Here is a 144,179-nt window from a genome sequence, read left to right as displayed (position 1 = left end):
TGTCAGACCAAAAGCTTTCATTATCTGACTCACGTGTGACGATAAGCTTCGAAACGCCTCTAGAATGCACTGCTCGATTTATGCATATCTCACTCTAAAACTGTATTGTAGGGTTATGAATTACGCCTAGCTATTGTAAGGGAAGAATGTAGCGTGTTATTTATTGATAGCAGAACTTTAAGTAGAGTAGCTTTCGGCTTCTCTTTTGCGTTTGTAGGTTTAGTTAGAGGTTTAAGTCGGTTGAACAAAATAAGGAAGTATCGTGTCTTTCAATTGCAAATGGTTTCATTCAGGTCCTGTGTCCGCCTGGTATTAACATGCATTATCAGTGATTAAAAGTGGTTGAGATGTAATACCGTTTCTACCCGGTATTCACAAGCATTTTTTGTAGATGACTTATAGACATCTAATAGACGTCTAATAGACATCTAATAGACATCTAAGAATAGCCCAAAACAAGACTGATGATGGTTCTCAGATGTATATTAGATTTTCACTGACAGCCCAATTTTAGTCTTGTTTCAGCCAAGACATCTATGTTTAGATGTCTATTGGACGTCTATTAGACATTAAATTGCTTGGTGGGTTGTGAACAGTCGAGATCTATTTTCCTCGTCTTTCGTCGCACTCTACATCTCTTGTACGCCTGCCGTGGCCCATGAATACTATTACATGAACTCATTATGTGGCTTACAAGCAAATGGAAACACAAACAAATGTACGTTTTGGATGGAAATCATGATTTTGTAGCAGTGAAGTATGACTACCTTGTTGTGGTCCAATAACAATCACATGTCAGTAGGTGGTGTTTTCTGACCGTTTGAATGCAGTCGGTCGTATGAGAATTTGTACTACGAAATCAAATGTGTTTTCAACTACCTCTGAAAGTGGTGAAAAGTGAACGAGCTTCAAGCGTTTTAGACTCTTTTTGCACCTGTATTTTTGATGGAGCAAAAATTGCTGATAATTTCCCATAATTCCTCTGTTATGTTCAGAATATATATGAGTAATAGCACACGAGTAGCAGTGAGCTATGGCTGTATATTGGCACTGGTGGGAGGCGTGCTTGGCTCGAGGCAGCAGGCTGACTGCCTTAGTGTCCCACTATTGACGATCGCAGTGCTACGAGTGTGATATTGTGTTTATTAGACAGTTCGATAACATAATCGTGTATAAACAAAAAAAGAATCAAACATAGAGAGTCTTAAAAACACTTTTGTAAGAGGAACTACTTTCTTCCGCCCCTCATTCACAACTGCAGCTGTCAGAACAGCAGAAACCATTGCTACTTCACAAACGTCCCTTTAGAGCTTGAATTTGAATGATTCTCTAGCATAATGTCTAAAGCAGGGGTGTCCAAACTCGGTCCTGGAGGGCCGATGTCTTGGATATTTTAGCTCCAACTTGCCTCAACACACCTGCAAGGATGGTTCTAGAAAGCCTAGTAAGAGCTTGATTAGCTTGTCCAGGTGTGTCTGATTGGGGTTGGAACTAAACTTTGCGGGACACCGGCTCTCCAGGAACAAGTTTGGACACCACTGGTCTAAAGTGATAACAAAACGGGTGATTTTGCTAACATTTTAAGATTGAACAACATAAAATGCCATCAGTCTACAGAGATTTCCCAGTATTTCTCTGTTGCAATCGGAAAATCACCATAATTAACCCCGAAAAAAGCCAAAGGAAAGCAAACACTAGCAGATTACTGTGGTTTAAATACAGCACTACAAAATACAAAAGAGAGAGATCGACTTGTCGAGATCGAAACGTCAACCGTCTTGGCTCTGCTCAGTATGACAGGCTGATGGCCGCCAATGCGCTGAATCGATGAAATTATAAATATTTAAAATAGGCACTAACCTTATAAATAAACTGAATAATTGCAGTCTAAACAACAACATTCTTACCTAAAAAAGCCTCAAAAGTACATGATGTTGTCCAACAGCTGCAATATTTGTCAAACTGTATTGAGTCTATTGATCTGCCGTCATTATCGCACAGCTATCAGCCAATCAGATTCGAGAACCAGACAGAGCTGTTATGTATGCACATATACTTTGCACACTATGCTGAAATATGCAGATTTTTCACATTTTGCATTTGCCAAAATGTGCAGTAAATGGAAACATAGTAAACTATGAGTAACACTATAATCCTGAATCCAGTGTTCATATTGTTTAATTCAAGATAGATAGATAGATAGATAGATAGATAGATAGATAGATAGATAGATAGATAGATAGATAGATAGATAGATAGATAGATAGATAGATAGATAGATAGATAGATAGATAGATAGATACTCTTTTTTGGCTAAATTTTGCAATTTATGAATTAAAACTAAATCTCCCAGCCTGACCAGCTAAAACCAGCCTGGAAATGGCCAAAACCCCTCTAAAACCAGGCTGGTCAACCAGCTAAAACCAACCAACTAGCCCAGGCTGGTTTAAGCTGGATTTTTCAGCAGGGATTTTGTAGTATAAATAATGTAATTGCGTTCACACTGAAAACTCTATAAGTAATTTAATCACCCGGATGATGCACTTAGTCAACCGGTAAAACGAAGTGTGGATTGTTGGACACTTCACGCACTCAACGACCACAGGTTTGCTCAGGTAGCGGAAGGGGCGAAGATGTTGGATAACTTTATTTATTTTGGTTGGTGAAAGCAAAATTCTCATTCGAGAGTGATTATAGCGCCTCCCAATGGTGAATTCGGTCATACTCATGGCAGGTATTATTTGGTACTTTGGTCATTTATTTCACTGATTTGGCAACCATCAAACATCATCAGGGAAACAGTTTGAATTTCCGCTTAGTAAAAAAACATTAGTGCCCCTTTGGGAAAACACTACATACATATAATCAGTGCTAAGTGCATAAGTATATAGTGCATAAGTGCATACTTTATAGTGTGCCATTTAGCATGCAGCTACTGTATCACACTAAGTATGTTAGCATTTCATTAAGATCCGTAACTATTCTCAACAGCATTGAAAAACGTACCCAAAACTATCAGATATGTGCAAACCGAGTGTACTGAGGCAGAAATGTAGCATAACATCATTTAAAATGTCTAACATTTCATAATCAAGACTGTTTCATATACCACTTTTTAAATAGTATCCATTATATATAATAAGTGCTAGTATTCCATTCAAAAACAGAAAGTGTACTTCATAGCATCTTCAAAAGGACTAATTTGTCAGAAAATGCCGACTTGCATACATATATATATAGATGACAAAAAAAATTATAATATTTCCAAACTGCGCATATGACTGACATTTTACTATCCCATGAGGCCACAGCAAGCATTTGTGAATGGCTGCTTCTGAAATCGCATACTTCAATACTATATAGTATGCTAAAAACAGTATGCGAGCCGAGTAGTATGTCTGAATTCAGACTTCGAAAAAAGAGTATGCGAAAAGAACCCGGACGTCCTACGACTTCCGGTGAGATTCTGAAGAGTGCATCCGATGCATGCTGCGCTATCTCATAATGCGCTGCAAGAGAATTCATGAATGGAAGTGAATCGACGCAACTAGGTAGGTCACGTGATCATGACAAAATGGCGAAAATGGAGTTTCATTCATACTTCTTACATTCATACTGTATATAATGTACTTTTCTAAAGGCCGAGTAGTACATTTCAATTCAAATGTAGAACCTACTGAGTAGTAGGCGGTTTCGGATGCAGCCAATGACACTGAAGCGACGCAAATAACATCACAGGTCGCATGACCATGACAACATGGTGGATGTAGCATATCTGAATTTCGTGCATTACTACACGCCCTCACACTTGACAAAACATGAGGATGACGTGATTTTTGGATGAAGCTATGTTCTTTTCTGGAGATTTCTTTCCAATAGATCAACATCCCATTAAGACTGTATTGCATGGAGTGCAGCAGGAATCGGCAAGCGGTAGCTTCAGTGTCGTCTTTCCTGCAAATAACACATCTCTTCCGCTTATTGTGATTTTTGTGTGAGAAAAGAGGGTGTAATCCCTGTTTTGCGTCGTGTTACGTTGCATAAAATAACATGTGGCACTTAAAGGGGACCTATTATGCCCCTTTTTACAAAATGTGAAAGTTTCTGATGTCCTTAAAGTTTGTATGTGAAGTTTCAGCTCCAAATGCCACACAAATAATGGTTTACAGCTGACCCTTTGATCCTAATTGTGCCATTTTGGTGACTGTCGCTTTAAATTCAAATGAGATTGGGCTCTTTTCTAAAGAGGGCGGAGCTACAAATGCCTGCGTGTCAGCATAGTGGTGGATTCACAACTCTAATGGTGGACAGCTGCTTCTCACTCAGGGCTGTTTATGCTAATGAAGGAGAGATTGTCCCTAATGGGTGGGGCTTTCCCTGTCTGATGACACGTACAAAGGGAGAATGTCAATCAAAGTGTTTATCTAGTGTGATTATACAAAATATATATGTTTAATACATTTTTGCCATTAGAAGCTGGTTATATTCACAGACTGTTGCCACACAACTGTGCTTAAACCCCTCATGAAAGCATAATAGGTCCCCTTTAACAATGACTGTTGTGACTCTCAGATCTGGTGTCATAGTGCCTTATTCTGACTTCTTCAGTGTCCAAGTCGCTCTTTTATGCTGCGCCTGGACCAGATTTCACTCTCTGATCTGGTTTGTACAGCCCCAGGATCTCATACCGAGTGAGAGCATTGTGTCCTCTGCTAATATTGGGACGCTTGGTTAAAAAGGTTAAGCAAAGAAGGGGAAAACTTTTGATCTTTTGCTCAGAATTTAACGAACCATCACTAATTGCTGGTGCAGCTTTAGTTATTTATGACACATTGAAACACGTTATTTCAACTTGAGTTGCATAATTTCAACTTAATTTAGGCAATTCGTTTTGATCCATGTACAGTTGAAGGCAGAAATATTAGCGCAGAAACATGAGAGTACACAATCGCCTCACAGCAACTTTCGAGCCCCGGCTGGGTCAGTTGGTGTTTGAGTGTGGAGTTTTGCATGTTCTCACCGTGTTCGCGTGAGTTTCCTCCGGGTCCTCCGTCTTCCCCGACAAGTCCAAAGACATGCGGTGCAGTTGAATTGAATAGGCGAAATTGTCCGTAGTGTATGTGTGTGGGTGTTTCCCAGTGTTGGGTTGTGGCTGGAAGGGCATCCGCTGCGGAAAACATACGCTGGATAAGTTGGCGGTTCATTCCGCCGTGGCGACCCCTCATTAATAAAGAGAATAAGCTGAAGATGAATGAATGTTTACATGAGTTGCTTTTTGATTGACCACATAATCTGATTAGCGTCATTACGTCACTATCGTCACTATTTGTTTCACGCAAAAACAAGTTAATATTTTGAGCAAAAGATCAAAAGGATAAATAATAATATCTCTATTTTATTATATTTTTTGCTTGTATTTACCAAGGGTGCCAATATTAGTGTAGGACGCTGTAGCTTTGGATGTGTACAGCGTTGTTTCCATAAGACAAAATCTGATGTTCATCGGGCAGGTTTTTTTGCAATATTTGAAGACCTGCAGATGCTCTCGCCTTGGCAGGCCGACATACTGCCATACAACTCAATGTTTCAATGTATAGATTCACTAAAAATAAAACGTAACAAACCACCAGTAGGAAATGTATGGATGTGATTCTCTCAGCGCTGACTGCTTTCAGCTCGTCCACGTGAGGAAAAATATGAAAATGTCCCAAAATGAACTTGCTTTATTTCAGTAAACCACTATGTATGAAGGTTTTTGTTTGTTGTTGACCGCTAGTCATAGCTATAATGAAGATATTGCAATATGTGGTTGAACATGTGGTGTCTTTTTTTTTTCTTTTTTCAGTGGAGCCGAAGAAAACAGCAAGAACTGTCGCCTTTTTTTGAGATATAGTTAGGGATTTCTTTAACCAACTCACATAGTGACATTAATAATAATGATAATGATAATAATGATCGTTAAAATGCTGTATGTATAATATTTATCTGGTCACGAAAGTATTTTTTGTATTGCCCTGAAAATAAAGAGTTTCAACAATCTATAATTTGCATGCTTTGTTGTTGTTATTAGTGGTTTCAGTGCACACACACACACACACACACACAGATTTAATAATTTTTCAATGTAAATCTACCAGCATTGTGTTTTTAATGGTTTTATGCATTATGTGGTGTATTAAACTGCATCTAATTAAATTACTAGTAAACGTTTTATTAGGAAAAAATAAGTTTTGATATTATTATTATTGTTACTATTATTTATCTTTCTTTAAATTAGCATTAAGTGTGTTTATTAAACTGAAAATATGTTGAGTAATAAATATAATCAAATAATATTTATTTTTTTCCATTTAATTGTTTTATTATAAGTTTTAACATTATTGTCCATTAAAAATATATATATATATAGATATAAAAAATATATAAATGATATTATGTTTTTAAAAGATAAAATATTTACAAGCATTAATATTATTATTATTATCTTTCATTTAAATGTGTTAAGTGTGTTTAATAAACTGCAAAAAAAGTATAGTAATATAATAAAACATAATGGAAACATTTAATGGTTTTTTAAGATCATTTAATGTCTTTTATTATAATTTTAACATCAATGTCCATCAATATATATATATATATATATATATATATATATATATATATATATATATATATATATATATATATATATATATAAATAAATATAAATAATATTATGCTGTTAAAAGATAACATATTTACCAGTATTAATATTATTATTAATATCTTTTAAATAAGCATTCATTGTGTTTAATAAACTGCAAATAATGTATAATAAAAATACAATTAAATTACATATAATAAAAATAATATTTATTTTCTATTTGATTTTTAAGATCATTTAATGTTTTTGTATTATAATATTTAACATTAATGTTTATATATACATATATATATTGGTATTAAAAGATAATATATTTACCAGTAATTATATTATTATTTATTATCATTTAAATAAGCATTAAGTGTATTTAATAAACTGGAATAATAATAATATTATAGGAATAAATGTAATAAAATAATATAGTATTGTTTCTATTTAATTGTTTTTCCATATAATTTAATGTTCTACTACATTTTTATCATTATTCACATTAAAATGATGTCCATTAAAATTGATTTAGTAATTTCATATATTTATTTTCTTGTCGGCTTAGTCCCTTTATTAATCTGGGGTCACCACAGTGGAATGAACCGCCAACTTATCCAGCATATGTTTTACACAGCGGATACCCTTCCAGCCGCAACCCATCACTAGGAAAGATTTAGTCATTTTAATCAAGCAATTAAGGCTTTAATAAACTGCACTAATGAAAATAACAGCAATAATAACAACAATAATTTTCTTTTCAGCTTAGTTGCTTTATTAATCAGGGTTTGCCACAGCGGAATGAACCACCAACTTATCCAGCATATGTTTTATGCAGCGGATGCCCTTCTAGCTGCAACCCAAAACTGGGAAACAACATTAATAATGTTTAGTTAAGCAATATTAAAAAATACAAGTAAATATTAACAGTATTGTGTTTGTATTTATTTTTCAAGATAAAACATTAACCATTTTTTAAACAATGTTGATTTTCAAACTCTACTAAAAATGAATAGCGTGTTAACAAAAACAATTAGCATATTTGCTAACTATACATAAGTTATTTAAATAAACATTTACATTTATGTTTATTTTGAATATATATACACAATTTTTTTTTTCAAGGGCGACACGGTGGCTCAGCACTGTCGCCTCACAGCAAGAAGGTCACCGGTTCAAGTCCTGGCTCCGTCAGTTGGCATTTTTGTGTGGAGTTTGCATGTTCTCCGTATGTTGACGTAGGTTTCCTCCGAGTGCTCCGGTTTCCCCCACAGTCCAAAGGTGAATTGAATAAACTAAATTGGCCGTAGTGTGTTCATGTGAGAGTGTAACGTTATGTGTTTCCCAGTACTGGGTTGCAGCTGGAAGGGCATCTGCTGTGTAAAACATACAGTATGCTGGATAAGTTGGCGGTTCATTCAACTGTGGTGACCTCTGATGAATAAAGGGACTAAGCCAAAGGAAAATGAATGTATATGTTTTTTTTTAAAAAACATATACGCATAATTTATTTATAAACATAAATGTATCTATATATATCTCTTTATTTTTATTCCTAAATTATTCCTAAATGAGGGTCTATGATAACAACTAAATCTAAACTTACTTAAAAATTACCATAATAAACTTTAAACCTTACCTTGTGCTGCAAACACCAGCTGTTGAAAGTTTCCACATCATCTCCAAATGTTTTTGCTGCTATTTTAAATGTGATTCTTCACCGAAACAGACTAAATCTGTCACTTTCCCCGTTCAAGTGGACACTAAACATCTAGTTTTACAAACATTTATCTCCAGAAGTGTACTCAAATGCTTCCCACACTTTTCTGTAAGTCATTCCGTGAATATTAGAGCAGCACAATTCACAACAACGCTCGTGTGTTTGGCGCGGTTTGTGATCATGTGACACATTCTGTCCAACAGGAGGCGCTGTTACTCTGCGGTCACGGTCATTCTGTGAGGTATAATAATGCGGAGGGCAAAATTACAGTCTGTGTGACCAAAAAAGGGCATGTGGCCGCTTTTACTTCAGTCCCTGACGATCAACTGTAAGAGAACAGTATGTTCGAGCAAAACAAGAACGTGAGAAGAGCAAAAATAATGGACTTCATTGGCATTTTCTGAAGTGATACTCGAGCAGAAAGTCAATATTGATATCAGGTGAGCCAGAAATGTGAACATGCATTATTCAGTCTGATAGTGTCCATTAGATCCCATTCTAGATTTTAAGGCCTGTTGTTAGAGGAAGTCCAGTATGTTTATCAAACACCATATTAGGCTGCTGAAGTGTGTTGTAAACTTACATGTGTGGTCAGTTATTCAAACAGTACAAAACAAAACCGCACCGCAGGCCCATAGCCAGAGTGGGTTCGGATGGTTCGAAAGACCCACTCCTCACTAACAAAGGTCCAGAATTTGTCCCATAATCAAGCTCATTTGTCCTATTTTGACTGTGCTAGGCCATAATAAATTGTGAAAATAACTATCGAAGAAGGCTTCAAGACCAAGTGGAATGGCTGTTGCCTCAGCGTGACTGAGGAACGTTGAATGTGCTGGCCAGTTTGTTTTTGCTTAATACATGACAATAAGCTAGCTTTTAATTTAAAACTTGAACAGAATCATTTTTTTCTAATAATATATGATGTAATAAATTAGAATTTGAAAAATAAGGATTATTCTCTTTTTTTTTCTTCTAAATCTTTAGGAAATGTTTTTGGTACATCAAAATATGTGGTTGATGACCATCTGGCAAATTAATCCAGCAAAAAACAGCACTTAAAAATTATTAAAACCTCATAATTAAATAGAAAATGAGGCTAATAACTGCAAAAAGGTCCATATTTTCAGAAAAAAGTACCAATCCTTTCACCAGGCTGGCTACGGGCCTGAAACCCATATTGCTTTGGGATCAGATTCGATCATAAACATTTAAAATACAGGAATGTTTACACAGCTGACAAGAAAATGAATGAATGAACGTCTGCAGTTGGCATTAAAGTAGTGTGGTGTATTGTAAATGTTACGTTGTCTATTTTTGGACTTATCGAATTTGCTATCCTACCGCACAACACGACATGTTTGCTGTTGCAGCGGGTCTTTTTTTGCAAACCGTGGACCCGTGTGACGTAGGTTGGGAATTTGCCTATTAAGCTCAAGGTTAAGCTCAAGAACATCAAATGGAGCAGCCGGAGGAAACCCACGGAATCACGGGGAGAACATGCAAACTCCACACAGAAATGCCAACTAACCCAGTCGGGACTCGAACCAGCGACCTTTTTGCTGTGAGGTGATCGGGCCGTCCACTGTGACGCCCCTTTTGCACAATATCTTGCACAATATTGTTTTGTCTTATATGTAAAAGTACATGTATAGTCTGTCTTAGGTTATTATGTGTTTAGTTTAAGTACATGCAGAGTTAGCAGTTAGCAGTTAGCTAGTTAGCACCGGTATGTTAGTTGTAATTGTATAGATTCAAAGTAGCTGTGTCAGAGCTCAATAAGACATCAAACCTTTATCTTAAAGTTGTCTATGCTCTCACCAAATGTCTTCCTGTAAAACTCTTGGCTGTTCATGTGCTAATGTTCGGCTGTACATCCCTGTGTGTTGTTTGGTGTTAGCATTAGCGGCACATACAGTCTGTTTCCTGTCAGCCGGACACATTTTTTAGTGAAATTAGAGGCTTTGTTTAGATTGCTGCAGTCGTACCGCAGGAATGACGCTGGTATGGAGAGGGCAGTGCTCGCATTTCTGTCTGATTTACAGCTGCTGATGGGGAAAGTGCTGTAACATTCAGACTCCTCAGAGAAACTACACATGCAGGTTCAGTTCGTACACTGTATTGAAGAAGGTTATAAAATAATAACTAATGTTTATATTTTATACTTCCCCAGTTTATTGATTACATTAAGAATTGCAGAATGTTTTTAAATGTTATATTTTAGTATCAAATGGGGCATTATTTATTTAATGTGCTAATTCGCATACATCACTCGCGCAAAGTCAGTCAGGTTCAACTTATTTAAAATATTTTTTGTGTTGTTTGTGTTTTGAGTAACATTTAATTTGAAGAGTTGTTCATAAGACTGTCATTAAACCTTTATAATCATGACTACACATGCTATGAATGGGAATGAGATTTTATGCATGCTTATAACAAATGTCATTCGCACAGTTATGACCTTTTAAATCAACCCAGGCTCATTCTGAAAACGTAGTCCCATGGATGTTTATGAAGACTGCGAAATACATCCCGGTAGGTATATATTTTTGCAGTTTTTGTTTGTGTGCGCTTTTTCGTATGTCAAATGTCTCTCGTGAGTGCCGTTCGCGCCCGTGCTGTTCTCTCGTAAACCTACCTTAGGCCGCTGTCGAACAACCGTCTGTCTGACTGACTGAATGGTTGACTGACCGGCCAATCAGCCGACCCACCCCACACCTTCTCTAAACCCAACCAATTTTACCGACTGACCCGCACACCCACTTACTTCCCTAAACCCAACCAACAATTTACAAAAGCTGTCCAGAAAAAGAAAAGCTCTCGTCTTCGGATATCTCCGCATTCTCACCCTGTTATGAACTTGTTCACTTTATTTTCTGGATCCTGTTTTTATCCTACCTGATTTCTGGAACCGCTCTTCCCCAGACTCGAACCTTGTTGTTGTCATGGTCAGCTCTTCTCTGCCCTTCTCAACAGGCACGTGCACACATAGGGCTCCCTTTTTAGTCTTGGATAGAAAGTGCCCTTCCAAAATGTTCAAAAGTTCCCTTGCGACGCGACACACCCTCCGTCCCGCCCTTCAGTAGGCGCACGTCAACACTGATCTTGAGTACGCGCGCTCAATCCCCCCTCCCCTGCTTTACAGTACGCGCACGACAACACAGCTGATCAGAACGTGCGCGTCAACACCGCTCTTCAGTACGCGCGCGACAAATACTCTCCCCCCCACCCCGCTCTTCAAAAAATATATCTGAAGTTGAGGAAAAAATTATTTAGAAAAAACAGCCTTTACAAATATGTATGTTATATCAAAATCTACCAAAACAAATTGAAAAAGTGACAAAAGAACCACCTAAAAGTTTATTATTTTGGATGTTTTGGAATGAAAAAAAAAGTTTTGTTTTAAGGGATTATTTCACCCAACATCAAAATTTCTTAACGTTATTAATCGCTCACCATTGGGTCGTTCCAAACCCCTGAAACCTTCGCTCATCTTCAGAAAACAAATTAAGATATTTTAGATGATATCCAGGAGCTCTCTAACATAGACAGCAAGGGTCCTGAGATGTACAAAGTCCAAAAAAGAAGCTGATACCACCAATATGTGCAACACAGCAGTTATGTGTTGTGCTGCTGGCTCTAAATGCAATGACAATTTCAGTTATTTGGTGCACAAATTAGTTCTTGGAGCCTCGTATAATTAAAGTTGATTCAGTTCAGCTTTATTTGTATAGCGCTTTTACAATGTAGATTGTGTCAAAGCAGCTTCACATAAATGGTCATAGTAACTGGAACAGTGTGGTTCAGGTTTTAGTGTTTAAGTTCAGTTCAGTTCAGTTTAGCTCAGTTCAGTGTGATTTAATCATTACTGAGAGTCCAAACACTGAAGAGCAAATTCATCGATGGGTAGCTCTACCAATCCTGAACCATGCGAGGCAGTGGCGACAGCGGAGAGGGAAAAAAAACTTCACCTGATGGGAGTGAAGAAAAAAAACCTTGAGGGAACCAGACTCAGTTGGGCACGACCATTTTAATTTCTCCGCTGGCCAAAAGTCTTGTGCAGAGCTTCATTCGCCGTGGTTTAGGCTGGAAGATGGCCTCAGTGAAGACTCGTCTGTCCCTGGAGCGTCGCTGGAATCAAAGTTGATCTACTGAGGTCACATGTAATGTTGTGAAAATATTTTTGGTTTCATCTAAAATATCTTAATTTGTGTTTAAAAGATGAATGAAGGTCTCAGGGGGTTGAAATGACACGAGGGTGAGTAAATAAATACATAGTTTGCATTTTTGAGTGAAATAATCCTTAATAGTGTGAACTTCAGATGGTGGAGTGTGTCAGGCTTATAAGAAATGTGTGAAAATGTGAATAATTTGCTGTCTGTCTTGAGGAATTCATGTCTTCATGTTGTTAACACACAAACACACACAGGGCAGTCTTATTTTCCAGTAATCTTAGCATCATGTCAGGCCTGAAGTGAAATTCTTCTCATAGAAAAAAAAGGAGGGGGGGGGAAAGGGGAGAAACGTTGTTGTCTCAGCTGCCTGACTAATTTTAAGCAACACTCTCTTACTCAGGAATGAAAAACAGCACACATTTGTTTGCTTTGTAGCAGGTTTCTATTGTTGTACATTAATTCATATATTTAATTAATATTAACATTAATTAATATAATTAATTGTATATTTGAATTGAAGTGGCTGCACATATTCAATTCAACACAATCACACCAAGCGTAATGATTTATTTTTTTCTGTTTGTGTGATGTTTCTGTGTAACACTTTAAAATAAATATATTTAAGTAAAGTTTGTGATAAAGATGTAAACATCAAAATAAAAGTAGGAGTTTTCAGTGACTGACATTTCAGACGTTGCGGATTATTATCTAATGTGAGGATATATTATTGGTTATATTGAATTAAATGGTTGATTAAGAATTAAAGTTTTGCATAATAAAATTGGGTTATTAAAACTGAGATTATAATAAATAATCTAATGTTAGATGCCTTTTAAAATAAAGGAAATATAGTCACACTTAAAATGCTGAATTTTATTTCTTATTGGCAAAATTCTGTTTGAAAAGACTATTTTTAATTAAATTAAATGAAAATAGGGCGCCACTGTGGCACAGTGGGTAGCAAGATCGCCTCACAACAAGAAGGTTGCTGGTTTGAGCCTCGGTTTGGTCAGTTGGCATTTCTGTGTGGAGTTTGCATATTCTCCTCGTGTTTGCATTCGTTTCCCCTGGCTACTCCGCTTTCCCGCACAAGTCCAAAGACATGTGGTGTAGGTGAATTGGGCTAGCTAAATTGTCTGTATGTATGTGTTGGGTTGTGATGGGTTGCTGCTGGAAGAGCATCTGCTGCGTAAAACATATGCTGGATAAGTTGGTGGTTCATTACACTGTGGCGACCCCAGATTAATAAAGGGACTAAGCCGAAAAAAAAAAAGAAAGAAATGAAAATATTATTAATGGTTCAGAAACTTTTTATTTTGGCTATAACGTGTTTTTGAAAATATTTTGTATATTAAATTGCAGAAAATAAAAATTATATCTAATTTTTTAGTACTTGGAAATTGTTTGCAGCACATGCCTGAAAAATAATATAGATTTTTTTCATGTGTTTATTTATAAAAGTTCATTCATTAATTTTCTTTTCGATTTAGTCCCTTTATTAATCTGGGGTCGCCACATCGGAGTGGACTGTATTTATTAAAGTTATAACGATATAAAATTAATTATATCATTAAAGTTATGAAAAATGTAAAAGCTACAGTTTCATCTCAAAATTCTTTAATATTAAATTAATAATTACATTTTTCAGTTTCAGTCAGTTCTATATGGCGTTCATTCATTCATTTTCTTGTCGGCTTAGTCCCTTTATTAATCCAGGGTCGCCACAGCGGAATGAACCGCCAACTTCTCCAGCAAGTTTTTATGCTGCGGATGCCCTTCCAGCCGCAACCCATCTCTGGGAAACATCCACACACACACATTTATACACTACGGACAATTTAGCCTACCCAATTCACCTGTACCGCATGTCTTTGCACTGTGGGGGAAACCGGAGCACCCGGAGGAAACCCACGCGAAGGCAGGGAGAACATGCAAACTCCACACAGAAACGCCAACTGAGCCGAGGTTCGAACCAGCGACCTTCTTACTGTGAGGCAACAACACTACCTACTGCGCCACTGCCTCGCCCCATATGGCGTTCAATAATACCAATATGATTAAAAAAAACACAGTTTACAGATACCTTGTGCTGGTTTTGTTAACTATGTGAATGAGATCAGATGAACAATGTTGTGTTTAAACACAGTCAATCTTGTCTGCTTGGACAGCAGTGTAAACTCAACTGAACGCATGACTATTTTAGGCTTGTGAAGGGCTTTCCCAGTTTCCCTGCGGTGCGATCGTAAAGACGATTGTTTATTATCTGAGACCTGCTCAGTACAGAACAGAACATCATCTCCAAATACAGCTCCTGAAGACTAGTAACTATTATAACTGTTGCTCATACAGTAGGGTTAAGCAATAGGGATGTCAATTTCATAATCCATCATCATTAAAATAAGCCAGTTAAGTGGTCAATTGCTAACTTTATAGTGCATTTATTTATTAAAACACTCATTGGACAAACACTGGAGTGTTACTGAAGAATATTAAAAGACTTTTCAAATGTTATGACTTTAAAAAAAAATCATTAAATCAGTAAATGTTTCCTCGCTTGACAGAAGGATGTAAGATGTGTCTTCTGCACTGGCAAATATCTATAAAGGTTGTTAAAAGAATAAACGACTGAGGATTTAATAGAACCCTTTCAAGAGTTCACACACTTGATTATAAAGTGTGTTTGGCATGCTGTCTGAGGAGAGAGCCCTGAGCTCATAAGATCCTCGAGCCTAGGGCTCCCTCCGGTTTGCAAACAGGAGGGGAGTTTGAGCTCAGGTAGGTCTCGAGAACTCGCCTGCTTGTTAATATTGAATGCAAATTATGAATAACTATGGGGAGAAATATTGCTGATTAGTCGCTTGTCTATGGTGTCGATTTGGTTCGGTCAATTTACTTATGGTACATGTTTTTGGCCTGTCGGAGGAAACCGGAGAACAGTAGAAAACCAACGCAAACACCGGGAGAACATGTAAATCACTGGGTATCCGTGCTGCCCTGTCAAGGAAAAGGGAGGAGTAGGGGTGGAAGGGGGCATTCTTCAACACGCAGATGGCTGAGGTAAGCGATTTAGGAATCATCTGATTGGTGGATCATGCAATAGCTTATGCAGCACCAGCCGCAGTCAATCATAAGCACGTGCTCCTCTCGAAATTAGTTTATAAAAAAACTTCACTTAATAATTAACCCTCCTATTGAGTCTTCACGAATAACTCTAAATAACTTTAAGTTTGGCGAGTATTTTTTTTTTAAATGACCCCACTGACAGAAAAAAATAATTGTTGTCATATATTCATGAAGGCTGTGCATGCAACAGTTGTTCTTTGGGTCAATTTTAACCTGCCAGCCATAAAAACATTTATACATGAAAACTACTGGCACACAAATGCATACTCCAGCACACACTCGTACATACGTACACACACACACACACACAAACAAGAAACTTGTGCTTCAACTGTTATAAGTACTGTCTTGCTGAAAATGTTTTACACGTATGCAGTGCTTATTAAAATACATCCTTTACATTAGCCAAAAACAAAATGTTCCCAACTGATTAAATATATTGACGAATACCTCCACACTGATGAGGGAAAACCTAGACAGTCACATAGTTTGTGATGAAGATGAGGTTGTTTCTTCTTGCAAAATAAATGTTATTAAGATTAAGTTAATCTGTTTTATGGGTGAAAGGTGGCTCAGTGGTTAGCACTGTCGCCTCACAGCAAAAAGGTTGCTGGTTTGAGTCCCGGCTAGGCCAGTTGGGATTTCTGTGTGTAGTTTGCATGTTCTCCCCCTGTTGGCGTGGGTTTCCTCTTGGTGCTTTGATTTCCCCCTCAGTCCGATGACATGCGCTATTGGTGAATTGATTAAAATAAATTGGCCATAGTTTCTTGAGTGTATGTTTGTGTGTGTGTGTGTGTGAGAGAGAGAGTCTATGGGTGTTTACCAGTACTAGGTTGCGGCTGGAAGGGCATTTGCTGCATAAAAACATATGCTGGAACAGTTTGCGGTTCATTCTGCTGTGGCGACCTCCGAAATAGGGACTAAATTTAATGAATAACAAGGTTTTTATCACTATTTTTAGTATTGCAACTTTATTGAGGTTTCCCAGCACTGGATTGCGGCTGGAATGGAATCTGCTGCCTAAAACATATGCCGGATTAGTTGGCGGTTAAATCCGCTGTGGCGACCTCTGAAATAAAGACTCAGCTGAAGAAAAATGAATGAAATTAACTATATTAAAAAGCCCAACCTTTTATATGATAACACATGAGACTATTTACACATGGAGGGTGTGATGTTGCCAAGTACAGTACGATGCGATCCTGGATTAACATCTATTTTGATCCTGGAACGTCGTTTTTGTTCGAAAATGTAAGCCATATGTAATCCTTACCCCTAAAACCAACCACAACTGTAAACTTTTCCCAAAAACAAAGGGGAAATATAGTTGGATAACCGACATAGGCCCATTCTAAAAACGTAGCCCTATATACACTCCTGGGCCCGGTTTTTCAAAACGTTTAATCCGGATTAAATTGATCCAGATTTAGTAATTCTGTTTTTTGCGATCCGTGATCAGGTAATCCAGCTTACTTTTTGAGCCAGTTTTTCAAAGCAACATTGGATTGGATCAATCTGATCTGGATAGGAACTTTTCAGGATCACTAAATCTGGATTACCAGTGCTCAAACAGGATAGGACATCACAATGTAGAACTATAGATATGTAAAGAGCGACAAGTAGAATAGCCAGCGGGGGGTCAATATAATTTATTTTTTTTAAATGAAAACTAAGAAAATGTAATAAATATTAAATTAATAATAATAATAAATAAGAAAAACAAGAAAAAGCCCACCCCATCCTTTTCCAGCAGTCCGCTCATCTGAGACCTACAACACAAACACTGTACATTGAGGATATTTATAATAAGTTTCAAATATAGATGTAAATAAAAAAAATGTCAAAAACTCCACAATAATCTCAGACTTCCTCATTTGATGTGAAGCGTATCCTTTAGGAGGGGGATCTCAAGTCTGGCCTTGGTTTGCTGCAGTTTGGTCAGAGTCAGTTGTTCCTCTGCCAGGCGAAGCTGTGCTTCTGCCCTTTCAGTCTCTTTTTGCAATTGTTGAAAGAGATTTCAAAAATCAGTCATTGCCATTTTTTGCATTTTTTGTTTATTCTGTAATTATTGCTATCATCATTAATAAATATTCTAATAAGAAAAATATTTTCCATTGTGATGAATACATATATATATATATATCAATTAGTGACAGAATAAAATTGATTGTTTTTGGTCAGTTTTGACAGCGGTTTGGGGGATTATTTTATGAGGCCAAACTCTTTCTACTTTGCTGGAGGCCTATACAGAAAGGCTAAATACGTTAAAGCCAATAATCACTATAGCCTGACAGATGAACAAATAAAATTAAAACCTTATGAATAAATAGTATATCTCGTAAAATACTGCATGATCCAAAAATAGTATTGTTTAATACATTTTTTAAGCTTTCATTACATTTTAGGCATGAAATCCACGCTAAATCCACCCTTCTGATGGGATCAGTTTAATCCATGTTTTTTGGATCAAAGTAATCCAGATCCTACAAAAAAGGTCCGAAAAACCCAAACTAAAGGTTTGATCCGGATCAAAACCAAGATTGGATTACGTGATCTAATCCGATTATGTAATCCGTTTTTTCTTTTGAAAAACCCATTTTCAAGATTTGATCCAATCCCTTATCCAAAATCCTAGTGGATTACTTTTGAAAAACCGGACCCTGGAGATCACGAATTATGTAGCCAGAAGTACGTATGGCTGTATTTCTTCTTTAAAATGAACAATACAGGGTGGTATGATGCCTATCTTTTTCGCCCTTACCAGCTGACCGCATACCTCCGTATAGACGGCTTTCCTGTTGTTACCAGTTTGTCCAGTGGTACGTCGGCGAACTTGAGATGCAGAAAGGAGTTGAACACGATGATAGGGTTCGAGTCCAGGGAAGAGCGGTTCCAGAAAGCAGGTAAGACAAAAACAAAAAGCCAAAAAATAAAATCAACAAGTAAATAACAGGGTGAGAATGTGGTAAAATCTAAAAGCGTGGTAAACATCAGGCGAGGACTGTTCTTTTTCTGGATTGCTCTTCAAAACACTGTTGGTTGGGGTTAGGGAGTGGGTTGGCGGGTCAATCAGTGTTTTTGAAAGCAATGGAGGGAAGGGGGATGGTGGGTCAGTTGATCGGTCAGTCAAATGACAGCGACCTCTGGTGGATTAACATGAGAACAGCAGGCGTGAATGTCACTGGTGAGAGAAATTTGAGATCTGAAAAAGCATACACAGCGGCCTCTGGTGGATTTGCGAAAGCAAAATCTGCAAAAAATGTAGCTCCTGGGAGGTACTTGGCGCTCTTCAGAAATGTATATAGTGGTACATTTTCAGAATGAGCCTGGGTTATGGATAACAATCATGTAGAAACACATGACCCTAACTGTAAGCCAAAACTTGATTCTGATTGGCTGATTAAAAGTAGATGTTGTAACATAGATGCCGATTCAGAAACATGTCCTGGTGAAATCAAGCATTTACATATAGACTGTCTTTAGCGCACAGCCTCAAAAGTAAACTTGATGTTCACCACAGGGAGACTTTAAAACATTCATCTAGCAGTGCTCTGGTTTCTATCGGATAATGAACCGTCCATGCTGTTCCACTAGCTGCGGTGTGACTAGGTGTCAGCATTTCTGAGTCAGCAGTGATGCCGCTGATATATCTGGATTTGAGCTCATGCTGGACACCAAATGCCTGAGGCGAGGAGCAAGTGTCTTTTAGCACCCTAAAGCTGGCGCTGGTTGGAAGAGCGCTTTAAATGATCCGAACACACCCTTCGGCCTCCGTGACACCGCTCCTCAGACTGGCGCATCAAACTGTCCTCACAAACATTTTATAGGCTGGCATTTTTGCATTTCAGCACCTCGCAAATAGATCAGCGTTGGCCGTTGGAAATGCTAAAGTGAATTTAGCCATCACAGTGATATATGCTGCGTCCGAAATCATTTACTGCTCATTTGGGTACTGCATTTGAATTTCAGCTTACTTCACAACTGATAGGCAAGCATGGCTGTATACAAAATTGCATATTTTTTTTACTATGTACACTCACCGGCCACTTTATTAGGTACACCTTACTAGTACCAGGTTGGACCTTCAGTGCTGCCTTAATCCTTGATGGCATAGATTCAACAAGGTACTGGAAATATTCCTCAGAGAATTTGGTCCCTATTAACATGATAGCATCATGCATTTGCTGCAGATTTGTTGGCTGCACATCCTTCAGCCAAGGCTTGAAGCGGCAGCCTTTTTGCTGTGAGGCGATCATGCTACCCACTGCACCACTGTGACGCCTGTACGTACTTGTATTTCAGTATGTTTTCAGTACACTCTAGTACATTTTTCACCTGGGATTACCAGGGTCAAAGGTTTAGAGATGTTGGCGAGCGTCAGTTCGCGATTGCTAGTCTGGAACCATTAGAATCAGTCTTCGCTGTAATGCAACCCCCTTCCTGTCTTCGAAATGAAACCTCCCAATTCAGGAGGTTTTTCTGCCAAGAACAGAAGCCATAGCTTTCGACATAAGAAAAGGCCTGCCGTAAGCATTTTCTTTCTCTTTCAGTCTCGCCGCTGTGGCTTTCCCCACCCAAGCGCTACTAAAGCTGAACAAACAGCAGTGAACAAGAGCTTGCTGAGTTTTTCTGGAAATATGCAAAAGGAATCGGTCGTCTCATTTCGACAAACGGCCCACTTTTGAGAGGAGTCAAATAAGCCTCCGGGGACTAAACAGCAGGTTAGAGAACATGTTGCTTTCAGTCAAAAGGAGAATCCAAAATTATCACTGTTGAAGTCTTGAGTTTAGTGTGTGAGCCTTACAGACATTTACAGACACCCCAGAGCTTCAATGTTTTGTTAAATTGCTGAGCCGGAAACATGGTGTTTGATGCGGTGTGGCGTAGTGGTTAAATCTCTGGGTTGTTAAATGAAAGGCTGTGGGTTTGGATCTCACAAATAATCAATTATCTACAACTCTTTTTTTGATCTTGGCGAAAGGTTGCAGGTTTAAATCCCAAACCCAGTACATCCAGTGGGGGAAATAAGTATTGAACACGCCACCATTTTTCTCAGAAACCATATTTTATTTTAAACCATTTATTTTATTTTTATAGACTTGAATTTTCCACTGAATGTTGGTAACAACCAAAGAAATCCATATATGCAAAGAAAACAAATCTAATTAGTTTACAAATGAAGTTCTGTGTAATCAAATGAAATGACACAGGAAAAAAGTATCGAACACATGAAGGAAGGAAGGTGTAGAAAGGCAGTGAACGCCCAGACAGCAGCTGAAATCCCTCAGTAGTAGTAGTGTAAAAAAATATCAGCTACTTCAATACAACATCTACATTAGCAGGAGAAGTCTTCCATACCTTTGACAGTCCAAGCTAGTAATGAGTAATGAGTACTTTTTTTTTATATTTTAACAGATTTGTGTGTGTTGAGCACCATTTAAGACCATGTTAGCACCTGTTAGCTTTAATTGTGGGGAAAACTGGATAGTTTTGAGCTTTTGTCAGTTAATTTCATCTTCCGGGTTTAAAATGATTTTTAAGGCGAGATCAAAATTGGTGACGTAGCGCAAAACTGCAAATGCAAAGATGACGCGTCGGTTTCTCATTATTATTCATAGCGTTTTCTTATCCTATGTGAGGAGCTGGCTTCTTAGTTATTTATGACTGCGCGTGCTTTCCGAAGGCAAGAACGACCTGCCAGTGCCAAGATGTGAGACCCTGCATTAATGATTGGGTGAGACCACGTCCACAGACCCACGTCACACTATATTTAGCCCTTCATTAAGGGTCGTATGTGTTACTTTCCATGATCCACGGGATTTGTTGCATGTTTTTCCCCCATGATCCTGGCAGGGCAGATACAGCAAAGCTGTGTGTGTCCAGCAAGCATTTTTGGGAGAGCAGTATGAGCATGGTGGAGAATGGCGGACTGTCCTTTATCTGTGGAGTTCGTTCACATTTAGACACAACGCCGTGCTGCTGTGTTCGCCTAAATCCTCCAGATTACCAGCAGGGCTAATGGTTAAAATAAACAGGGCAAGAGACTTGCTGCACTGAGTCTGCATTCAGACCCAGGGATTGAAGGAGAAGTCCTCATTTATAGTTTATATGAACACGATTATCTTTATGATGATAAAAATTGGGTTGTGTGTATATGAAATTACAAATGACAAATGTAGCAGGGCTTTAAATTACTGTTTATTTCTTTGCATTTAAACTTTGTAAACTATATACTCTTCCGTCTCCTCACGGTTTGTGTCTCATTTTGTGAGCTGACTAACAACAGATGTTCGCTCCCCTCCTTCTCCCCTGCTCTGCTGGCCACGCCCACTCCTGCCTCTGATCACAGACAATAGGCATAGAATCACCAAGAGGCGACACTCTAGTGCAATTTGGGAAACAGCCACTAGATGGCGCGGCAGCCATTTTGAAATGAAAACTCTAATAGAACAAGAGCGTATTATAAGTCTGTAAAATAAACTATTAAAAGTGCTGATGATTGTGATAGTAAGGGCTGTATTATCGTCTTTGAGGTTGTATCTTAGCTTTAATGTGCTTTTTAAATGAATAAATAAAAAACAAAGCAGCTGCTTGCCATCGCGACAGCAATAAGATCCAATGTACAGCCGATCGCTTTCACTCCAAAATGGCGGAATCCGGGGCTGTTGCTGGGCGCTGCTGTTGCAATGGAACGTTCCATTGGGTGTCGCCTCTTGGACAGTCTAAGCTCTTTGTCGCGGAGCTCCACGCCCATTTTGATGCATTTTTTTTAAAATTCTGAGATAGACTCGAACCGAAAGTGGGGGGTGTCATGACCCTTTAAGGAGGAATAAAAACAGTGTTCATCTCTGTTTCATTTATCACACTGGAAAAGAAAGTTCAAGCTGAGTTCATTGTATTACTGGACACAGTATTCCGGTCAGTGTCTCTCATTAACAAAAATGGCATGTTGTCAAGTATTTCCACTATCTTCAAACTGTTCACACATGCGGAAGACATTTCATGAGTAATTCCTTATCTTGAACAGTTGTTTGGATCAAAGCATCAGTTAAATGACAAATTAATACCACGATCGGCATACCATTTCCTCTTAAAGTTCAAAACCAGCTTTATAGATATTAATACTCCAATAAATCACATCAGTTCATTCCTTTTACTTTCTCATCCTAAAGTTGCTCATATTTTCCCTATCCAATTGAAGTTCTTTCAAAGACCTTTCCCTCGATTTTCAGACTTTCATCAAAAGTGCTCTTTTATCTTGTTCACGATGATGTTTTCCGCCTAAAACTTTTTGAGTCGATTTTAGATATCGCACACTGCTGAGTCTTAACGTCTTAACATCTGCCAGTTTTCATAAAACATCATAAGCTCAGCATCAGATTTGAAGACTATAGCGATCAGTGGAGTTGATCTCTAGCCTGATTAACACAGTGGAACTTTTAATAATCCTAAAGGACTGTTGCATGTTAGACTACACGAATATGACTCCCATGTCACTTCTCAAGTAAGATTTCAATTGTCCTAATGTCAGGCTGCAGGGCCGGAGTGGGACTCCTTTTCAGCCCTGGAGTTTCAAGCCTCAGACCTGCCCACCTCAGTTCACGACTGACTATATTAAAATAAGGTAATTTCCAAATCAGTTTCTAATGACACACATATTTTTTTGAGAAAACAGCTGCTTTAGAACTTCAAATGTTCAACAACCCTAACAGTATTATATGTTTTAACAATAAAAATGAAAAAAAAAAAAACCTAATCAGACGAGGATCAAACCTGGGTCTGCAGTGTCGTAGCCTAACGTGCTAACCACTGGACCACAACAAAAAGAAATAATTAATGTGAAAAGTGTGACTGCTGAGAGCAACAGATTTTGGAGCTAGGGACAACGGCCCTCGCGGCCAAAAAACGTAACCTACCGGCCCACCGGGAATTCTCCCGGTCCTCCCGATTAGCCAATCCGGGCCTGTCAGGCTGTGTTCTAATTCATATACTTATACTGCCTCTTAAAATTGTGTACTTTTTTGGTGAAGAAAGTGAAGTTTATAAACAAATTTCGAGAGGATCACATGCTTATAATTGTTCACAGCTGTTCCAACTTTAGCCAATGACTAATTATCCTATCAGACAAACTTAACTCACCATAAATAACCAGACTTTTCTCATCTCAATATCTTCGTCTTGAAGAAACCCCTCCACCCAATTCTACTTTTCCTCCTTTCAAACGGGCGACACGGTGGCCAGTGATTAGCGCTGTTGCCTCACAGCAGGAATGCCCCTGGTTTAATTCCCTTCCAAACCAGGCGGCATTTCTGTGCGGAGTTTTGCTCGTTCCTCCGGTTTCCTCTCGCAGTTCAAAAACAAGCACCCTAAACAATTAATCTAAAATATTTTAGCCAAGCTCTGAGTACAACTTCTCAGCATCCATATCTGACATTTAGCTACAATAAGCAGGAGGGGGAGTCATCGAGATCTACCTGAGCTCAAACTCCCCTGCAACGGGAGGGACCCCAGGGCTTGAGGATCTTATAAGCTCTCTCCCGGGACAGCATGCCAAACAAGCTTTATTATCAATCATCAGCTAAGTGTGTAACTGAAGTGTATGCCAGCTTTGGGACATACAACTTCTCATACTACAGAAATCTGGTCGGGTTCTCCTGCGGTACAGCCGCGGGAATGCAGACCTCTACTCTAAGGCTCTGGGCATCATTATAGGACACCTAATTAACCTACCTGCTCAGTTATTTATTCTCTTCCATTCCCCTTTATCCCACTGTTCCCTTACCATCCCTACATTCCCTACAATAAAGGCTGCCTCAAAGTGTGCCATGCTCCACGCTGATGAACACAAATATCTTTAGATTTCCCAAATTTGCAAAAATCATGCAGAATGGCACAGTGTGAGCAGGGCTTTACATCACCCATCTTGGCTTCTCTCCCATATCTTCCAGCTCTCTGTCAGGAAGTGTGAAGCCCACACCGAGACTGACACCAGAACAGTCACAACATCTGAACAAACACTGACTGGGTCACGAGGGCCTGATCTATGGTGAGCCGACAGCTTGTCAAGAGGTGTGTGTGTTCGTTTGGTATGTCTCGCTCAAAACACATCTCGTCTGTGTGTATGAGTGAGTGTGTGTGCCTTACTCACTCCCTAATAGTGCAAGTAAACCACGTAGAGTCTGTGTTATGTGCATGTTTTTTTTCTAGATGATTTATTTTGTCTAGAGCGAAACACGAATGATTAACTCACAAAGGCTTCACTATATTTAAATAGATTTGACATTAGCGTGATGTTAAAGGGTTAGTAGCACACTCAAAAATAAAAATTCTATCAATAATTACTTATTCACATGTCATTCCAAACCCCTTAGTCCACAGGTGTCAAACTCAGTTCCAAAAGGGCCGCAGCTCTGCACAGTTTAGTTCCAACCCTAATTAAACACACCTGATTAAACTGATTGAGTCCTTCAGGCTTGTTTGAAACCTACAGGTAAATGTGTTGGAGCAGGGTTGGAACTAAACTGTGCAGGGCTTCGGCCCTCCAGGAATTGAGTTTGACACCCCTGTCCTTCGTACATCTTCAGGACACAAATGAATATATATTGGATAAAGTTTGAGAGCTCTCTTTTCCTTAATATTGTTGACAAAAACAATAGCAGTAGTAAACATTTTAGTTATCATATTGATGTAACACTATGATAACATTCTTTAGTTTCCTGCAGCTGAATTCACAATATATTCCAATATGGATTGTGTTAGGGTAATTGCAACAGGCTCAATCTGAAAATGTAGCCCTATATGCATTTCTGGAGATCGCAAATTATTTAGCCAGAGGTACGTATGGCTGCATTTTGTCTTTAAAACTAACGCTATTTAGGTTAAGGTAGGGGGAGGTGTAGGCAATCGTCAACTACGTATCGGACCTTGTACGGCCCACAAAGGTAATGACCATGCTACTGTGATAGCGTTTAGCGTAGGGGGATGTGTAGGCCATCGTCAACTACCACTCACAAAGGTAACGACTATGCTACTGGGACGGTTGGGTTTAGGGAGGAGGGAGGTGTAGGTGATCGTCAACTACCGTCCACTAAGGTAACGCCCAAGCTACTGTGACAGTTGGGTTTAGGGTGGTGGTGGGGGGGGGGGGGGGGGTGTAGGCGATTGTCAACTACCGTCCACTAAGGTAACGACCATGCTACTGTGACGGTTGGGTTTAGGGTAGGAGGAGGTGTAGGCCATCGTCAACTACCACTCACAAAGGTAACAACTATGCTACTGTGAGGGTTGAGTTTAGGGTAGAGGGAGGTGTAGATGATCGTTAACTACCGTCTACTAAGGTAACGCCCATGCTACTGTAGCAGTTGGGTTTAGGGTAGGGGGATGTGTAGGCGATCGTCAACTATCGCCCACTAAGGTAACGCCCATGCTACTGTAGCAGTTGGGTTTAGGGTAGGGGGATGTGTAGGCGATCGTCAACTATCGCCCACTAAGGTAATGCCCATGCTACTGTGACGGTTGGGTTTGGGGTAGGGGAGGTGTAGGCGATCGTCAACTATCGCCCACTAAGGTAATGCCCATGCTACTGTGATGGTTGGGTTTAGGGCAGAGGGAGGTCTAGGCGATCATCAACTACTGCCCCCTAATATAACGCCCATGCTACTGTAACGGTTGGGTTAAGAGTAGGGGGAGGTGTAGGCGATCATCAACTACCGCCCGCTAAGGTAATACCCATGCTACTGTGATGGTTGGGTTTAGGGTAGGGGGAGGTGTAGACGATCGTCAACTACCACTCACCAAGGTGACGCCCATGCTACTGTAGCAGTTGGGTTTAGGGTAGGGTTAGGTGTAGGCAATCATCAACTACATAGCAGACCTGGTCAACTACATGATCAAGTTGTGGACTGCAGCGAGGACTGTCTCGAAATTTGAGATTTGAAAAAGCGTACACAGCGCCCTCTGGTAGATTTGCAAAAAACAAAAACTGAAAAAAAAAAAAACGTAGCTCCTGGCACGTATTTGGCGCTCTCCAGAAATGTATATAGCGGTACGTTTGCAGAATGAGCCTGGGTTGGATATTTGTGTTGATGTGTTCGTGCTTGTGTAAAATGTAGAAAAACATTGGATAATTTTTAATGCAAAACGAAGCCTTAAAATTCTGTCAAGGAAGGAAGCATCATTTCATTCTCTCTAAATCATTCATGGGATGTTTATCACCTCGCGTGAATTTTCTACTTGTGAATCCTGCATGTTCATGGGAAAAACAGTTCTATTTACTATCTTCTGGTAAAAATTCTCCTCTATCCGCATGTTTTTTTTTGACTTTGTATGCAATCTACTTCGCACAAATAATTTAATTCACATTTTCTATGAACACAGCATAGGTCTTGGGATCACACACAAATAAAGAGCTACTTCAAAAATGCACGTATCCTCAGGTAAACCATTCACTCTCCTCAATTAGCCTGATTTGATTTGTCCTGACTGGGCCAGATGAGCATGACGCATGATAAATAATAGAGACAAGCACATACCCAGAGGTTTTATAGCTCAGTGAAATGGAAACCAAACTATTTAGGAAGCCGTAAACTCAACATAAGAACTCATCATGTCAGCTCTGAGCTCCATATATGGGAAGATCTTCTCCAACCGCTCCCATGGAAAGTTTTCACCTACTGACATCCAGGAATGGAAAAAATGGGTTAAATATTGATGGAGGTCTGTCAGCGACATGCTCTGCACCCCAACACGCATGCTAAACTGACTTAATGTCAAGCTCTCTAGAGGAAGCAAGTGTCCAGCATCTGTTTTTGGCTTTGGTTTGGATGGATAAACAAATGGATGAATGAATAGATGGTTTCATACATGCCTTGTCCAAAGGTGAGGAGGGATAAGGGGAGTTTATCAAGATGAACCTCCCAAATGAGGCCCATCAGTGATGGAGAATTTCTGCTCTCCATCCGGCCCTGATGCTGTTGTGGAATCTCTTATCTTGAGGATGCAAAGTAAGGCAAACTTCCAGTAAGTGCATTATTGACTCCTTCCCAACAGTGGCCAAGTGTTTACCACTGAAGTGTTTGAACTTTAGGGAATTCTGTGCAGATTTCATTGTTGGGTTTGATGATCAGTAAAAAACATTTGGTTTTCAGGCCTCCCCATTCACAAAGGATAATTCTTCATCTCTTGCCACATCTGAATTTACCTTTCTGGCAAGATTATGGTGGCTTGTCTTGCATGAGATACGACTCCAGCTTTCTCCAGCTGTGTTAGTGCAACACAAACAAACCCTTCCTAGGGAGGAACCCTCACAAGCCCGCAACTATTCAACCATTATGACTGCCACCCGCATCACACAGACTTTTAAAGAGAAACAACAACAAAAAAAACTCAAATGATTCACATTCCACAGCCAAAGCTGCTTGTTTTTTACATTGTCGTGAATGACATGAAATGCAGAGGAGTTTGATTATTTTCCTCACCATCTTTATGACCAGGCAGTTCCTTTACTGACAGATAACAATTTGGCCAACTCAAATCCGAGTGTAAGAGACGTGAAGTGAAGTGGCTGCTTAGAAATATTGTAAAAATGCTGCCTTGCCTCATTATAATGAAGGGCAGAATGAAAAGCGTGACAGATCTATTGTGGTCATTCATTCATTCTTGTCGGCTTTGTCCCTTTATTAATCCGGGGTCACCACAGCGGAATGAACCACCAACTTATCCAGCAAGTTTTTACGCAGCGGATGCCCTTCCAGCCGCAACCCATCTCAGGGAAACATCCACAAACACATTCACACACTACGGACAATTTAGCCAACTAAATTTACCTGTACCACATGTCTTTAGACTGTGGGGGAAACCGGAGCACCCGGAGGAAACCCAAGCGAAGGCAGGGAGAACATGCAAACTCCACACAGAAACGCCATCTGAGCCGAGGTTCGAACCAGCGACCCAGCAACCTTCTTGCTGTGAGGCGAACGTGCTACCCACTGCGCCACTGCCTCACCCCTATTGTGGTCAGTGGCAGAGAAAGACATTTTTGGTGTCATGTCTTTTTTTTCTTGGCAGGACAGGCAAATTGTAGTTTCTGTCATTATGGTTAGGATTTAGTGTTTCCACAAATGGTACATTTAAATGACAGCAACTTACTAAAAAAGACAAAGGCTGCGTCCAAAACCGCCTACTACTCAGTAGGTACTGAATTTGATTTTAAACGTTCTACTCGGCCGTTAGAAAAGTACGTTCTATACCGTATGAATGTGAAAAGTATGAAGGGAATCCGCTTGTTAAGTGTGACGTCACGCGAAGCGACTTCCGGGTCCAAGCGCTCTATTCAACTGAATGGGGAGACTCATGAAATGGTAATAATAAATGTTTACAAAGCGATTTAAGGCTTTCGAAAATCACGATCGCAATATATATGTCCATGCCTAATATCCGATGGCCAGAAAGTGATAAATTTTTTATAAATTGTTACATTTTTGGTATTTGTTATGCAGCAAGCCCAGAGATTGTGGTGTACACTATGACTTTATATAAAATTAACTTTATTGTGTGATAGGAATAAAACGTGATCATAAACGAATGATTTCTCCTCTCAAATGAATGTCGGGTTGGACCCGGAAACAGTATTACATACATCACAAACACGTCACCACTTAACAAGCGGATTAGGACGTACTACATCCGACATTTTTTCATGGTCACGTGACCTGCCTGCGTCAGTTGCGTCGCTTTAATCCCATTTATGAATTCTCTCGCGGGGCATCATGGGATAGTGCAGCGTACATGGGATGCGCACTTCAGAGTCTCGCCGGAAGTAGTAAGTCATCCGGGTACTTCTCACATACTGATTTTCCAATTCTAGGAATTTGGACATACTACTCGGCTCACATACTGATTTTAGCATACTGTATAGTATGGAAGTATGTGGTTTCGGACACAGCCAAAGCGTCAAGAACAGATGGTAGTGTTGTCAAAATGATCCCCATTAATTTTTCATGACCCCTATGCTGTATTCTGCTTGCCAGGCCAATAGGTGGCAGTTTCTTGCTTGTGTTTTTAACCTTGGTTTATACTTCTGCAATGAGTAATCCGCGTGACCCGTGACGCATACCTTGCACGTTTCCATGCATTTATACTTTTCCGTGCTGTTTGTGTTGCCCTGCAATAACACTTCCGAAACACTAGCTGGCAGTAAGTGCCTTAATGTACAAGTGGCTTAAATTTTTTATTTTTTTTATACTTTATTTATAGAAGTTTTTGTAAGAACATAACACCAAATAATGTACATCATATATATATGTTGACAAACTTGTCTCAGTGTTATTACCTTATACTAACTAGAACATGCACCAAAACACAAGCAAACATAACAGCAATTTTACAGCACCATCACAAAACAATAAAGAAATTTTAGCCAGACTGATGGAATAAGAGACAGAATAGAATAACATGTAAAAAGGAAGTGGAGAGAAGAAAAAAAATATTACCAGAAAAAAAAAATATTACAGAAACATTAATAACCTATACATCTGAGGAAGGGGCCCCATGATTTGTCATACAACTTTTGTTTGCCAAATCTAGAGAAGCGTATCCTTTCCAACTTGAGGGCAGAAACCATTTCAGCTAACCATTTAAAAAAATTTGGAGGTGTTGTGGATTTCCACTCCATCAGAATCACTCTCTTGGCCAACACCATGCCAAACATAAAGGAGAGTTGTTGATGCTTAGGCCAAGTTAGAGCCTGGTCTGACCATCCAAACAATGCTATTTCTACATCAATTTTTATGTCCATTTCAAAAGCCTGGGAGTAAAGTCCGAAGATACTTTTCCAAAATTCAGATACTTCTGGACAGGACCAAAATATATGACCATAGGTCCCGACTGCGCCTTTGCATTTATCACACAGAGGAGAGCAAGTGGCTTAAATTTTTAAAAAGGAGCGCTTCAGCATCGTCATCAGCCACAGCGAGGGCTATGCGACCTCACGAAGGCTGCGCCAGAACATATGCGTGTGTTTGATGCAGAAGTATAAATCAGGCCCAAAATATGTCAACACAGGCTCATTGGGAATACGTGCCCAGGACTACATTTTTGAGAACCGCAAAATATGTGTCCAGGGGTACATATGGCTGCATTTTGTACATTAGGGCTCGTACACACCGGGATGTTTGCGTTTATCGTCAACATTTTTCAAGGCATTTTTCTGGATTCAATCCCAATCGATTTTCGCTGGCGTCGAGCAGAAGAGTATGCAAAATCACTCCTTGAGGTTAGATGGCGCTACAAAACTTTAAACTTCTGACACCAGCTTGTAACACAGAAGAAGAAGACAAAGTTGACACACTTGTTGTTATGGATGGTTCAAGTAGCAGCTCTAGCGATGAAGAAATGATTATTGTTCACCAGAGCAATAAGCAGCTCCACGTTCATATCGCCTCTGGGCATCTTCTTTAATGTGCGCTCGCATTGACAGTTTTGCGCTAGAGCACCTCTAAGTGCCGTTTACTGTAACTTCAGCAGCTCCGTGCACGTGAATAAAAGTGCCAACCTGATTAGTGGAGAAGGTTTTGGCGTGGCGCCATCTTGATACGTCATTAAGATGGTGCCAAACATGACCGCCGTGTTGCGAGTGCTGAGGAAGGCACAACAACGCCTCTTCTTCCTCAGGTGTCTCAGGAGGTTTGGAATGAGCCCCCACATCCTCCGCTCATTCCTGCACTGTAGAGAGCATCCTGTCTGGCTGTATCACCACCTGGTACGGAAACAGCACCAGGAGCAATAGCAAAGGCCTACATAGGATTAGGCGAACTGCTGCACGCGTAGTAGGAGGTGAGCTTCCCTCCCTCCAGGACATCTACACCAGGCGGTGCATGAGGAAAGCCAAGAGAATTATCAGCGACTCCAGCCACCCAAGCCATAGACTTTTCTCTCTGCTACCCTCAGGAAGACGGTTCCGCAGCATCCGGTCACGCACCAGCCGGCTGAAGGAAAGCTTCTTCCCTCAGACTATCAGGCTGATGAACACTTAACACACCCCACACAGACTCTTCAATACTCCTCACTGCACACCATCAATATGTAGCATTCACTGCACTTTAACCAATCCATACTTGAAACAACATTGCCTACACCATGTGGACACCTATTCATTGTACTGTCAATTTTACATTGTCGTTGTATTTGCACTGTCTGTATTTTGTACTGTCTGGAGCCAGCACCATAGCACACATGCTGCTGATGATGTGACAACAAAAGTGATTTGATTTTGACAAAAAAAAAAAAAAAAACGAGCATGAGGCGTTTCTTAAAAACATGACTTTTACGCCTGCCGTTTTGCGCATTGGTGTGCATGATCACAGTGGCGCCCTTTATTTAGTCACAACTCGTTAAACGTCGACGGAAAACGCGAGCAGAAGACGTCTCGGTGTGTACGAGCCTTTATGGAATTTGTTGGAAAGAAAACCTGCAAACACACGGTCCAGCACTTCAGAGTCATACTGCTAGCTATCAAAGATTTATGTAAACTTGGCAAGCTGACCGCATTCTGTACTGTACAGGAGACACGACACGGAGGAGATTGAACACATAAAAACTATCATAAAGCAGGGTTGCTGATTACACGAGTGGTGATAGAGTTTTCAGTTTTCCAGCTTGTTGTAAACTAACTCAGCCTGCCTTGGTGAAACCTCAGTGTAAGCGATACATGAGCTTGTTATTAAATGCACATGTGTCTGGTCGTTCCTCCTGTGATAACTATCGCGGGGTTCGGTTTCACTGGCATGAGAGAGTGCAAGCAAGTGTACGCTTGTGTGTCATCGCCCCCTTGATATGTGTGTGTTGCGACAGGGTCGGGTTGCACCTCTGCCACTCACACACCCCGTCTCTATTTGCTGTCCAGGATGAATTTACCCCAGCATGGCACTGGTTAATCCGCTCTATATATACACACTGCAATTTCCCAGAGCCGCTCAGATGGTATCCAAGGGGGCCAAAGACTCCTTAGAAAGTTCGGTTTGACATTCGCCATGTTTTCCATCCAAAGATGCAAATTAAATATGTGTGCAAAACTGGAATATTGCATAAAAACATTTGCAAAGAAATCACCATTTCCATCCAACAAGTCCAAGAGATCAAAATCATTACGTGCTGATAAACTGGCGCCAAATATTTTTTTTAAATGGAAGTTACAGCAAAAATCAGTCCAAGGCATTCAAAAAATCTGGAAAAATATTAACAAGTCTTAATTGGCATGGCTATTCCTTAAAACTGCACCTACGCATTTCAGCAAACAACTGCCTTCATCTGGGTAACCTGTGGAGGTCGCTGCATTAGAAGGACTTTTTTCATATGTAATTACTTGTGTCTCAGAACACTAGACGAAAGTAATGTGCTAAATGACTAGACAACAGTCATGCCATCTTGTTTGCTTAAGAGTGGTTTGACCAATCCTAGCAGGCACCGGACATCAACATGACATAAGATTGACATTTACCCCAATGTCGAAGGGACGTTGCATTTTGTTTGGGAAGGAAAATTGGGTTGACATCAGAACCCAGCATCAGGCCGAAATCTATGTTCAATATAGGACAGAACGTTGCATTTTGGTAGCTTTCCAACGCAATCGAAAAACAACAAAATATCAACATCTAATGATGTTACAGCTTGACGTAATCAGACGTTGGATTTTGGTTGCCATACTTGATGAATAAATGTCAGTATTTGACATCAATATGACGTTGGTTTAAGTTGTTGGCTCAACATTGGATTTTGGTCACTTTCTAACAACCTAAAATCAACAATATATCAACATCATTTCACATCATTATTGGACGTCAAAATAATATTGTCTGTAGACCTAAATCTAACCTAATGTTAACGTCATATGATGTTGTGTCTGCTGGGATCCTTTTAGAATCTCTGCTCGCATTTCTTGGAAGATTTGCGAGTTCCGTTGATGTTTTCCATCAAGGATGGTCGTCACTTCTTTCTCGTATATAACATTTAAAATTGTTCGGACCTCAAAATCTACCCAAACATATCTGTCACATTCCGCCAATTTTGTCATCACATGATCTGTTGAAGCGAAATCACATTAAATGTTTGATGCACTTTCTGGATCTTATTTGGTAAATGCATTTCCATTGTAGTTTAGAGAATTTGTTTCCAATCTGATAAAAATGTTTATGCTACATTTTATTATGCGCATTTTCAAAATTGCCATTTCCATTAAGTGTTTTCTATGCGATGTTCCAAAATGCATATAAAAATAGGTGGATGGAAACGTAGCTGCTGAGAACGGGTTCTCTGGGAAACTTCTGGATTCCTTCCACAGAGATTAATTGAGGGTCATACGGATTACGTTTTGCTGGATTTTTCAAATGATCTAAAAACTTTGGCGCAGTGGTTAACATGATCGTCTCACAGCTATAACGTCATAGGTCATTATCACGTGACCTACCCAAGTCAGTTTCATCGCTTCATTCCCATTCATGAATTATCTTCCAAAGCATTATGGGATAGCGTAGCTTCATCAAATGCGTACTTCAGAATTATGGAAGTAGTAGGTCATCCCGGTACTTCTCGCATACTGTTTTTTGATTACTATGATTCTGAAATACAATTCTACTCAGCTCGCATACCGTTTTTGATGTACTATATAGTACAGAAGTATGTGATTTTGGACGCAACCACGGGGTCATCCTAATTGCTTACTGTGGTGTTGTGAGTGGTTGCTGGTTGCTAGGCAATTGTAGGATGTTCTGCATAGTTGCAGACGACTATATCAAGTTTTCTGGGGTTTCTAGGACGATGCTAGGAAGTTGTCAGGGTTTCTTGTGGTCGTCAAGGTGTTAATTAAGAGATGCATGAGAGTTCTGGGTTATTTTAGGGCATTGCTTAGGAGTTACTAGCTTGTTCTTGGAGACTGCCAATGTCTCAGGAGGTAGTTACAAGGGAGTTGCTAGCTTGATAAGGGGTGGCAGTATACTATTACAGAGTCCCTTCAGTCTGAAATGTGATACCCCTTTAATAATTGACTCTTAAATGTTGCACAGGTACATTTTTGGCAAGTGTCAAAATGATAGATTTTTCTTTTATGCCAAATATCATGGTCTATGAATATATTTGGTAAATGTCCAGCTGTAAATATATCAAAACTCATATTTTATTAGTAATGTGCATAAGCACTAGATTTTCTCAATGTTTCAAGAGTTCAGCTTAGATATTGCTTGACGCTATTAGCAGGTTTGGCATGCTGTCCCGGGAAAGAACTCTAAGCTCGGAGATAATTGAGCATAGGGCTCCTGCCTGGTCAACAAGCACATAAAGGGGGTCCAAGATCAGGTAGGTCTCAAGAGCTCCCCCTAGTAAAGGGAGGAAAAGGAGGAGATGGGGTGGAAGGGGGGCTTGTCCAAATAAAAGATTACGTAGTAGGGTGAAATTGGTCTATTTATTGTACTCTTGAATCAATCTGATTGGATTATTGCTGATTACAGATGAGAGACCAGCAGCAATCACATGCTCCTCTCGAAATTTGTTTGTAAAACTTCACTTACATTTTTCGAATAATCATGTTCCAGATTTTCAAATAGTTCCAGCCAAATATTTCAGCCTGATCTCTCTATTGACTAATTCATACAAATTTGTACAAGTTTAGTCGTACAAATATGTGCGATTTTAAAAACGAGGCATGGCACACAACCCCACCTCTAAACCCTACCGTCATTGTACAAATGAGATCGTACAAATTCATATGAATTAGCCACTAAAGTTACAAATTCCCATGTGATCGTGTTGAATATTTTCCTATCTGAACAAACCATACATCAATGGAAAGCTTATTCTTTCAGCTTTCAGAAAAAATTACACTTAGGATTGATTTTGTGGTCTACAGACACAATATAATACTGCAAATCTACATTAAGCATAATGATTTAAACTACAGTATCATTCATATAGGTAGATGACACAAATGGTTATAGACAAATGATACACTGTAGGTCCACACTCAAACCAAATCAATCAAAATCAAATCAAAAACCCTATAAATAAATAGTATCACTGAATATGGCTCACGGCTTAAAATATACCGTAACTTTAAATGTGCAGTTCTATATTAAAGTATGAAGATCAGATGCAAAAGGACTCTTGTTCTCGTCAGCTTCTCTGGTTTCCTCTGCCTTTCATTCCATAATCCTCAGTAGACATGCTTAAGTGTGACCTCCCTCAGAAACTTCCGGACCGTCATTAGCAGAGCCCGAAGGAGATACTGTAGTCTGAAACACCAAAGATACATTTAGATGTTGTAAATAATGCATGTTTTATAAATGGATCATCGTGATTTCTTTGTTTGCTTTGTAATTCTGTTTACAACTCAAAATTCATACGCGATATTGAACTACAGCCAAACGACACAACAGTTGACTTTTCCCCTCTGTGTATTTAATAGCAGTTTGGGAAAGGACAGCTAAAGCCACATCCCGAGGGTCTGGAGATTTAGATAAACATGCATCTGATGGCAGCGTGGATGTGTCATAAAACCAATGAGTTTTACCATACGAGATGATGACAAGAGATGATAAACCATCACATACCCAGAGGACTTCAACATAAATACATAAACAGTCTCCTTTCCACGGGAAATCCAGCTTTCCTTATCGTGATTCTTGCGTATGGATGGTTTGTTCTGCAACAGGATTTTAAAAAGTAAACATAACATGCAATTGCTAGTTTTTACCTCACAATTTTGCCTCTTATTTATCACAATTAAAAGAAAATGGGATAAAATAGTGAAATAAACAGTTTTTTTTTTCATATTTCATCAGAAATTTGACTTCATTTCACTCAATTGTGTTTTTATCAACCCTGGCTCATTGGAAATATGTGCCCAGGGCTACATTTTTGAGAACGGATAAATATGTACCCTCGAATTCGTCTTTTTACGATTTTTGTTTCCACTAATACACTAGAGGGCACCGTGTACATTCTATCAGTTGTGTTTAGGGAAGGGATGACATATTACACATGAAGACAAGCCAACCGGCATGCGTCTACTGTGACCTCACGCTGCTTTTTTGGGTTTTATTTTTCTTGGTTTCCATCCATCGTCAGACTCAAACCCCGGTCCCCAACGATCCGCCTCCCAAGTCTAGCGCCATTCGCTGTGAGCTACTGCGCAAACCAGACACCAGAAAAGCCATACGAAGGTAAGCAGTCAGCGGTAGCTCCCCGTAGCGTTTGTGTCACAAATAAAATGCAGCCATATGTAACTGTAAGCACATAATTCTCAATTCATAAAAATGTACAACAGAGCACATTTTCCCAATGAGACAAATATGTACCAGGATGGATTTTATAGACATTCTTGCAATTTCCGACTTAATGTATCTCACAATTCTCTTTAAAAAAATGAAAAATCAAAATCAAAAAGTTACAAATTGTCGTGAGATTGCTGTGATACATACAAATGTGAAAAGTCAAAATCACAACGTCAAAATTGTGAATTCAAAGTGGTATTATGAGTGTTTAATAATCTATTTTATTGTAATTCCATGGGGAAAAATCTTTCATACGTTGGTGTTTTTATAATGCTGGATACAAAAGGATAATCATGTACATCAGTCTGTTTCATTCTTGCGTATTTCCAACGCAATCTCACAGCAATTCGTAACTTTTTCATTTAGTGGCTAATTCGTATAAATTTGTACAATCTAATTCGTACAACTTTGAACAATTTGCTCATCATCCAATGACGGTTGGGGTTAGGGGGGTGGGGTTAGGTGCCACACATCCTTTTTAAAATTTTCGTACGACTGAACTTTGTACGAATTCGTACGAATTAGCCACTAAACTGACAAAACATAAAATACTTACATTTCCTTGTGAGATCAGGCTGGTATTTCTCCACATGTAAACTGTGTGATTTGTAATAGTTGGATTTGGAGAAAGCTGAATATTAGAGGGTTTCAGATAACACTTCCCCTCTCATCTCTACCCGGCCTGTCTCTATAAATGTGTATATGGGGAATTGTGGACTAATCCAAAATGATCCTCGTGTAAACAGTGTTTAATAAGAGTCCAACAAAGCCAAGGATCAACTCAAGTATCAGCTCACACTGTCAGAAACCTCTTCTTTTTGAGAAAAACATTTTAATCTGTCAAAGAGTTGGTAGGCGACATTTTCAAATAAAAATTGGTTTAGAGGTCTGCATTTCATTTAGAAAAGACCAAATCAGAAATTTGTTTTCCAAAATACAGACTTAATGTCTATTGTTCCCTTTAATGATGTTCAAAGGATGGTTGTTGATGGCTTTGTATGTTGTGTTTATTCATTCATTCATTCATTTTCTTTTCGGCTTAGTTTCTTTATTAATCAGAGGTCGCCACAGCGGAATGAACCGCCAGCTTATCCAGCATATGTGTTACAGCTGCAACCCATCACTGGGAAACACCCATACACTCTTATTCACACACATAGACTACAGCCAATTTAGCTTATTTCACCTAAAGAGCCTGCCTTTGGACTTGGGGAAACCAGAGCACCCGGAGGAAACCCAACACTGGAAGAACATGCAAACTCAGAAATGCCAAGTGACCCAGTCGAGGCTCGAACCAGCGACCTTCTTGCTGTGAGGCGACAGCGCTACCCACTGCACCACCGCGCTGCCCCTACAAAGTTATGCACTTGCAATTAAAAAGATTTATAATAATATATATTTAATAATATATAATTTATAATACATACAATTACTTTTCTCTGGAATCAGGAAACCTTTATGGAAATCAGTCATTTTTTTCGACACGAAGAATGACTTGCTTCTGCACTATTTCAACAAAGCAAAAAATAGTACAAGACAACTGGGTATTATATTTGAGACATGGGGTTATTTTAGGGAATTATCGCATTATGTTTGACCACATGTGTAAGTGTTTGGAAATGTACAATTTACAGACTGGACCAGGTGCTCGGGCATTAAGAGTGCCCTAAAAATACTCTGAGAAGCTTGTAAGGAGGAGAAGGGCAGACTGAAGGATAACAGAGAGAGTCCGCGCATGCACTCGCTTACACCAAGAAACAAACAAAGCCCCTCTTGCATCTGTCATGGGAGGCATAAAGGCTGCTGATGACATTGTAAGCCCATGCAGAGGTTTTGTTCACGTGTATTATTGTTGAAATAAAGACATGCTTGGGTTCTGATAAGACTCAGATCAGATAGAGATATTTTATCATTTAGACTCCTAATCCAGCAGTTTTATGTGAGTGTGATTGATGTTTTATGGTAATTTATTACAATTAAAATATTACAGTAAAATACAATGACCTTGAAATGCCCCCTTAGTTCATCAGGGTCACACAATCCACTGATGTATATTAATCTTTTATAAAAAATATTATAATAACTTATTTTAATGGTGATAATATTGTTATTAAATTATAAAAATAATAATAATTATTACTATTAATTTAATAAATTTTTCACTATTCTCAGAAAAAATATTTTCATTTCAGAAATTGACAAATATACACGTGTCTAAGGGTATATTTGAAGATTTTTTTTTGTTCTGTAATATCTGATATAATCATATTATATGTGAAAGTTTGAAAATACATATATATATTCATTCCTTTTCTTGTCGGCTTAGTCCCTTTATTAATCTGGGGTCGCCACAGCGGAATGAACCGCCAACTTATCCAGCAAGTTTTTTTTACGCAGCGGATGCCCTTCCAGCCGCAACCCATCTCTGGGAAACATCCACACATACACACACACATTCATACACTACGGACAATTTAACATACTCAATTCACCTGTACCACATGTCTTTGGACTGTTGGGGAAACCGGAGCACCTGGAGGAAACCCACGAGAACGCAGGGAGAACATGCAAACTCCACACAGAAACGCCAACTGAGCTGAGGATCGAACCAGCGACCCAGCAACCTTCTTGCTGTGAGGCGAACGTGCTACCCACTGCGCCACTGCGTCGCCCTATATATATATATGTGTGTGTGTGTGTGTGTGTGTGTGTGATTATTTGGGGTCAGTTTTTTTTTTTTTTTTTTTAAGAAAAATATTTTGTTCATCAAGGCAGCATTTCTTAAATGTAAAATTGTATTTACATTTTTTATTTATTTTATTTTTACATTTATTATATGTAAAAAAAATTGTTCAATATTTAATTATTTTTTTTTATTTTAAATAACTTCTTTCTTATTGTATGTAATTTCAAATGAAATTATTACTCCAGTCATTATTGCTTTTATTTCTATTACCATTAATAATAATAATAATAATTCATATTAGAGTGATTTCTGAATGTTCGTATGGCTGAAGAAATCTTTGAAAAAATCACTAGAGTAAATTAATAAATAAATTGTAAACTACTTTTGAACATTTTGTTAATAGTGCAATAAAATTTCACAATTTTACCATTTGTACTGTATTTTGATTAAATGAGCAGAATAGGCTTATTATATATATATACAGTTGAAGTCAGAATTATTAGCCCCCTTTAAAATTTTTTCTCCTTTTTAAAATATTTTCCAAATGATGTTTAACAGAGCAATGAAATTTTCACAATATGTCTGATAATATTTTTTCTTCTGGAAAAAGTCTTATTTGTTTTATTTCGGATAGAATTAAAGTAGTTTTGAATTTTTAAACACCATTTTAAGGACAAAATTATTAGCCCCTTTAAGCAATTTTTTTTTAGATAGTCGACAGAACAAACCATCGTTATACAATAACTCGCCTAATTACCCTAACCTGCCTATAGTTAACCTAGTTAAGCCTTTAAATGTCACTTTAAGCTGTATAGAAGTGTCTTGAAAAATATCTAGTCAAATATTATTTACTCTCATCATGGCAAAGATAAAGTAAATCAGTTATTAGAAATGAGTTATTAAAACTATTATGATTAGAAATGTGTTAAGAAAATCTGCTCTCCGTTAAACAAAAATTGGGGGAAAAAATAAACAAGCGGTCTAATAATTCAGGGGGGCTAATAATTCTGACTGATATATATACAGTTCTAAGACGCTGCTGTTTAATTAAAAATAATTTAAAAAGATTAATGAATAAAATTGTGTCTAATTTTAACTTATTTTCTCTGGATGTAATATGTACCAGGTAATATATTATTAATTATTTTTACTAATTATTATTTTTTAAATATTGCAATGAATAAAAAATAATAAAATAAATACAAATACCTAATTATTTTAATACATATAACAAAGTATTTAACTGAAAAATTTAAGCCTATTTAAAATCGTTGATATTCAAATTATCTAAAAAGAAAAATACCTTTGTTATGTAACATCAGATGTATAATTTATTTATAAAAGTTATAAGAAAAAATTATGAATATAAAAATATTTACATAGGCAAACAAAAGAAATCCAATTATAGCATCCAACGAACATACAGACATCAATGGATAAAATTAAATATATTTAAAGAAGATGCTCCAATTTATCATAACATTTTCCTTCAAGTCAATAAAATTAACCCCCAATCCGATGTTTGCGTCTCGAGCTCTCAGTTTTGGGTTCTGCGCGTCGGAAACGCGTCTCCATCCCGCTGCGAGCGCGTGTGCTCGCCTGGCCCATCACTCCCCTTATATAGGCATATAAACGGTCAAATGTCGAGCAGCAGCGAATCGCCACCCAGATCCATAAAAAAATACTCGGGGCCTGGAGAAGCAGCCCATTGCGGCTGTTTCCAAAAAAGTATTGAATGTCCAGAGGAATTCAGTCACCCCTCCCGTGAACGTGCGTATTTGAGAGCGCGCACAGAAGCGGGCACTCGCACTCCGGCTCTGCGTTCAGTCCCAAGCGCTTCTGACCGTCGCTCCTCTGTGGAAATTTATCTGTTCAAAGCCCGACAACCCCAAAAGCAGCCATGGATGCCATTAAGAAGAAGATGCAGATGCTCAAGCTCGACAAGGAGAACGCCTTGGACAGAGCTGAGCAGGCTGAGGGAGATAAAAAGGCAGCGGAGGACAGGAGCAAACAGGTCTGCGGTTTTTATCAGGACTTTTAAAAAGTTCTCCTTAATGCGCACGCGCCGGTCTCGAGCGCTTCTTGGTAAATGGATTATTACTGCGCCGGAGTGGATTATAATAACAGGAGGAGTGTAAAATAACGAATAATCATTAAAAGGATGCCCTAATATTGTTACTGTAATGCCATGTTCATGCTGACTTACTTTTTATTTATTTAAATAGTGCAGGAAAATAGCCATACATTTACTAACCCTCATGTTTTATTCTTGTTGTGGGTTCTCCAGTGATATTTCTGTAAAATTAAAATTCAAAATGTTTAAAAATATGTAGTGACTATAGATGATATAACCTTAAAGGGATAGTTCACCCAAAAATACGATTTCTGTTGTAATGTAGCCTACACTGTAAAAAAAATCCAGGTTGCTTTAATTTTTTAAGCTCAATTTAATTAACTTTACGAGTCCATTGAACTTATGTTATGTTTGACTGACTTAAAACAGCTTGCATAACTAATAAAATTAAGTTAGTTCATGCTTAACTTAATTTAATAAGTTATATTGAACTCAAAATAAATGTCATGACTAATTGATCGTATAATTTTTACAGTGTACTCATCCTCTACTTGTTTCAAAGGAAGTCAGGAAATAATGACTGACTTCCATAGTATACTCTTTTTCTATACAAAAGGCTAACATTCATTTTTTCTTGTTGGCTGAGTCCCTTTATTAATCCGGGGTCGCCACAGCGGAATGAACCGCCAACTTATCCAGCAAGTTTTTTACGCAGCGGATGCCCTTCCAGCCACAACCCATTTCTGGGAAACATCCACACACACACTCATACAGTATGGACAATTTAGCCTACCTAATTCACCTGTACCGCATGTCTGTGGACTGTGGGGGACACCGGAGCACCCGGAGGAAACCCACGCGAAGGCAGGGAAAACATGCAAACTTCACACAGAAACGCCAACTGAGCCGAGGTTCGAACCAACGACCTTCTTGCTGTGAGGCAACAGCACTACCTACTGTGCCACTGCCTCGCCCAAAACACTAACAATTAACCTTTATAGCAGAAAAATCTCGAAAAAAGTTCTTGGCTACCTTTCTCCAACAAAATATCTTCCATTGAGTTCAACATACGACAGAAACTCCAATAAGTTTGGAATAATTGTGGGTAAATAATGACAGAACTGTTATTTTGGGTGAACATTCCCTTTAAGTTTTACGTTAATCGCTTTATAGTCTGCTTTTTTAAACAGTCAATAGTTTTAAAATCCTGTTTTACTTTAAATATTCCAAACCAAAACACTTTTGGATGATATTTGGACTCTTCCACCCTCTGTGGTAAAGTAGGTATAAATTAAACTTCAGTTATACGATTTCCACAAACTTATGTTTCGCTGGAGACCACAAACAGGACATCATGAAGGGTTCAACATTATTTGTTAATGTGATATATTATAACACAAGTTTACCTCATCTGTTATGAAATCTGTCATTTATGCATGTGTAGTTAGAAGACGAACTAATTCAGTTGGAAAAGAGGTTGCGCGTGACCGAGGACGAGCGCGATAAAGTGCTCGAGGAGTACCAGAGCGTCGAGGAGAAGCTCCTGACCGCCGAGGAGGTCGCCACCAAGGTATTTTCTTGTGTAATTCCTGTCCTAACTTCTCTTTCTTTCCGTCTTTTTTTTCTCTGTCGGTCCCTTTCCCGCCACTCCACTTGCGCACTCTGTTTCCCGCCCTTCACTGCTGTCAATCAATCGCTCAATCACGCGCAGCTTGAAGATGATCTGCTCGCACTGCAGAAGAAACTGAAGGGCACTGAGGATGAACTCGACAAGTACTCTGAGGCTCTTAAAGATGCTCAGGAGAAGCTGGAGTTAGCTGAGAAGAAAGCCACAGATGTGAGTATATAAGGAATTGGTTACTTAATGCACACCGCCTTCACGCATCTTTTCCTCACACCTCTGGCATGGCACTTTATAAATTAGTTTGTGTGTCTGTCATTCATCATATGTGAGAATGGTTGTGGATATTGTGCTTGTGGAGTCGCTTGGAGAACTCTAAAAAGTAAACATATAACACCATTGAAGTCTGTTTTTGCCACAGGATAATTTAATAAAAAAATTTTTTTACAAGTCTAACTTTCTTCTCAGAAATGTGGGATTTTTACACAAAAGTTATAAACTTCACAAGTCAAAATAGAGAAAAACAAAGTTAGAATCTTTAAGAAAGACTCGAGGAAATTAATGTCGAGAAAGCAAAGGGGAAAACGCAATTGATTTAGTGGCTTATTCCTATGGAATCACACAATCACAATTTAGTACAATTTGCTAATCCCCAAATGATGGTTGGTTTAGGGGCGAGGTTGGGTGCCACTCCATATAAAATTTGTAAATTTTTGTACAACAGAACTGTACGAATTCGTACAATTGGTAGCCACTAAATTGACATAACGTAAAATAGTTTCTTCAGGCGATCAACAACAAACAAATCTCATTTTTGATTACTCCCACACACAAACCTTAAGATTCCGGCTAGATTTCTGATAACTGCAAGTTAACTGGCTTTAATTCTGACTTTGCACCCTACATTTCTAACTTTTTCTCAAGATTGCAAGGTGTAGGCTGTCAGAATTCAGACACAAAGTCGCAATATAAAGTGCAAGTTTGTTAAAAAGTTTGTAATTGCTGGTTTTATACGTCACAAGTTTGAGATACAAAGTTGCAATTCGAAGAAAAAGTAAAAAAAAGTACAAGATGCTAGCTCACAGTTTAATTTGAAACTGCGTTATATGGTAGCAATAAACTTGTAAAAATGCAAGATGTCCGAAATTCGAATATGAGATAAATCACAGCTCTGAATAAAATAAAAGGAAAAACTGTGAGATGTTGGTTCACAATTGTTAGCTTAAGTCAAAATGGCTAAATAAAATGTTGAAATATTCAATCTCCATTCAATCTATATAAAATACACAATCTCCCGGCAATTCCTAACTTTTTGATTTAGTGGCTAATTCCTTTGAAACCCTACGATCTCATAATATTTAGTATTATTTGCTAATCCACCAATGATGGTTTGGTTTGGGTGCCACTCCTCCTTTTAAAATTTGTACATTTTCATACAGCTGAACTGTACGAATATGACAAATTAGCGACTAAACTGACAAAACGCAAAACAGTTTAGTTTCCTCGAAGATTGACAACAAATCTAAATTCTGAGTTTATACAAAGATACAAAGTTGCAAAATAAAGTACAAGTGTGATACAGTAGAAACAAAGTTGCAACTCTGAGAAAAGGTGAGAATTTTGAGATGTTAGCTTGTAATTGCAAGTTTTATTCGTCATAATTTTGAGATACAAGTTGCAATTCGGATAAAAAGTCAAAATTACAAGATGCTAGCTCACAGAAAAGAGTATCATTTGAAATGGTCAAATACATCATCAGGATTTTTTGTTAAAATTGCAAGATGCCTCAAATTCGAACTATGAGATAATTTACTAATAATACAATTGTAGTTTAAGTCAAAATTGCGGGATAAAATGTCGAAATTCCAACACAATCTCACAGCAATTCGTAATTTTTGGTTTAGTAGCTAATTTGTGTGAAATCGCATACAATTTAGTATGATTTGTTTATCCCCTAATGATTGTTGGGTTTAGGGGCGGGGTTGGGTGCCACACCTCCTTTTTAAAATCGCACATTTTTCGTACAACTGAACTCGTACCAATTCGTACGAATTAACCGCTAAACTGACAACATTTAAAATAGTTACATTTCCTCGAGAGATCAGGCTGGAAATTCTGAGGAAATAAACATCAATACTGCAAAATGGAATTAGGCTTGGAATTTCGCATTGATACCTTGAAATTGTGATAAACAAGTTGTAATTTATTATTTATAAGTAATTTGTCGTTTACACGTAATTTATTTTGCAATCTAAGAAAAATCTGAGTTGAAAAAAAGAGAAACTGAGAAAAAAGTCTAAATTAAAAGTTAATCAGACTTCTAAGAAACAGCGTCTAAATTGTGAACGTTGAGCTCAGAATTACGCATTTATAGCTATTCTGATTTTAAAAAGTGAAAGTTACACAATGTTTGCTCAGAATTATGAATTTATAAGGTGAAAAAGTGAGATATACAATTCTAAGAAAAACGCCAAAGTTGCGATATGTTAACTCGATATGTTAGCTAACGATGGCTATATATATATATATATATATATATATATATATATATATATATATATATATATATATATATATATATATATATATAGGCTAATTTCGCAATTTTGAAAAGGACAAATTTTGAGATTTAAAGAAAGTTAGAACCGTGAGACAGGAAACGAGCCTCCATATTCATCATCATACGTCATTCCATAAGAAAAGTAAAACCAAAATGGTGTCACACAACGTGTTTTTTACTTACGCGCATCACTCGTGATCAGTAACACCAGGTTAAACAGTCCTATATGGCATAGTAATGTAAACACAATCCACATACCTCAGATCAAAGATGGAGTATTAGTAAAGGTATGTGAACATAACTACACCATTCATGATTTAAATTATAAGACGTGCATTCCAAGACATAAGAGAGTGAGCAGGCAGGCTGATATATATTTAGCTTAGTGCTTTATATGGTCAAGATTTGCTTCAGCTCCTCGGCTCTGCCCTTCGAGAAACACTGAACCGCTGGAAGTCTTTCATGTAACTTCCATTTAGATTCAACACTAAACTGCATTCAGAGCATTGAACGAGTAGACAAATAAAAGTCTTGGCAAGTATTTGCATAGCTTTGCATCATACAAGATGATGATACAGCTTATAAAGGATCGTTTGAACTTGAATGTTTTTTATGGTTGTTGATTTCTCTCTTGGTTGTTTAATAATTAAAAGAGGTATTTAAGATTGAATTGAGTCAAGTTAATTATGAGTGGCACATTTAAAAAAGAATAAACTGTCGATTGTGTTGTAAAAATAATAGATCTTTGTAGTGTGGTCTTGTATAGTGTGCACTTGGACTCCCTCTTGTGTACATTGACAAAACTGCATCATGGGTGCAAAATAAGTTGCACTGAGTCTAAATAACGTCTAATTTATTTTTATATATATAACTATATATTATAATATTAACAACATAATATTATTCTAATTTTTACTCTTGTATTTTACAGAGCTGAAGTTAATTATAAGAATATATTCCTATCAATGATAATAAATAATTAATGTATTATGTAAATATTGTATGTATTATTCTATTATAATGTAAAATGTGTTATGTTTCAGTATATTTAATATATACATGATATTTAATATTTTTTAGAATTGTGCTACAAATTATTAAAATATAAAACATTGTTATGCAATGATAAAATTAAATATTTATTATGATTACTATCATTATTATTACATTTTGTTAAATTGATCAATTTATATTATTATAATAAAAACTTCAATAATATTCTGAGCAAAAATATGCTTTTATCTTTTGTATACAACAACAAAAGTAATTATTTTTATAGCTATTAATTAAAAAAACAAATATACTAATAATGTTAATAAAAATAACAAATTAATGTATTATGTAATTATTAAATGTATAATTGTATTATAATGTGAAACGTATTATGTAAATGGATTATTTAATATATACTGAAAATGAAATTGAATGTTTTTTAGAATTATAATTGTTATACAAAGGTAACATTAAAAAATAATTCTTATTGTTTCTATTATTACTACATTTTGTGAAACTGATAAATTGATATTATCATAATAATAATTTATTAAATAATAAAATATATTGTATTATTATGTTTAAATAATAGTATTCTGAGTAGAGCGTATGTTTTTCTTCATTGTATAAGACCACAGAACTTGTTATTTTTATAGCTATTAATAAAATAAACAAATATAGTTTTATTATGATGTGAAAAGGATTATGTCAATGGATTATTTAATATGTACTGAAAATTATATTTAATATTTTAGTACAGTTATTTTAATAATTAATCTAATTATATTGTTATTATTATTGTTATTATTATTATTATTATTACTGTTTAATATATATATATATATATATATATATATATATATATATATATATATATATATATTTTTTTTTTTTTATGTTTTAAATATCTTTATAATATTATTCTAAGTACAATACTATATTTTTGTGCAGAGCTGAATGTATTATGTAAATATTAACATTTATTATTGTATTATAATGTAAAACATATTATGTTAACTGTATATAAAATATATTAGTAGTTATTATATTAAAATTATAATGAATTAGAAAAATACAAAACATATTTTTATTAAAGCAACATAAAAAGTAAAATAATTATTACCATTGCTGTTATTGTTACATTTTGTAAAATTAATCAATTAATATTATCATAATAATAACTTTAATATTATTCTGAGTATGAAGTTAAATGTAAGAAATATTTTCCCCTTTGTACAAGTAGTAAAAGAAGTAGTCATTTATATGACTAAAATTAATAAAAAACAGAAATATTATACAATTAATGTTAATAAAAAATACCAAATGAATCTATTACTTAAATATTGTAACTGTTCAATTAATTTTATATTACCATTATTTTTTTATTAAAACGTGAAAAATATTAGTGATAATCATAACAACATTAATAATAAATATTTCCTACACGATAAGCTAAGTACAGTTAGTTTAATAATTAATCTAAATATATTGTTATTACTTTTAGTTATTCTATATTGATTTATATATATACCGATATTTCTATATAATGTTTTATAATTATGATACAAATTAGTAAAATAATAAAACAAATATTGTTATACAACAAGTCAAATAAAAATAAAATAATTATTATCATTGCTGTTATTATTACATTTTGTGAAATTGATCAGTTAATATAATAATAATAATACATTTATGTATGTTTCAAATAGTACAATTAACACAAATATACAATTAATGTTAATAAAAATTATTTAATGTAATAATTATTATTGTAACTGCAATTAATTTTATATTACAATTATATATTTTTAATTAAATCGTGAAAATGTTAGTGATAATCATGACATTATTATTAAATAATTAAAAAATAAACATTTCCGTTTCCTGCACAATAACATAAGTACAGTTATTCACATAATTAATAAATATGTTTAATAAACAGCAATATAATAATAATAATAATAATAATAATCATCGAAATATATTGTTATTAAATATATATATATATATATATATATATATATATATATATATATATGTATGTATATATAGAAATTATTTATAAATTACAGATTTGTTTTCTTTTTAACGGCAATATATTATTATTAATAATAATAATAATAATAATAATAATAATAATAGTATATGTGTGTGTGTGTGTGTGTGTGTATAAATATAAAAACAGAAAAAGTATATAATGATAATAATAAATCATTTAATATAATAATAATAATAATAATAATAATAAATAAGAGTCAATTTTTATTATTATTTAGTTCAATACAGCAAACAAAACAACAAACTCACCATCAGTTTATGTCGATGTTGTTTTTGTCCCTATAGAGGGCGCAGCGAGCACCACTTGAAAATATCCGAGGAGGCTCAATAACACAAGTGTCCCCCTCTCCTCTCTGACATCCCATCCACAGCTCAGTCTCAGCACCAGTAGCCCGTCAATCAACATCAACCATTAACATCCAATTAACATCTAAACATTCGCTCCACAACAACCTACAGGCAAGAAACAAGCGTTAAACACACACTGAAAACAAAGCATATGAAACACGTTCACCTCTCACATGGAAACACGCTCTAGTTTATGCTAATGACGTCGTCTGAGGCTCGCCTATGAAAACATGGGCACTTCCGGTGTGATCTGAAAGCGTTGCTCCGCGTCCTCGCGCGCGCACTCACACTCAGCGTCTCCGGTTTGCGTTCATCTCAAGGAAACGCGTTCATTAAGAGGCTTATTTGGTGTCAGGATGGCGGCTACATCGCTGGAGGCGGTCAAACGGAAGATAAAACTGTTGCAAGAGCAGGCGGACGGTGCTGAAGATAAAGCGGAGAAACTGCAGAAGGAGTTGGCGCACGAGAGGAAAGCCAGAGAAACAGTAAGAACGCGCAATTATTATTTGCTCGTGTGCGCGCAATGACATGCGACACGCGTCACGCGCATTTCAGCCGTCCAGGAGTTGATTTAAACAGTTTAATGTGGAGCGGATATGACCGTGCGCTCGGTGATGTGCCGTATTAACGTAGCGGAATTCATCTGACGCCCTCTGTGCGCTGTTTGCAACCGCTTTAAACAAAATGCAGCATTTTCGGCTTATGTAGTTCACCAGTGCCGCGTGTGTTGCAAAGCAGAAGACGCGAATTGAATGCTTGAGGGTGTGATTTATAAATATGACGTTGTTTTGTAAATAAGAGTTTTAAAAGGTGCTGAATAACGATAAGTGATTCGCATCAGGAGTTGTTCATTTGAGTCGACTCTTGGTGATGAATCAATTGAACCGAGTCTGCTAAATCGAATCCGCATACAACTAGAAGGGCTTTTAAATCATCAATGTTGTAATTCGCATCATGACTGCTGGCTAATATTGATCGTATTGATAACATGTTTTTTAATGACTAGCATTTTCGCTCAAGATGTTAAGTTTATTAATTATTTGGTTTAACTTGCAGTGCAGAGTTCTATAAAATGTGGTCCTTACTGAACTATGGCTGAAAAACAAGCTTATTAGTATCAAAGTATTAGTATTAAATTAATTTAGAAACCTAATAATTTGCGTTGAGTCGAAGTGAATCAGTGAGTCGGTTCTTTGAATTGAATTGTTCCAAAGAATTGATTGTGTATGTAGTTACGAAATAGTGTCAGATTAAAACAATTTGCAAAAACCAGTTAATCTTGAAACTGGTTCGACTAAATATTTTATTTATGCAGTTATTTAGCAGTTGGAATAACTATAATTTTCATAATATTAATAGTAAAAATGTCTGGCTAAATGAGTTGCTCACTTGAGTCGAATGAACCAATTAAGAAAATCAAATAAGAAAAACACTCTGAAAACTGTTTTTGAATCAGCAATTCACTCACTCAGAAATCTGTCTACCAAAACACATTAATAAAACAAATTATTAGAATAAACTTTAGCAAAACATGTTTCTTTTATGATTTGACTTGCACTCAAAAAAAGCAGCTTGTTCCAACTACTTATAATGAGCTGAATCAACACAGCTCTTGAGTTTTTTTTGAGCGGGGAAACTAAGTTGTTATGTTCAATTAACTTAAAATTGTCAAATTAATTAAGTTAACCTAATCGAATTATGTGCAAATCTGCATTTTACGGTGTATATTAAATATTTATTGGGCGCATCAAACTGTATTTGGACTAAAAAGCCGCTTTAATAAAAGTGAGTTTAGAAATTAACCTACTGCTTACAATTACGTCTAAAAGAATCCATTAGTTCCTTGAATTGAACCATTCGGCTGAATCTAACACATGTAGTTGCTGAACAAGATGCTAATTTCAGTCAAATTAACCAATTCATAAAAGTGAATCAGAATTACACTGAAAAGAAAGCAAATGAACAGACAGAAACTGTTCAGGTTGATTCGCTTCAGTTTAGACAAGAACTGATGAACTAATAGAATTAATAAGAGAAGAGCATTCAGACGAGATGATAAAGTCAGTCTTTGATTAAATGTATAGGGTTTACTGAAAATAAGTGCGCAATTATATTGACACCAGTTTGACTCTTTATGAATTGAGATAAAATTGGACAAAAAACAACCATAAGATATTAGGGATTCAGTAGCTGACAGAGTCAGTGAGTGTTTAAATTGAACTAAAATAGACAGTGGATAAAATAGATTGCAATGGAGTCATTTTAGTTGATTCTTAATAATGATTCAGTTGAATCAATTCTTGAATCTGAAATCAATTCAGAACCGTATTGAAAAGTGCAAATGATTCACAGATCAACAATTAAATGACTCACTCAGAGATCTGGCTTTTTTAGTTTTTTTTTTTAGTATAAGTGAATAATTGGATTAATTATTCTAATTAATTTAGCAACATGGTTGATTCCAAAATGAGTAAAGAACAATAATTTACAAACCGAAGCCCATGTTGTACTTGCGCATATATAAATATAGGTTAATTAATTAAATATTAATGTTAGTTAATTATAACTGTTTGACCGGTTTGTTTGTTGTTATTTTTAGACATGGTCAAAGTATGTTTTGGAAAGTAAGAGAGCAATCCACTGAATCCTAGTATCGTTTGAAAGAATGAGTCTGTTCTTAGATCTGAACTGTTTGTAAGTTTAGTCATTTCTGAATCTGAATGTCTGATTCATTCTAGTTGAATCTCGCTAAAGATTCAACTGAATCAGTTTGAAAAGATCAAATCTGACTGAACCCCTTACCCAAATTAAATATGACTGAATAAACAGTTTTCAAATCAACATTTCATTGATGCACAGAAATGTATATTACGTACCAATGAGACTCATAACGAACCAAAGTTATAGACGGGAGTTTTGTTTGAAAATGGTTCATTTTCGAGAAGGCAGGAAACAATAATAGCAACAAACATGTTGACGTTATTATTACTCACATTTTTAGCGTACAGTATTACTCAAAATAGGATTCATATTACTAAGAGTTTTTTTTTTGTAAATGCCATTTATTTTTACGCGCAATTTATCTATTCAAAAAGGCGACAACGCCAATGCTTCAAAAATGCAAATTTATTAAATTAAAAAGGCTGACACAAAGCGTGTAACTTTTTAAACCCACAGCTCTTCAGACGGTGTTCATCACAATAAGGTGCTCCTTTTTATACACTTCCGAATCACGTGGTCTCCTATTAACTCACCAAAAAAATGTGAAAAACGAAAAAAATACACATTTATAAATTGTACAACTTAGATATTTAGAAACAAACCATAATATTACATCACAAATTATAGAAAACAGAACGTACAAGGATACAACTAAATATACAACAGAATATAGCCAAAAAACCTTAACCCAAACACCTAATTAAACATAAAAAAATGATTAGAGAAAAGGACGAATGTCAGACTCCTCATTTAAAACTTTTGGAGGTAATATATCTAGAGTGCGAATGTAATCTATATTTTGCGATCCTTTGCGATCCCCGTGTAGTTTATTTTATGTAGGTAAGATGAGTAGGTCTTTAAAAATTTGCATTTCTGAACATCGATGTGATATTTAACATCATGATCCTAGAAGTCCTGTTGCGCAGCATGTCTCAGTTATGAGACATTCTGTGTTCACTCTACAATATATAGGGAAGTTTTGAAGTGTCCACGTTGTGGGGAAGGGGGTGGGGGTGCGATCTTAACAAATTGTTACAACGTGAACACCTTTTGGATTTTCACTAGATACATAGTCTCCAAAAATTTTAAAGGAGGAGTTTGACAATCGTCCTTTTCTATAATTTGTTGTACAATTTATAAGTGTGTGTATATGTATGTATGTATGTATGCATGTATGTGTATGTATGTGTGTGTGTATATATATATATATATATATATATATATATATATATATATATATATATATATATGTGTATATGTATATGTGTGTGTGTGTGTGTGTGTGTATATACACACACACACACACACACACACACACATACATATCAGGGGTCTTAAAGTTTTAAAATGTCTTAAATCCCTAAATCAAAATTTTACGCCTTAAGTCTTAGATTTACTAAAATATTGTGTAAATCTTTTTTTAAACAGGTCTTAATTTTTCTTTGTTCATGTATAGCTACCCAATCTTTCCAAAACCCATACAATCACCAACAATCCATCTCAATAACACTTTCAACATTTTATTTAAAAAGGTAATTTTTTACTTAATTTATCATAACAGTATAATCATTTTCCTTACACCAACGTTTGTTTTTAAGTGCTCCATGTGTTTATTATAGTTTTTAAAACTTTTAAAAACATTTGTTTATTTTTTTATTTTAAAGAAGGTTTATGTTGGGAAAAAAGTGTATGGATACAACTAGAGCTTGCTTGTTTTTACACAATATTATTTTGTATTTTGCTAAGAAATATTAAAGTATTGTAATTTTTTTATTATTCATTTATTATTGTATTATTAAATGTGTTAAATTCTAATATTTTTGTTTTTTAAACATTAAATACAATTTTATTTCCATCTGGGCCATTTGGAAAAAATGCTTAGCCTATAGCCCTTTATGAGTCTAAAATTTCATTCATAATGATCTTAAAAAATTTTTTAAAAGTCTTAAATTTAACTTTGCGAACGCTGCAGAAACCCTGATATTTTTTGTGAGTTAATAGGAGATCACATGATTCGGAAGTGTACAAAAAGGAGCACCTTATTGTGATGAACACTGTCTGATGAAGAGCCGTGGCTCGAAACGTTACACGCTTTGTGTCAGCCTTTGTAATTTAATACATTTGCATTTTTGGAGCATTGGCGTTGTCGCCTTTTTAAATAGATAATTTGCACTGTTTGCGTTTTGGCTGATCATCCAGTGAAGAGTGATATGCATGCTTTTGTACAGTTTTTAATCTATTTTTAAGAGGAAAGCTTTCAGACAAGTAAACTTTATTATTTTTATATTGATGAATAACTAATGGCTGCAATAAACTGAAAACGGAGTTCTAAATAAGTATGACGACTGTTAGAAATACCCATGACGCCCGTTATATTAGAGAGTCTAAACGAATCAGTGAGTGGAACTTTCTGAACTGAACAGTTCAAAAGAACCGATTCACAGAAATGAATCCAGCTTCTTGTTTAAACAAACAGAGATGGTGTTGTTTTCACCCAAAACTTTGAGATTGCTGACGACATCCCTGTGCAAGACTGTTTTCAGTATCTTGTTGTCGGACGTAATTGGAGAATCTGCTCATAATCCAGTTAGTTAAGTTGTGAATAGCTCCTTGTTTGATGACAGTTTACGTTAGACCAGGTGCTCTGAATCTAATCATTTTAGCCTAATATCCCAGGGCGGTTTAATAGTGAGGGAAATGTTTACTCCTGATGTACTGTAGTGGTGAAGGACGGTGTATGTGGAGGCTTTGTTAAGCATTTCAAGATTCCAGTGGCAAGCAGTTTGGCGGATGTGATGGAAATGTTTAATGTTGATGATCATCCAGGATTCAACGCTAAGGATTTTTTCAACTGGCCCAATTGAGATTTTTACTCGCCCTGCCAATATTTTCACTGGCCCCACCAAAAAAAAAAAGTTAACAGCTATTTCTTAGCCACATGTTTTTTATATTGTGTCAAAAATGTTTGTATCTAGAATTGTAATATTTTTAAAATGTTAATAAATGTATAATGAGCATATCTTCGCATTGTATCCACGTAAATGTCTGCTTCCAAGACATTCTTTTAGCCTCATAAATTCATTTCGCTCTACTGGTTTCGACCAGGTTACAAAAAAACGACATGCTCAAAACATCCAATTAGATAGAAGTAACCGAAAAGCAATATGGTGTTTACAACATCACAGAGAAGGTAGCACTTAAAGGCTTAAAAGCACAAACTGTTTCTCAATTCTAAGACTGTATTCATATGCAATTGACAAATAGTCGCAGACAAATTGAACTTTTGTGACAAGGCACCACGAATCAGGCCAGTAACAATTCTGTCTACTGTCCGGAGTGCCTCACACGCTGGCCCTGGGCCACCGGGCAGTCCTTATTGTTGAGCCCTGTCATCTATTGAGGATTGACAATTATACATTGATGGTTGATTAAGGTTTTGTTAAAGATCAAACACATTATAATCAATGTTCTATTATAGCTATGTTCAATCTACTGGTTGTTTCTTATGTAAAACATTTTAACATTTGTATTTAAAAAATGCCTGTGAGTCCATGCTGCACCAAACGTGATGTGACATGACAAACAAATAATATCCATTCATTTAAATATCAGCCACTGCACTCCCAAACAAATGGTAAGGGTACTAGTCTAATTAATACATATTAAACCAATTTAACATTATTAAAAACACATTTTAAGTCGGTAACTTATTTTTACACTTTTTTTAATTCTCAAGATCTGAGGCTAGTGCTGGACGATTTAATCGCAAAGTAATCTAAATCGACATTTAGAACCTATAATCGATCTTATTTTTTCGATTACTTTCTCTACCGTATGTGGAGTCACTTGACCCCGCTTAAAGGTTGATTTGTACTTCACATCTGATCCCGTCAAGTAGAACGATAGACCCATTCTTGAACTTTAATTTGCACTACATTGATGATGATCGTAAGCTGTACCAGATCTATTTTCCATTACATTAGAAATCTCGATTTGCGATAAAATATTTGTTTGCAAAAAATGCAAGAAATGCACTGTTTGAAATTTTATTTACAGGAAATGCAAGAGTTATTTTATTTAAAAAGATACTGCTTTTTTCACTTTTAATGTAAAAAACATTGAAAATAAATTAGTTTTTTTTTTTTTAAAGTTTAGGTTATTTATTTTCACTTTTTAATAGGAAAAAACGGAACGGTTTTAGGCAATGTGTGTTTTAATTTAAGTTGTTCAACGTTGATGTCCAATGAATGATCTAAGATAGTAGATAGTGTGTGATTCCTTCAATTATTTTAAAATCAAGTAATGCACCCTTTACTTAAAAATCTTTCACTTTTAATATGAGAGCATATTTACTGTACAAAACCTGTCAGTGAACCATGAGGGTAAAAAAGTTAAATAAAATATTCCTTAAGTAATCATAATCGAGTTAAAATGTTTAAATAATCAAGCTTATGATTTTACACCAAATCGCCCAGAGCTTATCTGAGGTAAATGATCTGCTGCTGCTTTAAATAGCATGACCATAAATATGGCGTAAAATAATGTTCAAACTGGCATTGGTAGCATTTAACGCTGAATAAAGCACATAATCAGTACCTGAGGTGATCATTGTCTTTGTAGTTTATGCTGTTGTTTTGCCGTGACGTCTTGGAAATGGAAACGGTCTCTAAAATATACATTTTGCTCATTGCCGTCATAGATGGCATTTATTAGATGTAAATTAGTAGGCTTGGGCGGCATCCAAATTTTGAGACCATCAAACCTCCCTATTTTACCTTGGTATCCTGTATTACCGTGCATAATAAAAACAAAATTATGACGTTAGGCTCAGACAGCGTCACTAAACTGTTGGCTTGTGCCTAAACCATTCAGAAACTGAATATCGTGTATGAGACCTCAGTTTCGCGGTCACCTGTTTGTTTTGTTCGTATTAGAGAACTGCGCGGGTTGCTCTCACACACACACACACAAACAAACAAACAGCATATCCACGCGGCTCGCTTGCTCGGGAGCGTTATTGTCAGACAGCACCCGCTCCCTTTCAAATTACACCAGAGTTAGCCACTGCTCCCGCACTTTATTCAAAAATTCCCGCTCCGCAAGAAATCGGGTCGGGTCTGCGGTACAGCAGCACCAATGCAAACCTCTAGTTCGTATTAACCACGTCTCCCTTCTCGTTCGGTCGAAACCGGAAATACTGCCAAACTGCAGGTCACTTGGTGCGCGACTTGCACCTTACCCTCTCTCTCTCTCTCTCTCTCTCTCTCTCTCTCTCTCTCTCTCTTCTCTCTTCCACACTGTCCCGTGATGACAATCACGCATACGCATTTGTAGGCTTTAAATAAATAATATTTAATATTTAATACTTGTCTAACGGTATTGAAACTGACACTGTTGCTATTTTCAGATCCAGCGGTATACCATATTAACGTATTACCGCCCAAGCCTGGTAGATAGGACTTGGTACTTTTACAACTGCCACATTTACCAGAGATTGTGTGCTTTTTTTGGTGTAGTTTGTTTAGGCAGGAGCAAAAGCGGAAATCATACTCAAGTGCGCACCGAAAGCAGACCAAACCAAGCGTACTGAGAACTGCTGGAAGAGGTGGTCTCGGTACGCTTCAAATGAACCCTAGAGTGGTTTGTTTGTGGCGAGAACCTGAACTGACCCAAATGCAAAAAGTACTTTGCTTTTTTAGACTAAACCAGCTGCCGTAGTCAGTTCCGACATGCTTCCTGGGATGAGAACAAGTTCTCCACTGCAATTATGGCAGGTCACGGACAAAAATTTTGTTTACTTCCGTGTGTTGTGCATGTGAGTTTCCTTGCATTAATTCAGACCAGTCAAAATGTAGTTCAGGAACTTCGTCTAGCCCTCGACTGATGTGGATGCTGTCACTGCTTTTTCAACTGGTTCAGAGTAGGCGCTCTGGTGTGAAGCGAAACCAAAACGGCTGAAAAATACTGCAATGTATCAATTTTAACCTTGGTCTGCCCCAAAGGAAGCGTATTACAGCTGTGAAAGCACCCTTAGTCATTCTGAAATAGAAAGCGATAACTGTGCTTTATGAGTTTAGTAATTAGTCTGTCCTGTCTTAACAAACCCATTGAAGGAAATTTATAAGTTCAGATCAGGCTGTCAAGGTTATCTGTGGTGCTTTCTGGTTTTTCATATCAGTATAACATGCACTTTGCCCTCGCCGTGAATTTCCCTTAAGTGGAAGGCCTTCGCCTATATCTGGGCTGGGACTTAAGCAGAGGTTATTTGTCAAGCATGCAATAAAAACATAAATGCATTGTTTTGTTTTGACGGTGGAAAAGGTTTGTTTAGCATGAGACACTTTTACATTGTGCTCATATTTATCTAAAATGCTAGAAAATTTAGCGTAGCAGATTATTTTGATTTAGTTTCAGATTTCTTCAGTTGTTATTAGCAGTTGTGGAAAAAGTACTGACAAATCACACTGGATTATAAGTACTATTGCTCGCCAAAAAATGTAGTGCGACTAAAAGTATCTGTTTCTAATGCCACTCAAATTAAAAAGTAGACCTTCTAAAAATCTTATCAATGTATTACACTGTAGCTTACATCAGTGCTATTTTTTCCTAAGTTAAAGTTACAGTATACAGTACTGTATAAAAATGCACATGACTATTTAAAAAAAAACGTCAGATGTTAATGTGAGTAAAGAGCAGTAAAGTAAAAAGGGAGCAGGTTTGGCAGAACAGACACAAATAAATGCAAAGACGTATTAACAAGAGGAAGAAATATAAACGAAAGTTAATGCTAAATATTGCACTGCAAAAACAAAGTACTACATGATAAACAATGTAGTGCTGAATATAATATACATAATGCACGACATAGATTCAGCCTGGATATTGATGTTATAGTTATATATTGTCAATGAAGTTCAAGGAATCTTTAAGACTCTTTACATTAACTTAGGATTAACATAAACATTTTGTAACCTACAGTGTGCATTAAGACGCTGTAACTTTGCATATCCAGCACTTGTTGTATTGCAAAATATATGTGAAGCGTAAAATGAAAACGGCACATTTCAATTACCCTCCTTCCCGTGCACGAATCATCTAGCCATTTGCATTTTATTATTTGCATTTAGCTTTAGCACTTGCCATCCACATTTGAACCACGGCCCAACAGGATAGCACAGTTTTGCTCCTTTAATTCACAAGCTTCATCTGAAATGATCCATGTTTCATTTCAGCCAGCTACAGTAGCATGATCAGCCGTGTGTGTTTGGCCTTTAACAGTGTACTCCATGCCAGTCCTCTGAGACTCCCTCATATGGTTAGTTAATGTTGTCCCAGAGGCTCGGTAATGATCCCATGGCCTAGTCCTGTCTCATCCATTAGCGTTATGGGCTGTATGGTGTGTGCAACCACAGCAGAAGGAACTGCTCCATCTCAATAGGTTTTAAAGGGGACTAATTAGGGATGCACTGATCCCGATACTTTGATCGGATATCGGTTCGATAACGTATATATTTGCTGAGTTGGGTATCAGCCAGCTGGTACCGATCTAAATTTGATCTTGCGCGTGTGCTTTATTCTGTGTAATTTATAAGCCAACAGAAGTCATGATGAAGGTAGCCTATTATAAGGCACTGGAAAGTTGTCATGTAGGCCTACTATATCCTAAATGTTCTGAAGCCATTTTATTGTTTAATGTGAAGCACAGATAAATATTCACGTGGTTAAATTCATGTTTAGTTCAGCGCTTCCCGCCGCTGCACCTGTCAATCATTCTCCATTTATTCACAATTCAAACTGCGTGTCGCGTTCACAACACAAAACACTCCCAAGACTATTTGTTCCTGTTAATATAAGTAATTGGTGGAAAAATGCATTCAGTTCAGCCATAAATGGCTTTATTTTGACCTGCAACATGGAGATCATTGCTGTTTTTAAATTATGTTGCGCTGTTTTTGTTAGATCAGATCACAACACTGGTGTAGAGAGGGTTATTACCTGCTCTTCACACACAGAGTAGGTCTACCTGGAACTTTAAATTAAAATAAAGGCTCAATAATACACTGGACAGATCCTCAACGCTCTGATTTCTCCCCTTTGGGCTGCTGTTCTAGAAGTGTCCGAGGGCTGCGCTCTGTGTCTCAGTGATGCAAGCGCTTCATCAAGCGCATCAGCTGCGCAGACGTGACAAGCGCCGCTCCGTAAGATTATTCTTACAATGAGTTTCTGTTCCCTCATCCGCCTGAATGAGTTTATTCTTCTGAGGGGAATACTTTAAGTGCTGCTAATAGTTTAGTCTATTACAGATCTTAAAGAAAATATCAATATTAAAAAGGAAACATAAGCTGGACTTCAGCAGATTAGATCAATGTCATAATGAATGCTCAAATAATGCAGCCCATAGTTTATAGCAAGCATCATGTTTAGTTAGATTGTGCCATCTGTCAGATACAGTAGGCCTATAGGTCTATTATTTTTACTAAACCGTGTTATAAACTAGTAACCGTATTATAACCCACAATATCGGTAATAAATCTGTATCGGTCGATACTCAGAGTTTTGGTATCGAGATGAGATCGGTTCCAAAAAATGGTATTGGTGCCTCCCTAGGACTAATTATGCAAAAGTAATTTAAACAGTTGCGTGAATATTTAACCAGGCTTAATGGTAAAAATGTGATTTTGTTTTTTTTAATCAGACTCGATAAAAACTGCGGAGACACTTTGATTGACGTTCTCCCTTTGTACATGTCATCAGAAGGGGAAAGCCCCGCCCATAAGTGACCATCTCTCCTTCATTAGCTTAGGACAGGGGTCACCAATCTCGTTCCTGGAGGGCCGGTGTCCCTGCAGGGTTTAGCTCCAACTTGCCTCAACGCACCTGCCTGGATGTTTCAAGTATACCTAGTAAGACCTTGATTAGCTTGTTCAGGTAGGTTTGATTAGGGTTAGAGCTAAAATCTGCAGGACACCGGCCCTCCAGGAACAAGTTTGGTGACCACTGGCTTAGGATGTTAGTCTTGGTTTTGAATCTGCCACTATACTGACACACAGGCATTTCTAGCCCCGCCTTTTTTTGAAAAAGAGCACAATCTCATTTGATTTTAAAGCTACAGTCACCAAAATGGCAAAATCAAAGTCTCAAAGGGGCAGTATCAAAGAGTTAAAAACATTATTAGTGTGGTATTTTGAGCTGAAACTTCACATACACACTCTAGAGACATCAGACACTTCTTTTATATATAATGTGAAATAGGTGCCCATTAATGTAAGCCAGTAAGCGCTGCTGTTAATGACCAAAGTTACACAATTATCAAAACCTGCACTGGATGGTTACAAATACAAGTTCCTCATGCTGAATAGAGCCGTCAGTGTTTGTGTGGTTGGAGTGTCACTGTCTATGTGAGTTGTGTGTGTGTGTGTGTATGTTTGATCTGATTAAGGGTGTTTACACCTGTTTCTTTGTGCTCATCAAGGCTGAAGGTGATGTGGCATCCCTGAACAGACGTATCCAGCTGGTTGAGGAGGAGCTGGACAGGGCACAGGAGCGTTTGGCCACTGCCCTGCAGAAGCTGGAGGAGGCCGAGAAGGCAGCCGATGAGAGCGAGAGGTCAGTACAGCACACTTACACTTACTGTACATTTACAATGTGGCATATTCTAGGGCACAAAGTTATCACTATCGCAATAATAGCATATGCAATATATGTATCGCAGACGTCTGATAAATTGCATCTATTGTATGCATTGGTTATCTAAATTTGACCAATCAGAGGGGTCTTGCTATCTTTAGCCCCGCCTACCCAGGTGCTGCTGTTCTGATATTAGCTGGAGACGAGAGAGAAAAATGACAACGGCCAATCAAAGTCAGAATATCTGCTTAGATTTTCATGAATTCAAAGTGTTTTAAAGACTAAGGGGAACTAAAATAAATAACTGGAACTGTGCAATAGAAAAGCAGGTCTAAAGTCCAGCACAGAGCGTGTCAGTTGTGCGCCTTAAACGCGTAAAATACTTAACATCCGGTTGCATATGGTCTAGTCACAGGTGGTCAAATATTTCAAAGTATCCGCAGCGCAAATTGTGTCCAATTTTTCCGCATACGGAGATGATTTGTCGCAGATCCATAGCTTGAACCACGTTAGTTATAACGTAAAACGCCCATAATGATGCTCTAAACTGGGCGTAGTAACAACTTCTTTAGCAAATTTCTTTGTGCAAATTATATTGTTTTACACGCACACACATTTAAAATAAAATCCAATATTAGATTTGGTAAAAACATGCACTCGCTTTCCGTATTAACTGAAATACATGTAAATGGCACATATAGGGCCTGTGTTTGCTTCACTAATATTATTGAGAAGTTGAACATTACATATTCTATTCTAAAACATAAAATCACTTACTAAAGCTAACACATTCTAATATCATATAAATAAATAAATAAATAATGAGTTTATTTATTATAAAGTGAAATTTATTATTTCATATTTATTAGAAAGTATACAAAGTATGATTTTTGTTTTCACAAGCTTTAGAGACGTAACATAAATTCCACTTTTAAATAATAGGTCACCTGTAGTTTTCGCCATGAGGCTGTGTTCAAAATGACATCAATGTTTTCAAAGTGCACTGCAAAGGAAGCACAATGGTAAAAATGAAGGTCACTAAAACTGAACTGAAAAAAAATTGTTTGAAAGCAAACTACAAATAAGAGAGATGACCTTAATGCTTTTTTTATTTTTATTAATTCCAACTTTGAATGTTAAAATGTTCTAAATAAATAGGGCATAGGGGGGATTAATGGGAATAGGACACAGCCAGGAACTGTTTCAAACTACAGCTCCAGAGGTGTAGTTGCGAGTGCTCAAGTTTGCAACGCAGTTTGCAAATGTTCATTGGGGCCATGGATTTGGGAAATGACAAATCGACAAACTATGTTTGTAACGACGGAACTTGCGACCTTAGTTGGCTAACGATGGTTTTGAGAAACACACCCCAGAATTGAGCATTCAGTATAGAAAGTAAAGTATTTAATCAAGTATTAAATAATAAAAAAGTAAAAGCAATTCAAGTTTGTTTAGTTGCATAGAGAATTTCGCAATAATTATTGCTTAAAGTTGCTTTACAAAAGGTGTACATTTATTGTATTACAATTGAAATCAGAACAGTTAAGGTTATTGGTTACTAATTACTAACTAACAGTTAAAGTTATTATTTATAAGCATAGCTAACCTGCAGTTATATAGTAAACGGGTGATGTCATTGTGTACACGTTCAATGAAGCCTATTTGTGTATTAAGTGTAGCAGCTACTGTGCTGTACTGTATGCCACCATGGTATTATGCAGTAGTGGCAGTGACATAAGAGTTTCTCCATAGTGGCCTTCCCTAGTGCATGCAGCGCTATAGGGTACAGTAAATCAGGCAGTGAAGTGTGTGGATCTGCGGGACCATTAGCAGATCGAGTCTGTTGAGTTTCTCCACACCCGTCCCTCCCCCCCTGCGCTGTGACTGGTTTCAGTGTTCAGCCTCCACCGTTGTGTTGCTGTTGAAATGACAACATGCTGCCACTTCCTAGCCTTCACCGCACATCTGGTGCTCTGCATAAAGACTGTTTGTGCGAGCGCTGAGGGAAGTCCTGTAATCTGCTAATCAACAGGACTAAAAGCTTACATGTGTAGTTTTGTAGAAGTCTTCGATCCATGTGAGCAAGCAATAATAATAATATTAATTCAGATTGTATTAGGAGTAGTATCATCATTATAGTGGTGTGTGTGTTTATTTCATTTTTACAAAACTCTTTGTGTGTAACATTTATGTTTTTAAAAATTAAGAAATTCTTAAAAATGGTTTGGTTTTTCATTATAATTATGCATTTTTAGTAACTTTAATAATTTATTATTAAATTGATAATTAAATTTAATTCTAGTATCACTTTTTAAATTAATTTATGATTAGAAAGAAACCATGTAAAATATTTCAAATGATTACCATTATTAAACTCCATATCATTGTTTTATTTAATAACTATTTTATATGTATTTTTTTGAGCACTCACTGGCCATTTTATTAGGTACACCTTACTAGTATTGGGTTGGGCCTGCTTTTGCCATCAGAGCTGCCTTAATCATTCGTGGCATAGATTCAACAAGGTACTGGTAATATTCCTCCGAGATGTTGGTAAATATGACATGATAGCATCACACAGTTGCTGCAGATTTGTCGGCTGCACATCCATGATGCGAATCTCCCGTTCCACCACATCCCAAAGTGCTCTATTGGATTGAGATCTGGTGACTGTGGAGGCCATTTGAGAACACTGAACTCATTGTCATGTTCAAGAAACCAGTCTGAGATGATTTGCGCTTCATGACATGGTGCGTTATCCTGCTGGCGGTAACCATAAGAAGATGTGTACACTGTGGTCACAAAGGGATGGACATGGTCAGCAACAATACTCAGGTGGCGTTGACATGATGCTCAATTGGTACTAATAAGCTCAAAGTGTGCCAAGAAAATATCCCCCACACCAATACACCACCACCACCACCCTGAATCGTTAATACAAGGAAGGATGGATCCATGCTTTTATGTTGTTGATGCCAAATTCTGACCCGACCATCCAAATGTCACAACAGAAATTAAAACTCATCAGACCAGGCAATGTATTTCCAATCTTCTATTGTCCAATTTTGGTGAGTCTGTGTGAATTGTAGCCTCAGTTTCCTGTTCTTAGCTAACAGAAGTGGCACCCGGTGTGGTCTTCTGCTGCTGTAGCCCATCTGCCTCAAGGTTGAATGTGTTGTCCGTTCAGAGATGCTCTTCTGCAGAGCTCGGTTGTAACGAGTGCTTATTTAAGTTACTGTTGCCTTTTTATCAACTTAAACCAGTCTGGCCATTCTCCTCTGACCTCTGGCATCAGCAAGACATTTGCGCCCACAGAACTGCCGCTCACTGGATATTTTCTTTTTTCCAGACCATTCTCTGTAAACCCTGGAGATGGTTGTGTGTGAAAATCCCAGTAGATCAGCAGTTTCTGAAATACTCAGACCAGCCCATCTGGCACCAACAAACATGCCACATTCAAAGTCATTTAAATCACCTTTCTTCCCCATTCTGATGCTCGGTTTGAACTGCAGCAGATCGTCTTGACCATGCCTACATGCCTAAATGCATTGAGTTGCTGCCATGTGATTGGCTGATTAGAAATGTATGTTAACGGGCAGTTGGACAGGTGTACCTAATAAAATGGCTAGCGAATGTATATTTTAGATTTATATATAATTTTATTTAACAGAGCAAGGAATTTTTCACAGTATTTCCTGTAATATTTTTTTTCTTTTGCTGAGTTTGTTATTTCAGCTAGAATAAAAACAGTTTTAATAAAAAATGCAACTATTGTGTTTAGAAATGTAAAAAAAAAATGTTTTTGTTAAACAGAAATTGGAGGAAACTATATAATAATTTTTTAAAAATCAACTTTTATAAGATAGTGCATTATTATACACAATTTTTCAGATTTATTGCCTCTAAACAAATACATTTTAATTTCTTCAACCTTGAAGCTGTAGCTATTTTTGTTTTCAATGTTTTATTCTTGTTTAAAAGCCCTTGAAATGCCAGCACATGTAGCAGAAAGACCAAGGGCACTGCAGACGCTTGTAGTTGTGTGTTGCTGTTTTTGGCCTAAACAACTGACGTGAGCTGTTTGCGTAGAGCCAGTGTGTTCCTGAATAAACAGCAATTTGTGGAGGCACTAGGCTGCGTTTCCCTCCCTTTGTTCGTCCACACAGAGGCCTTCTGTCTGAAGCCCAGCACTGAACCACTCTGTGCCGAGACCTGGTCCTGGTCTTAAGTGCCTTCGCCTCCCATCTCTCTCTTCTGGCTCGGAGACGGGCGACAGGAACTGAAAAATATGTTTTTATAGAAGTAAATAGAAGAAAATATTGTGATATAAGTTCATCCAGGAGGTTGTTATCTCAGAATAACATCTCAGTGTAGCGGATCACTGTTAGTACTCCACATTCAAAATAAATCTAAAATCTTTTTTTAAATTTGCCTTTGGACAAGAATGAATGTTGTTCAATAGTTTTAGGACAGCTTTGAAAGGTGGTGATCCACTTCAAATGTTGACTTGTGTGAGACTGAAGGGTTTTATTCTGTGAAAACAGTCCTGGATGTATTTTATCCCGCTTATTACATGACTACCTGCCACATAACATGGTTTTGAGCCGTAATCGCCTACTAATTTTATTTTATTAATCGCAAAACTGACAAAAACGAAAACAGCTAATGGAGGATACGCTAACCTGCGCATTATTCAGTCACAAGATGGTGCCAAATAGTCGAGTGTAATGCTGACAGAAACGAAACCAGCCGAATAAAGCATATACTAATCTACATATTATTCATTCACCGGACGCCACAAACAAATCATGGCATGACAGACAAGTTATGAACGTATTCACTGACTTTCAATTTGATTTGAACTTCCCGTGTTATTTAGCGGTTGTTATCTCAAAATAACACACCTTGGAATGCCACGACTGACCAATCAGAAGTGAGTATTCCAGACGGTGATGTAATGAGTGACAATAATTAATATGTATTATTGGGGCTGCACGATACTCAGGAAATATGCAGAATTAAGAGTTGCGATAACTATTCCTTGCAATATAACCTTTCTCTTATATATTTATATATATATATATATATAATTCAATCTAAGTCAGTCTGAAAAAAAATCATACGTTTAGACTTTAAAACGCATTAAATAAGTGTAAAGCTCTGCAGATGTTGTGATTATTAATTCACTGTTGTTTATTTCCCACTCTTGTCTCATCTCGACTCCTGCTATTAGTGTGTATTTCAGTTCTGGTTTCACCTTTAAACAGGTTTAGCCAATAGCAGAACAGCAACTACTGGGAAGACGGGGATAAAGATTGCAAGGCCCCATCTGATTGGTCAAATTTGAAAAAACCTATGCATAAAACACTCAAACGTAAAGAAATAATAATAAATAATTTATTGCACCTGTCTGCAGTAGGGATATTGGATATACTATTATTGTGATTTCAATTTGTCAATATGTTGTGAAGCTCTAAAATGTATCCACCTCAGAGACAAAAAAAAAGGTTATGCATCTTTTAGAATAATGGTCTCAAACTTAATTCCTTGTGGTCTACAGCTCTGCACAGTTTAGCTTCAACTACCTTCAACTCACACTTGCTTAATAGCCTCTAGTAGGGCTGCACAAAATATCCTTTCAGCATCCATATCGTCCATGTCATCATTCGCAATAGTCACATTGCAGGTTATGCAATGTTGAGTTTGGATCACAATTGATCATTTTTGCATGTTTTTCATACCTGTGATTGTGTAATGGTTTTAAAAGCATTCAGGTATAAGAAATTGTACCATTTGTGACCTTAACTATGATTAATTTTATTAAATCATTTTTATTTTATCTTTCAGTTACTGTCCTTGAAAACTGTTAGACTCAGGGAAACGATAAAACACAGGGGACTCCAAAAAAGTTTATAGATTGTTTATTAGATTTCATGGAGATGCAAATAGTTTACATTAATTCATCAATCTCTGAGTAAAGTGCACGGAAATACTCGCAACACATGCCAATACAGAAATGCACTGCAAATAGCACAGACCACAATGAAAATGGGTCATGTCGGGGGACCCCTAAAAGTGTATAGATTGTTTATTAGATTTGATAGAGATGCACTGCCATCGCAGAATCATCCCAATCGATCTACAATTATGAACCCTTTCCAAATAGAGATATTAGGTCATCTGGTGAAATTGTATTCATGTCATAACATGTATTGCACGATAAATGTTAGATTTTTCCAACATCATGCAGCCATAGTCTTGAACACCTTGATTAGTTGGATCAGCTGTGTTTGATAAGGGTTGGAGCAAAACAGCTGCAAACGTAGGGAGAACATGCAAACTCCACACAGAAACGCCAACTGAGCCGAGGCTCGAACCAGCGACATTCTTGCTGTGAAGCGAACGTGCTACCCACTGCGCCACTGCGTTGCCTATATATAATACTATAAACTGCTAATAGAAAACAATTGAAAGAGGTTCCTCTCACTGCAAACTCATTTAATTTGATCGGTTCACACCTGTGAATCGATTCAGTTGTTCCGAAACACAGATTACAATTGTTACATTGTTGCTCTTTGCTCTTGGAGCGGTTCGCTTTCACTTTGCAAAGTTTCTAATCGGACCAAAAGAGCTAAAACAAGTCACGTGTGAGTAAACTCTCCTCACATTGGTCAGAGTGTCAGAGTTTATTTTGCAGCGTCCCAGCAGCTGTCAGGAGAGGTGGTGGTTTGGTGGTGATTGACAGGGTGCGCGCGCGACGTGTCTGAGGAGAGATGCGGTGGGGAGGGGTGAGAAGGGTGCGTGACGATGCCTATTTGAGGACCGGGAGGGAGACGCGAGATTACAGGGAGATCATCACTCGTTTGCGGGCATCCGGAGACTCGCGAAACTTCCCACCATACTCATAATTCTCTCTTCATATAGCCGTAAGCCTATTACATATCCAGGGTTCGTTTCAATCGAGCCGAGACCACCTCATTCAAGCGATCTCGGAACGATTACTTTACGATCTAGACGCGTTCCGAAACAAAAGTGTAGGTGTGAAAGCACCCTTAATTTGCCATTTGAGAATCTTTTGTCCAGTGAAATCTCATTTTTGACCAAACGCATCTTTATAAAAATTCACAAAATTGTTAGTCAAAATATAGTGCAGATAATAATAATAAATAAATAAATATTTTCAGATGGTAAACAAAAACTTTCACTTTTCAATGTTTTTTTGATTTTTTTTTACTTCAAGACATTACCAAGTTATCAACACTGTGCACATGAGACTTCTGCTTAAACTTCTATTAATAGGTGAAGCTCTATTGTTCCTCATGTTAAGTTCCTTGAACTGTTCAACATGTATAGATGCACTGTAATTTTTATGATGCTTTAAGGAAATGCGTCTATTCAGATATGTTTGAGATGTTCTATAATGCTTCACCGAAATGTATTCTTTATTTTGTCTTATGAAGTTGAAATGGTTTACATAACCTTTGAATTTAAATTAAGGATTATAATGTTAAATTTTGTTTTAAATGTACATAACCCTGATGCTGACATGATGTTTTGTACTGCAGACAATGGACCCTTTTCACATTTCTGGGTTTCCCAGTAGCGGAGCGCTGTGAATCGGAGAGTACAACAAATATTTATTTTACAATCCTGTTTGCTAAAATAATAATTTAAAAATATGCCAATTTATCAAGACTTTCAGAAAAAGGAAGAAAATTAAGAGACTGATAACAGCAACCAGAAGAGAGAATGGCGTTAAATTTACTGTCCTGACCCCCATAGACGCTGCATTACAAACACCTTGGATAAGCAGTAATTTTTTTGTTTTGTTTTGTAATTTAATGCAAAGATGATATAATACATATGTAAATACTTATAAATATACATGTTTTTAAAAAAACATTGAAATATTAAATCTTTCGAGGATTTAGGGTGCTTTCACACCCAGACATTTTTTTCAGAACCCATTTCATTTGCTCAATTAGTGCAATGAATTTGGCATGTGTTTCGTTTAGCATATGTGAAACCAGCAATCATGCTCTGATCCACGCCACAGCAATCAATCCAAGACCATCTGAATGAGGTGGTCTCTGCTCGATTAAAACAAACTCGATTGTTGTGAGAAAGCAACATGATCTAACAAACTATATCACAGTGTATTACGGTTATGCATTAGCCATATAAACAGCTATATAAAGAGAGCATGAGGAGGGTGGGATGTCTTTCCTACCAGTAAATGTGCGTTTCATGTTGAATACGAAAGTGAGAGCATGCTGAAATATTAACGAGAGATATATTTATTCATCATGAAAATTTACTGAAGTTGCGATCTGAAATTTTTTCCATATTTTAATCACAATATTTTGTATTAGGCTTATTGTTTTGTTCATTTCTGAATCAGAGTCAGTAGGACTCTGGGGAAAAAAAGAAATCCTGAAACTCTAACTAGTGTGAGAAGAGTTTAGTCGCAGGTGACCTGTTTTAACTGTTATGGTCTATTTAGACCAGGGCTGTTTCTCAATGTGCGTTCTTCAGCGGTCTTGCGTCCTCGTGTTCTGCTTAAGTTCAGTTTCAATACTTAAGACTGCAAGAACAGAGGACGCATGAAACTTCTCGGATGTGTTCTTGATATCGAGGACGCACCGATGCAGATTTGAACACCGAACTCCCTCTGGAAGTCCCAAAAGTCATTGCGACTGGAGGTGGGAAGCGCAGCATTTTATTTAGATTAAATATTAAGTTCAGAGATATCACTTGTTTACATCAGGAGCTTCCCTAAATGAGATTGTGAATATAAACATCACCATGGACATCTTAATAAAGGAATAAACACATTAGGAGTGTTTGTTTGTTGAAATTCGTATTAAAATCTGTTTTATTTATATTGTGCAGAGTATATTTATGTTTTATGCAGAGTATATATTTTGAAAAGGGGAAAACAATACATCGTTGTATGAATGCTGTGATGTTTAAATAATTTTCCATTTAAAATGCATGAAGGTCACATGACCATCAGGAAGAACGCAGCATCTCATTTATCAGAGGATGCATTCTCTGCCCTCGCGGTCTCCCAAGTTTGTTCTTCCGTGGACACCTGGCAAGACTGGTCTCCACAAGAACGCAAGTCCGTTCTCTGCGTTCTTGGAATTGAGAAACAGCCCAGTGGTCACCAAACTTGTTCCTGGAGGGCCGGTGTCCCACAGATTTTATCTCCAACCCTAATCAAACACACCTGAACAAGCTAATCAAGGTTTTACTAGGTATACTTAAAACATCCAGGCAGGTGCGTTGAGGCAAGTTGGAGTGAAACCCTGCAGGGACACCAGCCCTCCAGGACCGAGATTGGTGATCCCTGGTTCAGACACTTTGCTGTGTGAAAGTGAACTGCACCAAGAACAAAAAAAAAACATTGTAACAATTGTACTCCCTGTTTCAGAACAAAACAATCAGGCGTGAAAGCACCCTTAGATGCTGACGACCATTAAATGCATCATAATATAAAAAATGAATCTGGTGAAAAGTGTCCATATAAAAGACCACCTATCCTTATTCTGACTGATTCTTCTGACTTTACAAGAAAACATGGCTTTATTAGCTAACAGATGAAGAAAACTCCCCTCAAATGTTGACTGTGAAAGCCAGCAGCTTGTCTGCATCTGAGCTTTGGACCCAGTGTAATTTGTGGCGGGTTATTGATCACTGAGTCACAGTGATGTTTTCTTTTTTTTTTTTTTCCCCCCTCACTTTTTTTTCTTTCTTTCTCAGAGGCATGAAGGTGATTGAGAACAGAGCTCTGAAAGACGAGGAGAAGATGGAGATTCAGGAGATCCAGCTGAAGGAGGCCAAGCACATCGCTGAGGAGGCCGACCGCAAATACGAGGAGGCAGGTTTCCTCAGCCACTATACCCACACATGCACACACAACAAACATACACACACTACTTCCTTCCTGGTCACATGACCTTTCACACTTCAAGTGTTCGAGCAGCAGATGCTTGCAGTTCAGTGTGAGTCTTTGAGTTGGATTGCATGGTTTTATGTGGTTATTTCATCCAATATAGCTGTTTTGGGGGTTGTGTTGTTTTCTTTTGTTTTTAGTTTTTGTCTTTTTTTGTTTGTTTTTGAAATTTTGTTGTTTTTTTGTTCAAATTTTTGTGTCTAGTTTTAATTAAGTCCTTTTCAAGTTTAAGTTTTGTTAAAAATGTTGTGATGTTTCATTTCAGTTTGTTTTTTTATGTTCCTTTTGTTTAGTTTGTGTTTACTGTTTCTGCCTTTTTTGTTTTTGTTTTTTAAATCCTTTTTTTTTTTTCCTCTTGTGTTTTTCCATTTTTCCTTGTTCTTGCTTTTTTGTTGTTTTTGTTTTTATTTTTTATTGTTAATCAATCAGTTTTGGGGCAACACGGTGGCTCAGTGGTTAGCACTGTCACCTCACATCAAGAAAGTCGCTGGTTCGAGTCCCGGCTGGGCCAGTTGGCATTTCTGTGTGGAGTTTGCATGTTCTCCCCGTGTTGGCGTAGGTTTCCCCCACAGTCCAAACACCTGCGGAATAGGTGAATTGAATAAATTAAATTGGCTGTAATATATGTCCTGGTCTTCCAGGTTGGGGGTTGAGCGTTGGGCTAACAACCCACTTCATAAAAACTAGATGTTACGAAACGCCAGTATGGTGCGGCTAAATATTAACTTCGATATAAATGTCCCCGGGAGTAAGTAATCAATCAATCAATCAGTTTTATTGATAATTTTACTGTTATCCAATTAATTTATCCATTATTTTGGTCTTCCATGGTTTGGTTTAATGGATATTTCTTAATCTCGACCTCAGTTTCATTTGTGACTTTATGTATTCTTGTAATAATTTTTTTTATTATTCTTTTTATATTTTTGTTTTGTTCATCTTTTTGTTTTATTGTTTTTTGTCTTGATGCATCTTTTTTTATTTCTTTGTTTTGGAATGTTTAGTTTTTATTTTGTTTAAGTATTGCCTTTTTTATTTATTTAATTAATTTTATTTGTTTATTGATTAGTTTTCTTTGTTGTTTTGGAATGTCTTAATGTTTTTAAGTTTTACCCTTTGTATGTATGTATTTTTAAATTTTTTTATTTATTTATTTATTTAATTTTGCCTTTGTCCTTTATTTACCTTTTTTGAAATTGTATTCTTTGGTTTGGTTTTTGTCATTTTTGGTGTGTGTGTGTACATGTTTTTGTGACATATCATTACACAAATCTGTGTCGTGACACGGGTGTTACATGAACATGGTGAAATATGAGGACATTTGCTGTCTTCGTTTCACCAAAAAACTTATAAATCACACAGAATGAGTTTATTTCAGAAATTAAAACTGCAGCAAGTTTCCTGTGAGGTTTGGGTTGAGGGTTAGGGTGGGATTAGAGCAATAGAAAATACAGTTTGTACAGTATACCATCAATGGAAACTCATGTAATGTTCCCACAATTCACAAAACAAATGTCTGTGTTTATCCCATTTCAGCTGGTTATAAATACAGTTGTGTAATTGTCCCCTGTTCTGGCCTGTGTGCAGGTGGCCCGTAAGCTGGTGATTGTTGAGGGTGAGCTGGAACGCACAGAGGAACGTGCAGAGCTCAACGAGAGGTACGAAATGCATCTGCAGCCTCCTGCATGTCTGCACAAAACCCATCCATAAGCATCATATTATTAATGCATGTGCCTGACTCTCACACAGCCTTACAGATGCTATATCAGGAGGTGTTCACACCAGAAATGCTCATTTAGACTGTGGATGTACTGATATGGTAGTTTTGGCCAATACCGATAACCGATATGTTGGCCGATAATTGCTATTGTTGATACATTTTTCTAAGTCGAATTACAAAATGTAAATGAACAAATTATTGACTGATATTATCATTTAAATACCTTAATTGATTAACAAATTAAATGTTTATTTGGGACATAATAACATTTAATCATTCATCAGTTAATACCGATATATTTTGTGCATTGCCAATTTATAGCTAGCTAACTATAAATAGGTAAAAGTAATGTAATATATTAATCACTTTGTTTTTCATAGTCAATGGGACATATATCTGTTTTATAACTACATTTTTCTTAGTTTTCTGTTCAAAACACTGTTCAATTCAAAGGATTTAAACATAAAGAACTAAAACTTTGATAACATTTTGATTATATAGATAAAGTACATTGTTGTAGCTTATCTGATTATTATTGCATCCCGTGTGTTCACCTCCTTAAATGTACTACCGATGTACCACCGTTTTTGCAGTTGACTAATGCATGTCTCACGTTGCTGCATTTGTGTCTGTAATTTTTTTGCACATTTTTGCATGAACTGTTAACTTGCATGCGGCTGGCGTCTGGAATGGCCTTCTCCCTACACTAACAGATGCAATCGAAGATTACAAGATGAGCTTCGGGTGTTGGACCAAACCTATAAGTCATTAAAGGCTTCAGAAGAACAGGTACTACTCACCAATCATTAGGTTGCATAAAACCCAACCGTCTGGTCACACCGTGCACCCTGTAGTATGCAAAACCGCCATTTCTCCTGCTTTGCTACCTATGCTGCCTTACTTGGTCCATCTATATGTTGGTGAAATGTTTGGTTTTACACCCTTCTAACTTAGCAGGAATGCTGCGGCTCAAATGCTTCTCAAAGCCCAAACTATACTTCATCTTTTAGGTATACGTTAGCATATGTACATATTAGCATATTAGCACATACACACAAGCGTTCAACAGTTTGGAAGTTATTTGAATTTTGCTCTTTAAATTTATTAGCAATATATCATTGTACTCATTAAAATGGTTTTCTTTTTATCCCTTTACACGTTAGCGACTTGGAGCTCATGCTAGCATGTTACCAGCATGCTGCTAACATTTTCAGTTAAAGATGTTAGCAACAGTTAAATTTTAAGTCATAGATTAGATGTTAGCTATATGTTAGCATAGTGTTAAAACACTTTAGCAATGGTTGAATTGTAAGCCACGGGTTAAATGTTAGCATTGTGTCAACCAACAATGTTATAAACAACAAATAAAACCGTTAAATAGAAAGCAGTGAGTTTAATAGCTATATCTTAGCATAGTGTTAAAACGTTAGCAACAGATTAATTGTAATTGTTTGTTAAAACATGTTAGCAACATGTAAATTGTTTCTCGACAAATGTAAAAACATGTTAGCCATGAGCTACAACAAATTAAACATTACAGTAGTTAATGGTGACTTTAAATGTGTTTAAGACATGGAAATAACAAATGTAAGTGACATGTAAGAAACCATGTGGTAACCACATTAGCAGTATGCTCATTCATATTAGCAGTGTTAAAACATGGTAAACTTTAGAAACATGCTAGCATGTCAGTATTAAAATATAAGTGATGATTTACAACATGGTAGAAATACTAAAAACAATCACACCAGCAACATTTAACATGCTAAAGGCATGTTAGCAACTTGCTAATTCAGTCTAGCAACATGTTAAAGTCATGATGACATGTTTGTCATGTTAGCAAATCAAGTTAGCAATATGTTAAACATTAGCCAAGCTAAAACTTCTTATTCAAAAGTTAGGAGTGATGGAAAGTTTTATTTTATACGTCAGATGCTTTCGTTTTAATTCCCTGACACATGCTAGAAACATGCTAATACATGCTAGCATTGGTGTACCTCATATCAACATCCTAATTCATCTTAGCAACATGTTACAACATGTATAAAACATGGTAGTGACTGTTGCCATGTGTTGCCTGTTAATTCATGTTAGAGGCGTTTAAGAATAAGATTCAAAATGGGAAGATGTTATAAAACACTATGCCAAAACACACAAATCATGCTAAAAATGCTATAAACATACATGCTAGCGTAAACTATTTTACAAATGATATGGCTGTTTTTTTTAATTAAGGGGATGGTTTAGCCAAAATGAAAATTCTGTCCTCATTTACTTTCACCTGTTTAAAGCCTATTAGGGTTTGTTGAACACTAAAGAAGATATTTTGAGAAATGATAATAGCTGGCACCCATTGACTTCCATAATAATTTTTTTCCTAGTACGGAAGTCAATGAGTCAAAGCAACCAGCATTCTTCAAAATATCTTCTTTTATGCTCAATAGAGGACTAGAAACCCAAGCTTTAAAAACATGTGAGAGAATAAATGAGGTAATTTTCATTATTGGTTGAATTATCCTTTTTTTAAGATTATTTTCAGTTGGCAGAGTGTGTAAAACTAATCCAAGCTATGTACACACGGTATGCTTTTGCAGGGGTGATGACTGAATATGCATCTCACACCGAACCCTAAAAACTGAAGTATACGTTGAGGCTAACACCATGCAAGTCAAGTAACTGCTGCATGCGTTTTTGATGGCTCATTCCTGCTGTGTTACGGTGACATCAGGCTCTCCTTGTCCTCCACTCCTGTTTGGATTGATTTTGGGGTTTTTTTGTTTGTTTTTCCTTCCTCTTTCCTCTCCTCCTTTTCCCTTGTTCCTCCTCTTTCTCCCCCTTCTCTGCGTTCTGTACATAAATCACCAGCAAATGCTCAGAGCTTGAGGAAGAGTTGAAAACTGTGACCAACAACCTGAAGTCTCTGGAAGCCCAGGCTGAGAAGGTACGAGCGCTGCTGCAGCCCCAGGCACTCCGGCAGCAACCCTCCTCAAACCGGGATAACCGGTGTTCCCTAATGTTTATCTGTCCTTCTCTGTCTGTGCACTGAGCGTCATTTGTTGATTTGTACTGATTTGATGCTGGTGGATCTGCTGACGGTTAGTTTTCAAGCTTTAGTGGAAATGTTGTCTAAGGGATAGTTCACCCAACAATTAACATTTACTCACCCTGAAGTAGTTGAAAAGTTTTATGAATGTCTATCTATGAATGTCTATCTTCTGTTGAAATGAAGATATTTGGAAGAATGTTGGAAACTGGCAGCCGTTGACATCTATTGTAGGAGCAAGAACTAGTATGGAAGTCAATAGCTGTGTTTTTATCCAACGATGCTGTAAAGTGTTGTAGCTAAAATCCTGTTGAAGGGGTAGTTCACCCCAAAATGAACATTTATTCAGCCTGAAGGGGTTTTAAACTTTTTTTGAATTTCTTTCTTCTTTTAAAAAGGAAGATATTTTGAAGAATGTTGGAAACTGGCAGTCATTGACATCTGTAATAGGAGTCAAAAATTGTATGGAAGTCAATAGCTGTGTTTTTATCTAAATATATGTGAATTAGATTTCTGCGGAAAACGGAAGTAGAGTATAAATATTTATTTGCGAATAAATCATGACCAACAACCTGTCAAACTCAGTTCCTGCTGGGTAGGAGCTCTGCACAGTTTAGTTCCAACCCTATTTAATACACTCCTGATCAAACTAATAGGGTATATGCCGAGCTAGTGTTGTTTCTATACTGATAAACTTCCGGTGACCTGTTATTGTGATTTATTTTATTATTATTTTTTTTTATATGTTTCCTTTTGCAGCATAGATGTTGTAATGTCATTAAAATACATTCAGTTAAATAAACTTTGGCATTCATTTAGTTGTTCAAGCGTAAATCGAGACAAAAGGCCTTTTACTTGCACTCACATGCGCCTGTCTGAATCAGCAGGCTAGAAGCTTCATTGAATATACTGGGGTAAAATAAATGCTCATATTATAAAGACATGGCGGCCCTCCAAAAACAGAGTTTGACAACTCTGATTTAATAAGTCGAAAAGAACAAAATGGTCACTTCCTGAAAAACTAAGAAAAATTGAGTTTTGTTTTGTGTGAATATTCGAAAAAGCATGTAAAAAAATGGAGAAGACAAACTGCAAACAAAATAGCTAAAGGTTGCAGCTTTCCAGCATTCTTCAGTATAACTTCCTTTGTGTTCAACAGAAGACAGAAACTTAAACAGGTTTGCAACAAGTGAAGGGTGAGTAAATGATAACCGAATTTTCAGGGGGGGGTTTTGTTGTGTGAACTCCCTTTAAAGTGACATCTGGTTACGCTGGTTTTGAAGCCAAATGGGGAATATGGATGACCAGTCAAACACCTGATGCTTTTTGACAGGAACTGTAAAATGTTGATTTATCACAAGTTGCGTCCCAACTGATGGACTTGTGCACCCAAAGTATCTGAAATATTTTGCCGAGAGCCGAGTCCACTCCTTTTCATAATTAAATCGGTGACTGGTTAAGTGCATGAAGTGTTGACAGTCCAAACATTTTTATTTGCATGTTTTGTGTAATATCCTGCAATTGTAAATGCATTTTCTTTAAGGAATTTTCAGTGTGAACACAGTAAAACCACTATTTATTTTAGAAATATACACAATGGAAAGGTACATTAGCATGTGAACAGGAAAAGTGCCTATAGTAATTTAATTAATAATATTTTTTTCAAAAGTAATAAGTAATATTTAGATTATTAATAATAATAATAATAATAAAAATGTTATGCTTACAATTTCTAATAATATTAAATATAGACATACTATTACTTTGTACATAATGTTATTGGATTGTCTAACAGTATACACTTATACTATCAACCCAAAAATTTGACTAGAAATGACACGTACTTCATCTTATTATCATTTGCCTAAGAGGCATCATTGTGAAATGAAGTCTCCACTGGTATTTTTTGCCCTATTTGGATAGTCTTCTTGCCATCACCCTGATCCTTTAGCTTCCTCCACTAATTCTCAATTGGATTTAAGTCAGGACTCTGGCTGGGCCACTTTAAAAATAATTTTCACTTTTCATTTATCTTCAGCGATGAGCTCTAACTCTATCAATTTGGAGGGTTTTCTTGCCATCGGCCAGATCTTTAGCTCACTCCACAGATGCTCAATTGGATTTAGGTCAGGACTCTGGATGGGCCACTGCAAAAATAATTTTCACTTCCTGCAGTGACCTCTACCTTAAAATGTCTTACTGATTTTTCAATTCTTTACTGCGGTAGATATAATGGAGTTTTGACCAAATGGTCTGTGATGCCATTAGTTAGAAAATGTCGTTTTGTAACACAGTGGAGAAAGTAATTCCAGGGGTTCATTTTCGTACATGGTTTACTCTGTTTGCTGGATTTTGTTATTGATGATTGGACAACACTCCAGGATAGTTTCCGTTTTCAGAATACTAATGCGCTTTTAAGATGCCAATACTTTAAAACGGGGCCGGAGTGGGACTCCTTTTCAGCCCCTGGAGTTTCAAGCCTCAGACCGGCCCACCTCAGTTTATGACTGACTATATTGAAATAGTGCCATTAGAAACTGATTTAGAAATGACCTTATCACGTCTTTTTCAAGAAAACAGCTGCTTTAGAACTTCAAATGTTCAACAACCCTAACAGTATTATACGTCTTAACAATAAAAATGAAAAAAAATAAACCCGGGTTCGAACCCGGGTCGGCGGTATTGTAACGCAACGTGCTGACCACTTAGCCACAACAGCTTTTCCCAGTTTAGTGACTCATCTGAGTTACATCATCATTAACCTGCAGGCTGCATCTTGCTCACAAGGCTGCGAGAAAATAGATTTTAAAAAAATCGGATCTGCGGCCAAATAATGAATAAAAAGAGTGAGGCTGTGGTCAAATAAATAAATAAATGATAAAAGTGCGACTGCTGAGAGCAACAGAGTCTGGAGCTAGGGACACCGGCCATCGTGGCCAAAAAAACGGACCGGCCCACCGCGAATTCTCCCGGTCCTCCCAATTAGCCAATCCGGGCCTGCTTTTAGATACAATTTGAGGTAACAGGCCAGCTTTAGTGTAATTTCAGTGTGTACGATAATAGGCATTATATTATAGGCCAATATTCTTATTGATTGATATATTTATTATTATATAATTTAAGGTAGTGTCTGCAATTTCACATAATTTACACTAGTATTAAAGTGTTATGATGCAGGCCACTTTTTAAATACTAAAATGCTTTATTGATGCAAAATAAACGTAAATCGCCAGTTATGCCTTTCGCCACAGAATTAAGAAACTTAAATATCTGCTTTAAAGTTCAGCACTGATATTGTTGATCGTGTAACACATATGTAAATCTTACAGCGCATGTGAAAAGGTAAGTTTCATTTACTATGCATTTGGTCATCTTGCATCTCAGATCCGTTTGTCCGGATATTTTAATCTGATCTTGTTTTCCAAAACCAAATTAGTCAGAGATCAGTATTAAAATATCCAGATTCTGCCTGATCTTTTAAGCAGGTCAAAATAATAAGCCAAAATAATCCGATTTCTGTGCAGTAACTGAAAGGCAGGGTGCGATACTGAGTGAAGAGCTAATGTTGAGTGTTCCTGGTTTGTACTAATGTCTGTTCGTCTTGTGATGTTTACAGTACTCACAGAAAGAAGACAAGTATGAGGAGGAGATCAAGGTGCTCACTGACAAACTGAAGGAGGTAAGCACACCTCCAGCACCGTAAAAGACGTTTCAGATTGATTCAGCTGGATAAATCACAGTTAGAGCTGTTGTATGTTAATGTTTTAAAATTTTATTAATGCATGCTCTTTAGCCTGAGGTCTATGCAGAAACCTTTTCTTTATGTAAAAACAAGCCTATAACATTTTTTATTTATTTATTTATTTTTTTTATTTTATTAAATATAAGCATTTTAAAGAATGTAGGCACACAAACTGTTTTCAGCAGAATTAAATAATTTAGTCTGTAAATATTTCTATTTCTAAGCAATTTACTGTAAATTTAAAATAAAAATAATGGTGTCAGGAAGTCTAAAAGTTTGTAAGAAATTGCTGAATAAAAAAAACCCTACTTTTTGTACTGTCTATGCTTTTCACATTTAACAGTATAATGACTTGCAAATTTAGTTTTGGGGGAAATTACATGGTTAAAAATGCATTAATATGAAGTTAATTTGGAATAATTAGTTGCTATATTGTGAAAATAATTAGACTAAAACATTTAATTAACCCAACAGCCTTAATCGCAGTATAAAAACATTTGATTCAATGCATTTAATTGCCATTCAGAGCGGTCATTATTTAATTTGTATCTGCAGGCTGAGACTCGCGCTGAGTTCGCTGAAAGGTCCGTCGCCAAGCTTGAGAAGACCATCGATGATCTTGAAGGTACGAATTTTCATTCGTTTAGTAATTCAGTCACACATTGAACATCTCAGCCCGTTCTCAGAGTCTTCAGGCAGAAATCTGCTTAAGCTTGAGGTCATACAGCTTTCAGCCGTTCATTTCTCTACCGTCATACTGTTCCTCAAACCTCCTGCCCTTCTCTGTTTCTCCTTATCTGTTCAGTTCAGCGCTTGTCAGATCCACACACAGACTTCACTTTGTTTAGTAGAGTTACACGCAGTGTTTAAGCCTGATTTGGATTTTATGAGCTGCTGTTCAATAGTCTTCTCATGTTCAACAAGCGCAAGATCATTTTCATAACTGCACCGACGTGTTTGCGCTGTAATGATGATAACGCTACATTAGAAGCCTTAGAAGTACCTCAACAAAGACTGTTCATTATAAGATAAAAAAAAGATAGATATATATATATATATATTGCCTGTATTTCGTTTTAAACCTTTTTTGAATTCTTTTTCTTTTGTGGAACATGAAGATATTTTATCAAAAAATTAAAAATATATAAATACCAGAGTACATTTTTCACAATGGCAACTGAAGCTACTGAACTCAGTAACAGGGTTAATGTAATGTAACTAAAACCATTCAACTAAAGTGTTTTATTTTTAGTCATTTAAAGGTAAACTTAAAAATAATACAAATGCTTTACAATTAAGTTTAACAATAAACAATTATATTTGTATTTTGAATAATTATACTTAATTGTTTAGCTAGTAGATGGTGTATATAATATAGCTCAATATGTAGTTTTTATTTTTACTTTATTATATTTTTATAACAGTATAATGTTGTCTTAGGTTAGACGAGTTTTTTTTTTAAATGTTTATACTTTGAAACCCTTTTTCTATGTTTTCAGGCCTCCATATGAATAAATATAAATGAAGAGTTAAATAATTTTTTTATTAGAACGGGTGTGATGTAAATGCCCTCTTTGTCATTCAAATTTCTTTTCCACTGTCAAACAGGAAAAACACGAGTCACATAAACTTCAGATGTATTAATCATGTAACCTATTTGAAACTAATGTGAGACCCATTGCTTTGGAACACTTTATGTGGAAATTATCACTTCCACATGAAAATGTTCCAAAATGGTTCATTTAAAACGGTTCCAAATTATGGAGAACAGATATTTGCAACATGCATTAAGCATGTGGTTTTGGAATATTTCCATGCAACTCAATAAAGTGTTCCAAAACAATTCCATGTTCTGTGCATTCCAAAATGGTCTTCGACATGCGTTCAAAATTGTGTTAAATGGTGTTCCACGTGCGTTCCAAAATGATGTTCCACATGCCGACCTGCAAAAGGTATTCCACATGCGTTCCAAAATGGTGCATTCCAATACAGTGTTCCACATGCGTTCCAAAAGTGTGCGTTATATGTGCATATAGAACACCATTTTGGAACTCTGTTTTGGAACGCATGTAGAACAGTTTTAAATTGCACAGTTTTGCAAAACATATGGAACATTGTTTTAGCATGCATTCCAAAACAATGTTCCACACATTGCTTCCTAAAACTGTGCGTTCCAAAACTGTTCTACATGCGTTCCAAAGCTGTGCGTTCCAAAATTATGTTCCATCTGCATAAAAAAAAAACTGAATTTCAAAACTGTGTTGTACATGCGTTCCAAAACTGTGCATTGCAAAATGGTGTTCTACAGGCATTCCAAAACTGTGTTCTTTTTATGTTCCAAATGTTTTCTTTTTATGCGTGTCAAAATGGTAAATCACTTGCATTCCAAAATGATGCGTTCCACATCCATTGCGTTCCGAAATGGTACTTTCTACTACTTGCGTAAATGTGGATCACATGTAGAACACAGTTTAAAATAGATGCTCCACATACATTGTTTCAAAGCTGTGCATTCCAAAATTATGTTCTACATGTGTTCCAAAACTGCATTCCAAAACGATGTTCCACATACGTTTTGAAAATTTGAGATGCACTGTTTTGGAACGCATGTGGAACAAATGTGAAATGTAATGACTGATCTAATTTTTTACATAAAAACGTTCTACGTAAATATTTTATTTTTCATCCTCACGATGACTGAATTATTAGTTGATCTGTTTGAGATATCCATTCATTTGCTTTGTTTCATTTCCTTTTCATTCTTTTTAACTTTGATTTTCTGTTTTCCCTCCACTCTCTCCATCTCTGCGGTCTGTCCTGCCGCCGGACTGGATGCTTCCCTCCTGCATCTGTTTCCTTTAAATCCTTCCTTCACCCGTTCCTCCGTTTCCCCCTCCATCAAACTCATGCCGAATCCCCCATAGATGAGTTATATTCCCAGAAACTCAAGTACAAAGCCATCAGCGAGGAGCTGGACCACGCTCTCAATGACATGACTTCAATGTAATTCATCTGCGGTCTCTGCCTGTGCCTTCCCGTTACCCATAACCCCCTTCTCACCCCGTCTACAGTTCGCGACTCTTCCTTCTGTTTAACACACTGCTATCTCTGGAGCTCCACAAGACGCGTGACTTGTGGAGTCCGTGTATAGGAGTTTTGTGGTTTTAATTTATAACTATTGTTTTAACAATCTTAACCGCTAGCTTAATAAGTAAATGTTGCTGGTCAGTACTAGGGCTGGGAGATATGGCTTGAAAATTTATTTTTTCAAGTTAATTTATTTATTTAGTTAATTTATAAAGTATTTATAATAAATCTTGAATTATAAATTCTAAAATAGAGTAACAAATACCAAATATTTCAGAAATATTTAGGTGTATTTCACTGAAAATAAAATTTAGTTGTTTTTATACACTAATATTACATATTTTATTAATTTACAATTTTGTTTAAAAAATGACAATTGTACATTTTATTTACTTAAATCAGCCAAGAATTAGCACTTTATTTGTCAACAAAACATGAAGAAACTTGTTTTTGAAAGGAAAACCATTCTGAAATATAACACTCAATGCTTCTTGAGCAACAGATTATGCTTTAATGATTTCTGAGGCATCATATGACATGGAATATGCAAACAATTCTGCTTTAAATCACAGGAATAAGTTACTTTTTGCAATATGTTCAAATAGAAACCAGTTTTTTTATAGTCACAATTACACTAAGTTAAATTACACAGCCATGTCACCCTGCAGCCCAAGACCGGTTACTCATTTTAGCTGAGCAGGGCTGAACCTGGTCAGTACCTTTCAACAGGTTGCTGTCGGAAATTGTGTTAGTGAGGCCAGGAGGTCTGAGTCCTAATGCCCCAGTATAGTGAAGGGGACACTATACTGTCTGTGGGCGCCATCTTTTGCATGAGGCGTCAAGCTGAGGTCCTCACTTTCTGTGGTCATTAAAAATCCCATGGCACTTCTAACCCCAGTGTCCTGGCCAAATACCCTCCATCGTCCCTTACCCATCAGGGCCTCCCAATCATAACCATCCACCAAATTGACCCTTTCACTGTTTCTGTGACTGTTGTCCTGTGGCTGCCGTCGCATCATCCAAGCGGATGCTACACACTGGTGGTGGTGTTGAGAGACCCCCCTCATGACTGTGAAGCACTTTGGGTGTATGGCCATACATAGTAAATGCGCTATATAAATATAAATAACATTATATTGCATTAATTATATCTTACAATATTTTTAAAGTGTTTTTGGATGGAATAGGTGCAGCCATGAAGCTTGCTAAAATATCTTCTATAGTATATTTATAAAATATATTTACAGTCTATATTAGAATGGGAACATTTTAACACATTCAACTTTAAATCACAGAAATATATCCCATTTTAACATGTATTTAAATGGAAGAGGTTTTATTTAGGTTAAATATAATTCACAAAATTAATGTTTTACTGTATTGTTAATGAAACAAAAGCAATCATGGTGAGTAGTCGAGACTTCTGGGGGGGGATAATAATAATAATATTATTGTTTATTAATAATAATAATAATAAGTAGTAATAAACAAAGTTTTAACGACAAACTTTTGAAAGGTGGTGTTTAGTCTTGAACACAATTTAGCACATGCAGAATGCTACAAGTATATATATAATTTCCTGACGTTGTTTGTTGCCGGTCCTAAAGGTCCTGTGAAATTAAAGTATTTTTTAGATGTTAGTATCAGCATGATGGTTTTAACAATATCTAGTGTGCTCCCAAAAGCGTTTGGAGGATATAAACCTGATATAAGCATCCAAATCTAGCAGTTTGTCACTTTGCCTAAATGGATCAACACATTTTTTTTTCAATATAATTCAGTTTCTCATCACATCTTCTGGCCAATCAATTGCTTTCTAGTCAAGCCCCACCCCTTTCAATATGCTTTTCATTTGATGCACTAATAAAAACAAAACACTATTGGCTGTTGTTTTAAAGGGGTGGAGCTAATAGATATCCCACCCTCTCTTTTTTTGATCAAACATCAAATAAAAAAAGCACATTTCAAAGCACTTCACGAGACCTTTAAATCTGATCTCTCTCATGTTATAATACTTTTTTATTTAAAAAGTTATCTAATAATAGTTATTTAAGATGGTGATTTGTAAAACCAGTAATACAAAATGATTCTCCATATCACCCACCCCGGTCCTATTCGACCATAGTTTTAACCCTAAAGCATGTTCAGAAATGCACCGCGGTTTTCCAGTGGGAAGCGTTTTTTCCTTCGTGTGTGATTTTCTTCCCTCTAATGTAAATTGATCTACTAACAAGGTCTTCTTCTGTTCAGAAGAAGGCCCAAGCCCGCAGTGTAGAGATGCTTTGTGAGCTCATCTGTCGACATCATGTTAGATGTCGTGACACTATGTAGTAGTTCTGTAGGGCTGTGTGCTGTTTGGTAAGTCAGCCGTGTGGTTGTGTGGCTCCCCTCAATGGCCAATGAGCAGAAAAACAACAGGTACATAGTGCTTAGATGGAGACTAAGGTGCCCCTGCTGTGCTTATTTTAAGTTTCAGAGATCAGATAGACAAAGTTGCTGTCTTCCAAAAAGGAAGATTTGGTGTCCAGCACGAATATACAAAGATCTCTTACAATTGTGTATGAACATTGATGCAAGAGAATTTTGAAATTGATTTTTATTTATTTTTTGAAATGCATGAAAAATTATATATAATCCTCCTAGTTGCTAAATGATTTATTCATTCTTTTGAAGCAAACATGATTTATTAAAATGTTTTATAAATAATTAAATTTACATTATGATTGATGGGTAAAATATTTTTGTTGTCTGTGAAATATATCGGGGGTGGTGGGGGGGGGGGTGTAGTAATCTTTCAGAAGCAACATCTATAATAATATCTTAATAAAAATTGCCAGTAATCATCTTTTTCAAAAGTTTTTAGAAAAATATGCATTCTCACATGGTTATAAAAACATTTAAGAATAAGAATTAAATTGGAAATTAAATGCCAAGACAAATTTTATTTATTTATTATTTTTTATTGGTGTTTAACAAGACAATACAAAGTAAACAATACAACATAGGGGGGGAAGTTTGTCTTATTTTTCTTATTTTCCCACTATCCCCTAAAAATAAAATAAATTAAATGTATGAATTAGAAACAAACATATCCTCTGAAAGAAAAAAAAAAATAAGTTAAAAATAAAATTAAAAGAAATTCTTTAAAAATAATAATAATAATAAATGAGCAAGTTTACAATAAGAGCAAAAAACAACAACAACAAAAACCAAGACAACTTTTAATAGTAAAAACACTCAATGATTGTCCAGAAGGAAGAATAATGCATAAAAAAGAATAAATTAATTAATTTATATATATATATATATATATATATATATATATATATATATATATATATATATATATATATATATATATATATATATATATATATGGGGTCTGTAAACTTTTGCTCATGATGATTTGAAGAGGGGTGTAAAATGTTATTTTAGTTAAAGTTATTTTCAGCTTAGTAATCAGTTATTTTTAGCTGTGGAATATATAATTCTAGGTCTTTTTAAGAAAAGGAAATGGCAATTAGAAATAATCATCCAGTTTGTAAGTTTAAAACAATAATATATTAATATCTGCTGTGTCGCTGTTATGTAAAATCTGTAGATATAAGAGAATGTTTTTAAATACTGTTGTTTAAATCTTAATATTGCAAACATTTACTTGCGCTCCAGAAGGAAACATGGGGGATTAAAAATAATAGGGGATGTAAATATTCACACACAATTGTTTGAGAATAAATTGTCCCTCTTTTTTTGCATTTTGGGAAATGTGGAAATATTTGATGTGGATTCTGAAAGGCAGTCCTAATTTGATTGTATTGACTTATTAAATATCTTTAAACCAAATAATTTAAATCAAATGTCTTTAAATTAAATTTATCAATCTTTAACCCAAATAAGGCAAATAACCAACAATCATCCAGTTCGAAAGTATAAAACACTATTTATCTGTAATATCACAGGTATTTTCCCAGTAATGGGTTGCGGCTGGAAGGGCATCCACTGCGTAAAACAGGCTGGAATAGTTGGCGGTTCATTCCGCTGTGACGACCTCTATTAAATCAGAGACTCAGAAAAAAAGGAAAATGAATGAATGATTGAATAATTATATCCCAGATATGGAAAATCTGCAAATAATGGAGAATATTACAGAGAAAACATTCTTTAATGCTCCTAAAGGAAATACAAGGCAATAAAAAAAGAGGGTGTAAACTTTTACACATTATTATTATTATAAGGGCTAAAATTCAGTTTTTGGTGGGGATTTGGAGAAATAAGTATAATAAAAAAGTTCACAGCCTCTTATTTTTAATGGATCATATTTGTAAATTCTGTTCAGTTGTCTTGTAGTCTCATATTTAGTCTCTTATAGTCTATAAACAGAGAGAAATGAGAATTCATTATTGTTGTTATTATTAATAGCAGAATAATCTCATCATTTTTAAAATAATAAGGATGGCTTCAATCCTATAATGTTTAATGATCCTTTCAAATTAATTTGGTGCAATAAAGAAACCTTTTGTATTATAGAAAGCCTCCTTTAAATGTGCTTTATTTCAGTTATCGGACAGGAAGTGTTTAGTTAACTTTACTTATTTAATTAATGTTTTGGATGGATATAAACTCATTACAGGAGACGAAAACAAAACAGGCAGCCTTAAAATAAAACAACAGGGGCACTTTACAAATGAACTCTTAATAATAATTAACCAGCGTCCATTTTGGATCACCGCAGCTCCCGTGTGTCGTGGTTTCTTCCCTATTTTGATGTGTTGTCTGGTTTTCCCTCTGACCCGTCCATCACCACTTTTTCTTGCTCTTCCCTGCGCAGATAAACTGTTCATCACAGACGCGTCCCGCCGGCTGATCGATCATCACTCTGCTCTTTCCAGCCTTTCCTATTCTCTCATCCCTCTCTCTCTCTCTCTCATTTCTCTTCATCTAAGTGTTTTTATCATCTCCTCTTGTACAGCTTTCATTTTCTCTCCTGTATGTAAAACTCTGTAAACCTTGTCCTTTTTTTTGTCGTCGTTTGTTTCTCTTCATTTTTTTCGGTGTGCTTTTATTGCCGTGGCTCTAATAAAGTCCGAAGCACTGGAAGTCCTCTGTTTTTTCTTCCTCTATGGTTGTGGTTTTGTTTTATTGAGCTCTCGTTCGTCTAGTGTTTAATTAAGCTGATGGGTTTTCATGTGAAGAGCGTGTCTGCACGTCGGTTTCCCTGCATTTTCATATTAGGCAAATTCATGCTTTCCTACTATTCAAATTCCTGAGGCTTTTAATCAAGGAAGTACATGATGGTCTTCTCTGTTTTAAGGGCTGTCAATGAAACCGCTCTACTATCTGTTGGTGCTCATACTGCAGTATTAGTGAATGTGACACATCCCACACTGCAAAAAGTGATTACTGGCCGTAAAAGTAAACCTATTGCCTTTAAAAAATGACTAGTTGATTTTTGTAAAATAAAAAAATTAAGTATTTATGTTGTAACTTTAAAACATTAAAGGTGCTGTATGTAAGTTTTTGACTCTTCTAAAGCATAAAAATACCATCAAATGTTTGCAGATGTTTAAGAAAGAGGCTAAGTGAATGTTCTTGTTTATCTGAAAAACAATGCTGAAGTCAGATATTCTGCTTTGAAAATGTGCGTTATGTGCTGGAACGTCTGTTTTGGTTTCTGTTTTTGGTCCCTTTAACCTACACAATGCCAGTTTAGCCAGTTATATTTCAGCATCTCGGGTTGCCTTGGTGTGATTTATTCAGTCATAAAGGCTCTCAAAGCATGTGTCCACGACTGAAATACGACCTCTGGTGGACAGTAGCTGACTCTGAAATGAGATGCAGATTCAGAGTTCCACATGAGGTGGTTATTAATTCGCAAATAATATAAGTATTATGAACGTTAACATTTGGTGAGCAGGTTAAATTGTTACCCTGTGTCCTAACACGCTATACGATGAGATTTGCAGTGATAAGCAATTTGACTGTTTGCACCAGACAAAACATGACAAAGTTAAATACAGCCATTCAGAAGCACAGAATAGTGCACGTACTGCACTCCAACGAAATGGTAAGGTTTATAATGTAATTAATACATATCAAACTTCTTTAACATTATTAAATGTAGATGCTTAATCACTTATATGTGTTGGCCTGCACTGAGTCACAGTTCTGAAGATCCAATTCAAACGGTTTATTTTAGCAAAACTGTCTCCTGCAGCTTTTAGTATGGCAATAAACGTCATTTAACATGCCATTTAAACTCGCATTAATAGCATTTAACACTGAATAAAGCATGTGAGGTGTACCTGAGGTGATCATTGTCAGTTTTAGAAATAAGCCTTTTCCAAAACATACATTTCAGGTGTTGGTTAGGACAAAAACTCATTTTAATATGGGAAATAGTTTTCCGTCTGTCTTTGCTTTTAGTTAGAACTTTTAAAATCAGCCTTTGTTGATGTCGGCAACCTATTCTTGCCTGTGTTTTGAACCAGGGGTGCAATACCTAGGTCAACCACTGGGTGTCAAACTTTACATACTGCACCATTGTTTAGTAAACTAAAGAGTTTTATGAAATAATTTGAAGGTAATGAGTTTACTCACTTTTTCAACTAATCGCTTTTCATTCACCTGTCAAAATATGACTTGCTGTTTATTTAAATTACTTATTTAAAAGGATTTGAAACAACACAATTCTTAATGTTTTTGGGGGGGACAACTTAATTTTTTTATGTACAATCCACTTAAATTTGTAAAACTTAATTAAGTTAGTTTAATCGATTTCTGTTGGGAAAGTATGAAGGAATTGTGTGGAGCTCAGAATTTTTTTTTTTTTTTTTTACAGTGGAGACTTTGTTAAGAATGAGAATGTTTTGCACACTGATATTAGTAAAATAACACATTTTAATATAATATGTAAGCTACATATTCATTAAGAAAAATAAATCCGGTTTAGAATAAGAATGTAATATAATAGTATTTTAAAACAATTGCTAATGTCGCAGTACAGGGTCATGATGTTTTCTGAAAACAATTCTTTTCAACCAGTTGCCAAGGCAATATTGCTCATTTGAACAGTTTATTCACAAAGTGAATTAACCAAAATTAAAAATGATGGCTTGATTATAATTTTAAATGAAAAATCTTATTAATATGAACAGTAAAATGCATATATGTAGATACAAAAACTATCACTGGGATGGTACCCTTTCAAAAAGTACATTTTTTAATTCTTTTTTTAAAGTACTTGTATGTACTTCAAAAGGATTACTATGTTAATATACACACTCCTTTACGTACAAATGGGTTCATTTAAAAAGGGTACTGCCTCAGTGATGCATTTGTACATTTATTTCATGTTTATTTATTTATATATATATATATATATATATATATATATATATATATATATATATATATATATATATATATATATATATATATATATATATATAATTCTGAAGAGGTTTAAGCATATATAATTTATTTGTCACTAGTAGAAACTGGCTTGCTGACTTTGGGTTAATCATGTTTCTGAAAGTGGACGCTAAGCTTTTAATCTGCTGTTTACAGTTGGTGTGAGAGCTCAGAACTGTCAAAAAGTGCTAGTCATAAATGTTACCAGGAAAGTTATTATGCGTTACTGCATTTACTGCCGTTTTATTACAAAAATAACTCTCAGATACTCTCCTCATCAATGTATTATGCAAAATCCTTTTTTTTTTCTTAATTGATGAGGTATCCAATTTAATACATCGGATATTATGAAAACGTGAGAGTTAGCAGAATTAACCCCATTTAAAGTAATTAAGTACCAGCCCGACACCAGCTTTGAGATGCATGGAGGGCAGAGTGAATTAGCATTTTGGATTTTATCCCATAACATTTTTTTGGGATAAAGAAGTTGTTTTATAACCAAAGGAACAGGTCCTGGAAAGCAATTAAAAGGTACCTTTAACTTTACATTTAAGAATTATCAATGTAGATTATTTGTTAAGTAGGTCATTGTTTTGACATTGTTTCAAATAACACTCTGTGAAATTTCTTTGATTTAATTTAGGTGACAGGCCAGCATGAGCCTGATCAACCAAATACATTTATTTTACTGCCATGAACTTGCTTTATGCTGCAGAGTTAATATTATTTTTTATTATTTAGATTAGGTTCAACTTTATTGTCATTACACATGTACAAGTACAATGCAACGAAATGCAGTTTAGGTCTAACCAGTAGTGCAATAGCAGCAAGTGCAGGATACAGGTATAAGTTATAAAGTGCAATTATAGAAAAACTATGGTGATATTTACAGATGGATGTACTGTCAACATTATATACAGGTTGGATTAGCTATGAACAGATTTACAATATATGAAAATATGTACAGGTTGCTATTAATAATCAGAAGTGTGCAGATAAATAAACATCATTACAATAATACTGATCAATAAAATGCATCCCAAAAGGTGGTGAAATATGGGAAAAGCAAAATATACTTAAGGGATATAAATAATAATTTTATATAAAGTCAGATCAGTGTTTTTTTATGTAAAGTGAGTGTATGTAAAATTATAAAAGTCTTTTTGACACTTGCATACCTCGGTATAAAATGACCCGAACACCAAGCATGAATACTTTTAATCATTTAAAAAAATAAGTAAATACCATTTGAAAGCTGAATTCTTTTAAGCAGCATTTTCTTATTGCTTTTTTAAATTAAAACGTTCATTAATTCAGCATTTGTGCATCTCTTTCTGAACACACCTAAACAGTTGGGTTAAATGAGGTTTTAAATGTGCTTCTCTTATTATTGGACTCGTGATTTTTCCTTCAAACTCCTCCAGTCTTCTCCTTCACAATCTCTTCCTCAAGGTTGGTTTGAATGTGTGTGAACTAACCCGTCCTCGTCTCCTCTTTCCTCATGCTCTTCTTCCTCTGTTTCTCTCTTTTGTCTTGTCTTAACCGCTGCATTGGCGCTGCTGTAGACCGACTCTACCAGCAACTAGAGAAAAACCGCCTGCTCTCCAACGAGCTCAGAATGGCCTTGAATGAGGATTAAACTAGTCTGGACTTTTGTTGCTCGTCACCAAATGGTGTCTAAAATGAATGCTGATGTGGCTGAAAGTTCAAAGAACGGGTTTCTGTAACGGTTACACTTTTGCTGCCTTCATGTCATGCAAGATCGTGTTTAGGATTTACATTTTTCACAATTACGATTGGTACGTCATGTTTTGTGCACTATTGATACCTCTAAATGCACCACCATTCAGAAATCTGGAATTGAACATTTTATATTTAGTCATTTAGCAGATGTGTTTGTTCTCAAATTTCGACTTATAATGAGGCATTTAGGGATTCAGCAAGAAGAGGCAATACACACAAGAAGTGCTAGTTATACAAAGGAACTGTTAGTTTGCTAGAATAAAAAGTTTAAGTGGGGCATATAGAGAGAAGAGTGTTTCTACAGGTGGTTTGGCAACCCCACTCACATGTGTAAAGCTCACTTCATAAATGTGCTGTTTTTTATAGATATGAAATGACTATAAAAAAAGTATCTTATGCAAAAACTGCTGCAAGTATCGATGCCAGAGAGAGAAATAATGTTTTCTACAGGTGGTTTATCAAGCCCACTCACCTGTGTGAGGCACACTTAGAATTGAATGATCTGAGGTTTTGCATACTATTTTAGTTTTCCACAACATTAAAAAAAAAGATAATTGTGACGCAAATCTCAGCTCAAATTGTAAATATTAAAGTTTGACATTTAGCACATGGCGCAAAAGTATTAAAGACATGTCCAGATCCAGTTTTGCTATTTTAAGGACTGAAAATACAGTCTGCGCCTCGGCACATGATCTAACAGGGTTGTGCTTATTCTCTTAATGAGTTATGGGAATGTTTTGAGCATAACATACAGAGTCTCATCTCACATTCCCTTTAAGAGTCGGTTGCATCGGCCCATGGCACATTTGCTATTTACATTGCAGACTTTGTAAGTGTAAAAACTGAACTCTTTACTAGCGAGAAAACAGTTAAACAGACCATGTGTTTCACATTCTGTAAGGATAAAGAATGAGCCTCCTCCATTTAGCCTCTTTACTTTTTACTCCTTTACTTTTGTGGATAATAAAACAGTGTTGTACTCACTCCACTGAAGGCAGTGTTTTTGCATTTATGTAGAAAATAATAACGTCTGTTACATTTTAATCCCCTAATTTCTTTTATTTGTAAAGATAGTTGTGCATTGCTGTACATCCTGTATGTATTCAGCAACGTGTAAGCTTTTGGACCGCATAGGTGCATAACTAATGCGCTCTGCACTCGACTTTAGAGCAGCTTTTAGTTGGTTAATGGCGTGGTCTATTTCAGTTCCTCAAAATAGCAAAATGCCTTGGCACACCTCCTTTTTAGACTGGCACACCCATGAGTCCACAAAGTGGCCCAAATGGATTTGCTGTTTAAACATGGCACAAAACAGGAAAATTGGGGTTGCACTGGTCTAAAAATTGCAATAAATTGTACCAAACATGTCTTATATGGCCAATAAACTCAGAATTTAATTTAAACTTTGAGCCTTTTACTTAAAATTGCAGGCGTCATAAGTTATATATAAAATAATCATGATTTTTTTCTGAATGTTAAACAGCAGTTTTACGAATTTTAAGGATATTAATAAGCACCAAATACAAATGAAAAAAAATCTAATTTATTATATTAAAGAAATTATTTATTTTTGGTTTGTTGTAATATAAAAACAATGTGCCCCACTTATATTTTGACATGACAAATTGTACTTTACTGCCATATGTATAAAATTCGATTCCCTTTCCAAAAGAGAAATTGACCAACGCATATTTAATTGCAAGCGAAACTTTGAATTCAACTTGTAAACCCGTCTCAGATTGACTTGAAGGCAGCATTTAGCTAATGGATGGCTAAAACTATAATCAGGATGTCATGTAATGCCTTGCTTTCTGAAAGAGTCAGCACTCTTTAACTGTGTCTGTTTATATATATATATTTATATATGAACACATGTATATCGGTATGTGTACATATAATGTATCTCTGCGAAGACATTTAAAAGTAAGCATGAATTGAGTGTGAGGAATGGGGGTGTGCGATATTGAGGGTTTTCATTTAATGACGATTAGACTTTTATTAATTGTGACTAGTCCGTTTCGCAATTACCGAGCCATTTAAATGATTCGTTCAGAACGACTGATTCATTTAGAAATAAGGCAATGGACTCTCTTTATGAATGAAACTTTTGAGCAGAGGTGCCCAAACTCAATCCTGGAGGGCTGGTGTCCTTAGTTTTTTTCCTTTAGTATATCTTCCTTTGGGTTCAACAGACAAAAAACACAGCCATAATATTTTTTGCTGCTACTATGGATGTCAATGGTGACCATTTTTAATTTTTGAGTGAACTGACCCTTAGAGATGCACTTTTGTTTGTTTTTGGAAGTCAATATCATATTTGTATTCGCACACACATATGCTAATATTTGGGAAAATTCCACGTTTGCTAGTGTGATCTTACTAAACTATCAAAAACAGCCACAATTTATCATTTTTGGGTGAACTGACCCTTTAAGATGCACTTATGTTAGTTTTTGCAAGTGAGTGACGCTTGATAATGTCAACAGTTTTCAATATTATCATAAATATCGCACACCCCAGTGTCTATTATTGCACATGCTGAAGGAAACCACTGCATGTTTTGTTCCCTACATGCTTTGCACTTGTATTAACATGTCTCTCACTTGATGTTCTAACAGAGAAACTCTCACACGCTAAAGAAGAAAACCTCGATATGAACCAGATGTTGGAACAGACTCTATTGGAGCTGAATAACATGTGAATCCTGCTCACATGATGATGATGATGATGATGATGTCTGCATTTTGTAACCGTTATTATTTTTCTTTTTTCGTCCTGACAGTTATCAGATTGAATAACATGTGCCATTTGTTACGAAAGCTTTAGTTCCTTTGTATTTTATTTGTGTTTTTTTATGTAATACTATGGTACGTGTTCGTTTTATTCTGGTCGTGCACAAAGTTAGCAGCGATTGCACTTAATTGAATATAAATATATATATGCACATAACGGTTCTAGTGGACACGCTCGAGTCTGAAGCCAAGTTGAATCGAAATTTAGCTCTTTTTGTTTTATAGTGTACATGGGATGAGGTTGTCCTGTGTATTACTGGTGCTACTGTGAAGGCAGAAGTCTAGCAGTGTGTAGATTTAGAGATTTATTATGAATTATATACACTTTTTTTCAAATTTGGATATCATTATTTGTGCCAATATTCAGCCCTAAAGGGACTTAAATGCTCTTCTTTTTATTTATTTTTTTGGTTTTCCTTCTGTTTTGCTACAAGATGTCAGGCAACATTATTTTTGCTTACGCCGAAAACCACGTGGTTCAAAATGTTTGCGTTTTGAACTTCAGAAAGAAAACCAATATGATGAGATCATATTTGGGTTTGTGCCTCGTTGATTTTAGTCATTTTAAATGTAGATGTATTAAGTGTATGTCATACAAAAAAAATGTACAAAGCTGAAATAAATAAATAAAGCCACTCCGTTTGACGTTTTCCAAAGCCTGGTGTCTGTTTGTAAAGAGTTGATGCTTCTGCTTTCAGCATTTCCTGAGCACTAAAGAGGTGAGTTTGGTTTCCTCTTTGTGTTTGTTCATTATCTTTTCACAATAATCATGAGGATGTTGCCTAATATGTTAATTAATCTCACTCTCTGCTACCTGTGATTATTAATAGTTGGTCTTCTGGGGAGGAATTTTACAATATTTATCTTGATCAAACTGTAACTTCTATGACTTTTGAGCGTTGTTATTTGTCTGTGTTTAAGAAAGTTATGATTGTACATTTTATTTTGAATACTTAGTACAAGTGTTGCCTTGAATAATATAGCTAATGCTTCTGATATGGCGTTAAAAAGTAAACAAACAGTAACTAAACAAACAAGCAAACCAGCAACAAAACAAACAACTAATCAAGTAACTAAATAAGAACGAAACAAGTAGACAAACAAGTAACTAAACAAACAAGTAAACCAGCAACAAAACAAGCAGCTAAAAAAGTAACTAAATAAGAACTTAACAAGTAGACAAACAAGTGACTAAACAAGTAAACAAACAAGTGACTAAAGAAGTAAACAAAGAACTAAACAAGTAAACAAACAAATAACTAAAGTAGTAAATACAAGTAACTTAAGTTAACAAACAAGTAAACAAACAAACAACTACACAAACCACTAAACGAGTAACTAAACAAACAACTAAATAGGTAACTAAAACAAGTAACTAAACAAACAAGTAAGCAACTACACAAACAACTAAACAAACAACTACATAGGTAACTAAAACAAGTAACTAAACAAACAAGTAAGGAACTACACAAACAACTAAATGGGTAACTAAACAAACAAGTAACTAAAACAAGTAAACAGTAAAAGTTGCTAAACAAACAACTAAAGTAACTAAAATAAACATACAAACAAGTAACTAAGGAAGCAAACGAACAAGTAACTAAAACAATTAAACAAACAACTAAAGTAAGCAAACAAACAAGTAACTAAAGTAAACAAACATAGTGACTAAACAAGTAAACAAACAAACATGTCACTAAACAAGTAACTAAACAAACTAATAAACAATTAAACAGACAAACAACTAAACAAGTAACTAAAGTAAACAAACAGTAACTAAACAAGTAAACAAACATGTAGCTAAACAAACAACTAAAGTAAACAAACTAGTAAATAAACAAGCAAACGAACAAGTAACTAAACAAACAATTAAACAAACAAACAAACAAACAACTAAAGTAAACAAGTGACTAAACAAGTAAACAAACAAACATGTCACTAAACAAGTAAACAAGTAACTAAACAAACTAATAAACAATTAAACAAACAACTAAACAAGTAGCCAAACAAACAAGTGACTAAAGTAAACAAACAAGTAAACAAACAACTAAACAAAAGTAAACAAATAAGCAAGTAACAAATAAACAAACAAGTAAAAAGTAAACAATCAAGGAAGTGGTTAATGTTTGCTGCTGCATTTGCATTAATGCTTGGTTGCGCTGCACAATATATTGCACGGAAAGGTATCGTTATCATGATAATAGCACATGCAATATCCATATCATAGAGAAGTGCAATAAATTAAATAAGGCCAACAGTCAATGAGAAACAGGATTTCAGTCGAGGTTTTCAGTCATTTGTGGGGTTTTAAGATCTAAATGTTTGCACCTTGACATCATTTTTAGATTTACTATAAAGGGTTTTAAATATAAATGAAATATTAAGTGTTCGACGTTATGTATTTACATTTATTGGTTGAGTGAGCGCATTATCCGATTATTTAAAGTGCACTATTTATACCACAGAATTGTGTAAAACTGTGTAGTTTTGCGCTATTGGACGCACTTTTTGATTGTAAGATTTCGATTGTAGTCTTGTTGTGACAGCTGAATGAACAAACTGGCAGTTAAAACAGCTCGATTACAAAACCACACGACACGAGTCTTGCTTCTGTTCAGGCTGATGCAACATTTGTGCCGTTGCATGATGATGCCAAGGTGACGTTTCTCAGTGTTTTGACTGCCGATTTGATGGCAGATGTAAACTGTATTCTAGAGCTTAGAGCTGAAAAATGCTGGATCATCTTGGTGGAATCCACAGAGTGCGGATTAAAGATAAATTGCAAACCAAATATGCTTTTTTAAAATGGAAATTTAGTTTATTAAATATATTAATGTATTCAAAATGAAAGCGTAGCCACACATTAATAACAGAATTGTTAATAGATGTTAAAGATATTTATATAGCAGCATAATGCTTGTTAAAATACATTTTGTAATGTAAACGTGTACTACATTTCTGTGCATGAGAATTTTTACATGCATGACATTTATCAAATATAAATGTTTGAGATTAAATTGAACCCTATATACGATTGTGTTTGTTCAAATATGTAATTGAATTTAATAATAGTAAATCTAATCATGTGGTAAGAGTAAATATTTGTAATTGGCTGAATTACAAATGTAAAATGAATGTAAATATAAAATAAATGAAAGTAAAATAAGTAATCTAACCAAATCTAAAATTCTATACTGTATAAAAATATGAAACTTGATCAGATAATATTTGTAGCATAATCATTAAATATACAAATATTTAAACAATCATTCATTCATTTTCTTGTCGGCTTAGTCCCTTTATTAATCCGGGGTCGCCACAGCGGAATGAACCGCCAACTTATCCAGCAAGTTTTTACGCAGCGGATGCCCTTCCAGCCGCAATCCATCCCTGGGAAACATCCACACACACACTCATACACTACGGACAATTTAGCCTACCCAATTCACCTGTACCGCATGTCTTTGGACTGTGGGGGAAACCGGAGCACGCGGAGGAAACTCACGCGAAGGCAGGGAGAACATGCAAACTCCACACAGAAACGCCAAGTGAGCCGAGGTTCGAACCAGCGACCTTCTTGCTGTGAGGCGACAGCACTACCTACGGCACTACTGCCTCACCATATTTAAACATATAAAATTAAATAAATATATAAAATTTTAAATAGTATAGTAATTCTGATTCTGAGTGTGCAATAAGCAGTGGATAATCAAAAAGTTGCCATGTTTTAAAGGATTTAAAATGCGCGACGTAGAGAAATATTAATTTACATTTCCAAACAACATTTTCATCAATTGTAATTATACTGTGAGATTGTTGTCTGCACAAGAAGTCTGACAGCTACAGTACTGTTCAAAGTTTTAGGCACTTGTGTAAAAATGCTTTTGAAAATAATGCATAAATACATTTGATTTATCAATTAACTTATATAATCATAACTACATTTGGTATGACCACACTTTACATTTAAAACACTTGGTGCACTTGCCAGTGGTTTTTCAGGTAGCTTAGGTCAATTGATATTTACAACTGACATGCTACAGAAATAACCTACTTTAAGTCTTTTTCTTTGGTGAAAATACTAGTGGCCCAAGTTTTTTGCACAGTACTGTATAAAACTGCAACAGAGCAAAGATGAGTAAACGCTGCTTTACGGTTTTCGGACAGTATTCAGGTACAGGGATTGAACAATTAAACATAAAACAACATGGTCATCATTGTATAAAGTAATATTATTGTTCAGTGGTTAGGACTGTCGCCTCAAAGCTGGAAGGTCGCTGGTTCAAGTCCTGGCTGGGTCAGTTGGCATTTCTGTGTGGAGTTTGCATGTTGTCCTTGTGTTGGCGTGGGTTTCCTCCGGGTGCTCCGGTTTCCCCCCAGTCCAAAGGCATGTGGTGTAGGTGAATTGGGTAATAAAAATTGTCCATAGTTAATTTGTGTGTGTTGTTTAATTGTTTTTGTTCATTATTATTATTATTAGTGGTGGTGGTAGTAGTAGCATTTTATTACATTATATAATACTATATTTGTAAGGCATGCAGGTGGATATATAAATATATTAAAATATAATTCAGTAAATTGTTCTCAAAACGACCCAAAAATTAAAAAACTATATTATTTTTTGTTTACAAAAATACTTAAAAAAAATTTTATATTTACTTTTGTGTGAAAGTGTGAGTATAAATACTTTATAACAGCTAATACATTTAAATAACTGAATTATTTTATAAATGCCAATTCATACATTATAATAATTATAATAACCAAAAACTATTGTATGATTTATTTGTTTTGTGTACACACACACACACACACACACACACACACATATATATATATATATATATATATATATATATATATATATATACACACACACACACACACACACACACGAGTTATTCATATAAAAAGCAGCACATAAAATACATTACATTTTATATGTACAAAGTGAAAATTTATTTAAAGTATAACTTAACCATGTATAGAATTATAGTTATTGCAAAACAATACTGATATGTTATGAATTAAAGTCCTGGTTTTTATTATTATTATTATTATTATTTTATTATTATTATTTTATGTATAAACTACCTGAACACTGTTGTATAGTTCACACAGAGCCCGAGGAGCCTCTGGCAAGGTGAACTGGTCCTGAAATCCAGATCTTCTGTAGATTTAAAAACCAAAATGAAGGACTGATCTGACAGAACTGAATTCACCTGTGCAGAAAGCATGAGCATGTGCCTTCCGCTGCTCCATTTTAATATTATATTTTACAGTCTATGATTATAACACAAAGTGGGATGTTCAGTGATCCTTACTGTCCGTAAACACGACACAATACTCTGTAGCTCACTTTAAACTGCCTGTAGGCTGTGTTAAGTGATGTTTATTTTCATATTTATTCGCAAACTGTGACTGCTCGCTCGTGCGTGTACTGAATGATAATAATAATCATAAGTTTGTTGACCGCAGTATGGCTGAGGAGGCGGGACCTGCTGTCAAGATAGAAATACGTACATCTGATTGGCTGACGTTGTACGCAAGCTGAGAAACCAGCCAATTAGCCATAGCTTTATCTGCTTTCAATTTAAAAGACATTTTGAGTGTCATGAACGTTGACTAATATTTATTTCACTGTTTATTTATTCATTTACTAACGCTTTTTTTATGAATGACCTGCAGGACTTGCTTCCATTGAAATGTATGTAATTATATTTAGGTGGGTATATTTGAATGATTACCGATTGTTTTTTGTATGTATATACTGAGAAATGTGTACGTGTGCAGATGGAAGTTACAATAATGCATCAAAGTAAATGTTGTTTCTTATTACAGACTTATCAAAACTAATAATAATTAAAGAAAAACTGCCTTCCGTATATAGATATTTCAGTATTTTATTAACAAACAATTGCATTATGTAAAAAATGTTATTTAAAGGATCAAAATTATTAAAAGGAATACATTTATAGGAAATTAATATATATGTAGGTGTCAAAAAGTAATAGTAAACGTATATTATTATTAATATTAAAAGTATTATGTTTATGATGTTTAACGCTTTTAAATAATATTATATTTAATAATAATAATATAATTATGTCAAGTAAAGTGTAATTTAGATTATTTAAAAAACGGACTTCTATTCTGTAAATCAGTCAGCTGTTGGACAGTCGCCTCTTGTGTGTGGAGTTCTGACGGGAACTCTTCTCTTTTTCTTGCACTCTTTTACCTCTTTTTACCCTTACACAGCCATTACACGCCGTAAAACCGTCATGTCTCGTTTGCTGTGTTTATCGCGGCGCCTCATTAGCGCTGAATGTAAATCTAGCGTCCATAAATCACAGCCTTTTGTGTGTTTGTTGACACGGAGAGTGAAGTTGAGGGATCAGCTGATGAAGAGCTTCACTTCAGCGTCCAGAAGAGCTAAAGACGCTCCAAAGCACTCGCTTTTGTGGGTGTTCGGTCTCGGGACGGGGTTTGTTTTGGCTCTGGGCTTGAATTATCGCTCTTTTCTGCCCGAACAGTGTGAATGTGCCGAGCAGAAGACAGGCGGACATCATATTGTGTGTAAATACACCGCCGCCATAGAAAAGAGCAGAGACCTGCTGCAGCGGATAAAGGTAACGTTACAGGTATCTGAGAACCATTTAGTTTACTTTTTAATTGAGGTAAATTTGGTTTTATATTCGCACATTCGTTCATTTAAACGGTCCCAGTGTTATTTGCCATGCTACTTTGAACATTCGGTCTGAAACTGCATGTAAGTACTGTAACTTGTGACATCAAAACAACATTTATTATCTTAATGATAAATCAATTTAAATATGTGTTTGTTTAATTAAAACAAATAACTTTTTCCTGCAATCTAAAACACACTGATCTTAAATAAATTGCCATATATTTTTTAAAGAACACTGCTTTTATTCATGTTATCATTATATTAGATTAAATATATGAATAATATTTAGCAACAACTGATCAATACTTTTGTTCTTGCCCATTTTAAACAGAGAAATATTGTAGCAGAGATTTGTTGCATCTAATGTTTTATTTTGACTATTATTTATAAAAATGCATCGTTTTAAAATGCTTTTGTTATAACGCAGATAAATCTTCCTGTGTTCGGGTCAAATCTGACTGATTAAGTATTTAAAACACTCATAAATATTGTGATTTAAATCTGATTGCCTCAAGGCCTTATTATATCCTCCGCACTATGCACTTGAACATATAAAATTTATGATCGCCTCTTTCATTGAATGTTGAGTGTTTTATTCAACCTTGTTAAACTTGTGGTGTTCCCGGTCAAAAGTGACTGCCATAGGAAATGAATGGGTATCCAGACTATATTCATCCGTCAGACAGAAAACATCCCCAACTCACTCATACACATATTTCATAGCGCACACATATTTATAGTGCAGAGAGCGGGATTTTTTTTTATCTATTAAAAATAAAATGTTTATAGTGCAGAACGGCCTAAAGAGAAGTCTTGTCATCTTTCAGGATGAAGTTGGAGCTCCAGGGATGGTTGTTGGAGTTTCAGTGAATGGCAGAACAGTTTGGTGTGAAGGTATGAAGTCATTCAGAGCACACTGAGATCATCTGTACTACTGACTGCATGCTTAATTAAACATATTATGAGCACATGCAACCCCGCCGGTTCAACGCCACTCAAACCACTTTGAGCTGGTTTTAATCAGGTAACCTTCCGCATGGGAGTCAGGTGCTCTACCAAGGAGGCTTAAGACCATGGCCTCTAGTATCTATCACTAGATCACCTTTATAGGTCAGAGGAGTGAGGTTTCCCTGCACAGCACTCACTAGTTGGCCTTTGCTACACACACACACACACACACACACACACACAGACACAAAAAGAGTTTTTTCGGCTCATTCAAACTTCCTTAAAATAAACTCAATCTTGAAAGGTATTTTGGGCACTACTCAATTGTTTCATGTTCAATCCAATTAAATTTGTAAAAACAATCAATCAACTCAATCAGTTTGTGTTGGGAAAACATGAAGGAATTGTGTAGAACCCAGCATCTTTTACAGTGCATGTACAGTTGAGGGCAGAACTATTAGCCCTCCTGTGAAAGATTTATTCTTTTTTAAATGTATTCCTAAAGTCTTATTTACTGGTTTAATTAAAGATTTCACAGTAATTCCATTAATATCTTTTCTTCTGGAGAAATCTTTTTTAATTTTGGCTAGAATAAATGTAGTTTTTTTTTCCTTTATATTTACGCCAAGTACAAATTACATTGTTTATACAGATATATATAAACCCACTTCAACAAACCCTAAATACACTGCCTAAAGAAAGATAATAAAAAAGAAAAGTAATAATAATAGAAAAAAATGCAAATTTGGAAGGAAAAAATAAAAAATAATAATAAATGCATAAAAAATAAATTAAGGTAGTTTTTAAAAAATAATAATTTTAAGGTCAATATTTTTAGCATTTATTACAATATTTTTAACTCTTAAGCAATTTTTTTTTCAATTGTCTATAGAACAAACTACTGTTAAACAATGACTTTCCTAATTAACCTAGTTAAGCCTTTAAATGTCATTTTAAGCTGAATACTAGTATCTTGAAACATATCTAGTTTATGATGTACTGTCATCATGGTTAGATAAAAGAAATCAGTTATTATAAATTAGTTATTAGAACTATTATGTGTACAGTACCTGTGCATTTACTCTCTCAGGGCTGGGTTATGCGGATCTGGAGAACCGAGTGCCTTGTGGTCCAGACACAGTGATGAGAATCGCCAGCATCAGTAAACCTCTGACGGCAGCGGCAGTCGCCAGACTCTGGCAGGATGGCAAGATCGATCTGGACGCTCCAGTCCAGAAATACGTCCCGGAGTTCCCAGAGAAACAGTTCGAAGGAGAGAATGTGAGTGCGTCCATTACAGAAGACGCTTGTAATTAGGGCTGCACAATGTATTGTTTGAGCATCGATATCGCAGTAGTAATAATTCAAATGACCATAGTGTGTAACCTGCAATATTCATTTATTCATTTTTCTTCGGCTTAGCCTCTTATTTATCAGGGGTCACCACAGCTGAAGGAACCGCCAGCTATTACAGCATATGTTTTATGCAGCGGATGCCCTTCCAGCTGCAACCCATTACTGGGAAACACCCACACTTATTCACACACACACTACAGCGAACTTTGTTTTCCCAATTCAACTAAAGTGCATGTGTTTGGGGAGAACATGCAAACTCCACACAGAAATGCCAACCAACCCAGCTGGGAATCAAACCAGTGTTCTTCTTGCTGTGAGGCAACAGTGCTAACCACTGAGGCACTGTACCACCCCCAGTAATATTATTATTTTAAGAAATTTATACAATGACCATGGAATAAATGATTGCGTATTTATCTAAATGCTTCTTGCTTCAGAGTGGAGTCAGGACGTTCACTAACTTCTACTTGTGTATTGAACTTGTTTTACATCCTGAATAACTGAGGTACTTGACATTGAGGATATCAGTCGCTTTACTGTTCTCCCTGTTGTCTTTAAACCAGGTCACAATAACGCCTCGCATGCTCCTGTCCCACTTGAGCGGCATCCGTCACTATGAAAAGGATGCTCAAAAGGTGAGGGACGACAGAGAGAAAGCGAAGCGCCTTCTGAAGCCCCTGGAGAAAAAGGAGAAGAAGGAAAACAAAGAAAAGCTAAAAGCGGACGACAACAACTCGAAAAGCAAAGAAGCTAAAGGAGGCCGACGGAAAAAGGAGTTTGAACAGGAGGAGTATTACCTCAAAGATAACTTCGAGAGCGTTATCCAGGCTCTGGACTTATTCAAAGACGATCCTCTCATTTTCAAACCCGGTACGTTTTCTCGTCTGCATATATATTGTTGTAGAACCACATTTGATTGCAAAGACTAACCCAGCAGGCACACAACGACATTAATATTAGGTTAGATTTTGGTTGTGACGTCAGGTGATCCAATGTCAATGTCTAGCCAGCTTATAAGGACAATGTTATTAGGACATCCAATAATGACATCAAATGACCTTTATATTTGATTGATTTTAGGTTCTGATGGAAAGTGACCAAAATCCAATGTCGAGCCAACATCTTAAACCGATGTCATATTGACGTCAAATACTGACATATTTGTCAGGCTTGGCAACCAAAATCCAACGTCTGATAGACATCATAGTGGTAGCGCCAATACAACGTCAACCTTTAACATCATTAGATGTTGATAGTAGGTTGGATTTAAGTTATGACATCAGGTGACCAAAATTCAATGTCTAGCCAGCGTCTAAGGACGTTATTTTGACATTGAATAACATTGATATTTAGTTGATTTTAGGTTGTGTTGGAAAGTGACCAAAATCCAACGTCGAGCCAACATCTTAAACCAACGTCATACTGACATCAAATACTGACATTTATTCATCAGGTTCGACAAACACAAAATGCAACGTCTGATAGACGTTATAGTGGTAACTTCCACGCAACGTCAAGCTGTAACATCATTAAACCTTGATATTAGGTTAGATTCAGGTTGTGATGTCAGGTGACCAAAAATTAATGTCTAGCCAGCATCTAAGCACAGTGTTATTTTGGCGTTCAATAATAACGTCAAATGATGTTGATTTTAGGTTGTGTTGGAAAGTGACCAAAACCGAACGTTGAGAAAACATCTTTAACGAATGTTATATTGACGTCAAATAGCGAGATTCATTCGTCAGGCTTGGCAACCAAAATCCTGCGTCTGATAGATGCCATAGTGGTAACGGCCACACAACGTCAAGCTTTTACATCATTAGATGTTGATATTAGGTTAGATTTAGGTATGACATCAGGTGACCAAAACTCAATGTCTAGCCAGCGTCTAAGGACAGTGTTATTTTGACGTCAAATAATGTTGATATTTAGTTGATTTTAAGTTGTGTTGGAAAGTGACCAAAATCCAACGTCGAGCCAACATCTTAAACCAACGTCATGTTGACGTCAAATACTGACATTTATTCATCAGGTATGGCAACCAAAATCCAAAGTCTGATAGACGTCATAGTGGTAACGTACACACAACGTCAAGCTGTAACATCATTAGACATTGATATTCGGTTAGATTTAGGTCGTGATGTCAGGTGACCAAAATTCAATGTCTAGCCAGCGTCCAAGGACAAAGCTATTTTGACGTCCAATAACTTTGTCAAATGATGTTGATATTTAGTTGATTTTAGGTTGTGTTGGAAAGTGACATAAATCCAACGTCAAGCCAACATCTTAAACCAACGTCATATTGACGTCAAATACTGACATTTATTCATCAGGTATGGCAACCAAAATCCAAAGTCTGATAGACGTCAAAGTGGTAACTTACACGCAACGTTAAGCTGTAACATCATTAGACATTGAAATTAGGTTAGATTTAGGTCGTGATGTCAGGTGACCAAAATTCAATGTTTAGCCAGCGTCCAAGGACAAAGCTATTTTGACGTCCAATAACTTTGTCAAATGATGTTGATATTTAGTTGATTTTAGGTTGTGTTGGAAAGTGACATGAATCCAACGTCAAGCCAACATCTTAAACCAACGTCATATTGACGTAAAATACTGACATTTATTCATCAGGTATGGCAACCAAAATCCAAAGTCTGATAGACGTCAAAGTGGTAACTTACACGCAACGTTAAGCTGTAACATCATTAGACATATTCGATATTTTGTTGATTTTAGGTTGGACGTTGAATATTGACATCGGCCTGATGTTGAGTTCTAACGTCAACCCGATTTTCATTTCCAAACAAACTACAACATCCCATGACGTTGGGGCACAACGTCAATCTGACGTCCTGTGCCTGCTGGGATGATGCTTTTTTGATATTCAAACGTAAAAGCAGTTCACTTGCTAACTGTGGACTGTATCAAAATGGTTTAAATGAGATATTCTAGTACCTTTTCAATTTTATTTTGTTCTGATTGCCAACCTCTATTGAGCATCAAAAAAAAAAAAAAAAAAAATATATATATATATATATATATATATATATATATATATATATATATATATATATATATTAAGAATTGTAAATGTGAACATTGGAAATTGTTTCTTTATACTTTTTTGTCAATTACGTAAAAGTTAGATGCGATTGGGTACCACAGAATGGGCTAAGACGTGAACACGCAATTAGCCATTCAAAAGCAACAAGTCTGTATTATTAGATTTGACTTTGATTTACATAAGTTATTTCATGATTATAGTAGTTTATTACAATATTCTCTATTTTATAGTCATTCATTTTATTAACTTAATTTTATTCTGCACCTTCTCATGTTTAATATTTTCGTATATCCAATCTAAAAAGCTCTGTGTACCATATATCTGTAGGTAAATATGGATATAAATGTAATAACATTCTAAAAGATAGTCAAAAATTTTTTTTGGGTTTGTAGTTTGAGCTTAATTCTGCTTTATTGGACCGCTGTAGGTTCAACGTTCCTGTACTCCACCCATGCCTTCAGTCTGCTGAGCGCTGTGGTGGAGCGAGCAGCCAATCAGAGCTTCCTCGACCACATGATGGCCATGTTTCGGGAGCTGGGCATGATGAACACCGTTCCAGATGAAAACGACCCCATAATATACAACCGCGCCAGGTAAAAGACACTGCGCAAATGCAATCATGATGAACACAAATCAACAGACATATGAATCATTGTTTTTTTTCTCATGTGAAATACATGAATGAAACGTAAATATAAAGTCTAATATAAATATAATACGAGTTCAGTTCATTAAGTTACGTGATCAGTTATGTTTGCCAAACCATGACCAGTTACGTTTTGTAGAGCAGTGTTTATTGGTATCTAAAACCAAGACTGTTGAGACAAAATAAAAATAGCTTTTAAAAACTTTAGAAACTCTTAAATTCTAGTTTTCTCGGGATTTACTGGATTTTGTTAGTGTGTTTGCGTAAAATGATAACATTTGTTTCAGTCTACACAGCTGTGATAATATTTCTTTTATGTTTCATTTACATATAACGCCATTTAGAAATGTTTAAACAAATAAGCTTTTTTTCCAATCATTACAAATGAAAACTTCAAATGTTATTCCACAAAATAATTATTAGTCCTTGTAACTCTTCTAAAGATAAAAAGAAAAAAATAACATGTCTACAAATTATTATAAACATACCTGAAAATGTATATTTTTGTTATTACAAAAAAAAAAGTATGTACCCTTATATATAAGAGAATAGCACCCTATACCCTTAAATATTGCACTTAATCTAAATGGGTTGAAATGGAATGCTTTGGTGTTTCATACATGTGCATTTTAGTTACGATATTAAACATACAAATAGATTTTTTTGGGGGGGGTGTAGCTTTCAAGAATGACCTGCAGAGGCTCTAAAACAGTCAAGAAGATTTTTACCTGACAGCCTCCTTCCATATCAGGGATCACCAAACTTGTTCCTTGAGGGCCGGTGTCCTGCAGATTTTTAGCTCCAACCCTAATCAATCACACCTGAACAAGCTAATCAAGGTCTTACTATGTATACCTGAAACACCCAGGCAGGTGTGTTGAGGCAAGTTGGAGCTAAACCCTCCAGGAACAAGATTGGTGACCCCTGCTCTATATCTTTATAGAACATTTAGCTTTCATCTTAAATGTAATAAATCAGAAACAAAGTGATTTATATATTTATTTTTAAAATTATTAATATTTTTTAAATATTATTATTTTTATTTTTAATATTATTATTATTACTTGGTTGTTTTTTATTCATTTATTCACTTTTTAAAATGTATTATTTTAAGTGTATTTGAAATAATATTGTAAATAATTATGTAAAGTATGATGATTTGGTAACATTGTATACAGATCATTTGAATTTTTTTTTTCAAAAAAATAATAAATCCCCCAATTCTTTTTTTTTTTCAAATTAAGTTTTTACCAATGCATACTGATGATCAAAAATGTTGTTTTTTTATGTTTACAGTAGAAAACCAGCTACCATAATAGAACATTATTACTTATTAAGTATGCAGTATGTAAGTTTGACACCCAGTGGTTGAACTAGGTATTGCACTCCTGGATAAAAACACATTTTCACTCGCTTCTCCTCTCACAAGTTCACATAAGCACAGGTTGCCAGATTGACCTGATTGAGTGTGCCTAACTATCGAGCCTAAAGGCTGATTTGAACAGTTTTCTAAAAGCAATGCCACATGATAAAAGGAAATATTTTCCATACTAAAAGGAGTTTTTGTTTAACAAACATCTGAAATTTATATTATAGAAACGGCTTCTATTTTTCACAGGTGAACAACATGATAAACTATGATCACCTCCGCTATACCTCATGTGCTTTATTCAGTGTTAAATACCAATAATGTGAGTTTAAATGCCATTTTGCGTGACATTTAATGCCATACTACTGAAAGCAGCCGCAGATAGTTTATCTCAGATCTTGAAAATAAATCATGTGAAATTGAACTTTAAAAGTGTGACAGTGCAAACCCAATTTATGATGTTAAGGAGGTTTAATATGTATTAATTAGATTATAAACCTTACAATTTCGTTGGAGTGCAGTGAGTGCACTATTCTGTGCTTCTAAATGGCTATATGTAAATTTCTGTCGTGTTTAGTCTGGTGCAAACCGCCAAATTGATCGCCACTGCAAATGTCATCACGCAGCTTGTTGTTGGGACACGTGGTTACATTTGCAACCTGCTCACCTAATGTTTACGTTCGTAATATGTATATTATTCGCTAATTAATAACCTCATGTGGAACTCTGAATCCATGTCTCATCATTTTGTGGCTGTGATGTCCATCGGAGATTACATGTTCGGTCACGAATGCATGCTTTTAGAGCCTTTCTGAGTAAATGAATTAAATATGCCGTTCTGGCAAGTAACCAGGGGCGGACTGGCCATCTGGCAATTCTGGCAAATGCCAGAAGGGCCGGACCATTTTTTAAATGTAGGCCGGTCACCTATTTTATTTATTTATTTTTTCATATAGTTTTTTTTTTAAATGTAGGCAGCTTTTATCTTGTGCGAGATGTGAATATTATGATGATGATGGTGATAATAGTAAGAATAATAGTAAATGTTAAGCATTGGCCCAATTGGCAACAACCAGCTGGTTTCGAGATGGGCCGACCCAATCTAAGGGCTACTCAGATGTAATTAAAATCTGGCAAGAATGTCAAACAAACAGTGTGCAAAAAAAAGGGAAAGGCAGTCAAGTCAGACATTGCAAAATACATAACATTTTTCTAAACTAGTCTCGAAAAGGGTCAGTGTGATGGCGCAGTAGGTAGTGCTGTTGCCTCAGAGCAAGAAAGTCGCTGGTTTGAGCCTCATCTGGGTCAGTGGGTGTTGAGTGTGGAGTTTGCATGTTCGCGTGGATTTCCTTCTTGGTGTTCTTCTGAATTGGGTAGGCCAATTGTGAATTGGGTAACCCAGTATAATGGGTTGCAGCTTTGAGGGCATCCGCTGTGTAAAACATATGCTGGATAAGTTGCTGATTCCCACATTAATAAAGGCACTAAGCCGAAAAGAAAATGAATGACATGATTGCATATATAAATGGGTTGCTTTTGTTCCAGTCACATACATTTAAATGTTTAAATATCTCTTAAATAATGGACTGCTTGTATAATTTTACCATCTGTACACCAATATAAGTAGTGAATGTGCGTGTCCTTGGGTGGGGCTGTGTCGGTGTGGTAATGTGGGCTGGTGTGGCTACAGTGCCAGGGCTGATTTTTTTAGTCCCAGTCCGCCCCTGCAAGTAACCCTGAGTTTTAAGGCAGTATATCTGACTTGAGCATTGTTTTTCGGATAAACAAGAATGTTATCATGTTTCTTAAATATCTGCAAACATATTATGGTATTTTTATGCTTTAGAAGAGTCCAAAACTTACACACAGCACCTTTAACAGTCTAATGATCTTTAGCATAAAGAAAAAACCTATAATTCTGACCCATGCAATGTATAATTGGCTATTCCTAAAAAGATTGTACTCTTACGACTCATTTTCCAGGGATACTTTTGTGACATGTAGGTAAAGCTTGCTAACACATTTCCCGTTTTTCCCGCAGATTCTACCACTTCAGCAAAAAGGGCCGTGTTGTGAACTGCCCGTATGTGGACAACTCCTACAAATGGGCCGGCGGAGGTTTCCTGTCAACCGCAGGTGACCTCCTGCTTTTTGGGAACGCTCTTCTATACAGCTACCAGATGACCGAAGCGGACGGCCTGCTTCCCGGATTCATCAAACCGCACACTGCCAGAGCCATGTGGGCGCCGGTGGACAGAACAGAAGCATCGTGGGACAGAGATGGTCAGTATGCGCAGGGCTGGCTGGTGGTGGAGAAGCTGCAGAAATACGGTGAGTGCCGAAAGCGCAGACATTACGTTTCACACACAGGGGGCGCCGTCGGGGCGAGTAGCGTCCTGTTGGTTTTGCCTAAAGAAACTGAACGGGATATTTCGACGGATCGTCCTCCTCCTCGTGGTGTGGTGGTCTGCATTATTACAAACATGCAGTCAGTGGGACTCAATAATACTGCGTTGAAGATCGCGCACGAGTTCGAAAAAATCAGCGCTGAGGATAATAACACATCTGCTTGACTTCGTTTACATAGTTTGGATGAATGTTTGTGCCAAGTGTTCGTTTTTGGAGATATTTCATATATGTGAACTGTTTATCATGTTGATAAATAAAGGTATTATGAAAACATGGCTGTTTTATGTGATTTATTTATTATTTTATTTTATTTTTTGGTTTATGATCGCTGTTTAACTCCTGAACTATTGGTCCCACTTTTTAAACATAGAGCCATAAGCCGCCTTGATTTGAAGGAAAACACTTGTCGGATTGTAGTTGAATTGAGAAATTAAGAAGGCAATAAAACAAATGCATTTTTATACACATTGTTATATAAAATGTATTTTTTCTAAACATGTTTTAGCCTAAAAATGACTAAAAATCAAAGCTAAATATTTGAATAAATATTATATCAAATATCAAAGTTGATATCTCAAAAATTAAGCTTTCAGTAGTATTTTGTGTGGGTGCAGTACCAAACATCACCACTAGATTACATCCAGTTTACTTTGACCATTATAATGACGCCCCCTACTTCTGTGTTTAATTTAAGCGATGTTATCCTTTTGTCTTTTTTTTTTTTTTACTTTTGACAATATTTATGAAGTAGATTTTTAAAGTCACATTTTAAAGTACAGGCACTTTTAGAATTCTCTTATATTGTTGTTTGCGTCATTCACTCAAAATAAAAATAAAAAACGTAAATAAAACAAAAGTCATATGCCTTTAAGTTTAAGAAAACAGTAAAACAAATTAATTATATATATTATTGTATTGAATATAATTTAAAAAAAAAACATTTTTTGCCTAAAATTGATCGAAAAACAAAGCTTAAAATTTGAACAAATTATTTCCCAAATTGAAGTTGATATCTTAAAAAAAATAGCTTTCAGTAGTACATCCAGCCACTTTTCTGTGTATGATTTTAGCTAAATTATTTATATTTTTTGCAAACTGTTGACAATATTTAGGAAGTAGATATCACTTTTTAAAGTAGGACAGGCACTTTTAGTGGTATTTAATTTAAATGTAGCCTCTAAAAACTCTTAAACAACTATGTTGAGAAACCAAAATGTGTATCAAAGTTGGTGCTGCATCACAAACTGAGAATCTTTAGTTTTGTTTAATATGTAATACACTTTCAGACGATTGATTTCCTGAAAATACAGAATGGATGTCATCTTTTGAGGGTTTTAATGAATAAACAACTGTTGCTCAGTAATATCTGTGATGTATTTTTTGGCTTTGAACTGCTATAAATATGTATTCAAGAAACGATAAAGACATTTGAGAGACTTTCTAGTAAAAAATAAATAAAATCTTGAATGTTTTAAAACATCTGCTGCTCTCTGCAGGCCATTCTTAAAACTTACACCAACAAAAAAATGTTCAGTGTCATATTTTTGTTTAGTGTACACTGTAAAACCCAAAAAGACAAGGAAACTCAAACCAATTTCCATCATTATTCACTCATAACAAAAACAAAAAAACAGTAAACAAAAGTCATGTGCCTTTAAATTTAAGAAAACTGTAAAACGAATTTATTGTACATATTATAATATACTTTATTATTCAAAATGTGTTTTTAAAAACTTTTTTGCCTACAATTGATCAAAAAGCAAAGCTTGATATTTTAACAAATTATATCCCAAATTTCAAGTTGATATCTCAAAAAATTTCTTTGTAATTTCTTTGGGGTGCCGTATCAAACATCACCACTAGACGACATCCAGTTTCTTTTGTTGACCATATACAGTAAGGACGCTACCATTTTTGTGTTTGATTGAAGCGATATAATCCATATTTTTTCACATGTTTGACAATATTTAGAAAGTAGACAGAACAATTTAAAGTAGCACTGTCATTTTTGGAGGCGTTTAGTTTATATGTAGCACTAAAAAGTCTTAAACAACTGCGTTGAGAAACCAAAATGTGTATCAAAGTTAGTGCTGCATCACAAACTGAGAATCTTTAGTTTTGTTAATATTTAATACACGTTCAGATGATTGTTTTCTAAAAATACAGAACAGATGTATTCTTTTGAGATTTTTAATTGATAAATAACTGTTGCTCAGTAATATTAAATGTTTTTTTTTTGTTTGTTTGTTTTTGAACCAGTATACAAATGTATTCAAGGAATCTGTAAAGATGTTTGAGAAACTTTCTGGCAAAAAAAATCTTATTGAATATTTTAAAACATCTGCTGCTCTCTGCAGGCCATTATTAAAAGTTATATCCAAACATAATAATAAAATAATAATAATAATAATAATAAACAGGAATGTATTTTGTGAATAATTTTGTTCCTGTTTTAAAATTTACAGGTACTGTTTGTTTTATGCATTATCTGTATTTTAAACCCATACTTTTTTTTTTTATTTAACAGCGATGACCACAATGGAAACAAGCCCAGGGCTTTATTGTGTTTTTATCCTCGACAGTTTTTTTATTTCAAAATGTATGGGATACTTGTATTTTTCTACAGCTTGTCTAAAATCTGTCAAATAAAATTAAATTTGTTTAAAAATTCAATTCAATTTATTAATTTCTAATTAATAAATAACTGTTGCTCAGTAATATATGCAATGGGTTTTTTTTGTTTTTTTTTTTGTTTTTTTTTTTTGTTTTGTTTTTTTGAACCAGTATAAATATGTATTCAAGGAATCTTTAAAGCCATTTGAGAAACTTTCTGGCAAAAAAAAAAAAAAAAAAATCTTATTGAATGTTTTAAAACATCTGCTGCTCTCTGCAGGGCATTCTTAAAAGTTATAACCAAACATAATAATAATAATAATTATTATTATTATTATTAGGGGCCAAGCACCGTAGGTGCGTAGGCACCTATTGCTTTCGTTAGTGTTCTTATTATTATTATTAGGGGCCAAGCACCGTAGGTGCGTAGGCACCTATTGCTTTCGTTAGTGTTCTTATTAGGGGCCAAGCACCGTAGGTGCGTAGGCACCTATTGCTTTCGTTAGTGTTCTTATTATTATTATTATTATTATTATTATTCTTCTTCTTCTTCTTCCGTTTCTTCCGCCGGATTTGAATGGCAGCCCATATAGGCGTATGCGGGAAAGTTGTATAATTTGGCACAATGATAGAGGCCAGTATTAACATTAATCAGACCAAACATGAAGTCTCAAAATCAAACTCTCTAGCGCCACCACTTGTCCAAACTTTCACGTATGTTTATCATCATAACTTTTGAACCGAATGGGCTACAATCAAAATTCTTTTTTCCTCTGATTCCTTGGCTCAGTCCGATTCAAACCCACCCTATGACGTCATTTTCCGTCATGAATTTTTTCGCGCTATTTTAAATTTTTTGAAAAACCTATTTGATCGAACTCGTCCTAGGCCGTGTCTCCGATTTTCACCAAAATTGAATCACATGATCTACAGACCATGCCAACCAAAAGTTATGGAATTCAAGTTGATTAGACCAACCGTTTTTGTTTAACTTGCGAACTAATTTAACGAAGAACTTGCGAAAATGGACTTGAGGCGATATCTCTGTAATGCATTCACCGATTCACACCAAACTTGGTGTGTGTTATGACAACTAGGGTCTAAGGTTAATTGCGGAGTTTCGGCACACTGCCCCCTAGTGGTCCGGAGATACAAAAAACTTGCTTTTTGGCTTATAACATCTCAACCTTTCGTCCGAAACTCATAAAACTGGTCTCATTACATCCGGCAGAGCATGTCAAGTCGAATGATGTCTGATTTTCACAGGTCAGCTATTTTGGGCGTCGCCCATTTCGATTTTTGGCCAAAAATGCTATATTTTACCAACATATTCACATATCATTACAAAACATGGTAAGCATCTGGCACAATAATAGAGGACAGTATTAACATTAATCATACCAAATATGAAGTCTCAAAATCAAACTCTCTAGCGCCACCACTTGTCCAAATGTTCATGTATGTTTATCATCATAACTTTTGAACCGAATGGGCTACAATCAAAATTCTTTTTCCCACTGATTCCTTGGATCAGTCCGATTCAAACGCACCCTATGACGTCATTTTCCGTCATGAATTTTTTCGCGTTATTTTAAATTATTCGAAAAACCTATTTGATCGAACTCGTCCTAGGCCGTTTCTCCGATTATCACCCAAATTGAATCACATGATCTACAGACCATGCCAACCAAAAGTTATGGAATTCAAGTTGATTAGACCAACCGTTTTCGTTTAACTTGCAATCAAATTTAACGTAGAACTTGCAAAAATGGACTTGAGACGATATCTCCGTAACGCATTCACCAATTCAAACCAAACTTGGTGTGTGTTATGACAACTAGGGTCTAAGGTTAATTGCGGAGTTTTGGCGCACTGCCCTCTAGTGGTCCGGAGATACAAAAAACTTGCTTTTTGGCTTATAACGTCTCAACCTTTCGTCCGAAACTTATGAAACTGGTCTCATTACATCCGGCAGAGCATGCCGAGTCGAATGATGTCTGATTTTCACAGGTCAGCCATTTTGGGCGTCGCCCATTTTGATTTTTGGCCAAAAATGCAATATTTTACCAACACATTCACATATCATTACAAAACATGGTATGCATCTTTAACCCCATGCCCTGAAAGTACTCAAAAACGTCTGGAGCAGCGCCACCTTATGGCCAATAGTGCTTGGCCCCTTAATTGCTGCTTGCAGCTATATTTAGGGGCCAAGCACCGTAGGTGCGTAGGCACCTATTGCTTTCGTTAGTGTTCTTATTATTATTATTATTATTATTCTTCTTCTTCTTCTTCCGTTTCTTCCGCCGGATTTGAATGGCAGCCCATATAGGCGTATGCGGGAAAGTTGTATAATTTGGCACAATGATAGAGGCTAGTATTAACATTAATCAGGCCAAATATGAAGTCTCAAAATCAAACTCTCTAGCGCCACCACTTGTCCAAACTTTCACGTACGTTTATCATCATAACTTTTGAACCGAATGGGCTACAATCAAAATTCTTTTTTCCTCTGATTCCTTGGCTCAGTCCGATTCAAACCCACCCTATGACGTCATTTTCCGTCATGAATTTTTTCGCGCTATTTTAAATTTTTCGAAAAACCTATTTGATCGAACTCGTCCTAGGCCGTGTCTCCGATTTTCACCAAAATTGAATCACATGATCTACAGACCATGCCAACCAAAAGTTATGGAATTCAAGTTGATTTGACCAACCGTTTTCGTTTAACTTGCAAACTAATTTAACGTAGAACTTGCGAAAATGGACTTGAGGCGATATCTCTGTAACGCATTCACCGATTCACACCAAACTTGGTGTGTGTTATGACAACTAGGGTCTGAGGTTACAGGCAGTGTTTCGGCGCACTGCCCCCTAGTGGTCTGGAGATACAAAAAACGTGCTTTTTGGCTTATAACATCTCAACCCCTCGTCCGAAACTCATAAAACTGGTCTCATTACATCCGGCAGAGCATGCCGAGTCGAATGATGTCTGATTTTCACAGGTCAGCCATTTTGGGCGTCGCCCATTTAGATTTTTAGCAAAAAATGCTATTTTTTACCAACACATTCACATATCATTACAAAACATGGTATGCATCTTCAACCCCATGCCCTGAAAGTACTCAAAAACGTCTGGAGCAGCGCCACCTTATGGCCAATAGTGCTTGGCCCCTTAATTGCTGCTTGCAGCTATATTTATTATTATTATTATTATTATTCTTCTTCTTCTTCTTCCGTTTCTTCCGCCGGATTTGAATGGCAGCCCATATAGGCGTATGCGGGAAAGTTGTATAATTTGGCACAATGATAGAGGCCAGTATTAACATTAATCAGGCCAATTATGAAGTCTCAAAATCAAACTCTCTAGCGCCACCACTTGTCCAAACTTTCACGTATGTTTATCATCATAACTTTTGAACCGAATGGGCTACAATCAAAATTCTTTTTTCCTCTGATTCCTTGGCTCAGTCCGATTCAAACGCACCCTATGACGTCATTTTCCGTCATGACTTTTTTCGCGCTATTTTAAATTTTTCGAAAAACCTATTTGATCGAACTCGTCCTTGGCCGTGTCTCCGATTTTCACCAAAATTGAATCACATGATCTACAGACCATGCCAACCAAAAGTTATGGAATTCAAGTTGATTAGACCAACCGTTTTCGTTTAACTTACGAACTAATTTAACGTAGAACTTGCGAAAATGGACTTGAGGCGATATCTCTGTAAAGCATTCACCGATTCACACCAAACTTGGTGTGTGTTATGACAACTAGGGTTTAAGGTTAATTGCGGAGTTTCGGCGCACTGCCCCCTAGTGGTCCGGAGATACTAAAAACTTGCTTTTTGGCTTATAACGTCTTAACCTTTCGTCCGAAACTCATGAAACTGGTCTCATTACATCCGGCAGAGCATGCCGAGTCGAATGATGTCTGATTTTCACAGGTCAGCCTTTTTGGGCGTCGCCCATTTCGATTTTTGGCCAAAAATGCTATATTTTACCAACACATTCACATATCATTACAAAACATGGTATGCATCTTCAACCCCATGCCCTGAAAGTACTCAAAAACGTCTGGAGCAGCGCCACCTTATGGCCAATAGTGCTTGGCCCCTTAATTGCTGCTTGCAGCTATATTTATTATTATTATTATTATTATTATTATTCTTCTTCTTCTTCCGTTTCTTCCGCCGGATTTGAATGGCAGCCCATATAGGCGTATGCGGGAAAGTTGTATAATTTGGCACAATGATAGAGGCCAGTATTAACATTAATCAGGCCAATTATGAAGTCTCAAAATCAAACTCTCTAGCGCCACCACTGGTCCAAACTTTCACGTATGTTTATCATCATAACTTTTGAACCGAGTGGGCTACAATCAAAATTCTTTTTTCCTCTGATTCCTTGGCTCAGTCCAATTCAAACCCACCCTATGACGTCATTTTCCGTCATGACTTTTTTCGCGTTATTTTACATTTTTCGAAAAACCTATTTGATCGAACTCGTCCTAGGCCGTGTCTCCGATTTTCACCAAAGTTTAATCACATGATCTACAGACCATGCCAACCAAAAGTTATGGAATTCAAGTTGATTAGACCAACCGTTTTCGTTTAACTTGCGAACTAATTTAACGTAGAACTTGCGAAAATGGACTTGAGGCGATATCTCTGTAACGCATTCACCGATTCACACCAAACTTGGTGTGTGTTATGACAACTAGGGTCTAAGGTTAATTGCGGAGTTTCGGCGCACTGCCCCCTAGTGGTCCGGAGATACTAAAAACTTGCTTTTTGGCTTATAACGTCTCAACCTTTCGTCCGAAACTCATAAAACTGGTCTCATTACATTCGGCAGAGCATGCCGAGTCGAATGATGTCTGATTTTCACAGGTCAGCCTTTTTGGGCATCGCCCATTTCGATTTTTGGCCAAAAATGCTATATTTTACCAACACATTCACATATCATTACAAAACATGGTATGCATCTTCAACCCCATGCCCTGAAAGTACTCAAAAACGTCTGGAGCAGCGCCACCTTATGGCCAATAGTGCTTGGCCCCTTAATTGCTGCTTGCAGCTATATTTATTATTATTATTATTATTATTATTATTCTTCCGTTTCTTCCGCCGGATTTGAATGGCAGCCCATATAGGCGTATGCGGGAAAGTTGTATAATTTGGCACAATGATAGAGGCCAGTATTAACATTAATCAGGCCAATTATGAAGTCTCAAAATCAAACTCTCTAGCGCCACCACTTGTCCAAACTTTCACGTATGTTTATCATCATAACTTTTGAACCGAATGGGCTACAATCAAAATTCTTTTTTCCTCTGATTCCTTGGCTCAGTCCGATTCAAACCCACCCTATGACGTCATTTTCCGTCATGAATTTTTTCGCGCTATTTTAAATTTTTCGAAAAACCTATTTGATCGAACTCGTCCTAGGCCGTGTCTCCGATTTTTACCAAAATTTAATCACATGATCTACAGACCATGCCAACCAAAAGTTATGGAATTCAAGTTGATTAGACCAACCGTTTTCGTTTAACTTGCGAACTAATTTAACGTAGAACTTGCGAAAATGGACTTGAGGCGATATCTCTGTAACGCATTCACCGATTCACACCAAACTTGGTGTGTGTTATGACAACTAGGGTCTAAGGTGAATTGCGGAGTTTCGGCGCACTGCCCTCTAGTGGTCTGGAGATACTAAAAACTTGCTTTTTGGCTTATAACGTCTCAACCTTTCGTCCGAAACTCATGAAACTGGTCTCATTACATCCGGCAGAGCATGCCGAGTCGAATGATGTCTGATTTTCACAGGTCAGCCATTTTGGGTGTCGCCCATTTCGATTTTTGGCCAAAAATGCTATATTTTACCAACACATTCACATATCATTACAAAACATAGTATGCATCTTCAACCCTATGCCCTGAAAGTACTCAAAAACGTCTGGAGCAGCGCCACCTTATGGCCAATAGTGCTTGGCCCCTTAATTGCTGCTTGCAGCTATATTTATTATTATTATTATTATTATTATTCTTCTTCCGTTTCTTCCGCCGGATTTGAATGGCAGCCCATATAGGCGTATGCGGGAAAGTTGTATAATTTGGCACAATGATAGAGGCCAGTATTAACATTAATCAGGCCAATTATGAAGTCTCAAAATCAAACTCTCTAGCGCCACCACTTGTCCAAACTTTCACGTATGTTTATCATGATAACTTTTGAACCGAGTGGGCTACAATCAAAATTCTTTTTTCCTCTGATTCCTTGGCTCAGTCCGATTCAAACCCACCCTATGACGTCATTTTCCGTCATGATTTTTTTCGCGCTATTTTAAATTTTTCGAAAAACCTATTTGATCGAACTCGTCCTAGGCCGTGTCTCCGATTTTCACCAAAATTGAATCACATGATCTACAGACCATGCCAACCAAAAGTTATGGAATTCAAGTTGATTAGACCAACCGTTTTCGTTTAACTTGCGAACTAATTTAATGTAGAACTTGCAAAAATGGACTTGAGGCGATATCTCTGTAACGCATTCACCGATTCACACCAAACTTGGTGTGTGTTATGACAACTAGGGTCTGAGGTTATATGCGGAGTTTCGGCGCACTGCCCCCTGGTGGTCCGGAGATACTAAAAACTTGCTTTTTGGCTTATAACGTCTCAACCTTTCGTCCGAAACTCATGAAACTGGTCTCATTACATCCGGCAGAGCATGCCGAGTCGAATGATGTCTGATTTTCACAGGTCAACCATTTTGGGCGTCGCCCATTTCGATTTTTGGCCAAAAATGCTATATTTTACCAATACATTCACATATCATTACAAAACATGGTATGCATCTTCAACCCCATGCCCTGAAAGTACTCAAAAACGTCTGGAGCAGCGCCACCTTATGGCCAATAGTGCTTGGCCCCTTAATTGCTGCTTGCAGCTATATTTATTATTATTCTTCTTCTTCTTCTTCTTCCGTTTCTTCCGCCGGATTTGAATGGCAGCCCATATAGGCGTATGCGGGAAAGTTGTATAATTTGGCACAATGATAGAGGCCAGTATTAACATTAATCAGGCCAATTATGAAGTCTCAAAATCAAACTCTCTAGCGCCACCACTTGTCCAAACTTTCACGTATGTTTATCATCATAACTTTTGAACCGAATGGGCTACAATCAAAATTCTTTTTTCCTCTGATTCCTTGGCTCAGTCCGATTCAAATGCACCCTATGACGTCATTTTCCGTCATGAATTTTTTCTCGCTATTTAAAATTTTTCTAAAAACCTATTTGATCGAACTCGTCCTAGGCCATTTTTCCGATTTTCACCAAAATTGAATCACATGATCTACAGACTATGCCAACCAAAAGTTATGGAATTCAAGTTGATTTGACCAACCGTTTTTGTTTAACTTGCGATCAAATTTAACGAAGGACTTGCGAAAATGGACTTTAGACGATATCTCCGTAACGCATTCACCGATTCACACCAAACTTGGTGTGTGTTATGACAACTAGGGTCTGAGGTTACAGGCAGAGTTTCGGCGCACTGCCCCCTAGTGGTCCGGAGATATAAAAAACTTGCTTTTTGGCTTATAACATCTCAACCTTTCGTCCGAAACTCATAAAACTGGTCTCATTACATCCGGCAGAGCATGTCGAGTCAAATGACGTCTGATTTTCACAGGTCAGCCATTTTGGGCGTCGCCCATTTTGATTTTAGGCCAAAAATGCTATATTTTACCAACATATTCACATATTATTACAAAACATAGTATGCATCTTCAACCCTATGCCCTGAAAGTACTCAAAAACGTCTGGAGCAGCGCCACCTTATGGCCAATAGTGCTTGGCCCCTTAATTGCTGCTTGCAGCTATATTTATTAATATTATTATTATTATTATTATTATTATTATAAACAGGAATGTATTTGTGAATTATTTTATTCCCGTTTTAAAATTTGCAGGTACTGTTTGTTTTATGCATCATCTGTATTTTAAACCCATACTTGTTTTAATTTAACAGCGAGGACCACGATGGGAACAAGCCCAGGGCTTTATTGTGTTTATCCTCGACAGTTTTTATTTCAAAATGTATGGGATACTTGTATTTTTCTACAGCTTGTCTAAAATCTGTCAAACAACATTCAATTCAATTCAATGGTGTTTAACATCCTATCCCTGTTTAGTGCATGTATGCAAAACGGTATCAAGTATAAACAGATTTTTCCAAAATGTACCTTAAAACAGTTGTTTGTACGTGCATGCGTGTGTATGTGTGTCTGTAAGAAAATGATTTGAAACTTATTTTCTATATATTTTTATTTTGTATGTTCAAAAATATGTTAACTTTAGACCTTCAGACTTAATAGAGACAAGAAAATGCTGGTAAAAATAGAGTCGATTACTCCTCCATCTAATTAATGCATCTTAAGGCAATCACATTGCATTTTGGGACAAATAAGATGGTATGCTTCACATTTTCAGCACATTCACTAAGAGGTGTCTGGATGCAGACCTGGCGCAGTGCAATCTTAGTTGCATCCAATGCTTTTTAATGCATTCATCCAAACCCATCTCTAACCCCACCCTCACAGTGTTGTCACTAGCTCTTAGTTGCATCCAATGCTTTTTAATGCATTCATCCTAACCCATCTCTAACCCCACCCCTCACAGTGACGTCTCTAGCTCTTAGTTGCATCCTATGCTTTTTAATGCACACATCCAAACCCATCCCTTACCCTATTCCTCCACAGTGACGTCACTAGCTCTTAGTTGCATCCAATGCTTTTTAATGCATTCATCCTAACCCATCCCTAACCCCACCCCTCACAGTGACGTCACTAGCTCTTAGTTGCATCCAATGCTTTTTAATGCACTCATCCAAACCCATCCCTTACCCTATCCCTGCACAGTGACGTCACTAGCTCTTAGTTGCATCCTATGCTCTTTAATGCACACATCCAAACTCATCCCTAACCCCACCCCTCACAGTGAAGTCACTAGCTCTTAGTTGCATCCAATGCTTTTAATACACTCATCCAAACCCATACCTACCCCCACCCCTCACAGTGACGTCACTAGCTCTTAGTTGCATCCAATGCTTTTTAATGCACTCATCCAAACCCATCCCTAACCCCACCCCTCACAGTGATGTCACTAGCTCATAGTTGCATCCAATGATTTTTAATGCACTCATCCTAACCCCACCCCTCACAGTGATGTCACTAGCTCATAGTTCCATCCAATGCTTTTTAATGCACTCATCCTAACCCCACCCCTCACATTGTTGTCACTAGCTCTTAGTTGCATCCAAAGCTTTTCAATGCATTCATCCCAACCTATCTCTAACCCCACCCCTCACAGTGACGTCTCTAGCTCCACTGAGTGCATTGTGTGTGACATTGCATTACTGAGATATGCAGTCTCAGCTTGCATCATCAAGCCTGCATCCAGATACGATTGCATTCACTTGGTCCTATAGGTGTTAGACAGAAAACCTGCATACTGCAAACCGACTTTAGGAATAATCCTGCGTAAATAGGATGACTATGATCATATATAAATGAGACCGGTTTTGTTAAAAGTGAATGCATAATAATAACAATATTAGACAAGTACAAATAAAAAGGAAGATATTTAAAAAAAGAGAATAATTACAGCCAAAACAAAAACAGCACATTAGAAAAATGTATGTACATATCACATGCAAGTAGTATTTTAAATATCGATAAGTCTTCTTTATGTAATTAAAGTGAAAATCTACTCTAGGGATGCTGCTTTTGAAATGTTTTGCTTCGTATCGCTGACATGATTACTGTAAAATCTGCATCCGTTTGTTACATGTTCAACTTAACCTGCTTTAATTGACAGAAATATTTACAAAGGTATTTTGTAGGCAGTTCCAGCTTCTGTGCAGATCAGACACATTTTCACGGTTGAGTCCAAAGTCTCCACAAGAGGGCGATGTTAGAAAATGAAGTCGAGATTCGGGAGCGGGTCAGACTTTCTGATCAGGGGTCGAGCTGGTGTTCACTTTCCAATACTCTGTGGGATTTTGCTGGCTTTGTTGGTTTCTTTTCTTGTTTTGATCCTTCTTTATTCTGTAAATAATTAGACATGAAAGGTAGATTGTTACCCATCAAGAGCATTGTTTTGGTATTTGAAAGTCAAGTTATTAATAAGTGTTGTTATTAAAACAATTTACTTGAATTATTTGGTCGAAATATAAATACAATGTACAATGTATTGCAAAACACTTCTGGATACTTGTAGGATTAAAGATGGTCTTGGTGGTGTGAATATGTTTAGGGGTGGGATAGTCAACAGTATAATTATAAATGTAATTACGGAAATTAATTACAGATGTAATTACATGCAGGTATTTAATCAAGCATAAGTACAATGTTAAACCATGTATTTACACAATATTAACAATTTATTAGTGTAAGTACAGTGCATGCGGAAAGTATTGATATCGCTTCACTTTTTCCACATTTTTGTATGTTACAGCTTTATTCTAAAATCGATTAAATTCATTTATTTCCTCAGAATTCTACATACAATAAAAAAACCTGTAAAGTCACATGTACATCAGTATTCACAGCCTTTGCTCAATACTTTGTTGATGCACCTTTGGCAGCGATTACAGCCTTAAGTCCTTTTGAATATGATGCCACAAGCTTGGCACACCTGTCTCTGTTTGCAGTACCTCTCAAGCTCTATCAGGTTGGATGGGAAGCGACGGTGTACAGCCATTTTCAAATCTCTACAGAGACTCTCAATAGGATTTAGGTCTGGGCTCCAGCTGGGCCACTCAAGCACATTCACCGAGTTGTGGTGAAGCCACTCCATTGATATTTTGGCGGTGTGCTTTGGGTCATTGTCCTGCTGGAAGATGAACCGTCGCCCCAGTCTGAGGTCAAGAGCACAGTGAAGCAGGTTTTCATTCAGGATGTCTCTGTACATTGCTGCATTCATCTTTCCCTCTATCCTGACTAGTCTTCCAGTTCCTGCTGCTGAAAAACATCCCCATGGTATGGTATTAGCCTGGTGATGAGCAGTGCCTGGTTTTCTCTAAACGTAACGCCTGGCATTCATCCAAAGAGTTCAATCTTGGTCTCATCAGACCAGAGAATTTAGTTTTTTATGGTCTGAGAGTCCTAGACTCGCATGGCCGGCCAGCACTAGGAAGAGTCCTGGTGGTTCCAAACATCTTTCACTTATCAATGATGGAGGTCACTCATTGGAACTTTTAGAGCAGCAGAAATTTTTCTGTAAACTTGCCCAGCCTTGTGCCTCCAGACAATCCTGTCTCGGAGTTCTACAGACAATTCTTTTGTCTTCATGCTTTGACATGCACTGTCAACCCTGGGATCTTATATAGGCAGGTGTATGCCTTTTCAAATCATGTCCAATCTACTGAATTGACCTCAGGTGAACTCCAATGAAGCTGCTGAAACATCTCAAGAATGATCAGTGGAAACAGTGTACCTGAGCTCAATTCAGAGCTTCATGGCAAAGGCTGTATAGACTTGTATACATGTGATTTTTCCGTTTTTTTTTTTTTTTGTTTGTTTGTTTGTTTTTTTAATACATTTGCAACAATTTCAAAAGTGTGTAGAATTTTGTGGAAACAAAAAATCAATTTAACCCATTTTGGAATAAGTGTAATAAAAAGTAATATGGAGAAAGTGAAGCGCTGTGAATGCTTTCCGGATGCACTGAACTGTTTACACTGTAAAAAGCAATTCGTTGACTTTACTTTAAATATAGTGAGTAAACCCATTGCTTATAAAGCGATTCATTGAATTTACTTTAAAAACTGAGTACACTCATTTCCTTAACTTTTTAAAGTAAATTTACTGTTGTTTCCCAATGAAGGATTGCAGCTGGAAGTGCATCTGCTGCGTAAAGCATATGCTGAATAAGTTGGCGGTTCTTTCCGCTGTGGCAACCACAGATAATTAAAGGGACTAAGCCGAAAAGAAAATGAATGAAAGAAATTAACTGTTCATAATCATAAAAGTGTATTTAACTCAGTAATTCCACACTATAACAGGTGTACTCTCTTTTTTATGTAAAGTCAACTTGTTGCTTTTAAGGCAACGGGTTTAATTGCATTAAGTAACTATTTGCTTTTTACACTGTATTAGTTAATGCCACCTAATATAAAGTTAAAGGATCTCAAAACTGAATGGCAAAAACTGTGTCAAGAAGTCAACAAAGAGTGCAAACTCAAAATAAACGACATGCATCATAAACGAGAAAAATAAAGTTGCGATTCTTAATAAAGAGTCTAAATTATGGGACCTAAATTTAATTCTAAACTTAAAATTACAAGGGAAAGAAAAAACCTGTTTGATAATAAGTCAGAAATAAAATGTAAAAAATCTGGTTTCCATCCTACAACTTTACAGAAAGAAATTCAAAATAAAGGCAAATAAAAAGGTCACCATGTTGCACTTTCTCATTGTCCTGGGTCAAACATGGGCTTTTATTTTGCTTGTTTAGCATGCAGAAAATGCAAAAAGCTGCTTTCAGCGGTGCTGTAAGATCTTCATGCTGAATTATTTACTCGACAAATTTAGCAAAACAACTGATCAACCAGCTGCCAATATCATGACACTGATTTGAATTATTCAGTATTAACTAATTATTTCCATACCTGGTGTTTAAAAACAATACCACACATGCAATCAAGCTGTTCCGTCAATAGCTATAGTACAGTACCTGACAAAAGTCTTGTCACCTATCCAAGTTTTCAGAACAACAAATAATAACTTGACTTCTAGTTGATCATTTGGTATAAGAAGTGGCTTATATGAAAGGTAAAGGCCTCTAGATTACGCTTATGTGATCAGAATATATTATGATCATGCCTTGATTTATAATGATTTAATTAGGACAGTAAGATCTGACTTTGCTTAGACAAAAGTCTTGTCGCATAACAGAAATAATGTCCAGTATAGAATATAAAGTCATGCTGCAGTGGAGACAGAATGAATATTGTGTCTGACTCCATCATGAGCTTGGAGGACTGCATCCATACATCTCTGCAATGACTCAAATCACTTAATAAAGTCATCTGGAATGGCAGAGAAAGCATTCCTGCAGGACTCCCAGAGTTCATCAAGAGCCTTTAGATTCATCTTCAGTGCCTTCTTCTTCATCTTACCCCAGACATGCTTAATAATGTTCATGTCTGGTGACTGGGCTGGCCAGTGCTGGACCACCTTGACCTTCTTTACTTTCAGGAGCTTTGATGTGGAGGCTGAAGCATGAGAATGAGCGCTCTCCTGCTGAAGAATTCGCCCTCTCATGTGGTTTGTAATGTAATGGGCAGCACAAATGTCTTGTTTCCTCAAGCTGTTGATGTTGCCATCCACTCTGCAGATCTCTCGCATGAATGTATCCCCAAACCATGATTTTTCCTTCACCAAACTTGACTGATTTCTATGAGAATGTTGGGTCAATATGGGTTCCAGTAGGTCTTCTGCAGTATTTGTGATGATTGGGATGCAGATCAACAGATGATTCAATGGAAAATCCACCTTCTGCCACTTTTCCAAATGATCAACTAGAAGTCAAGTTATTTGTTGCTCTTACAACTGGGATTAACGACAAGACTTTTGTCAGGTAGTGTATACAGTAGTCAACATTTGTTGTCATTATGTAGCACCTCAAATAGTTCTGAATCATCTCTCACAAATGTCGCATGGACCAGTACAACAATGCTTTTCTTACTTAAGGTCTTGTTTCTAATACAAATATTTAGATATTTGGACTAGAAACAAGACAAAAGCCTTAAATAATAAAAGCATTTTCTTTCTGGTCGGTAATGTATATGAGCCAGTTTAAAGGCCCTGGGTTATATCCCTGCGCCTGCTACGCTAGAAAGAGAGTATAGCTCCTATACATATCAGCTTACTTACACAATGTCAGAATAGTTTTAAATAGGTAAATTATTTAAATTCTGGTTATTTTTGAGTAAGATGCTAATGGTCTAATCCGATTCAATGATCTATGCTAAGCTAAGCTAAAAGTGCTCCCACTAGACCCAAAGATCAGCTGAATGGATTCAAAAAAGGTGAAACTAAACTATTTATCTACTTAGAGGAGTTCTAAAATAAGCCTATTTCCCCCCAAAAAAGGTGGAGTGTTCCTTTACATATCTCCGCTTAAGTTATATATTCATTATTGCTAACCACCGTTTCTTGTAAAATGATGAATGAGGAATTAATTTCCTGTGCTAATGTCAATCAGCTCAGAGTCAGAGATGTTGACTCACTTGCAGATGTAATAGATGACCACTCCGAGCACCACTATGATGAGCAGGACGATGATGACCACGGCGGCGATCAGGCCCTTCTCTTCACTGCTGTGGGAAAAACTGAAGAGCTGGAGATGTTCACATCGGCTGCCCTCGTAGTTGGCACTGCAGCTGCGGGACAGAGGCAGGTTTTCAGAAAAGCAATGCATTAAGAAAGTATGTGACATTTATACAGCAGATGTTACTGGGAGTGTTTATGGTGAAGAAGACATATTTCTAAGGTGCTGTTCACTTGAAATTTTCACCAGATGTTGGTAACAACCAAAGGAATCCATATAGAAAACAAACCTAATTAGTTTAAAAATGAAGTTATGTGTGAAAAAATGAAGTAACACAGAAAAAATGTATTGAACACATGAGGAAAGGAAGGTGTAGAATGGCAGTGAACGCCCAGACAGCAGCTTAAATCTCTCAGTAGTTCTTTAGCAACCATCGGTTTTCTTTCTCTGAAAGCTTGTGAGAGTTTCCTTGGCTGTGTTTTGGATCATTGTCTTGCTGAAATGTCCACCCTGGTTTCATCTTCATCCTCCTGCTAATGTAGATGTTGGACTGAAGCAGCTGATATTCATTTACACTGATGATGGTCGCTGAAGTTCAAAACAAGTCCAAAGACATGCGGTACAGGTGAAATTGGGTAGGCTAAATTGTACGTAGTGTATGAGTGTGGGTGTGAATGAGTGTGTGTGAATGTTTCCCAGAGATGGGTTGCGGCTGGAAGGGCATTCGCTGGGTAAAAACTTGCTGGATAAGTTAGCGGTTCATTCCGCTGTGGTGACCCCAGATTAATAAAGGGACTAAGCCGACAAGAAAATGAATGAATGTTCGCTGAAGAACTACTGAGAGATTTCAGCTGCTGTCTGGGCGTTCACTGCCCTTCCACACCTCCCTTTCTTCATGTGTTCAATACTTTTTACCTTGTTTCATTTCATTTTATTACACATAACTTCATTTGTAAATTAATTAGATTTGTTTTCCTTTCATATATGGATTTATTTGATTGTTAACAACACCTGCTGAAAATTTCAAGTCAACAGCACCTTTAGAAATATGTTTTCTGAGAAAAATGGTGATGTGTTGAATACTTATTTCCCTCACTGTATATGCGTGTGTGGTTTTTATATACAGTGCCTAAAGAAGATCATCATACCCTGTGAAAGTCTATACCCTATATGCTTTCAAATGACTTTTGGGATAAAGTTGTAGAAAGACTAAAAATACAATGCAAAGGCTGGTTAAAAGTTATTTTGATGAACACTCACCAGCCACTTTATTAGGTACACCTTACTAGTATCAGGTTAGACCCCCTTTGGAACTGCCTTAATCCTTCGTGGCATAGATTGAACAAGGTACTGTAAATATTCCGCAGAGACTTTGGTCCATATTGCAGATTTGTCGGCTGCACATGCATGATGCGAATCTCCCGTTCCACCACATCCCAAAGGTGCTCTATTGGATTAAATTCTGATGACTGAGGAGGCCATTTGAGTACAGTGAACTCATTGTCATGTTCAAGAAACCAGTCTGAGATTAATCACGCTTTATGACATGGAGTATTATCCTGCTGGAAGTAGTCGTCAGAAGATGCGGACACTGTGATCATAAAGGGATGGACATGGTCAGCAACAATACTCAGGTTGGCTGTGACGTTGACATGATGCTCAGTTGGTACTAATGGGCCCAAAGTGTGCCAACAAAATATCCCTCACACCATTACACCACCACCACCAGCCTGAACCGTTGATACAAGGCAGGATGGATCCATGTTTTCATGTTGTTGACGCCAAATTCTGACCCGACCATCTGAATGTCACAGCAAAAATGGAGAGTCGTCAGACCAGACATTTTTTTCCCAAACTTCTATTGTCCAATTTTGTTGAGCCTGTGTGAACTGTAGCCTCAGTTTCCTGTTCTTAGCTGACAGGAGTGGCAACCGGTGTGGTCTTCTGCTGCTGTAGCCCATCCGTCTCAAGGTTGGATGTGTTGTGCGTTCAGAGATGTTCTTCTGCAGACCTTGGTTGTTTGAGTTACTGTTGCATGAACATCAGCAGTTTCTGAAATACTCACAACAGCCCGTCTGGCACCAACAACCATGCCATGTTCAAAGTCCCTTACTAAAATCATCTTTCTTTTCTATTCTGATGCTCGGTTTGAAAATCGTCTTGACCATGTCTACATGTCTAAATGCATTAAGTTGTGGCCATGTGATTGGCTGATTAGAAATTGGCGTTAACATGCAGTTGGACAGGTGTACCTAGTAAAGTGGCAAGTTAGTGTATATATATATATATATATATATATATATATATATATATATATATATATACATACACATTTACATACATATACATACACATACTTCACAAAAAGTTTCCAGTAATATGTATTTAACAATATAATTTATAAATTGCAGTTTATTTACTAATGCATTATTAAAAAATATAGCTCACACAAAAATTAATATTTAGAGAGAATTAAATTTGTGATTTAATAAATGTTTTTTGGCCAACTTTGTTATATTAAATTAACTAAAAAATAACTAATAATAAGGACATTTCAACGTAACTTTATCTGGAATGTTAGCAAGACATTCTTTGAATAGGTTTAGGCTGATGCAACACTTACACACAGGTGGGTGTCGACACTGAAGGTATTTTAAAGCAGGTTCCTCCATTCATGCAAAAGTTGGCCTCTGATCCAGTGCAAGGGTCACCGTGTTCTGTAACAACAGGAAAACCAGACGGACACAACAAACAGATCCATTATTTCTCTGATTATTTCTCTTCCCCACAATTTTCCCCATAGATTAGTTTGCGTTTTCTTATTTTGCATTTTGTTGACATTTGCATTTTTTTCATCTGTGACGAGCACATTATACAGTACTTTATTCTGACATTCCTTACTGTATTTCCCCGCAAATAGCTTTTATTACCTGCCATGATGGGAAATACTGAACGGATCTTCTCTTACAGAAATATAGGAGCAGTCACCTGAGAACAAATGTTATAGTCAAGTTAGCTCAAATGCATTACAGTATACAGATGTTTTACTGTATCCGTGCATATTGTTGGCTTGTCAACATTCATCCACACCAACAGTACAAATTTTGGATGTCTCCCTGATCTGACCCATTAACTTCAGGTTTTGGAGTCTCTTCTGATGTTCTGATGGGTTGATTCAAGTGTGTTTGATTAGGGAGAGGTTGAAAGTGTGTACTGTTGGTGTGCCTTCAGAAACATGGTTGGTAAACATTGATTTTATACATTTATAAGATTTATAAGGGAAAATGGAGACCACTTAAAAATAGTTTACATGCACTGTTTAAAAAGGCACATAACCGTTTAAAAAAGTCAAATGTTAATGTGACTAAACTTTTTCTCTTTTGGGTAGGTCAGGATTATCACATTTGTTTCTGTTATGCTTAATAGCAGAATAAAGAGAGATATTTTATTAAGAAATCGTTAACTTTTCTTGAAAGTCAAGTTTACACACAATAAGATTATTCTGCCTCTGAAAAAGCTCAGATGATGGTGTCAAGGTTTTGAAGTTTCTGATTGGCTAATCGACAACATTTGAGTTAATTGGAGGCACAACTGTAGAATAGTATTGAAGGAAAACCTCAAACACACACTGCTTCCTTGTGTGACAACATGGGAAAATCAACTAGCCAGAATCAACAACAAAGCCAGATTACAATTTGCTAAATTACACTGGGGAAAAGACTCATTTCTGGAGACATGTCCTGTGGTCTGATTGAACTAAGATTGAACTGTTTGGCCGTAATGACCAGTGTTACATTTGGAGGACAGAGGGGAAAGCTTACAAGCCTAGGAACACCATACCAACTGTGAAGTATGGGGGCAGCTGCATCATGTTGTGGGGCTGTTTTGCTGCAGGAGGGACTGCTCCACTTCACAGCATAGATGGCATCATGAAGAAAGAACATTATGCAGAAATACTGAAGCAACATCTCAAGACATCAGCCAGGAAATTAAAACCTGGCCACAAATGGGTCTTCCAAACACACCATGACCCTAAGCATACTGCCAAATTAGTTAAAATGTGCTTTAAGGACAACAGAGGGAATGTTTTGGAGTGGCCATCACAAAGCCCTGATGTCAATCCTATAGAAAATTTGTGGGCAGAGTTGAAAAAGCTTGTGCGAGCAAGACAGCCTACAAATCTAACACAGTTACACCAATTCAGTCAGGAGGAAACAGCCAAAATTTCCTGTAAACTATTGAACTATTGTGAGAAGCTTGTGGAAAGATACCCAAAACATTTGACCAAATTATAGAGTTTAAAAGCAAAGCTAAAAAATAAAAAGGAAATGTGTGTAAACTTTTGACTGTGTAGAAATTAGTAAAAAAAAAAATCTTTTAAAAAATTCTCTCTTTATTCTGGCATTTAGCAAATGTAAATCATTTAGGTAATCCTAACAGACCCAAAATAGTAAACGTTTAGTATGATTTACCATCAGACATTTTTTTCAAAAATGGTTATGTTCCCTTTTTTAGAGTGCATGTATATGTATGTAACTTCTGGTTTTGTGTGTGTGTGTGTGTGTGTGTGTGTGTGTGTGTGTGTGTGTGTGTGTGTGTGTATATATACACACACACTCACACACACACACACACACACACACACATATATATGTGTGTGTGTGTGTGTGTGTGTGTGTGTGTAATTTATATGTCATTTTTTCTGCATCAAGTCCCATGTTTCAGTTTATTTTTATTATTACTCATTTTTTATTGGAATAACGCTGCTTTTCAGAAACAGCAAATGATAACCTTTGCTATTTTGACCAATTGTCATTTTCAAATTTAAAGATTTTTACAAATCCAGTTATTTTAATTTACATTTTGGAAGTGTTACCACACTTTTATAGAAAACAAACAAACAAATAAATAAATTGTACCTAAACCCATATCCAATAAACCAATAAATTCAGAGCAACGGAGAATTTCCAATTATTGGAAATATTTTTCCCCATAAGTGTGTGATTTTTCAAAACAGCTACTATAAAGACATAAAGGATTAAATATGGGTCAAAGATAAGACATCCCACTTTGGTGTCTGAGTCCAATTCATTTTACGAAAGTGATTCTATATACAATTAATAGAAAACATGCAAAATAATTCACTGAAAAAATGACTTATGGGCTGAACTTAAACAAACAAATTAATCTTAGTAATGTTCAGCTTAATTTGTTTGTGTAAATTCAGCCTAAGTAAATTTTTTACAACCACTTAACTTAAAATTTGTAAACTCACCGAATCATCTTTGAATCAACTTTTGTGTGTGTAAAATATCAAAGATAATTTGGTGTAATGGCCCAGACTTTGGTTTTACCATTACATCTTTAGGTAAACAAAAGATGACATCAAAATAAAAGGTTTTAAATATATATTAGAGAGTTTTCCTGACCAACTATGTGTTGGCTTTATATCAAAACAGCGTCATTATTGTTTTTTTTTTTTAATAAGTAATATAAACATAGTTAACCCATAGTTATACAGTATATATAGTGTCCTTTCAAAAAAGTTTAATGACAAAAAGTCAAGACAGCAAATATTTTTATGTTGCTTTAACTCATTTTAATAAATAAATCAGGTTTCAGCTGCATTTAAGTTATACTGTACAAGAAAAGTTAATTTGATTCAACTAAAAAATTTTAACGCAGCAAGAATCTTTTTACAGGGTATAATACAAGTTTAATGTTGTGTGTTAATACCAAAAGTCCAAGGGACTCGAAAAATTAGTGAACAAATTAAATTATATTAACATGACTATAACTTTAGAAAAGTACTTTTAGAAAAATGCTTATGATCTAGTATTTGTCATTTTTAAGGAGAATTTAGTGAATTTATACTGAAATCATAAGTCCAAGGCACACGAAAAGTAAACAAACAAATTAAAAAGCCTTTACTAACATGGCTATAACTTTAGAAAAATACTTATAATTGAGTATTTGACAATTTAAAGGATAATGTAGTATATTTATACCAACATCTTAAGTCCAAGGCACTCAAAAAGTAAATAAACGTATTAAAAAGCCTTCATTAACATGGCTATAACTTTAGAAAAATACTTAATTGAGTGTCTGACATTTTGAAGGCTAATGTAGCGTATTTATACTGAAATCCTAAGTCCAAAGCACTCAAAATGTACGTGAACAAATTAAAAAGCCTTTATTAACATGGCTGTTACTGCAGAAAAATACTTATAATTAAGTATTTGACATTTTGAAGACTAATGTAGTGTATTTTTACCAAAATCCTAACTCCAAGGCACTCAAAAAATTAGTGAACAAATTAAAAATAGTTTTAATTAAGCATTTGACATTTTGAAGGCTCTTTTTAAGGCTATTTATACCGAAATCCTACACTACAAAAGTAAGTATCCTAAGTATCCTGCTGTGTTTAAAGGAAATGTCGGTGAAACCTACCTTCCAGGTGAAATCCAGCGCAGATGAGTCTCTGTGTCTTCCTCTCCTGAGGCTCATAAGTGCAGTGGGCGGATACGGCCCGAGCTAGAAATGTCAAGATTGCTGTTTGTCCACATTTGTGAATGCAACAATTCTCATCATGCGTCGGCGAAGCAAAGTGACGAGAGTTATTTTACCTGTGTTGCATCACAAACATAAAAAGAGCCACTATAAAGAGTGCTTTGACATATTTATTGCGTCTTCTTGGATTTTATTGTTTGTTTTGAGCAGGTTTAACCGCCTAAAGTCGGAAGCTTTGGTTTTTTTTCTATTTATAGAAACTGTGAGGGGTGTTGCTGTTATTTTAAGGGCCCTAAGAGCAGGTGTGGTGCAGTATTTTCAGTGAGACTGCTTTTACTCTCTCTGTTGTAGGTCGGTTGGGTTTGGTTGACAGACTCCGGTATGCCAGCTATGGAAATGGGGAAGTTTAAGGTATGATTGGAATCGTGAGAACTTTGCAGACTTTAATCGGCTTGTTTACATTCCTGGTTTAAAATGCACACGAGAGACAACAGGAGACGTCATCCTGTTTCACAGAGAACCGTTAGAAAGGCATAGTTTTGGGTTTTGGCTGCGTACGAAAGCTTAAGCTGCTGATTTGTTGCCCTGTAAGGCAGTGACTTTTTTTAGTAGGGATGCACAGATCTGATCTCAGCTCTGATGCTGCAAAAAGATCCGATATCAGTGCAGTTTTTTTATGTAATCCAATTTTCATACTTCTGATAATGTGTATACACATGTGCGTGCAATATCAGACTTGGATGGGACTAAGATTGGTGCATCTGGCCGATACAAATTCAATATTGTGCTTCAGAGATATAGAAATTGTATTACATTATGAAACTGAGCTGGTATCAAATCGGTACCAGTATCGGTATCAGTTTTTGACATTTTGAAGGCGAATGTATTGTATTTATACCAAAATCCTAAGTCCAAGTCACTCAAAAAATGTAAGTGAACAAATTAAAAAGCCTTTATAAACATGTCTATAACTTTAGAAAAGTACTTATAATTAAGTATTTGACATTTTGAAAGCTAATGTAGTGTATTTATACTGAAATTTTAAGTCCAAGGCACTCAAAGTAAGTAATAAATTGTAATACAATTTTTTTTTTTGCGTGCAACATCAGACTTGGACGGAACTAAGGTTGTTCTAGCCGATACAAATTTGATATTGTGTGTTATTAGAAGTATAGAATTTGTATTACATTATAAAACTGTGCTAGTATCAGATCTGTATTAGTATCGGTATCGGTCGATACTCAGATTATTTTGTATCATAACGGTTCTAAAAATTGGTATCAGTGCATCCCAACTGCATGACGAGATGATGCCTCAAAGATACATTATGTTGTCCAACAGCTGCAATATTTGTCAAACTGAAGTCCTCTGCTTGCCACTCTATGAGGGCGGAGTAATACACAAGCGTGAAGAGGCTGTATGAGTGGTGATATTACTTTAATATCTAATAATTTATATTGCCAATCAGATACGAGAATGAGACAGAACTGTTGTGTGTGTGTATGTGTGTGTGTGTGGATATATCTATATCTATCTATCTATCTATCTATCTATCTATCTATCTATCTATCTATATATATATATATATATATATATATATATATATATACATACATGTGTGTGTGTGTGTGTGTGTGTGTGTGTATGTATGTATATATATTTATATGTATGTATGTATGTATATATATATATATATATATATATATATATATATATACACACACACACACACACACACACACACAGTTGAAGTGAGAATTATTAGCCCCCGTTTATTTTTCTACGTTTTCTGTTTAACAGAGAGCAGATTTTTTTCAACACATTTCTAAACATAATTGTTTTAATAACTCATTTCTAATAATGTGTATATATATATATATAAAAAAGTATGACTTTACCCTTTACAAGAAAAGTAACGTTCAATATTGTTCTAGAGGTAGCGTTTGTACAAGAGGGCACCTTGTAAAACTAATTTCAGACACATTTTCTGAGAAAGCAAAAGTATTTAATCATGGACAACAACAAAAAAGAGTGCTTTGGTGATAACCAATTGATTATTTGCTTTCTGATATACTAACTTCTTTCTGGAAATGCCATCAAAAGTGTAAAACTTTGGTCTAAAATGTGCATTTACACACAAAATAACACCCGAGCGCCACTTTAAGACATCATGTTTATTTATTTCAAGCTCACCTGTCAGAAATGGAGCACACAAGATTGTGGGATGTTGTAATTCAGTATTAAAATTCAACAGGAAGTAAATCAAAATTTGTATTCGGACGTACTTTGTTTCCTTCCTACCAATTTATCCATTGTCAAGATGATCTACTGAAATTCAAACTGAAAAAACTACTGATTTGCTGCGATTTAAAGGGTTAGTTCACCCAAAAATTAAGAATTATTACTCACTGTTTACTCTCCCTCAAGAAGTTCCAAATCTTTCTGAATTTCTTTATACAGTTTAACACAGTAAAGACAGTTTAAAGATAGCCGGAAACCATTGACACCTACAGTAGGAAAAACAAATATTATGGAAGTCAATGGTTACCGGTTTTCAGCATTGACCAAAATATCTTATTTTGTGTTCAACAGAAGATCGAAACTCAAACAGGTGTGACAAGGGTTGGACATAAAAACTTAAAGGGATAGTTCACTCAGAATCTGGAAGTTCTGTTAACTCGAAGCAAACTCGTTTGAGCTTCTTTCTTCTGTTGAACACTAAAGAAGTTATTTTTAAAAATGTTGGAAACCTGTAACCACTGACTTTCCATAGTAGTTTTTCCGACTATGGAAGTCAATGGTTACAGGTTTATAACTTTCTCCAAAATATCTTCTTTAGTGTTCAACAAAATAAAGAACTTGTACTCACTTTAGGAAGAGAAAATTGTGAATAGGTTTCCATTTGTGTGTGAACTATCCCTTTAATAAGATCTTGAATGATAGCTAATTATTTTAAGTGTGTAAATATGCAGTGTGTACAGTAATGTGATATTTAATAATAGGCCTAATTACAGTAATACAATAGCCTAGTATTATCTAAAACTCATTGCAATTGGAAGGGCATCCGCTGCAAAAAACATTTGTCAGAGTAGTTGGCAGTTCATTCTGCTGTGGCAAGTCTGGCAAACCTGATAAATCTAAACCAAAGGAAATTGATAATGGTATCTGAAACTCATAGTAGAGCAGACCCTTTGCTTTGTTCTCTATTCCTTGGTCTCCTCACACACACACACACACACACCGTAGAAGATCAATAGTCATGTTGAAACGCGTTTCTCACATCTCAGTGTCACCTCTGTCATCTCCATATGCTCAGTCGTGACTCATGACAGCTCTTGACGTGTATTCAACAAGACTGAATTGTGTGTGCGTTTTAGGTTTATGATTGTCACGGACTGACAGGCGCGTAATAATACGACGCAGCGCAGCGTTTCCGCGCGCGCGCACCGGCGGTCAGGTGTTTTGATGGATGCGCGGTGATCCCGAAGAACATTTGCCATCTCTTTGGACAGAAAGCCAATAGAAACGCGTTTTCTCTACGTAATGAATCTCCTCCTCCTCTTCCTCCGACATAACGGAGCGATGCTGGCGTTCACGCTTCAATCCGATCGCGTCTAATCGCATCGCGGCACGATGGACAACGCTGGCTTGATTTGAGAAAGGGAAAAGCCCTCAGCGCCACATATATACTCACACACAATGCACGCCAATGCCTTTCTCTGGATGTCTGGGCTCCTGATAGCACCTCGCTGAGAGATGATGCTCGCGTTACGGTTTGCTCGTCGTCCGCTTTATTCGCGAAATAAGCCGCTGAACGGACGCTTGACCACTGCGAACCTGCCTTCACGCATAAAGCCTCTTCTGACCATCCGCAAGGCACACGGTATCTTGTACACGAGGGCTTGGGAGACACGATTAAAGTTTCAACGATGTAAATCGAGGTAGGTCAACCTTCGGAAAAGGGTGCGCGTTCTCGCATCCGCGCCGTCGCCAATTATCGCCTTTAATGGGTGTTTGCTGTTATTTTTGCTAATTGCATCACTGAATCGCGAGCTGTCATGGTGCTGATAGCTTCAGTGCTTCAATAGCAGGACCTCACTTCATGCTGGAGCTCCTTTAGGCCTGGGAAACACAACACACGTCTTCCATTTTCAAGTGTAGTAGCCTGTATTATTGTGCGCATCTGAATGTAGCGTTAAAATGACACGCAGCGCTTGTTGTTCATCGCCATGTTTTCCTGCACGCATGTTCAAGTGAACTTGTGAAGTGAACTTCTGATAGTGGCATATCTGCGAACTTTGATTTCTGGAGGTCCATTGTAGGTATTTTGGACACGTGGTCAACACAACAAACCCAGCAATCAGTTTCAGGTGATTCTCATCTCCTCAGATGCCTGATAATGGGTTGTTTTCGTTCTGGAAAACGCATGTAACGCACTGCAGGTCGATCAGGATACACAAGCTCAATTTAAGACGCTAGTTTATGTAATGGACCACGTATGGTGCGAATTATGAGGTAAACAATGAAAAGTTTGATGTTTATTGTTTTACATGTTGTATCAACGCTGCTAGTTAGTGTTTTAAAGGGATAATCCAGCCAAATAATAATAATTCTGTCATCATTTACTCATCTTTCACTTGTTCCGAACCTGTTTGTTTATTTCTATTGAACACAAAGGAAGGTTTACTGAAGACTGTAGCAGCAGCCTTTGACTCCTGTGGTAAAGTTAGACGTTTGGCATTCATTAGACATTCGGTGTCAAACTAATTAAATTCTTTGCCCCTTTTATAGTTTGAGTTAAAAACATGTCAGATAGACATAAATATGTGCTCTTTATGTTGCACAAGGCTTAATTTCTCGATTACAAATAAATCAATTAACTATACAAATGAATTAAATTCAACCATATGCAGTTATACAACAAGACCAGAACCAAAACGTTCAGATCAAACATCTTGCTTATTGCACAAGACCGTAAAAATGGTAAAAGTCAATTAAACTCTGACACCATTTGAGATAAAAGATTCAAATCAACTAAAAAAATTCTAAATATTATCTCTATGATGCACAAGCTTTATTTTTTACAGTTTTGCCTTTTTTTTGATTTTATATACCGGAATGAATCCACATTTTCAGTAAATCCAATACACTGTATAAGCATGGGTCAATTAGTTAAGCTCAATTTGAGTTTAAAGGGATAATTCAGCCAAATAATAATAATTCTGTCATCATTTACTCATCTTTCACCTGTTCCAAACCTGTTTGTTTCTTTCTTCTGTTACCAGAAGCCGTTGACTCCTGTGGTAAAGTTAGACGTTTGACATTCATTAGACATTCGGTGTCAAACCAGTTAAATTCTTTGCTCTTGTTATAGTTTGAGTCAAAAACATGTCAGATAGACATAAATATGTGCTCTTTATGTTGCACAAGCTTAATTTCTCCATTAAAAATAAATCAATTAACCATACAAATGAATTACATTCAACCATATGCAATTATACAATAAGATCAGTACCAAAACGATCAGAAAAACATCCTGCTTATTGCACAAGACTCTGTTTTTGTAATGGGCACTTTATTTAACTTATAATATTTTAAAAATATATTTTAATGTAAATATTGTAAATGTACACTGTAAACGATTTCTGTTGTTTTCACAGTATTATACTGCATTTCTCAACAGTTTTTTACTGTATAAGCTGTGCACAGTGTGTTACTGTATATATTGTTGTTTTCACAGTATAATAATGTATTTTCAACTTTTCTATACTGTAAACATGGTTAACAGTATGTTACTGTAGATTTTATAATGAATTTTGGGGAAAAATCCGTTACTGTGCATCTAAATACAGTACTGCAAATGACCAAGAACAACTCCACACACACTATATATTATGATTATTATGTTTATTTATTTTTAGACAAATTATTTTGTGAAGTAAATAACCTAACCAGTTTCTTCAGACTGTTCAGTGCATTAAACTGTCCCCTGGTTTTCCATTTTTGGGTGCACTTTATAAGGCAACATGGAAATATTAAATAATATTTAATAAACATAACTTTGTGCTAAACCAAAACGTAAATTGGAACAAAAATAAATTGATTCACGTAACCAAAGACTGTTAAACACACAAAATGATTTCAAAGTCAGCTTAAATGTCAGAGTGAGCAACCTGCTTTAGACGGATTCAAGAATATTGGGCGCCCATATTGGCCACCGTAGAGGTCACATATCTCCGCATTTTCAAAACAACATTTTAAAATACGCACTATCTTAATAAATAAACCACAGAATTGAGTTTAAAACAACTACATTCTCGCATGAAAAACGGTTAAAACTTTATTTCAAAACACATTTATTATCTAGTCATCGAAGACAGGGCATGTCTCAATAATGTCTAGGCCGATTTAAGCATGAGGTTTGCCGGATACATGAGTGATGGAGCGCCGTCAACCCCTGGAGGTCAGAATCTCCCCTATCGGCAAAGCACACTTAAAATTAGACATGATATCTATAAACAAACCACAGATTTGAGTTTGGAAGAACTACATTCTCGCATGAAAAACTGTTAAAACTTCATTTCGTGACATATTAAACGCAATATTTATGATATGATCTGGCTTTTCTCATCCGCCATTATATTTGCTTGTTGGTGTGAAATGAACCCTGGGAGAAAAAAAATATTAATTCTCAAAACACTTCAAGCGAACCTTATTCTTATTGTTAAAGTCAGATATATGTAATATTTTCGCTGGTAAAGTGAGAAGAAAAAAACAATATTACTATTTTATCAATACCACGTTTGCACTGGTTCGGTTCAGCACACAAACGACACCGAATCGGATTGAACCGTTTGCTCGGGAATTATTTTATCACACGTGTTCACAAGCACATTCAGCAATATGTGTATAAATGTGTGTGGCCGAGCAGTATAACGAAATAGTAATGATTCATGGTTGTGTCTTACAATAATATACAAAAAGGAATCGGGTTTAGGCGGACTCGACTCTTTACTGTTCTAAGGAGCCGATTCATAAAGCCGAGCCGACTCGATTCGACCTTCACCAGGCAAGCAACGGCTCTTCTAATTTGAAATCCACCTGTCGCCTTTTCTTCCAGTGAATTCATCCTCGGTAAGTGTTTAAAAGTCAAATTCTGTTCGTTAAAGGATTGTTTTGTGTATATTTCCGTGTAGTGTGTGTGTAATTTAAAATAATTAACCAAGTTACTTTAATTGTACTGTAAGTTAGGTAGGCTACTTATGTCACGTTATTCGACGCCAGACCGTGTTTGTAGTGTTTGCGAGGTATTAGTAGATAAGGTAATTACAGTGAGTTTATCTTGAGTGAGTTTTTGACCATAGTTACGTTAAGTTACCTGAAAAAAAACGTAACTTTTACTTGGGGTTAACTGCATTAATGAATTCTCTATTTCAGCACAACACTGAGATGAAGGCAAAGTCACCATGAAAAGTTAAACGTTTAACGTTAAGGTAAGCTCTGGTCTTCATGTGGTCATTATGACCAAGTTATCATTATGGTTAGATTTGTAAACTGTAAGTTAGTTATTCACACTAAACTCACAATGAAACAAGTCTAAACTGTTTTATTAAATTGAGCTGATAATAAAATTCAGTTGATGTCTTTTAAGCTAACGTTAATATTAACATAATTCATATTAATTGTCTATTTCTCACTGGTTAATGAGCTTATTGTATAACGTTATTGTGTCATCAATTGTACATTTTATTTTTGGTGTTCAGGTGTAGGGAATGATTTGTATACAAATTTATTTGAACCCCATACAGATTTGTATGGTTGTACCATAGATTTAGATTATTAAATGTTAAGTCTTATTTTACTCTTATTATATTTATCTTTTTTGCAACTACAGCAATTGATGCTGAAAAACTGATGCTACCAATCTCTCCTCACTTGATTATTCAAGGTAATGTGGATGTCTTCCTCATTTTGATTAGATTTTAAAATGTCAAGTTGTTCACAGATTTGTTGTGAGGAGTTTCATGTATAACCTCTTTTGCTTCTTCCAGAAGCGACGCAGTGGCACAGTAGGTAGTGCTGTCACCTCACAGCAAGAAGGTTGCTGGTTCGAGCCTCGGCTGGGTCAGTTGGCTGAATACAATGGCATAATGATTCTGCTTGCTCACAGGAGGTACTTGATTTAGTTTTTCTCAAGCGATACATCAGTTTTTATGAGTAATGCGTGACACTTGAATTGAAGGGACAGTTCACCCAAAAATGAAAATAATGGCATCTTTGGCATCCTCCACTTGTTTCAAAATAGTTAGATTATTTTTTTGTTCCATTGAACACAAACTCATATTTTTTTTTTAAAGAAATTTGGTTCAAATATGGATGTCAATAGTTACTGGTTTCTAACATTCTTCAAAATATCTGCTTTAGTGTTCAACAGAAATTTAAATGTATTTAAAACACATGGAGTAATGGTGGCAGAAAAGTAAACTATCCTTTTAAATATTTTATTCTGAGACTTATTTAAATGTGTCTTGTCTTTTGCCATATTGTCTTTCTAGCTCAGATTGTGATGGACCTGGAATGTGACACCATTTACTCTTAAGTCAAGAACCAAATAAAGCACAGATGTGGAGGGATCTGCAACTAAACTAACTGGAGGAAAGGAACCTTTAGGTAAAAACACCTGCTTTATTTAGATCTGAAGTATTTTATTTGGCATAGAGTATTATTTTTTATTCTTATTCTAATTTTATGTTATGTATATACTGAATATAAGTCATTTAAATTTCACAAATGATTGAATATAAAATATCATCTAGATGTCTTATTTTTTATTGTCTTAAACATTGGTGCTCAACCCTGTTCCTGGAGATCGACCTTTCTGCAGAGTTTAGCTCCAACCCTGATCAAACGCAACTAAACAAACTAAATAGTATCTGAAGGAGCACTTGGTAAATAAAGACAGGTGTTCTTGATCAAGGTTGCAGGTAAGCTCTGCGAAAAAGTTGGTCTCCAGGAACAGGGTTGAGCACCCCTGATCTAAATGCTCAAAAATGCTGTTTCCGAGGCGAGGTTAGATGTAGTTCAGA

At 36.3% G+C, this 144,179-nt stretch overlaps 4 protein-coding genes and 2 long non-coding RNA genes across 58 annotated transcripts in view; 3 read left to right on the top strand and 3 right to left on the bottom strand.

Annotated features, from left to right (window-relative positions):
* Nucleotides 1-35,074: 35,074 nt before the first annotated feature.
* LOC147837890 (uncharacterized) lies at nt 35,075-49,550 on the bottom strand. The gene is made up of 2 exons (XR_015526719.1): nt 49,205-49,550; nt 35,075-35,919 (listed from the first exon to the last, which is right to left on the bottom strand). It is a non-coding gene; the product is annotated as an uncharacterized LOC147837890 (long non-coding RNA).
* tpm1 (tropomyosin 1 (alpha)) lies at nt 41,407-95,802 on the top strand. 26 transcript variants are annotated; one of them, NM_001293168.1, is given in 10 exon segments: nt 41,407-41,660; nt 43,432-43,557; nt 61,497-61,630; nt 71,417-71,534; nt 73,197-73,267; nt 76,195-76,270; nt 79,989-80,051; nt 80,670-80,739; nt 83,039-83,117; nt 88,030-88,298. In NM_001293168.1, coding segments are annotated over 10 exon segments (855 nt in total). In that variant the 5' UTR covers nt 41,407-41,546; the 3' UTR covers nt 88,034-88,298.
* LOC147837891 (uncharacterized) lies at nt 41,421-45,843 on the bottom strand. 2 transcript variants are annotated; one of them, XR_015526707.1, is made up of 3 exons: nt 44,883-45,843; nt 42,860-44,815; nt 41,421-41,998 (listed from the first exon to the last, which is right to left on the bottom strand). It is a non-coding gene; the product is annotated as an uncharacterized LOC147837891 (long non-coding RNA). The 2 variants fall into 2 exon arrangements; XR_015526708.1 differs by having other exon boundaries at nt 41,421-41,982.
* A 5,501-nt stretch (nt 95,803-101,303) lies between the features above and the next one.
* lactb (lactamase, beta) lies at nt 101,304-111,902 on the top strand. 6 transcript variants are annotated; one of them, NM_001020593.1, is given in 6 exon segments: nt 101,304-101,775; nt 102,662-102,728; nt 103,873-104,063; nt 104,702-105,008; nt 107,633-107,798; nt 111,262-111,894. In NM_001020593.1, coding segments are annotated over 6 exon segments (1,611 nt in total). In that variant the 5' UTR covers nt 101,304-101,427; the 3' UTR covers nt 111,794-111,894.
* Nucleotides 111,903-122,556: 10,654 nt separating this feature from the next.
* nrg4 (neuregulin 4) lies at nt 122,557-135,063 on the bottom strand. 2 transcript variants are annotated; one of them, XR_015526702.1, is made up of 6 exons: nt 135,034-135,063; nt 131,514-131,571; nt 131,207-131,300; nt 128,543-128,695; nt 123,306-124,355; nt 122,557-123,057 (listed from the first exon to the last, which is right to left on the bottom strand). XR_015526702.1 is itself a non-coding variant. In XM_087312547.1 (5 exons), the coding sequence occupies exons 2-5, from the start codon at nt 131,518-131,520 to the stop codon at nt 124,253-124,255; spliced, it is 357 nt and encodes a 118-aa protein (XP_087168673.1). In that variant the 5' UTR covers nt 131,521-131,571; nt 135,034-135,063; the 3' UTR covers nt 122,557-124,252. The 2 variants fall into 2 exon arrangements, 1 of the variants encoding a protein (XP_087168673.1); XM_087312547.1 differs by having other exon boundaries at nt 122,557-124,355.
* Nucleotides 135,064-138,694: 3,631 nt separating this feature from the next.
* tmem266 (transmembrane protein 266) overlaps nt 138,695-144,179 on the top strand; it is a 96,446-nt gene continuing 90,961 nt past the window's right edge. For 8 of the 21 annotated variants that reach the window (XR_015525858.1, XM_087311186.1, XM_087311180.1 and 5 more), the window contains exon 1: nt 138,695-139,034. The gene's annotated coding sequence lies outside the window, so the exon portion shown is untranslated. 21 annotated transcript variants of the gene reach the window in all.

This window comes from Danio rerio, chromosome 25 (genome assembly GCF_052040795.2).
Source record: "Danio rerio strain M-AB ecotype USA chromosome 25, GRCz13ab, whole genome shotgun sequence".
Classification (NCBI taxonomy): domain Eukaryota; kingdom Metazoa; phylum Chordata; class Actinopteri; order Cypriniformes; family Danionidae; genus Danio; species Danio rerio.
The sequence above is the reverse complement of the archived record's forward strand: the minus strand, read 5'-3'. Positions and strand labels throughout refer to the sequence as shown.

What these genes read in the sequence shown, in the direction of transcription:
- nrg4 (XM_087312547.1), bottom strand. An exon ending in GTGTCGACACCCACCTGTGT is followed by an intron (nt 128,696 to 131,206) that starts GTAAGTGTTGCA and finishes TCTGTCCCGCAG; the next exon opens with CTGCAGTGCCAACTACGAGG. An exon ending in GTCATCTATTACATCTGCAA is followed by an intron (nt 124,356 to 128,542) that starts GTGAGTCAACAT and finishes AATTATTTACAG; the next exon opens with AATAAAGAAGGATCAAAACA.
- tpm1 (XM_087310529.1), top strand. Translation starts at nt 41,547, where the DNA reads ATGGATGCCATTAAGAAGAAGATGCAGATGCTCAAGCTCGACAAGGAG. An exon ending in CGTGCAGAGCTCAACGAGAG is followed by an intron (nt 73,268 to 76,194) that starts GTACGAAATGCA and finishes ATAAATCACCAG; the next exon opens with CAAATGCTCAGAGCTTGAGG. An exon ending in TCACTGACAAACTGAAGGAG is followed by an intron (nt 80,052 to 80,669) that starts GTAAGCACACCT and finishes TTGTATCTGCAG; the next exon opens with GCTGAGACTCGCGCTGAGTT.
- lactb (XM_087310760.2), top strand. Translation starts at nt 101,428, where the DNA reads ATGTCTCGTTTGCTGTGTTTATCGCGGCGCCTCATTAGCGCTGAATGT. An exon ending in GGATAAAGGTAACGTTACAG is followed by an intron (nt 101,788 to 102,661) that starts GTATCTGAGAAC and finishes GTCATCTTTCAG; the next exon opens with GATGAAGTTGGAGCTCCAGG. An exon ending in CAGAACAGTTTGGTGTGAAG is followed by an intron (nt 102,729 to 103,872) that starts GTATGAAGTCAT and finishes TTACTCTCTCAG; the next exon opens with GGCTGGGTTATGCGGATCTG.